General features: G+C 39.1%; 1 protein-coding gene across 1 annotated transcript; it reads left to right on the plus strand.

Moving 5' to 3' along the window:
* Positions 1-103,885: 103,885 nt before the first annotated feature.
* LOC149138188 (uncharacterized) lies at positions 103,886-104,890 on the plus strand. The gene has a single exon (XM_089450276.1). The coding sequence runs from the start codon at positions 103,886-103,888 to the stop codon at positions 104,888-104,890; it is 1,005 nt and encodes a 334-aa protein (XP_089306402.1).
* Positions 104,891-144,179: the final 39,289 nt, after the last annotated feature.

Consider the following 144,179-nt stretch of genomic DNA (forward strand, 5'->3'; position numbering starts at 1 on the left):
ATGAGATTAGGTAGAATTCAATTTTATTGCTCTACCTAGGGGAAAATTTCATGTATAGTGTTCATTCTTCTGTTGAAAAGGATTCATCTCCTATGCCCTTTTCACCTTCTTAATCAATCTCTCCATTCCGCCATATTATAAAACTAAATTGCTATGCTTTCCGCCTACCTTGCCTCACGAAACAATCTATGCCTTTATGTTAAGTTCTCTGTTCATTGAGGTCCAGTGGTCCCATAATATCCCAGAAACAAAGTCATTCATAAAAATCACTCCTTATATTCATTTTCACTTACTAGCCTAAGACAAATAGTTCATTGTAAGTCATCTCAGGCCATTTCGTTTACTTATTCACTGAGTGTGACTCGAAGAGAGCCCTCTCCTGTTCTGGTAGGGCTAGCTACCAGACTGAGCTTGGTTTGATGTTACCTTGAGTTTTGCCTTCTTTCAGCCTGAGGCAGATTCGAGCGCTAACATAGTGGCGACTCCACTGGGGAAGAAAATGGTTTGCTTGTAGATTGTCTTGCCCCAGGACATATCTCAAGTTCAGATCTGATGTTGATGGTGAACAACGATCAGACATAAGAAGATGGCTGAAATCATTCACCTGGCGACTCCTTTCACTGAAGAATCCAACAATCGATGGTTCACGGTGACTCCACTATAGAGGGATCGGATTGCAAGAAGATATGCTCCCATGAGCTACGATCACATTCTAGGCTTTCCAAATAAAATTCCTAAGGTGGATTGGTCAAGGAATCTACCTACATTTAAAGATGATGGTAAGAAGGATGCTACTTTACACCTAGTTCGATTTCACATGCATATTTGCAAATTGAAGGTTGATTTTCCTGAAGATTTCTTAATGAAGATATTCATGGCCACTCTTGAAGGTGAAGCCCAATCTTGGTATGAAAATTTGCCCGCTGCTTGTATTTACTGTCTAAAGGATTTTCATGCCCTGTTCATTGAAAGATATAAAGACTCTTATCCATCATTGGATCTAATTCATGATTGTTGCAAGCATGCTTATGGTTTTATTGAGAGCCTTGAAAAATATTATGAGGATGATAATTTTATGGATGATGAAATCATGGAAGCCCTGTATGAAATTCCTTTTCAGCGGTGTAAAGATGACCATGAAAATTTGCAACATGATCAAGATTTGGGTACGATGGAAAATGAAGGGATTTTGCATCTTGACAGTCAACATGAATTACATGAAATAGATCATCGGGTTGGAGAGTTTCATATGGCTGAAAGTGATGAAAGAAAAGGTGTCGTTTCAGATTGGTCCATAGAAGAGAACAAATTTTTGGGTCCAAATGTTCTCATGTCATCAGAACAAAGCCTTCATGGAGAGGTAATCCAATCAGCTCAAGGACAGCAAGATGAGAACTTTGTTCAAGTAAGTGAAAAGATTTCTCTGGATGAATTTATGGTAGATGATAAAAATGTTAGTGTTGGGTTTCAAGAATCATCCGAAGTTGCTTTTCTCATGATTGATGAATGTGATGAATGTAATGAGAATTTGGCTATCATATCATGTCAAGATGATCAGAAATATATTCAGACTATAACCGACCAGACCATTATGGATTCCATTTCAAATTCTTCCTCATATGTTTCATTTTTTGAAGTGTTCTTTGAAGAGGAAATCCACTCATCTGCTTGTTCAGAATTTTTTGAGGACCAGGAACATTATGAAGGAAGATCAAATCAAAAGAAAAAGACATCTTGTTTCTTCAACATGAGGTAAATCTTCATGTTTTTCATGATCCAATGGCAAATTTGTTACAGTCAGCAGTGAAGGTCATAATTGCAGTATTCATTAATGAAGGAGATCATGGCCAAATATGTTTTGGGAGGCCCAGTTACCAATATCAATTTTTGACCAGAAGATCTGATCGGAAGAATCAGTCCAAAAGCCATCTTCTTGATTGGTTACATTGGCAGTTTGATATAGTTTGATGATATGTAGTCTTGTAAGAAATAAAGGTGGTCATGTACTAGCACCAAGCTTTAAGTTTTAAGTTCAGTCAAGTTTTTTAGTCATGTCATTTGCATTGAGTCAGTTTGAGTCAAGTTTCATGTAAATAAATTGAGTCATGTTGGAATAATGGACTCCATAGCCCAATGGACAAAGGCACTGTCTGCTCACCCCAAAGATCTGTAGTTCTTGGCACCTCCAAGGAGCTACCATCCCCCATTGGAGCCAATGTTAGTTTCAGTCTTTGCAGCCTTCCTCCAGCAATCAAATATGCTCTTACACAAGTGATTTTAAGGTGTCAAGGTCAAATTTTATCATTTCAATGAGTCTTCAAGTAAAATTTGGTCACTAGGCATTAGGCCTAGGGTTTGCTTTCACTCCTTTCAAAGTTATCTAGATGTTAGTCAATGTCACCATTCAGCTAAGTCTAACATCATTCAGAGGGTTGTCATCATCATGTCAAGTTCCATTGGGTCATTTCACACCTTGTTCATGTTTCAGTTGTGCCAAGACAAGGTTCATTTCCCTCTCCTAGGGTTTTGAAGCTAATTTCTCTTGGATGGTCAAATCATCGGAAAAACTTGTATCATAATGTTCATACACCTTTCCCTATCCATAATGTACCTTATCAAACTCTTCCCATCACTGATATCCCTCAAATTCCTCATTTTCGCACAAATCCTAGTTTCTTGCTACAACCAGGCAATTTTCCATGGTTGGGCCTGTGTTTTGCCTTTTTGGACCCCTTCCCCTCACTCAATTTCTGAGATTCTACTTTCCCCTACTTCCTAACATCCCTCCATACCTCCCAAAATTTCTTCAAGAATTTAGAAGCTCCCTATCCCCTTCATTTTGCTTCATTTCGGCAAATCCCTTGTCCCACACATCGGGATATGTTTCACTCAAATGATGTTTCTGAGCAATCAAAGATGAATTCGGGAAAACTGAGAGAGGTTTTTGTCCACAACAGACCAAGGAAGAAAAACCTCCTTCACTTTTTACATAGGTGTCATGGTTTTGAAGAAATTTCAAAAATACAATTTCCTTGGGAGAATTGATGCACCTCTGGAGTGACCTCAGGAAAATCAAGTTTTCTCCTAGCTCGGTTGGCCAAATGACTTTCTTGATGATCCAAATGATAACTAGAGACAAGTAGCTTTCCAGTGAGCTATCATGAGCACAATTTGGAGTTGAGGAAAGCATTCAAAAGTTGACTGTAACAGCACTCTGCCTTTAAGCGGCCTCATTTGGCACAGTTCGACCAGTCTTGGGAGATTTGATGTTTGACAGGGAAAATGAATTCCAAATTGTAAAATTCCAGTTGGGTTGGAAAGTAGACAGGATATGCTTTCCAATGAACTATCACAAGCTTAGTTTTAGATTGAGGAAGGCATTCAAAAGTCGACCGCAACAGCACTCTGCCTTGAGGCAGCCTCAGTTGGCACAGTTCGAACCAGTCTTAGGAGATTTGATTTTTGACAGACCAAATGAACTCCAAATCAAAAAATTCTTGTGGATTGGAAAGTAGACTCAAATACATTTCCAACAAGCTATCATGTGCTCAATTTGGACATCGGGAAGGCCTTCAACAGTCACCTCGAAAAGAGCGCGATGCACAGGAGGAGAAGAGCGACGGTTTTATAAATATTTTCACTCCATATGGTTAGTTATACAAGTGGCAAAGGAAGGCAAAGGGTCACCCAAGCCATGTGTCATGTCTTTGGTGCTGCACCTGTAGCTGATGCTTGACTCTCCACCTTCGTTTTGTGACTCTTGGGCATTCTATCTCTTCATGGCATATTCTATATATTGTATGCAAATCATTTGCAAAGGCAATTTTGGGTTGTTTGGCTTGTAACTTCTAGGGTACTGTGGGAAAGAAACTTTACATTGTATATTTTTATAGAGAATTAATGAGAGGCAGCAGCTCTATTTCATGAGATTCATGTGGTTGTGAGTGTAGCAAGTGTGTCTCTTATGTTTCATATGTATCTTGTTATGTTTCATAGTCCATTTCATATTCATTTCCAGTGAAGTTTTTCGAATGAGATTAGGTAGAATTCAGTTTTATTGTTCTACCTAGGGGAAAATTTCATGTATAGTGTTCATTCTTCTGTTGAAAATGATTCATCTCCTATGCCCTTTTCACCTTCTTAATCAATCTCTCCATTCCGCCATATCTTAAAACTAAATTGCTATGCTTTCCGCCTACCTTGCCTCACGAAACAATCTATGCCTTTATGTTAAGTTCTTTGTTCATTGAGGTCCAATGGTCCCATAATATCCCAGAAACAAAGTCATTCATAAAAATCACTCCTTATATTCATTTTCACTTACTAACCTAAGACAAATAGTTCATTAGCCCACGGGGCTTTGGATTGACGGTGAATGGGTGCGCTGTTAAGGCACTCCTTGTGATAGGTCACTGGTTCAAATCCCCCGTGGGTACTTAGGTTAGTCTTAACTAAAAAAAAAAAAAAGTTCATAGTAAGTCATCTCAGGCCATTCCATTTACTTATTCACTGAGTGTGACTCGGATAGAGCCATCTCCTGTTCTGGTAGGGCTAGCTACCAACCTGAGCTTGGTTTGATGTTGCCTTGAGTTTTGCCTTCTTTCAGCCTAAGGCAGATTCGAGCGCTAACAAGTAGATTAGCATAAAGTGTGAGAGATCAACTTCTTCTTTTTTTTTGTGTGAGTTTTACTTTCTTGTGTACAAATTTGTGAGTTGTGAAAACCGTTGTCAGTGATAAAGCATACAAATTTGTGAGTTGTGAAAACCGTTGTCAGTGATAAAGCAGTAGCAACAATTGTGTGTGGGTTGTCGATATTAAACTGGTTGTTCAAATCCTTGATTTCATAATCAGTGGTGCCCCTGTTTTTTTCCATCTTCTGTTTGATTTGTAACTGCGGTATATTTTGGACGATTCCCTTACACTTTCTAACGAGAGGGTGGCAAAAAAATTTGTTGCAACTTAAAAGGAATGTTTTTGTTTAACTCCCGAGATCTATTGAGAAGAGAGAGCCACTACACTCACAGGGAGGTAGGCCCTTTCTTATTGGTTGGAAATGAAACATAGTGGATTAACATGGATCAGTCTCTTTGAAGAAGATGGGCCATGGGAGGAGGAGAGAGTTGTTGCAGGCAAGGCACTAATCAGAATACCCACAACATCAACGATTTTCTCTCATATGCAACTACAAGAAACCATTAATAATTTGTTCCACGCATGTTGGGTATGGTAAACTCTGCTGATATGGGAACAAATGCAAATCGATTAATTGAGCTTTGTTCCCAATTAAACCACTCTCGGTTGAGGGTGAAAGTAGTATTAATGAGAACGATTGGTCTTCAATATTTATCGATAACCCCACCTCAAGTTGCGTATGGGAGGATTAGTCTGCACCTCCGTTACTAGAAACAGGACCATGGTCAGCGTTTCTAGGAAAAAATTCTCCAGAAATGAGACGACATGGGAAACCTTGTCTTTTACGGTCGTTCCCATATACATTGGCTAGAAATTGTTTCTTGAGAAATAGGTCGTTTCTTACCGCGGATAATGCGAAACATTCATCCATTTTCCTTGGAATGTTTTGATTTCGCCGGTCGTTTCTCGACTACCTTTACCAATTCATGTTAACTCTCGTTCCAAAAATGCAAGTTTCCATTTGGAGTTGTGCATGCAAAATAGTTGTATTTTCTAGTTGTGTAGCTGCGCATGCAAACTAGTGGTTGTGACTACTCGTAAGGCAAGGTTTGAGGCAGATTGAGGCTACAAAGGATAGAAGTTTCATCATTTAGATGTAGCCAAGGTACAAATTAGACCCGAGCCAAGCATCAATCATGCCCCCATCCAGTTAGCTTCAGCGCCATCGTCAGTTTCTTATAAACAAATATCTCAGTTACCAGACTTAATTCACAAGGATTCAACCTTTAAAATTGTTTTATTTTAAGATGTTTGTGCTAAAGTCATCTGGACAATCATAAATTTCTCCACCTTCATTATTGCTTTAATTTAGGTCATCTGGAGAATAATAAATTTCTTAACCTTCAAAGTTGCTATGGTTTAAATTTTGTTTTAAAGCATAGGGATTCAGCCTTCAAAATTGCTATAGTTTAATTTTACAAGGTTCAGCCTTCACAATTGATCATTTTCTCAGCCTTCACAGTCGTTATAGCTTAATTTGTTTTCAAATGAACGGGGATTCAACCTCCACAATTGTTAATTGCTTACTTTAATTTAAGTCACCTGGACAATAATAAATTTCTCAGCCTTCACAATTCCTGTAGTTTAAATTTTTGTAGTGTGCGGGGATTCAGGTAAGGCATGTTAGGAGAAAAATGATTATTATGAAAATATTTCTCACAACAAAATTAGAATATTGCAGTGAAATAGCATCAATCTGTGTGCAAGGATTTTATGTATTTGTGAAATGAAAATGTTTGATCTCCGAGAGATGGTTTCCCCTTGACCAAATTGATTTTTGTTACCACGTTTTAGTGTTTAATTTATTTTTTTATTTTTTTAATAAATCGGAGGGGCTAGTTTCCTTTAGAAGCATTATGGGCCCGCTTTTTTACATATATTTTTACATATGTGTGGGAGGGGCTAGTGTTTAATTGATTGTTTGTGTGACACTCTCGAATCATTAGCATGAAAAAAGTCTTCATCATTGTAAAATACCATTTTATAAATTTATTCCAAGAATTTATACACAACAGAAACATTGTAATGAGATTAATTTTGTATTTTAACTGAAAAATATGGATGATATGAATTTATGCCTAAAATTTAAATACTACAACAACATTTCAAATTAAACTTTCATTTTAGAACAAAAAAACCATAGAAAACATTAATTCGAATTCCTAAAAATTTATGCAATTACAACAAGATTTTTAGATCTTACCTTTGTCAACCAAAAAGAAATCATCATAGTTTGAAAACACTAAACAAATAAAGCTTTATAATAATTTCAGCCTTGTGACTTAGATTCAATGCTTGCTTCACAAGAAGTTGAATGTTTAAAATAAGTTATCAGTCCTTTCAATCTGTCTCCAATTATATCTTCTTTCGACCTCCCTTTTGAAAGTATGAATTGCATCTAACATCAATGTTGCAGTCTTGCATTTCCAGGCTTTCAACGTCCTTTATATATTTGCAACCTTTTTTATTGCATAAGTGCAGATTTTGGAACCGGCATACCAGATAAGAATGTTACCTTTGAAACTACCATAAGAGATTTCTCAAGCAAATTGGAAGGATCTATTTATGAGGAAAACAAGGGGGAGATATTTTCCAAAGCTTCACTTTCCATACATTCCATTGTAAATTTTAGAACTCAATTCTTTTACAATACTATTATTAGCCCTTGATGATACTTTCTTATTGGATGTTTATGATTAATGCTTTGTTTTATATTTTTCATCTTTGATATTTCTCTCTCCTCGTTTCTTATATGTGAAACTTCCAAAATTTGTTTCTCGTACTATTCTCGTTTCTCATTTCATTTCTCGTTTTTGGTAGCATAGATTTGTACCATCACCTCGTTGGGTTTAGATGGTGAGATCCCGCCCAAGATATTGGTTACGATGTGAAATTCATTGATTGGTTCAAATCTGGAGTATGTTGCCCAATTTATTAATCAAAAATCATCTTCCATGAGGCAGTGCAGAAGCAACGGCTTGATTGGCACTGGGTACACTCGATTGCGTGATCACCGTGTTCAGTGCTTCTCAATGGTATCAATCCTGAGAATATACAGGAGCGCACTGACAAGGCAACAGGTCACAAATTTCAATCTCATATTATCAGATGGTTTGAATGGACCTTCTTGAAATCCAAGAGTTGATTTTTATTTTGATTTGTATACACAGTTCTTGTCTCTGTGTCAGTCCGAAACTTACATTGATTCCCTTTAATAGAGGAATTTAAGAAAATGTTTGGTTTGAAGTACATAGTTGAGGACTTTGGTAAATGACTTATTTATAAAATTAAATAGAAATGTGTAGCCATACTAGAAGTTTTGGTATTATATAAGAGGTATATTTATTTTATGTAAAGTTCAAAATCAATTATTGTATAGAATAACATAATCTAAATTGATGGTTATTGGTACTCGGAAACCCCTGAATATATCATTGGTTTAATTGTGTTTACATATTATTATGGTTTATTGTTCTTGGCACTCATAAACCCCTGAACAATGACTACAAGAAACTTTTATGAGATCCTTGTGTATTAGTAATATGTTTGATCAACTTCTAAAAACATTCAATATCCAGATCGCCTTCCTCGCAACTAACAGATAGCTGAAAGAAAAATATCGAACATATTGGTAGGTCCATAGAGTGGTTCATTACTTGACAACTTTTATCGTGGAAGCCACGATGAGCCAAGCATGCCAATATTGCTGATCTTACAAGTTCGTCAATGATGGTTGAAGACAGTTGTACCTTAAATGAATCAAGTCGGAAGCTCGAAGATTGTGGTGGTGAAAGAGCATGGTCCATGAGATTTCAAAGTGAGTAGAAGTGTCAGTGAAGACCATATCAGACAGATGTGACTTATATATGAAATTTAATTTTTGATTCAAGTAATTGTGGTGGTGAAAGAGCATGGTCCATGAGATTTCAAAGTGAGTAGAAGTGTCAGTGAAGACCATATCAGACAGATGTGACTTATATATGAAATTTAATTTTTGATTCAAGTAATGTTAATTTTGTAATGTAAGTGTTAAGGGAGGGACTTGGAAATAATGCCTACATTAGTATATAAGTAGATATGGTTTGTTGGTTGGTTTATTTGTTGATATATTTTCTCAACAAGAAATCTCCTTATTTGGAATCTATTGAATCTCATAAGCACCATATATATGGGATGTAATTTGGTTTTGAATGTGAATATATGATTTATTTTTTGTAATCTTCAAATTTCTTTGTCCTTCAACATGAAAAAATACAACCAAGCATCCATTGTACAATTCTACTAACCATCAATTCTGATTGGATTGCCATCATATGATCGTCATGTATTTTGTTAACACTGTACAACCTTTCTGCCTTCCAATACTATAATTAGTTATATATTTACTCAATTTCAAATTCTAGAAAATTGCACCCAATTGTCAATGAACAATCTCCATTTCTCATCATTCAGGCTCAATTAAATTCAAGTGCCATACTTTACTTACGGGTTTGAAAGTTTTAATTTTTTTAAAGTAAACACTTAATTTTAATAGGAAATAAACTCTTTTTGCTTTGTTTGGTTTCTATTTAATTAAGTGAAACCAAAAGTTACATCAAGTTACATCGTTTAGCCATTGTTTGTGAGTACTAGTATTATGTTTCAAAATAGTTGCATCTTTCTCTTTGTAATTTTTTTTTGGATCGAGGATGGTGACCATATTTTTTTGCATTTAAGATGATGACCACATTAGTAAGGGATGAGTTAACACTAGCTAAGGGGTAGTTGAATGATACGTAAATTATCATGGATATTTCATTGGGAAATTCGTCACAATAGGCTCAGAAATTACACTTAAAAATCTAAAGCCTACACTATGAGGATTTATTTCTCTTTAGATTTTTTTATTTTTAAATTATTATTTATTGTGTATGCATGAAAATTATAATTATACAGAAAATAGAGAACAATGAAATAAAAACTTACAAACCATAATTGACACAAAATATTGTCTGGGAAACCCTTTCAGAAGAAAACCCAGCTAGAAGGTGAGCTCACCCTGCTATCTTTCTCTAAATGGAAAATAGATGCAAGTACAAAGAGTAATATTTGTGGCCCTTGAGCTACTACAATGCATGAATCCTCTTTATGGGACAAAATGCACTCAAAAATAATAGAACCCATTTTCATCGTGGCTCGCTTATAACACACCCTGATAGCATACTAGTGATCATGTTAGACTCATTCAACTCTTAACTAAAGATACAACATGGACTCTTCTAGAGTCTTCTTCATCATGATCATCTGATTAACCCCTTTTCCATGAATAATGGACATTGATGTGGCATCCTTTCAAATTATGGTGGTCAAAATATGAAGGTCAACTTCTAAGTGGCATAACTTTTGCATGCAAACTCTAATTGAGATAATTATAGAACCTTTGGAAAGGTATATGTGTGTATAATAGGAAAAAATATGCAACATTAAAGTGACCCAATTGTGTCCCCAAAAAAAATGTTGGGTTGTGTTATATTCTTTCCATGACTATCCCACGTAGTTAACCGGGGGGTTAGAAGGGGGAGGAGCCCCCCCCTTTGTTGCGCTAATTGCATAGCAGAGGGGTCACAAGGCATTTGAGGGGTGCAAGTAACCCCCTTCTATGGGGTCCAGGGCAGCGCCCCAGAAAATTTTGTTTTTTGACCCTATATTAGGTTGGGCAGACCTACCTATGGTTTTGTGCATGATTTTCGCACATGGTTTTGGACGCGATGGTTTTCGGTCCATGGTTTTGGACACGATGGTTTTCGGTCCATGGTATTGGATGCTTCGACATGTATAAATATGTATTGTAACATTGAAAGGAACATAATGAAAAATCAAGCTGGTAGTCCCGGTTTTTGGATCTAGGGGAAAATCTCTATGTATATGTGTTTTATGTGTTATGCTCTCGCATTGTTTATTTTTTTTGTTCTAAAATTCATATGTAGGTAATTTTTGTACAGGGTTAAAACCTACATTTTGTATCAGAGTTGTTTTGGCTTCAAGGGAACGCCTTTGTTGCTGAGGGGTTTCGCTCGGGCCTGTGGTAGACCCTGTTCAGTGGGAGATCTGCGGGATCGATTCTGGTGGTGAAAGAAGATGGTGAGCAATGGAAAGATAGAGATCAAGAAATTTAATGGTCAGAGTTTTGAGTTATGGAAACTCAAGATGGAGGATTTGTTTGTGGATAAAGATCAGTGGGTCGCGGTAGATCCAGGTACTAAACCAACGGGAGTGTCCGATGAAGAATGGAATAAGTTGGATCGGAAGGCAAAGAGCACAATACGATTGTGTGTCTCAGATTCAGAATTGCTAAATGTATTAGGGGAAGCTACGACGAAGGCTTTGTGGGACAAGTTAGGGACTTTGTACCAATCTAAGTCTCTGGTGAATAAATTGTTCCTGCAGAAAAAACTGTATAACCTGAGGGTGAAAGATGGAGACTTGGTGACAGAGCATTTGAACGCATTTAATACTATGGTAAGTAAGTTATTATCTATTGACATTAAACTTTCAGATCAAGATAAGTGCATCAGTTTGTTGTGTTCTCTACCAGATTCATGGGATAGTCTGGTTATTGCAATAGGTAACAATGCAACAGCCTTGCAGTTTGATGAAATAGTCTCATCCTTGCTGACGAAGGAGATGAGACGGAAAAATATGGAGAGCCAAAATGGTGATGCCTTGTCTGTACGAGGACGGTACCAGAACAGAAACAAAAATAAGTCATCAAGTGGGAGATCTAAATCTAGAGGGAGATCTAAATATCCAGGAAAACCTATAAAGGTGGTGTGCTGGAAATGCGGAAAGGAAGGGCACTGCAAAAGGAACTATAAATCTAAAACTCTTGATAAAGGAAAGGGATCTGATGATGCTCCTTCTGCAGAGGCAAAAACCACCTCAGATGAAGGTGGGGATGTGTACTTAGCTTCTTCAAGTACACATGTAGATCATGAGGCATGGTTGATTGACTCAGGTGCATCCTTTCACTTCACTCCCCATAGAGAGTGGTTCTGCGAGTATGAGAAATATGATGGTGGTGATGTCTTCTTGGGGGATGACAGGAAGGCTAGAATCATTGGTCACTAAAAAGTAAAGTTGAAGTTGCAAGGTGGAAGGGTTAGAACACTTCCAGGTGTTTTGCATATTCCTGCATTGGCCAAAAATCTGATTTCCGTAAGCAAGCTAGATGATGCAAGTGTAAAAACAGTGTTCGAGAAGGATACCTACAAAATGGTTCGGGGAGCACTGGTATTGATGAGTGGAGTTTGGATTGGAACTCTGTACAAACTGCAAGGTAGCACTGTTATTGATGGGTGCAACAATTCTGTGGTTCCTGAAAGTGGAGCATAAAATCTAGTGGTCTCTGGAGAGAAGACCATGTTGTGGCATCAAAGGCTTGGACATATTGGAGAGAAGGGCCTTCAAATACTTCATGGTAAAGGTATGGTAGAAGGTGTGAGTAATAGCTCTCTGGATTTTGATTTTTGTGAAAATTGTGTATATGGGAAGCATAATCAGGTGAGTTTCCCCTTTGGTGGTAAGAGGGCGAAACATATATTAGAGTTTGTGCACAATGATGTGTTTGGACCTGTGAAGGTTCCATCACTGGGTAAGTCTGTGTACTATGTATCATTTATAGATGACTTCTCAAGGAATACATGGATATATTTCCTTAAGAAGAAATCTAAATTCTTTGACAGGTTTAAAGAATTTAAGGCTCTTGTGGAAAACCAAATAGAGAAGAAGATAAAGGTGTTGAGGACAGATAACGGTGGAGAGTTTTGCAGTAAGGAATTTGAAGAATTATGTAAGAAGTGTGGTATAGCACGGCAGAAGACTACTCCATATACACCTCAGCAAAATGGAGTCGCAGAAAGAATGAACAAGACGTTGATGGAAAGGGCAAGAAGCATGCTCAGTGGTGCCAGGTTAGGACAAGAATTATGGGCAGAGGTGATGGAGACTGCATGTTACCTGGTCAACAAATCACCTTCATCAGCATTGGAAGATAAGACTCCACAAGAGGTATGAACTAGTAAGAAACCTTCTCTTTCACATATGAAGGTATTTGGATTTGATGCATATGTACATGTTCCAAAGGAGAAAAGAACCAAGTTGGATAGTAAATCTGAAAAGTGCATCTTTATTGGGTATAAGGATGGTTTAAATGGTTATAAGCTTTGGAACCCAGTAACAAGGAAGGTTGTGTACAGCCGAGATGTGGTGTTCAGAGAGTTGAAAGATGTTATTAAACATGAAGTCCAACCAAAGGAACCTGAGAAGATAGAGTTTGAGCTAAAGGAAGAAGAATCATACTCTACAGCAGAGAAGGAGTCAGAAGATGAAGAGCCACAAACTCCGGGCGTGAGAAGATCAGTTCGAGAAAGAAGGCAGCCAGAAATGTATAGTCCATCTGCTTTCTATTCAAATTTTGCTTTATCTATTACCGATGATGACCCCAGAACTGTGAAGGAAGCAGTAGATTTAGAGGATGAAAAACTCTGGAAAGAGGCCATGGTTGATGAAATGGCATCTTTGCATAAAAATGAGGCTTGGGATCTGGTGGAGTTGCCGGCTAGAAGGAAACCCATTGGCAGCAAATGGGTGTTCAAGAAGAAGACAAATGCGGAAGGAAAGGTGGAGAAATACAAATCTTGGTTGGTACCAAAAGGTTATTCCCAGGTGCCAAGAATTGATTTTGGTGATATTTTTTCTCCTGTTGCCAAGGTAACTTCTATTAGATTACTTTTATCTGTTGCTGCTACTTTTGACTTTGAGGTAGAACAGATGGAAGTGAAGATAGCATTTCTTCACGAGGATCTGGAAGAGGAGATCTACATGAAGCAACCTGAAGGTTTTATAGTGAAGGGTGAGAAAGAAGTGGTATGCAAGTTAAAGAAGTCTTTGTATGGGTTAAAACAGTCACCAAGGACTTGGTATCAGAAATTTGATACATTTATACGGGGACTTGGCTTCACGAGAAGCAAAGCAGATCCCTATGTGTATTTTAAATTGATTGGAGGTCGTGTTATTTATCTGGTCTTGTATGTGGATGACATGTTGCTGGTTGGAAATGACAAAGAAATTATCCAAGATTTGAAGACCCATTTTTCCTCCAAATTCGACATGAAAGATCTTGGTGCTGCAAACTATATTTTGGGAATGGAAATTAAAAGAGATCAGACAAAGAGGAAGCTTTGGTTAAACCAAAGGAAGTATGTTGAGATAATATTGCAGAGGTTTAATATGTAGGATAGTAAACCGGTGAAGGTTCCTATTCCTGTAGGTGTAAAGTTATCTGCTGAACAGTGTCCGAAGACACAAGAAGAGGAAGAGGACATGTCTTGTGTTCCATATGCAAGTGCAGTCGGTAGCCTGATGTATGCGATGGTCCGTACTAGAACAAACATTGCACATGCAGTGGGAGTATTGAGCAGGTTTATGTCAAAACCAGGGAAGGAGCACTGGACAGCAGTGAAGCGGGTTTTCAAGTATTTGTGTGGCACTAGTGATTATGGTTTGTGCTACCAAGGAAGACTAGGATTGGACAGAGTGTTTGATATTCATGGCTTTGTTGATGCAGACTGGGTTGGAGATCTGGATCAAAGAAGATCTACAAGTGGGTATGTGTTTAAGCTATTTGGAGGTGCAGTCAGTTGGATGAGTAAGAAACAATCTGTAGTGGCACTATCAAAAACAGAGGCAAAAAACATGGCAGCCACTCATGCAAGCAAGGAAACAGTTTGGTTGCAGATATTGTGTTCAAGTATGGGGTTAGTACAGGGAGCTATAAGGATAGACTGTGACAACAAAAGTGCAATTTTCTTGGCAAAGAACCATGCATATCATTCAAAGACAAAGCACATTGATGTTTAGTATCACTTTGTGAGGGATATGATAAAAGACAAAAAGGTGTTGCTGGTAAAGGTGGACACTTTGAAGAATACTATAGATGCATTGACAAAATTTGTGAGCTCTGAAAAGTTCTCTTGGTGTAGAGAAACAATGGGCATTCCAAGGCTGGATAAATGACTAAGCTCTCTTTTGGCCCCCTATGGAAAGAAAACAACAAGAGAGAGAATGTTTGGTTGTGTTATATTCTTTCCACACTAGCCCATGTAGTTAACCGGGCGGTTAGAAGGGGGCTGGAGCCCCCCCTTCGTTACATTGATTGCATAGCAGGGGGGTCACAGAGGGTTTGAGGGGTGCAGGTAACCCCGTTATAGGGGGTCCAGGGCAGCGCTCCGAAAAATTTTGTTTTTTGACCCTATGTTAGGTTGGGCAGACCTACCTATTTGTATGCAATGGTTTTCGGTCCATGGTTTTAGACGCGATGGTTTTCGGACCAAGGTATTGGATGCTTCGGCATGTATAAATATGTATTGTAACATTGAAAGGAACATAATGAAAAATCAAGCTGGTAGTCCCAGTTTTGGGATCTAGGGGAAAATCTCTGTGTATATGTGTTTTATTTGTTATGCTCTCGCATTGTTTATTTTCTGTGTTTTAGAATTCGTATGCAAGTAATTTATGTACAGGGTTAAAACCTACAAAAATGTCATTTGATGCCTCAAAATGATCCCATAAGGTTTCATACCCCAATTTTCCAAACTCAATCCCACCAGTAAAAATGGCCATGTGATTTTATTACTCCACTTTTTCCACTCTAAAAGCATCACAATGGATGAAAAATAATATAATGATCCAATATGGATCACACCTCCCCATTTTGGGAGGCTTTTGATCCCCAAAAGATTCTAATGAATGATATAATGACATTTTTTCTCCACCTTCTCTCAGGTGTACCATTTAGCCTTATCTGGACATTGTCATTTCAATCCAATCTTCCATAGGTCATGCTACCCCTATCTTAAAGTTTTGAACCTATTCTAAAAAATTGTATCCTTTGACAACTCTACCTGAGCATCTAGTGCCAAATCCTCTACAGAAGGTAGTACTTGTTCCTCTTACTGATCTAGCGTGGAAGCCTCATAGAGTTTCAGTTTCTCTACATTCACAATGAATACATGTGAATGTAAGCGAGTGGACTAAGTCTATAGATGTTATATACTACATTTTCTAGCATCTCAAAGGACTATACTACAGATACTTGATTTTATTACTAAGACCCTATATCCTTTGCTTGTTCAACTGTAATCATACTCTTTGTCACACCTTAAATGACTTCTCTGTTTTACGTTGATCATGCATGGCCCTATATTTTTCTTGTGATTTTTGCAATGTATCGTGTACATGTATATGGATTTATTTGATCATCTCCACAATTTTTTAGTCCTCAAGGCATCCCTTATAAGTTCTTCCCTCAATTTTCCATATACAATATCCAAAAGTGAAGGTGAAAAACATCTATAACAAGTTTCAAATGAGGACTTGCAGTGACATAGGATCCATACCCGATACATATGTCCAGAATTTGCATGACATTAGCTGGCCAAGTTTGATTGAAGGAATGGAGTTGGAATCCCATTTTTCAAAACCTAATATACCATTAGCCATATTTTTATTATACAAATTAAGGTTTTTGGGTTTGCCAATCGGGTTAACAGAGGTCAATATTAACAACAACTGGGATAAAACTACACAGTTAAGCAAGCTTTATGGTCCATAGTTTATTGACTCAATAAATAATGAATTAAAACCTCCATGAATCTCATGTTTAATAGTGTAATAGACCAAATATTTGGAACAACTACTGTGTGAAGGAATTTCACTTGGAATTAATGCTTATGATAGTATATTGGCAAATTTCGTTTGTTGGATGGTTGGGTTGTTGAAATATTTTCTCAACAAGCAATCTCCTTATTTGGAATTTGTTGAATCTCATATGCACTATATATTTGTGATATATTTTGGTTTCAAAGTTCAATATACGAATTATTTTGTGTGCAATAAGTGTACCATGTTTTATTTTCCAATTTCTTTGTTGGTATCAGAGTCAACTTTGGCTTAACTCCCTTAAGGGAGGGCCGGGAAAATGGGGAACTCATAAATTTATGAATCCTTTGTACATAGATTAGTGTAGACGTATGTGTTGGGCACAAACCAACTTGGTCCACTTTTTATCAAAGACTCTGAATTTTGAGGAGCGGAGTGCGCAGAGTCCGCGAAGTTATATTTACCGTGCAATGTTTAGGGGCTTTGGGGTGGGTCAAATCCCCTCATTTTGTAACGAGTATTGGGTGTTAGTTCATTGTTTTGTCGGATACATGGTATGTGGACCATGGTCTTGTAGTGATGAAATATATATAAGGAGATGTAATACTTTGTCGAGGAGAGAATTCATAGATGAATCATTGATATTTTATGTCTTTAGTCTATATTTTGGGCCTTAATGGAAGGCTCTGCAGCTGAGTGCGCGAAGGCCTTGAAGATTTTGTAGCTGAGTGTGCAGACCACCTATAGCTGGGGGCCCAGGTCAAAGGAGTTGTATGTATTGAAGATATATCTTAATAAAGAAAGAGAGGATTTAGCAAAGTCCTGTGTATTTGTGTTTATACACAATGTTATGCATGCTTTTTATTGAATTATACGAAAGAATGCAAGTTATATTATTTTCTGATATGTTTATGTGATAAGTGAAAATCTATGAAGTAAATTATCAACGTGAAGTTATTTATGCATATGAAGTTGTGGATAGGTCGAAAACATAAGTCAACACACAGTTGTCAGCGTTTCTAGGAAAAAATTCTCTAGAAATGAGACGACATGGGAAACCTTGTCTTTTACGCTCGTTCTCATATACATTGGTCGTTTCTTACCGCGGATCATGCGAAACATTCATCCATTTTCCTTGGAATGTTTTGATTTCGCCGGTCGTTTCTTGACTACCTTTACCAACTCATGTTAACTCTCGTTCCAAAAATGCAAGTTTCCATTTGGAGTTGTGCATGCAAAATAGTTGTATTTTCTAGTTGTGTAGCTGCGCATGCAAACTAGTGGTTGTGACTACTCGTAAGGCAAGGTTTGAGGCAGATTGAGGCTACAAAGGATAGAAGTTTCATCATTTAGATGTAGCCAAGGTACAAATTAGACCCGAGCCAAGCATCAATCATGCCCCCATCCAGTTAGCTTCAGCGCCATCGTCAGTTTCTTATAAACAAATATCTTAGTTACCAGACTTAATTCACAAGGATTCAACCTTTAAAATTGTTTTATTTTAAGATGTTTGTGCCTAAAGTCATATGGACAATCATAAATTTCTCCACCTTCAAAGTTGCTATGGTTTAAATTTTGTTTTAAAGCATAGGGATTCAGCCTTCAAAATTGCTATAGTTTAATTTTACAAGGTTCAGCCTTCACAATTGATCATTTTCTCAGCCTTCACAATCGTTATAGCTTAATTTGTTTTCAAATGAACGGGGATTCAACCTCCACAATTGTTAATTGCTTACTTTAATTTAAGTCACCTGGACAATAATAAATTTCTCAGCCTTCACAATTCCTGTAGTTTAAATTTTTGTAGTGCGCGGGGATTCAGGTAAGGCATGTTAGGAGAAAAATGATTATTATGAAAATATTTCTCACAACAAAATTAGAATATTGCAGTGAAATAGCATCAATCTGTGTGCAAGGATTTTATGTATTTGTGAAATGAAAATGTTTGATCTCCGAGAGATGGTTTCCCCTTCGACCAAATTGATTTTTGTTACCACGTTTTAGCGTTTAATTTATTTTTTTATTTTTTTAATAAATCTGAGGGGCTAGTTTCCTTTAGAAGTATTATGGGCCCGCTTTTTTACATATATTTTTACATATGTGTGGGAGGGGCTAGTGTTTAATTGATTGTTTGTGTGACACTCTCGAATCATTAGCATGAAAAAAGTCTTCATCATTGTAAAATACCATTTTATAAATTTATTCCAAGAATTTATACACAACAGAAACATTGTAATGAGATTAATTTTGTATTTTAACTGAAAAATATGGATGATATGAATTTATGCCTAAAATTTAAATACTACAACAACATTTCAAATTAAACTTTCATTTTAGAACAAAAAAACCATAGGAAACCTTAATTCGAATTCCTAAAAATTTATGCAATTACAACCAGATTTTTAGATCTTACCTTTGTCAACCAAAAAGAAATCATCATAGTTTGAAAACACTAAACAAATAAAGCTTTATAATAATTTCAGCCTTGTGACTTAGATTCAATGTTTGCTTCACAAGAAGTTGAATGTTTAAAATAAGTTATCAGTCCTTTCAATCTGTCTCCAATTATATCTTCTTTCGACCTCCCTTTTGAAAGTATGAATTGCATCTAACATCAATGTTGCAGTCTTGCATTTCCAGGCTTTCAACGTCCTTTATATATTTGCAACCTTTTTTATTGCATAAGTGCAGATTTTGGAACCGGCATACCAGATAAGAATGTTACCTTTGAAACTACCATAAGAGATTTCTCAAGCAAATTGGAAGGATCTATTTATGAGGAAAACAAGGGGGAGATATTTTCCAAAGCTTCACTTTCCATACCTTCCATTGTAAATTTTAGAACTCAATTCTTTTACAATACTATTATTAGCCCTTGATGATGATACTTTCTTATTGGATGTTTATGATTAATGCTTTGTTTTATATTTTTCATCTTTGATATTTCTCTCTCCTCGTTTCTTATATGTGAAACTTCCAAAATTTGTTTCTCGTACTATTCTCGTTTCTCATTTCATTTCTCGTTTTTGGTAACATAGATTTGTACCATCACCTCGTTGAGTTTAGATGGTGAGATCCCGCCCAAGAGATTGGTTACGATGTGAAATTCATTGATTGGTTCAAATCTGGAGTATTTTGCCCAATTTATTAATCAGAAATCATCTTCCATGAGGCAGTGCAGAAGCAACGGCTTGATTGGCACTGGGTACACTCGATTGCGTGATCACCGTGTTCAGTGCTTCTCAATGGTATCAATCCTGAGAATATACAGGAGCGCACTGACAAGGCAACAGGTCACAAATTTCAATCTCATATTATCAGATGGTTTGAATGGACCTTCTTGAAATCCAAGAGTTGATTTTTATTTTGATTTGTATACACAGTTCTTGTCTCTGTGTCAGTCCGAAACTTACATTGATTTCCTTTAATAGAGGAATTTAAGAAAATGTTTGGTTTGAAGTACATAGTTGAGGACTTTGGTAAATGACTTATTTATAAAATTAAATAGAAATGTGTAGCCATACTAGAAGTTTTGGTATCATATAAGAGGTATATTTATTCTATGTAAAGTTCAGAATCAATTATTGTATAGAATAACATAATCTAAATTGATGGTTATTGGTACTCGGAAACCCCTGAATATATCATTGGTTTAATTGTGTTTACATATTATTATGGTTTATTGTTCTTGGCACTCATAAACCCCTGAACAATGACTACAAGAAACTTTTATGAGATCCTTGTGTATTAGTAATGTCAATATGTTTGATTAACTTCTAAAAACATTCAATATCCAGATCGCCTTCCTAGCAACTAACAGATAGCTGAAAGAAAAATATCGAACATATTGGTAGGTCCATAGAGTGGTTCATTACTTGACAACTTTTATCGTGGAAGCCACGATGAGCCAAGCATGCCAATATTGTTGATCTTACAAGTTCGTCAATGATGGTTGAAGACAGTTGTACCTTAAATGAATCAAGTGGGAAGCTCAAAGATTGTGGTGGTGAAAGAGCATGGTCCATGAGATTTCAAAGTGAGTAGAAGTGTCAGTGAAGACCATATCAGACAGATGTGACTTATATATGAAATTTAATTTTTGATTCAAGTAATGTTAATTTTGTAATGTAAGTGTTAAGGGAGGGACTTGGAAATAATGCCTACATTAGTATATAAGTAGATATGGTTTGTTGGTTGGTTTAGTTGTTGATATATTTTCTCAACAGGAAATCTCCTTATTTGGAATCTATTGAATCTCATAAGCACCATATATATGGGATGTAATTTGGTTTTGAATGTGAATATATGATTTATTTTTTGTAATCTTCAAATTTCTTTGTCCTTCAACATGAAAAAATACAACCAAGCATCCATTGTACAATTCTACTAACCATCAATTCTGATTGGATTGCCATCATATGATCGTCATGTATTTTGTTAACACTGTACAACCTTTCTGCCTTCCAATACTATAATTAGTTATATATTTACTCAATTTCAAATTCTAGAAAATTGCACCCAATTGTCAATGAACAATCTCCATTTCTCATCATTCAGGCTCAATTAAATTCAAGTGCCATACTTTACTTACAGGTTTGAAAGTTTTAATTTTTTTAAAGTAAACACTTAATTTTTATAGGAAAAAAACTCTTTTTGCTTTGTTTGGTTTCTATTTAATTAAGTGAAACCAAAAGTTACATCAAGTTACATCGTTTAGCCATTGTTTGTGACTACTAGTATTATGTTTCAAAATAGTTGCATCTTTCTCTTTGTAATTTTTTTTTGCATTGAGGATGGTGACCATATTTTTTTGCATTTAAGATGATGACCACATTAGTAAGGGATGATTTAACACTAGCTAAGGGGTAGTTGAATGATACGTAAATTATCATGGATATTTCATTGGGAAATTCGTCACAATAGGCTCAGAAATTACACTTAAAAATCTAAAGCCTACACTATGAGGATTTATTTCTCTTTAGATTTTTTTATTTTTAAATTATTATTTATTGTGTATGCATGAAAACTATAATTATACAGAAAATAGAGAACAATGAAATAAAAACTTACAAACCATAATTGACACAAAATATTGTCTGGGAAACCCTTTCAGAAGAAAACCCAGCTAGAAGGTGAGCTCACCCTGCTATCTTTCTCTAAATGGAAAATGGATGCAAGTACAAAGAGTAATATTTGTGGCCCTTGAGCTACTACAATGCATGAATCCTCTTTATGGGACAAAATGCACTCAAAAATAATAGAACCCATTTTCATCGTGGCTCGCTTATAACACACCCTGATAGCATACTAGTGATCATGTTAGACTCATTCAACTCTTAACTAAAGATACAACATGGACTCTTCTAGAGTCTTCTTCATCATGATCATCTGATTAACCCCTTTTCCATGAATAATGGACATTGATGTGGCATCCTTTCAAATTATGGTGGTCAAAATATGAAGGTCAACTTCTTAGTGGCATAACTTTTGCATGCAAACTCTAATTGAGATAATTATAGAACCTTTGGAAAGGTATATGTGTGTATAATAGGAAAAAATATACAACATTAAAGTGACCCAATTGTGTCCCCAAAAAAAATGTTGGGTTGTGTTATATTCTTTCCATGACTATCCCACGTAGTTAACCGGGGGGTTAGAAGGGGGAGGAGCCCCCCCCTTCGTTGCGCTAATTGCATAGCAGAGGGGTCACAGGGCATTTGAGGGGTGCAAGTAACCCCCTTCTATGGGGTCCAGGGCAGCGCCCCAGAAAATTTTGTTTTTTGACCCTATATTAGGTTGGGCAGACCTACCTATGGTTTTGTGCATGATTTTCGCACATGGTTTTGGACGCGATGGTTTTCGGTCCATGGTTTTGGACACGATGGTTTTCGGTCCATGGTATTGGATGCTTCGACGTGTATAAATATGTATTGTAACATTGAAAGGAACATAATGAAAAATCAAGCTGGTAGTCCCGGTTTTTGGATCTAGGGGAAAATCTCTGTGTATATGTGTTTTATGTGTTATGCTCTCACATTGTTTATTTTTTTTGTTCTAAAATTCGTATGCAGGTAATTTTTGTACAGGGTTAAAACCTACATTTTGTATCAGAGTTGTTTTGGCTTCAAGGGAACGCCTTTGTTGCTGAGGGGTTTCGCTCGGGCCTGTGGTAGACCCTGTTCAATGGGAGATCTGCGGGATTGATTCTGGTGGTGAAAGAAGATGGCGAGCAATGGAAAGATAGAGATCGAGAAATTTAATGGTCTGAGTTTTGAGTTATGGAAACTCAAGATGGAGGATTTGTTGGTGGATAAAGATCAGTGGGTCGCGGTAGATCCAGGTACTAAACCAACGGGAGTGTCCGATGAAGAATGGAATAAGTTGGATCGGAAGGCAAAGAGCACAATATGATTGTGTGTCTCAGATTCAGAATTGCTAAATGTATCAGGGGAAGCTGCGGCGAAGGCTTTGTGGAACAAGTTAGGGACTTTGTACCAATCTAAGTCTCTGGTGAATAAATTGTTCCTGCAGAAAAAGCTGTATAACCTGAGGGTGAAAGATGGAGACTTGGTGACAGAGCATTTGAACGCATTTAATACTATGGTAAGTAAGTTATTATCTATTGACATTAAACTTTCAGATGAAGATAAGTGCATCAGTTTGTTGTGTTCTCTACCAGATTCATGGGATAGTCTGGTTATTGCAATAGGTAACAATGCAACAGCCTTGCAGTTTGATGAAATAGTCTCATCCTTGCTGACGAAGGAGATGAGACGGAAAAATATGGAGAGCCAAAATGGTGATCCCTTGTCTGTACGAGGACGGTCCCAGAACAGAAACAAAAATAAGTCATCAAGTGGGAGATCTAAATCTAGAGGGAGATCTAAATATCCAGGAAAACCTGTAAAGGTGGTGTGCTGGAAATGCGGAAAGGAAGGGCACTGCAAAAGGAACTATAAATCTAAAACTCTTGATAAAGGAAAGGGATCTGATGATGCTCCTTCTGCAGAGGCGAAAACCACCTCAGATGAAGGTGGGGATGTGTACTTAGCTTCTTCAAGTACACATGTAGATCATGAGGCATGGTTGATTGACTCAGGTGCATCCTTTCACTTCACTCCCCATAGAGAGTGGTTCTGCGAGTATGAGAAATATGATGGTGGTGATGTCTTCTTGGGGGATGACAGGAAGGCTAGAATCGTTGGTCACTAAAAAGTAAAGTTGAAGTTGCAAGGTGGAAGGGTTAGAACACTTCCAGGTGTTTTGCATATTCCTGCATTGGCCAAAAATCTGATTTCCGTAAGCAAGCTAGATGGTGTAAAAACAGTGTTCGAGAAGGATACCTACAAAATGGTTCGGGGAGCACTGGTATTGATGAGTGGAGTTTGGATTGGAACTCTGTACAAACTGCAAGGTAGCACAGTTATTGATGGGTGCAACAATTCTGTGGTTCCTGAAAGTGGAGCATAAAATCTAGTGGTCTCTAGAGAGAAGACCATGTTGTGGCATCAAAGGCTTGGACATATTGGAGAGAAGGGCCTTCAAATACTTCATGGTAAAGGTATGGTAGAAGGTGTGAGTAATAGCTCTCTGGATTTTGATTTTTGTGAAAATTGTGTATATGGGAAGCAGAATCGGGTGAGTTTCCCCTTTGGTGGTAAGAGGGCGAAACATATATTAGAGTTTGTGCACAATGATGTGTTTGGACCTGTGAAGGTTCCATCACTGGGTAAGTCTGTGTACTATGTATCATTTATAGATGACTTCTCAAGGAATACATGGATATATTTCCTTAAGAAGAAATCTAAATTCTTTGACAGGTTTAAATAATTTAAGGCTCTGGTGGAAAACCAAATAGAGAAGAAGATAAAGGTGTTGAGGACAGATAACGGTGGAGAGTTTTGCAGTAAGGAATTTGAAGAATTATGTAAGAAGTGTGGTATAGCACGGCAGAAGACTACTCCATATACACCTCAGCAAAATGGAGTCGCAGAAAGAATGAACAAGACGTTGATGGAAAGGGCAAGAAGCATGCTCAGTGGTGCCAGGTTAGGACAAGAATTATGGGCAGAGGTGATGGAGACTGCATGTTACCTGGTCAACAAATCACCTTCATCAGCATTGGAAGATAAGACTCCACAAGAGGTATGAACTAGTAAGAAACCTTCTCTTTCACATATGAAGGTATTTGGATTTGATGCATATGTACATGTTCCAAAGGAGAAAAGAACCAAGTTGGATAGTAAATCTGAAAAGTGCATCTTTATTGGGTATAAGGATGGTTTAAATGGTTATAAGCTTTGGAACCCAGTAAAAAGGAAGGTTGTGTACAGCCGAGATGTGGTGTTCAGAGAGTTGAAAGATGTTATTAAACATGAAGTCCAACCAAAGGAACCTGAGAAGATAGAGTTTGAGCTAAAGGAAGAAGAATCAGACTCTACAGTAGAGGAGGAATCAGAAGATGAAGAGCCACAAACTCCGGGCATGAGAAGATCAGTTCGAGAAAGAAGGCAGCCAGAAAGGTATAGTCCATCTGCTTTCTATTCAAATTTTGTTTTATCTATTACCGATGATGACCCCAGAACTGTGAAGGAAGCAGTAGATTCAAAGGATGAAAAACTCTGGAAAGAGGCCATGGTTGATGAAATGGCATCTTTGCATAAAAATGAGGCTTGGGATCTGGTGGAGTTGTCGGCTGGAAGGAAACCCATTGGCAGCAAATGGGTGTTCAAGAAGAAGACAAATGCGGAAGGAAAGGTGGAGAAATACAAATCTTGGTTGGTACCAAAAGGTTATTCCCAGGTGCCGGGAATTGATTTTGGTGATATTTTTTCTCCTGTTGCCAAGGTAACTTCTATTAGATTACTTTTATCTGTTGCTGCTACTTTTGACTTTGAGGTAGAACAGATGGATGTGAAGATAGCATTTCTTCACGAGGATCTGGAAGAGGAGATCTACATGAAGCAACCTGAAGGTTTTACAGTGAAGGGTGAGAAAGAACCGGTATGCAAGTTAAAGAAGTCTTTGTATGGGTTAAAACAGTCACCAAGGACTTGGTATCAGAAATTTGATACATTTATACGGGGACTTGGCTTCACGAGAAGCAAAGCAGATCCCTATGTGTATTTTAAATTGATTGGTGGTCGTGTTATTTATCTGGTCTTGTATGTGGATGACATGTTGCTGGTTGGAAATGACAAAGAAATTATCCAAGATTTGAAGACCCATTTGTCCTCCAAATTCGACATGAAAGATCTTGGTGCTGCAAACTATATTTTGGGAATGGAAATTAAAAGAGATCGGACAAAGAGGAAGCTTTGGTTAAACCAAAGGAAGTATGTTGAGATAATATTGCAGAGGTTTAATATGTAGGATAGTAAACCGGTGAAGGTTCCTATTCCTGTAGGTGTAAAGTTATCTGCTGAACAGTGTCCGAAGACACAAGAAGAGGAAGAGGACATGTCTCGTGTTCCATATGCAAGTGCAGTCGGTAGCCTGATGTATGCGATGGTCCGTACTAGAACAAACATTGCACATGCAGTGGGAGTATTGAGCAGGTTTATGTCAAAACCAGGGAAGGAGCACTGGACAGCAGTGAAGCGGGTTTTCAAGTATTTGTGTGGCACTAGTGATTATGGTTTGTGCTACCAAGGAAGACTAGGATTGGACAGAGTGTTTGTCATTTGATATTCATGGCTTTGTTGATGCAGACTGGGTTGGAGATCTGGATCAAAGAAGATCTACAAGTGGGTATGTGTTTAAGCTATTTGGAGGTGCAGTCAGTTGGATGAGTAAGAAACAATCTGTAGTGGCACTATCAAAAACAGAGGCAAAAAACATGGCAGCCACTCATGCAAGCAAGGAAGCAGTTTGGTTGCAGATATTGTGTTCAAGTATGGGGTTAGTACAGGGAGCTATAAGGATAGACTGTGACAACAAAAGTGCAATTTTCTTGGCAAAGAACCATGCATATCATTCAAAGACAAAGCACATTGATGTTTAGTATCACTTTGTGAGGGATATGATAAAAGACAAAAAGGTGTTGCTGGTAAAGGTGGACACTTTGAAGAATACTATAGATGCATTGACAAAATTTGTGAGCTCTGAAAAGTTCTCTTGGTGTAGAGAAACAATGGGCATTCCAAGGCTGGATAAATGACTAAGCTCTCTTGTGGCCCCCTATGGAAAGAAAACAACAAGAGAGAGAATGTTTGGTTGTGTTATATTCTTTCCACACTAGCCCATGTAGTTAACCGGGCAGTTAGAAGGGGGGTGGAGCCCCCCCTTCGTTACATTGATTGCATAGCAGGGGGGTCACAGAGGGTTTGAGGGGTGCAGGTAACCCCGTTATAGGGGGTCCAGGGCAGCGCTCCGGAAATTTTTTTTTTTGACCCTATATTAGGTTGGGCAGACCTACCTATTTGTATGCAATGGTTTTCAGTCCATGGTTTTAGACGCGATGGTTTTCGGACCAAGGTATTGGATGCTTCGGCATGTATAAATATGTATTGTAACATTGAAAGGAACATAATGAAAAATCAAGCTGGTAGTCCCAGTTTTGGGATCCAGGGGAAAATCTCTGTGTATATGTGTTTTATTTGTTATGCTCTCGCATTGTTTATTTTCTGTGTTTTAGAATTCGTATGCAAGTAATTTATGTACAGGGTTAAAACCTACAAAAATGTCATTTGATGCCTCAAAATGATCCCAGAAGGTTTCATACCCCAATTTTCCAAACTCAGTCCCACCAGTAAAAATGGCCATGTGATTTTATTACTCCACTTTTTCCACTCTAAAAGCATCACAATGGATGAAAAATAATATAATGATCCAATATGGATCACACCTCCCCATTTTGGGAGGCTTTTGATCCCCAAAAGATTCTAATGAATGATATAATGACATTTTTTCTCCACCTTCTCTCAGGTGTACCATTTAGCCTTATCTGGACATTGTCATTTCAATCCAATCTTCCATAGGTCATGCTACCCCTATCTTAAAGTTTTGAACCTATTCTAAAAAATTGTATCCTTTGGCAACTCTACCTGAGCATCTAGTGCCAAATCCTCTACAGAAGGTAGTACTTGTTCCTCTTACTGATCTAGTGTGGAAGCCTCATAGAGTTTCAGTTTCTCTACATTCACAATGAATACATGTGAATGTAAGCGAGTGGACTAAGTCTATAGATGTTATATACCACATTTTCTAGCATCTCAAAGGACTATACTATAGATACTTGATTTTATTACTAAGACCCTATATCCTTTGCTTGTTCAACTGTAATCATACTCTTTGTCACACCTTAAACGACTTCTATGTTTTACGTTGATCATGCCTGGCCCTATATTTTTCTTGTGATTTTTGCAATGTATCGTGTACATGTATATGGATTTATTTGATCATCTCCACAATTTTTTTAGTCCTCAAGGCATCCCTTATAAGTTCTTCCCTCAATTTTCCATATACAATATCCAAAAGTGAAGGTGAAAAACATCTTTAACAAGTTTCAAATGAGGACTTGCAGTGACATAGGATCCATACCCGATACATATGTCCAGAATTTGCATGACATTAGTTGGCCAAGTTTGATTGAAGGAATGGAGTTGGAATCCCATTTTTCAAAGCCTAATATACCATTAGCCATATTTTTATTATACAAATTAAGGTTTTTGGGTTTGCCAATCGGGTTAACAGAGGTCAATATTAACAACAACTTGGATAAAACTATACAGTTAAGCAAGCTTTATGGTCCATAGTTTATTGACTCAATAAATAATGAATTAAAACCTCCATGAATCTCATGTTCAATAGTGTAATAGACCAAATATTTGGAACAACTACTGTGTGAAGGAATTTCACTTGGAATTAATGTTTATGATAGTATATTGGCAAATTTCGTTTGTTGGATGGTTGGGTTGTTGAAATATTTTCTCAACAAGCAATCTCCTTATTTGGAATTTGTTGAATCTCATATGCACTATATATTTGTGATATATTTTGGTTTCAAAGTTCAATATACGAATTATTTTGTGTGCGATAAGTGTACCATGTTTTATTTTCCAATTTCTTTGTTGGTATCAGAGTCAACTTTGGCTTAACTCCCTTAAGGGAGGGCCGGGAAAATGGGGAACTCATAAATTTATGAATCCTTTGTACATAGATTAGTGTAGACGTATGTGTTGGGCACAAACCAACTTGGTCCACTTTTTATCAAAGACTCTGAATTTTGAGGAGCGGAGTGCGCAGAGTCCGCGAAGTTATATTTACCGTGCAATGTTTAGGGGCTTTGGGGTGGGTCAAATCCCCTCATTTTGTAACGAGTATTGGGTGTTAGTTAATTGTTTTGTCGGATACATGGTATGTGGACCATGGTCTTGTAGTGATGAAATATATATAAGGAGATGTAATACTTTGTCGAGGAGAGAATTCATAGATGAATCATTGATATTTTATGTCTTTAGTCTATATTTTGGGCCTTAATGGAAGGCTCTGCAGCTGAGTGCGCGAAGGCCTTGAAGATTTTGTAGCTGAGTGTGCAGACCACCTATAGCTGGGGGCCCAGGTCAAAGGAGTTGTATGTATTGAAGATATATCTTAATAAAGAAAGAGAGGATTTAGCAAAGTCTTGTGTATTTGTGTTTATACACAATGTTATGCATGCTTTTTATTGAATTATACGAAAGAATGCAAGTTATATTATTTTCTGATATGTTTATGTGATAAGTGAAAATCTATGAATTAAATTATCAACGTGAAGTTATTTATGCATATGAAGTTGTGGATAGGTCGAAAACATAAGTCAACACACAGTTGTTACGGTGTGCATATCCCTCTAGCTGCAGAAACCTAGTTCTGCAACCTCCCATAACCGCTTTGGGTGAGACTTTGATCTGCTTGCAAGTCGTTACCGAAAGGTCCAGTGGTTGAGGGTTTTGTTGGTGTGCAATACACTCTGAATCTAGATCAAGCCCCGTTCATCCAACAAATTGTTCTGTTGTTGGATCCAGGATTTGTTTGAAGGATATGTTTTGGCATCCGTCGAAGAAGGAAATTCAAGAGTGGGTTGAACAAAAAGAGCGATAATTTTCACTTCAGGAAAACAAAAACCCGTGATTATAGACTAAAGCATGGTTGCAGAAGTATCTCTATACAGAACATCATGAAATCTTCTTTGGTTCATTTCACGTTGAACTGTACGAGTGGGTATCAATATTGACCAAGCATAACACATGTTTTAAAGGAGACAAACCTAAGGAGTGGAATCCTGAATCGATACAGTGACTCTAGAATGCCAATAATAAGATCTCAGGAGTTGTTGATTTCTGGATCGATAGCATTTTGGGAGGATTTATTACTAAATTTTCAATAGACATGACTGTATCTTACAACGAACCTGAGCGAAGATTTTTCAAGGGTCTGTGAGGTAAGTACCTAAACTATTTGAAGTTGTGGATTAAAATTATTTTATGTGAAAAGGGCGTACTACGAATGCAGTTAGATTAATGTTTGGATGAAGAGGGAATAAGTTTGAACTAGGATCTACGCGAAGTGGGAAGCGATATAGAGTAGAGCACGGACCAAAGAACTTTATTGAGACTGACTATAGTCCCTTGTTAGGTGGGTCTAAGAGTGAAGAAGAAGGAAGTAACCCCACAACCCTAGGGGATTCCCCTTGTCATCTTGAAGGCACATCGAAGTTAGGAGTTAGGAAAAATCAGGGCGTCTTTGGGATTCCCTGTCCCCCTCCCCATAATTTCCCTACACCACCTCCCCCTCCCCCTCCCCCTAACCCCCCAAGAAGAAAAATGGTCGATGACATTAAGCTACCTATATTTAAAGGGCTTGGATCAGAGGATCCTGACCAGTTCTAGTTTGTAGTTGATGTAGTATGGAAAGCAAGACAGATCGCTAAATGAAGGCGTAAAGAAGGTGCAACTCATCATGACACTACGAGAAAGAGCGTTGACATGGTACATGAAGTACTATGTGACTAATATGTCTGCTTCGTTGGATGATATTAAGAAAGCACTGGTATCAGAATTCAAGAAGCCAAAATTATAATCACATTGCATTACGGAACTGAAGGTAATCAAACAGTTGGCTACTGAGTTTGTGTGGGAATTGGATCAATGATTCAAGGTGTTAATGGGAAAGGTAAGCTTTAACATACACCCAGAACAGCATAAAGGGTGGTTTATATACGCGCTAATGCCACATATCAGGTTACCCTTGATGCAGCAGAAGATCATGACTCAATCTAAAGCATTGGATATTGTCATGAAGCTGGAAGCTTCACTGATCGGAGATACTCATGCAGGAGTATAGCATCTTCAGAGCCAGTGTAGAGTCCCTACTTTACACCTTATCATCCATCATTACCTACTGTTTTCATCACTTTCCTCTCTCTTTTGCCTCATTTTCCACCCAGATCATTACATTAGTTGTCATTAAACATGATCAAGTGAGCTTTGCTAATGGGTAATTGTTTTGTTTAGTTTTTGACATACTTACAGGTATTCCGTAGCTTTCTGCTGATTCCGCAGCCATCTGCTGATTCCGCAGCCATCTGATGATCCCGCAGCCATTTTGTTGATCTCAAGGTTCCACGTGCTATTTTGCAGAACGAGCCACGTGGGCATGTTGGAATATACGTGCTCGAGGTTCCTGTGCCATCAGTTCAGCCGGCCACGTCATTTGTACCTCCAGTCAAAGGGGGTCAAGTTACAGTCAAATAAAGGCAGCTTAACGTTGATACGTAAGCTGTTTGATCACGTCGGTGGAAAAGGTGACTTGTCCGTGTTTTGAAAGCCGTGGGGGACATGATCTAATGCTGGATTCATTGCCCATATCGACCAGGACCTCCAGCTTGACCACGGAGCCTATGACGTGTTAACTACACCTTTAATACGCATGACAGTCAGTTTATTTTCTGTTTTTATGTTTACGTATTAGGCCATCTTGCAGATGCCTATATATATTTGCGTCTGCGTACGCTTATGTTAACTTTTAGATGTTGTAGTGTATGTACTTGTGAGAATTTTGGCACGTTTTCAAACTCTGTTTTTATAAGAGCTGTTCCAGCACTTTTTGACTATGTATCTTTGCATATAAAGTAATGGAAACGCTGTTTTGAAGTCTTAAGAGCATCTGAGTTTTCTGTGGATAATATGAATGGAGGGCCCTTGTTCGTATTAGCCTTGTAAAGTATTTCATGTGTATATTTCTGCAATTTCTTTATTTCATCTACAGCATTTCCTTTTCTTGAGTTATGTACAGCTTGACTTCTTTTCATTGCTGCAGCCTTTATTTTCACTGATCAGATTTACTTCTTTGTAGGTTTTCACCCGGGATTGAGTGTGTTGTGTTTGCTTTAATACCTAATGGTAGTTGCAGTTGTCTTGTTCATAATGCTGCCCTTTTTACTCTGTTTTCTAGACTAGTTTTTAGCTTAGTTTTACAAGTTGGATGCTAACTAATTTATGTTCTCTTTATCATGAATGGTTTATCTTTCAGAGAACAGAAAACTAATTAATTGCAGCTTGTTTTTAAGTAGTCTTGGCTTGTGGCACTAATACTTTTTCCACTTTTTACACATAATCACACATGTAGGAAGCAGTATGATGGAAAAGGCTTAGTAGTGCTATAATTTGTCACTTAGAGTTTTTATCAATTCTTGGATTTGTCTTCAGCTACCTCCTAATCGTGTTTTATGCAGTACTATGTGGTAGAAGCAGGGAGTTAGGAGGAGATAATCATTATCATCAATCCTTGAAGTGATTTTCTTGTTTCTTTTATTTGCAGCAATATGGATAGAGACTAATGCCATTGGAACGTGGTCATTTACTTTCAAGTCATTTCAATTTATTCATTTCTTTCAAGTTCTTTTCCTTTACAAATTCAGCAAGTAATTAGAATCACCAATCACACACACTTTCACTCATATAGAACTCACTTTTCACACACTTACACTCATCTGTCTATAATCATCACTCCATCTTAGGAAGATAAGTTAACCATAAACAACTCCCCCAAACGACAAAAGCTCTAAGAAAGTTGCTTAAGTACATATAGTACACCTTCACTTCATCAGCTTACGAGCCCCGGGTTGACAATTAATGACATCAATTTAGGAACACTAAATTGACTAAACATTTTGGCGCCGTTGCCGGGGAAGTGAAATTAAGTAGCCATACTTAGAGGAAAAAAAAATATAAAAATTTCGAGGAAAGAAGTTAATAACCTATCCAAGTATGCTCTTCTCTTGCACTTTAAAGTGATCTGGAGGATCAAAAAGGAGAAAGTTATTGATTTAGTAGTCTCTTGAGTATGCTCTCTTCTTGCACCTAGAGTGAACTGGAAGATCAGAAAAAGAACTATTAACTTGACTTGAAGAAAAAATAAAAAAATGACATGCATAGAGCTAGAGATTCTAGAGGACGGTTTTTAGCTAGAGCTCGAAGTTCAATTTTTACAAGTCCATCTGCTTCAAGGGATAGACAAGAGACACCCCCCTTATCTCCAACCGAAACTCCTGGAATTCAAGAGCCAAGAGTTGACTCTCCTACACCTTCTATTGAGTTTGAACCAGGAAGAGACTCTTCTCTTTCTCCTACAGGAAGACCAATTGTAATTGAGGAATTGGAATCATCTGAAGAAGAAGGAGAAATCTCTTCTCATTCACCTTTTGTAGAGGAACCAGAAGATTTTGAAATCCCTAGGAGAATCATCATGGCAGAGGAAGAAGGAGGAGGTAGAGGTAGAGGTAGAGGAGGAGGAGGAAATAACAATAACAATAATGGAGGTAGAGGTCCCATAGGAGGAGGAAATAGAAATGGGGATAATTCATTTGGGTTTCCCATTGTTAATGAGCATTCCCGAGCCACTATGAAAAACATATCACCATCTATCCTCCCTAACTTCCATGGGTTAAGGACTGAGGACCCTGAAACATTCTTATTTGAGTTTGAAGTGGTGTGTCGAACTTATGACTACCTGGATGACTCTCAGAAACTCAAGTTGTTCCCTTCAACACTGAAGGATCAAGCCTTGAAATGGTTCATGGGGTTACTCACTCAATCCATTAGGACTTGGGATGAGATGAAACAAACATTTTTGGATAGGTATTTAGACTATTGCATGCCTACTAATCACAAGGACGAGGTTTTTAAAATGGTACAAAAAGAAGATGAGAGTCTAGAAGATTTACTTGAAAGATTTCAATATAACTTGAAAAGAGCAAAAATGAACACCTTGGATGAAGAGACCTTAAAAGCCCTCTTATTAAAGGCCATCAGGGATGAATGGATAGACATCTTAAACATGATGGGGAAAGGGGATATTTCTCAACTTTCTCTCAATGACATAGCAGAACTTTGTATCCATCTCTCAAGGGGCAAATCAAAAACTCAAAAAGGGCCTAGAGATCCTTCTCTCCTTAGGGCGAATAAATCTGCAACAGGATCAGTGAGTAGGGCTGAAATCGGCAGTATGCTTGATGAATTTAAAACTGACATCTTAGGGAGTCTTAGTGAACAACTTGATACCCTTAAGATTCACAATAAACAAAAAGCAGAAGCTAAAGCTTTGGCTATATTTTGCCCGAAATGTAGAAAGAAACATGCTTTAAGGGAATGTCCCTTAGATGCACACGTTGTAGAAACATGTGTAATTTGCTCAGAAACTCATGAGACCAAGGATTGTCCTTCAATCTGTGGCCTCAAAGCAGTCTTTCAAGAGGATCCAGATACACTCGAATCTCTCTGTTTTATTGCAAGGAGACCTTGGCAAGGACAACAGAATCAAGGGTTTAACAACTCTATGAATTCTCAATCCCAACCAAGTTGGAATCCTTGGCAACAACCTTGGCCTCAACCACAAAATGCTTTCCAAGCATGGATGCAAAGCATGCAAAATCCTTATGGGAGATTTGCACAATTCTATCAATATCCTCCATCATTTCAGAATCAGCAAGCTCCACAACTTCCAAACCAAGGTCAACAACTATCATTACCATACCCTCAACAGCAACAACCTCCTCCACAAAATCAAAATTCTCAATTAGCACTTCAATCCCAACAAAAATCTAATCAACTTCCCTCTCAGCCATTACCAAATCCAAATAATAGGAACCCTCAAAATGCTTACATGATGGAAGGTCAACCATTCCTTACCTATATGGTTGTTCCTCTTAATGAAGTATAACTTAGATCAGGTAGAATCCTAGATCAACCTTCCACAAGTGTTCAACAACCAAGCATTTCTGAGGAGGAATCTCTCAAAGTCAATAAAGGTTCTGAAGTATCACTTCAAACCCAAAATATCCAAAATGAAAAATAAAAAGAATCAATCTCTACAACTCCCCTAGTTGAGCAACCTACACCTACAGCTACACCTCCCTTTCCTGAAAGATTGCAAATTGATAAAGGGGTGGAAAAGCAGATATGGGTGCCTGACTATAACTTCCTAGATGAATTGAAGAATGTATGTATCAAGATCCCCTTGTTACAAGCCATTAAGGAAATTCCCATTCTAGCGAAGACAATAAAGGAGTTGAGTTTGAAGAAAACAGTAAAAAGAACCAGAGATACTAAAAGGATACATTTAGTTGGAAAAATTGCAGACATAATGATGGGTAAGATTACCATGCAAAAGTATGTAGATCCCGGTAGTCCTATTGTCAAAACTCATATTAATGGGGTTGAAATCCCAAATACTCTGATTGACTTAGGGGCCGCGATCAACATCATGAGTAGACAGACCATGGATCAGTTAAAGCTTCCTAACCTTCTCTTTACACCCACTCTGCTGCAGCTTGCAGATAGATCAATCATTAAACCTGATGGTGTATTGGAAGACATTCCAGTCTCTCTAGATTCTTGGGAATATCCAGTTGATTTTATGATTTTAACTCCCAAGAACAATCTAGGAGGACATCCTCTTATTTTAGGAAGACCTTGGCTGGCCACAGCTGATGCTTTCATAAGCTGTAGGTCTGGAGACATGTATATATCAGATGGTAATTCCACCAAGAAGTTCAACTTGTATCCCCCAGCAAAAGCTATAACAGAAATAGGAGAAGATGAATGGGTAGAGGATGAAGATACTATACAACCAGTTCTAACCATCTCTGAGATCAGTGAGGATAGTCAAATTCTAAATACATTAGAAAATTTTGAAGTATCTTTAGAATATGACTCTGAACATTTTCAGATAGATGCAGACATTGAATATCTCTCCTCTAGACAAATGTCTCTCTTCTCAATGGAAGAGTTTGGTAGTTCTACAGTTGAAATCCTCCCAGGAAAAACATTGAACATTAACAAAAACTTGGGAAGACCACAACAAGAAGAATTAACTAAACTGTTGCAAAAACATTCCACTGCCTTTGCATGGGAATACACTGACATGAAAGGAATCGATCCTAAGACTTGTATTCATCACATCTACATTGAAGAGAATAGCAGACCTATTAGGCAACCACAAAGAAGGATGAATCCAAACCTTAGGGAAATTGTGAAAGAAGAACTGCAGAAATTGCTCAAGGTAAACTTCATTTACCCCATCTCAGACAGCCAATGGGTTTCTCCCTTGGTTATAGTGCCCAAAAAGAATGGTAAATGGAGAGTTTGCATTGATTATCGAGAATTGAACAAGGCAACCTTAAAGGATCATTTTCCTTTACCTTTTATTGATCAGGTACTAGACACTTTAGCAGGTAAAAAGTATTTCTCATTCTTGGATGGTTTTAGTGGGTACAATCAAATTCAGGTAGCACCTGAAGATCAAGACAAAACCACATTTACTTGTCCTTGGGGAACTTTTTCCTACCGAGTACTCCCTTTTGGATTGTGCAATGCACCTGCTACATTTCAAAGGGCTGTATTAGGAATTTTTTCAGATCTGATTCATGATTGTGTAGAGGTATACATGGACGATTTCACAGTTTATGGTAATACATTTGAAGAAACTTTGGAAAATTTGGAAAAAGTACTGGTAAGATGTAAGGAAACAAATCTTTCTTTAAGTCATGAAAAGTGTTTTATGATGTTTACTGAAGGGATTGTTTTAGGACATCATATTTCAGGGGATGGGATCAAGGTTGATAAATCCAAAGTTGAAGTCATCTCTAAGTTACCTGTTCCAAATTGCCAAAAGGATGTTAGAAGTTTTCTTGGGTTTACTGGGTATTACAGAAGATTTATTGAAAACTTCACTAGGATAGCATCTCCTCTTTTCAAATTGCTTACCAAGGACTGTGAGTTTAAATGGGATCCTGAGTGTCAATCTGCCTTTGAAGCTTTAAAGTCTAGAATATCTGAAGCACCCATCTTAAGGGGGCCAAATTGGAAACTCCCTTTCCACATTTCTACTAATGCTTCAGATACAGCTCTAGGAGCTGTTTTGGGACAAAAGGATTTGATCCCTTATGCCATTTATTACACAAGTAAGAATTTGACTCCTACTGAGTTAAATTATACTGTTACAGAAAAAGAGTTCTTAGTTGTGGTACATGCAATCAACAAGTTCAGACACTACATAACCGGCTATGAAACCTTTGTCCATACTGATCACTCTGCCATAAGATACTTAATGAACAAACCTGTCACTAATGGTAGAGTTACAAGATGGCTTTTACTTTTGCAAGAATTCAACATTACTGTGTTAGATAGACCTGGAAAGCAAAACACAGTAGCTGATTTCTTGTCTAGAATCCAAAACACTAATGAGGATTCTCCAGTAGAAGATAAGTTTCCAGATGAATACTTGTTTGCAGTGACTACCAAGACTCCTTGGTATGCAGATATGGCTAATTATCTTGTTACAGGGAAACTTCCTCTACACTTATTTCCTAATGAGAAAAGGAAAATCATTCGGGAGAGTTCACATTATTCTTGGATTTCTAATGAATTGTTCAAAACAGGGGCAGATTGTATAATCAGAAGGTGTGTTCGGGAAGATGAAATGCCTGACATCCTTAAGGCATGTCATGATGAACCATGCGGCGGGCACTTTGCGGACAAGAGGACAGCCTATAAAATCCTTTCTCTAGGATATTATTGGCCTTCTCTCTTTAAAGATGCAAAGCAGTATGTTAAAAGGTGTGACAGCTGCCAAAGAGTTGGGAAACCAACTCCTTCAAATGAAATGCCTCTACAGCCTCAGGTATGCATCGAACCCTTTGAGAAATGGGCTCTAGATTTCGTTGGACCAATTAATCCACCATCAAAGCAAAAGAAATATATACTGGTTTGTACTGATTATGTTACTAAGTGGGTAGAAGCAAAAGCATTGCCTTCTGCCACTGAAAATTCAGTTGTTCAATTTCTTTTTGAGGATATCTTCACTCGTTTTGGTGTCCCAAGGGAAATTGTGACAGATCAAGGCAGCCAGTTTACATCTAATTTGATGGAGAAGCTGATGGAGGAATATAAGATCAAGCACAGAACATCTACTCCCTACCATCCGCAATCCAATGGTCAAGTGGAATCTACCAATAAAGTTCTTGAAGGCATTATCACCAAGACTGTTCATCTTCATAGAAGAGATTGGGCGGAAAGGCTCCCTGAAGCCTTATGGGCCTATAGGACCACATGGAAGAACACAACAGGACATTCTCCCTATGAACTTGTTTATGGGAAGGAAGTCCTGCTTCCTATTGAGTTCCAAATCAAGACCTTCAAGATGGCAGTCCAATTGGGAATGAGCCTCTCAGAAGCTCAAAGACACAGAATGGACCAGCTAAATGAGCTAGATGAAATGAGACAAGATGCAATTCTAAGGACCGATCTAGTTCAGCACCAAAGATCTAAATGGCATGATCGTCATATCAAAGAAAGAAAGTTTCAGAAAGGAGATTGGGCTCTATTGTTTGATTCAAAATTCAAAGACTTCAAAGGAAAGTTTCAAACTCATTGGCTTGGGCCATATGAGATTGATGAAGTCTTTAGCAATGGAGCAGTTCGAGTAAAAACTATTGATGAATTTCATACTCCTCTTATTGTGAATGGCCACCGCTTGAAAATCTACCAGAAGCCATTCTCAAAAGAAGAGTTTGTCAAATTGTTCAAAGAAGATTCTGCAATCAGGTTGGTGGAGAAGGATTCTTCTCCTCCATCAGCCTAATCTTTGGTTTTTGGAAAAAAAAAAAGAAAAAAAAAAGAGAAAAAAAAAAAAAATAAATAAATAAATGTATGAGCCTGAAAACCAATCTCTGATTGGCAGTCTCATACAGAAAACCTGAGGTGAAAATCAGGGTCACCTGACACCTCATGTTTTCCAAAAAAAAAAAAATTCTCTTTCTCCCCTTATTTCATCTCATTTTATCATCACCACCATTTCATCCACCATTTCATTCATTTTCACTCCACCTCATTTTTTTTCATTCATCCATCCACTCACTACATTCCACTCCATCAATAAAGTCATTTTTAGATAGTTAAAAGTTGTTTTTGTGCAGTCGGAGGCTACTACTGCAGATTCCGCAGCTATCTGAAGATTCTGCAGCCATCTAATGATTCTGCAGCTCTCTGTACCTGCATAAAAAAAAAAAAACACAGTCTGTTTGAAATTTCTTTGCAGCTCAGTAGTCATCAATAATAAATAAAAAATGGTCATGCAACAGCCATAAATCAGCGAAGGGTTAGTGGCAAATCATCAAAGGCAAATCTAAGCGGGAATCTGAGGTATGGTTTAAAAACCTAAACTTGCAGTTATTTCATTATGCAAAGTTTTCTAGGTTATGTTTCTTGCCACTAAGAGTAATGATTACCAGTCATGCAACCATATACCCACGTATCTCCCACGTCTATCAGTCCTTGATTACCACGATTTTGAATTTCACTTGCGGCTGCTTCTCTCATTAAGATCTCGTACTTAGGTGACGTAACCTAATGTACTACGTCTCTATGACATTAACTCACGCAGCCAAGTGTAACTTCGAACCGAAATCTAAGGACATAGCCATTTCCATTCATTATTCCATAACCCTTCTACCCTCTTACGCTCATATCATTTCACTTCCGCTGTTTCATTTCCACTCACTGTTTCATTCCATTTACGCTGTGCAATACGCTGCTACTATACTCTGTTTTTCCTCTACGCTAATTCTATCACCAGTGAAGGTCTGTTACGGCCGTATCCAAAGCTAAAACCATAATCCACTATGTTGAGGCCGTAAATCCACTGAGTCAAAGCCGTTTTGAAGCCGTGTTCCAAAACAGAGCCGTGAGTTTACTGTGTAAAGCCATCCTTAAAGCCGTGTTTTAGAACAGAGCCATAAGAGCTAATGGGGAAACTCCTAAGAGCAGAACCGGAAGGTTCAAAGTTTTTGGAGGGTTATCCTCAGGTCAAAGAGGCATTACAAAAGGCAAACTGGTTACAATGCGTACAGAAGTTCAAAGGCTACCATAAGGAGGTGACAAAGGCCTTTGCAAGGTCCTTCAGAGAAAAAGATGGTCACGTGGAGATAGGGGACTTACAATTCACAGTCAATGAAAGCAGCATAGCACAAGCTACCTCACTTCCACAGACCGGAGAAAGGTGGTTTAAGAACCGGGCAGTTCAAGATCAGCAGTGGAAACAAATTTTAAAAAACCCAGGTATGGACACAAGTATCTTTACCAAAGGGATTCCTGTTTCTTATGTTAAGGAGGAGTGGACCACTTTACTCTTGTTAGTACAGAAATTTTTCACTTGTGAAGGAAGATTTGGGGTCTTATATGTTTATCATGCAAAGGTTATGATGCATTTTCTAGGAGATGATATTAACCTCCCTTACTTTCTATTTTCAAGTCTTAAGAAAATGTGTGCAATGGTCCAAAAGAACCCTAGAAATATTGAAGCACATTTATGTCATCACGGTCTTGTGAAATTGCTGGTTGAGGAACAATTAAAATCAAAAAGAGACACATGGGAGAGGTTTCTCATAAGAAACCATTTTCAAGAATTAGGAGAAACTTCTGGAGGGTCCCCTCAAGTGCCAAAAAGAAGTAGAAGAAAAAGAGGAGAGGGGGTTAACCAAGAAACTACTGCCCAAACAGAAACCATTGTTCCTGATACCACTGCCCAAGAGGAAACTGTTCAAGAACAGTTTGATGAGGAAACTGATATACAGCATCCTGAACAGGATATTGATCCTGGATTTACTGAAGATGATAACCAAGCAGCCCAAGGAATTATCACTGAAACTCTTTCAGAACTTGCTCAAGAAATTGCTCAGAAAAGGAAAGAAGGGAAGAAGAAACGTAAGCAAGATAAAGGTAAATCTGTAGTCCAAGAAACTCCCCTCACTCCTGAGAATACTAGTGAGGAAGACACTCAACCCTTAGCTCAAAGAATGGCCAAACTTCATAAAACTGCCCTCTCTAAAAAGGTGGAAAAACAGCAGAAAATACCAAAAGAAAAACAGAGTACCACCTCTGTAAGAAGGAGCAGCAGATTACAAAATAGAAAAGTAGGGGCCACAAAGGGTAAACAGTCATTCTTCATTGACTTAAGCTCACCTCAAAAAGGTGCTACAAGTCCTGACTTGGAGGAAAGTCCTTCACACGCTGAGCACATTGAGACTAGTCCTCCACATGAGGAAAGTCCGTTTGAACATGAACTTGAGCATGAACATGGATCTGAATTTGATTATGAACCAAGTCCCAAAAAGTCACCTGAAGTAGACCCGGAGCAGCAAAAAGTGTATAATTATCTGGAAACATTGGAGCAAGCAGCCGCTGGCCCAAGTAATGTTCAGCCTTTAGAACAACAAGTCCACTCCTTGAAACAGGAAATTTTTGAGGTTGAGGTTCTAAATCGACACATAATGCAAGAAAATGAAAAGTTGAAAGAGCAAGCCAAATTGGATAAGATGATTCATGATAACACCATGTTACATTTGGGCCTGTGGCAAAGAAATAACAAAAAGTTAAGGAGGAGATGCAAAAAGCTAAACAGAGCCTTGATCAACCTAAAGTTCAGATGCTTAGTAAAGAAGCCAAGGGTAAATGTGTCTACACAGAGAAAGAAGAGGAGATTGGATGTCTTGGCGGAGGCATCACAGCAGGTTGATTGATCAGTGTTTTTGCATGAGGACATGCAATGCCCTCGTAGTGGGGGTATGTAGAGTCCCTACTTTACACCTTATCATCCATCATTACCTACTGTTTTCATCACTTTCCTCTCTCTTTTGCCTCATTTTCCACCCAGATCATTACATTAGTTGTCATTAAACATGATCAAGTGAGCTTTGCTAATGGGTAATTGTTTTGTTTAGTTTTTGACATACTTACAGGTATTACGCAGCTTTCTGCTGATTCCGCAGCCATCTGCTGATTCCGCAGCCATCTGATGATCCCGCAGCCATTTTGTTGATCTCAAGGTTCCACGTGCTATTTTGCAGAACGAGCCACGTGGGCATGTTGGAATATACGTGCTCGAGGTTCATGTGCCATCAGTTCAGCCGGCCACGTCATTTGTACCTCCGGTCAAAGGGGGTCAAGTTACGGTCAAATAAAGGCAGCTTAACGTTGATACGTAAGCTGTTTGATCACGTCGGTGGAAAAGGTGACTTGTCCGTGTTTTGAAAGCCGTGGGGGACATGATCTAATGCTGGATTCATTGCCCATATCGACCAGGACCTCCAGCTTGACCACGAAGCCTATGACATGTTAACTGCACCTTTAATACGCATGACAGTCAGTTTATTTTCTGTTTTTATGTTTACGTATTAGGCCATCTTGCAGATGCCTATATATATTTGCGTCTGCGTACGCTTATGTTAACTTTTAGATGTTGTAGTGTATGTACTTGTGAGAATTTTGGCACGTTTTCAAACTCTGTTTTTATAAGAGCTGTTCCAGCACTTTTTGACTATGTATCTCTGCATATAAAGTAATGGAAACGCTGTTTTGAAGTCTTAAGAGCATCTGAGTTTTCTGTGGATAATATGAATGGAGGGCCCCTGTTCGTATTAGCCTTGTAAAGTATTTCATGTGTATATTTCTGCAATTTCTTTATTTCATCTACAGCATTTCCTTTTCTTGAGTTATGTACAGCTTGACTTCTTTTCATTGCTGCAGCCTTTATTTTCACTGATCAGATTTACTTCTTTGCAGGTTTTCACCCAGGATTGAGTGTGTTGTGTTTGCTTTAATACCTAATGGTAGTTGCAGTTGTCTTGTTCATAATGCTGCCCTTTTTACTCTGTTTTCTAGACTAGTTTTTAGCTTAGTTTTACAAGTTGGATGCTAACTAATTTATGTTCTCTTTATCATGAATGGTTTATCTTTCAGAGAACAGAACACTAATTAATTGCAGCTTGTTTTTAAGTAGTCTTGGCTTGTGGCACTAATACTTTTTCCACTTGTTACACATAATCACACATGTAGGAAGCAGTATGATGGAAAAGGCTTAGTAGTGCTATAATTTGTCACTTAGAGTTTTTATCAATTCTTGGATTTGTCTTCAGCTACCTCCTAATCGTGTTTTATGCAGTACTATGTGGTAGAAGCAGGGAGTTAGGAGGAGATAATCATTATCATCAATCCTTGAAGTGATTTTCTTGTTTCTTTTATTTGCAGCAATATGGATAGAGACTAATGCCATTGGAACGTGGTCATTTACTTTCAAGTCATTTCAATTTATTCATTTCTTTCAAGTTCTTTTCCTTTACAAATTCAGCAAGTAATTAGAATCACCAATCACACACACTTTCACTCATATAGAACTCACTTTTCACACACTTACACTCATCTGTCTATAATCATCACTCCATCTTAGGAAGATAAGTTAACCATAAACAACACCCCCAAACGACAAAAGCTCTAAGAAAGTTGCTTAAGTACATATAGTACACCTTCACTTCATCAGCTTACGAGCCCCGGGTTGACAATTAATGACATCAATTTAGGAACACTAAATTGACTAAACATTTTGGCGCCGTTGCCGGGGAAGTGAAATTAAGTAGCCATACTTAGAGGAAAAAAAAATATAAAAATTTCGAGGAAAGAAGTTAATAACCTATCCAAGTATGCTCTCCTCTTGCACTTTAAAGTGATCTGGAGGATCAGAAAGGAGAAAGTTATTGATTTAGTAGTCTCTTGAGTATGCTCTCTTCTTGCACCTAGAGTGAACTGGAAGATCAAAAAAAGAACTATTAACTTGACTTGAAGAAAAAATAAAAAAATGACATGCATAGAGCTAGAGATTCTAGAGGACGGTTTTTAGCTAGAGCTCGAAGTTCAATTTTTACAAGTCCATCTGCTTCAAGGGATAGACAAGAGACACCCCCCTTATCTCCAACCGAAACTCCTGGAATTCAAGAGCCAAGAGTTGACTCTCCTACACCTTCTATTGAGTTTGAACCAGGAAGAGACTCTTCTCTTTCTCCTACAGGAAGACCAATTGTAATTGAGGAATTGGAATCATCTGAAGAAGAAGGAGAAATCTCTTCTCATTCACCTTTTGTAGAGGAACCAGAAGATTTTGAAATCCCTAGGAGAATCATCATGACTACCTGGATGACTCTCAGAAACTCAAGTTGTTCCCTTCAACACTGAAGGATCAAGCCTTGAAATGGTTCATGGGGTTACTCACTCAATCCATTAGGACTTGGGATGAGATGAAACAGACATTTTTGGATAGGTATTTAGACTATTGCATGCCTACTAATCACAAGGACGAGGTTTTTAAAATGGTACAAAAAGAAGATGAGATTCTAGAAGATTTACTTGAAAGATTTCAATATAACTTGAAAAGAGCAAAAATGAACACCTTGGATGAAGAGACCTTAAAAGCCCTCTTATTAAAGGCCATCAGGGATGAATGGATAGACATCTTAAACATGATGGGGAAAGGGGATATTTCTCAACTTTCTCTCAATGACATAGCAGAACTTTGTATCCATCTCTCAAGGGGCAAATCAAAAACTCAAAAAGGGCCTAGAGATCCTTCTCTCCTTAGGGCGAATAAATCTGCAACAGGATCAGTGAGTAGGGCTGAAATCGGCAGTATGCTTGATGAATTTAAAACTGACATCTTAGGGAGTCTTAGTGAACAACTTGATACCCTTAAGATTCACAATAAACAAAAAGCAGAAGCTAAGGCTTTGGCTATCTTTTGCCCGAAATGTAGAAAGAAACATGCTTTAAGGGAATGTCCCTTAGATGCACACGTTGTAGAAACATGTGTAATTTGCTCAGAAACTCATGAGACCAAGGATTGTCCTTCAATCCCTGGCCTCAAAGCAGTCTTTCAAGAGGATCCAGATACACTCGAATCTCTCTGTTTTATTGCAAGGAGACCTTGGCAAGGACAACAGAATCAAGGGTTTAACAACTCTATGAATTCTCAATCCCAACCAAGTTGGAATCCTTGGCAACAACCTTGGCCTCAACCACAAAATGCTTTCCAAGCATGGATGCAAAGCATGCAAAATCCTTATGGGAGATTTGCACCCACTCTTCTTCCATTTGTTTTTATTGGTCTTATCATTTTGCTGAAATGATCTTTCATTTTGAGGCTGAGTTGGTTTAGGACCATTCTTTTGAGGATATGACTTCTTAGGATTTTTTGAATTTGGTTGCTGCTGGGCGGCTAGAGCTTTCGTGGAAGAGTTTCCAAGATTAAGAAGACCAAGGTGTAAGAGTTTTTCTTGTTCTCTTATTAAGGAATCACAAAAGGAGTCAAAGGAAGGGGCCTTGTAGTCTTTTCCTTGACAAATGAAAGCTTCCCTTGTAGAATGGAAAGTGGAAACAAATACAGAGTAGGCTGGTCCCAACTTAGTAAGGATGGAATAAATAAGGTTACTATCTTCTTTCTTAACCTTAACACCTTCCAAGAGATATCTAAGGGTCTTGAATTTGGACAAGAAATCTTCAATGCAAGAAAAATTATTAGGATCCAAAGTAAGCAACTCATTTTCAAGTTGATGGGCTCTAATTTCATTTTTAATCCCAAAAACTTTAGTGATTTTTTCCAATGCTTCATGAGGAGTCTCAAGTTCTGCAATATGGAATCTAAGATCAGGAGAAATAGACATCCCTATCAAACCACGGGCTTGATCTTGTCTATTTTCCCATTTTGCAGCCTTGTCTTCATCTTTTGGTTTCTTCTCTTGGTCTGTGGCTATTCTGTAGAGACCTTTACTTCTAAGTAAATCTTCCATGTAGGCTATCCATTAGAAGTAGTTAGTGCTGTCAAGAATGACTTGGCATGGACTTTCCATTTTTTTTTTTTAAAACTGAAGCTGAAGATGCTGAAAGTAAGTGTTCCAATGGATAGATCTCGAAAAATTAGGCTGTTTTAAAAAAAACGGCTCTGAAAAAGGCTTCCGGATGAAGAAGTTATGGCTTTTTGAAAAAAATTTGTTGAAGTCGCCGGCAAGGTGCGCGAATGTGCGGGAATGAAAAAATCCGCCCCCACAAAATGGAGACTTGAACCCAAGACCTCTACTCTCTTAAAATAGCTTTGAACCAATTGATCTATACAAAAAATTTGAGAGAGAGAGAGAGAGAGAGAGAGAGGGGGGGGCCTTGGTTTGCGTGCTTGCCTTGAGAAAGCTCTTTTTCCCTACAAAACACAAAACACAAAACCCAACACGAATATGCAAAGAAAAACGAACCTTGCGGCTCGAAGTTAGCTTTAGCCAAAAAACTAGATATTTTAAAAAAATGAACCTTGTGGCTCAAAGTTAGCTTTAGCCGAAAAACTAAATATTTTTCTCAATGTTTCTGATTTTCCGAGATCACACTAAGGTGCAGGGAAAAGAGCATACGCATGAGAAAAATCCTTCCTTTCTGTTTCTGATTTGCCCAGATCGCACAGAGTCGCAGGGCAAAGAGCATACGCAGAAATGAAAGGTATAGATCCGGTTAAAAAAAGGCTAAATAAACCGAAACCGAAATAAGCAGAGAGAAGATAACAGTAAACTGCAAAAACACTGTATACCTCCCGATCTGAAAAATGACGCAGCTAGGGCTACTGGAAACCTTTTCGCGTGAAACGAAAGGGGTTCCTCACTGGAACAGATGCTCCGAACGCAACAGAGCAGTCCTCTCGGCCCGAAAGCAGTCAGAAACAGCAGATCTAGGAAACGACAGCCGCAAGCAGTTCTACCGGCTTCAGATTTGGATCACCAACGGACGCGGCCCTCAAATAGCTCTGATACCATGTAGGAATTTACAGGGTAAGTTCCTCAGAAAGAACACCAAAAGGACACCGCTCACAACCAGATCACAGATCAATACACCAGTATTTTTGACGTGGTTAAAACCCTCAAAGAGGGAAACAGTCCACAGCCTGCGCCAACGTGGCTACTACAGGCAATTTATTAATCAAAGAATGAAAATTTACATAAGCTTCTCTCATGCACGGATTACCCGAACAATGACCCTCCATGCGCTTTAAATAGAACTCATGGACCAATCGGGTGTCAAGCCACGGATCAAGTGTCGGTAATACCGAGGAGAGAGTGAACCGTCGGATCACTACATATCGTGACCGTCGGATTGTAAGTTACAAAATGTACAACGGTAAAGAAACACACTTTACCTAACTCTATACTAGACCAAGTTGAACTTAACTATTTCCTATGTGTCGGAATATCCTAACAGTTGACATAGTAAAAGAACTATCCTCATGACACCTATTTCATTTTTTAACAAGGTTGACATAGTAAAAGAACTATCCTCATGACCTTGATTATGGACTATAAGAGGCAATGGCTTCCAAGAGGTTCTCATCAGATGGGAGAACAACATTTTGGAAGGGATTCATATCAAGGGATCTAATGGAAAGATCTGGTTCCAATGTCCCTAGTACATGATGCACTATATCACTGACTAGATCATTAGTTGACGTAGACATGGAACAGGTGGCCACATAGTTAACCTATGGTGGGGAAGATACCACTTGCATGTAAGGACCATTTAGGGAAGATGGTTGATTGGGAGCTGAATTATGACCAATGAATGAAAATTGGTCAATGGTCGCAATTCTTCCTTCATGTGAGAAACATAACACACGAAAGAGAGAAGAGACAAGAGCTCCATGACATAAACATAGTCACGGACAAGGAGTATATTAAAATCTAAAGGGCCTTAGACAACCATCACATAGAGATAGATCGTTTTTCCTCCCAAAGTAATGGTAAACTTAACAAGGATCCCTAACGGTTGATTGGTTCCTTTGTTAAAAGCTAACAAATTCTAGGTAATGGGCACAAGTTGTGGAGAACCTAAAGCTTTCGAAGTAGTGGAGGATAGATTACTAACAGACGCACCTTCATCTACAATTGTGCCAGGTATGGGTATATGATAAGCTTGTACTGTGATCTAAAAGGGCACATAGGAAGGAAGATGATATCCTACCATTCGACTCCAATCAAAGAAAGTGACTAAACTACTTGGAGAGGGTGTCATCGAAATGGGAGAATTGCCCTCTTGTGTTACAGGAATGGGAGGATCACCCCCATGTACCGTGGGAATAGGTGGATGCCTCCTTGTACCATGGGAATAGGAGGATTGCCCCCTAATTCTTTGGAATCTGAAGAAACTAGAAGAACTTAAGTGGTATGAACTTCACTCTCTACATGATAAACACGATCAACTGAAGGTGGAATTGAGTCAACCATTTTCTCAACCAATAGTTGGTCGGGAACAGACTCATAGGATTCACTTTCAGAGAGAGTGGGATTGACTAGGGATGGATTCTGATCAATTAGTGGAGTCTTAAGGGACTTTTGAGGTCTAAAATGGGCCTCCTAAGAAAAATGTACAACGAAAATAAAATTTATAAGAACTAATAGGATTCAAGATGATGATGTCAACCATGGGGGATGATGCACCATTTTTGGACTAAAAAAGTAAAACGATTAAAAAATAATAAAACTACTCTTTCAACTCGTATTTTCAACTTATCTCCCTAATGTTTTACTCAAATTTCAAGTGGGAGTACTCGTTGGATTCAAAATTTAATTCCTTATCCAAGGAGTACCCATGTTGCATACTTTTAAAGAACCCTGCTACATGAAAAATGAGAAATACATGAAAAAATGTGATTGCAATCACAGTGTTCATGTATTTCTCATTTTTCATGTAGTAGGATCCATCAAAAGTATACAACATGGGTACTCCTTAGATGAGGAATCAAAATTTTCATCCAACAATTGTTGTCTCTCGAAATTTGAGTGAACTCATAGGGCGATAAGTTGAAAATTAGCTTTTTTCTTTTTTCCCTCTAAAATTTAATGATGTAATCTAATCTTATTTTATCATTTCCACTATTATTTTATAATTTCCTTAGGAGGCCCATTTTAGACCTCAAAATTCCCCTAATGAGCTTCTGATAACCAGTCAGAAGATGAGGTTGAGAACTGGTAAGGTTATCCAACACTTTAGAGGCTTCATCCATGTAAGGACAAAGGTGAATAGGATGATTCCCTTCACATAACCTACAGGGAAATTTAACTTTCCCCTTTTTCCCATGGGTTTTATTGTCAACTAGTTGAAGTTTTATCACTAGCATGATCTCTAGAGGTTAATAACGAAGGTTGATGGGAACTTGTGGACCACACTTCTAAGACCTTGGGAATACCAGGACAATCTCTAAGAATGTGGTCACCCTTACATAGCATGCAAGGTAATTTCACTTTATGAGGTCGATTGGAAGGTTTATCAACATCAACTACATCGGTAGCAATGGTTGTTGGGTTTCCCCCTTGCTTAGTTTTCTTCTTCTTAATCTTCCTTTACTTCTTCTTCTTATGCACCTGGTTACTAGCTTGCAAGATTTCTCCAAACGAAGAGGAAGAAGACCAAACATGCAAGAAAGTAAAGGGTCAAATTTAATATCAACCAGAGGCTAATACTACTCAGGTGGAGGAGATCCTGGTTGAGGAGAAGTTTGGACATTCGGAACCATAGGGGTCAAAAATAACCAAACTGGAAAACCAATGGTAAACACAGGAAGGGACAACATTGCCATATAGGGAGCGCCAACATTTCTAAAAGAAGGAAAAGGACTAGGATTCTCATCAGAGGGGTTTCCTTGGTTGGTAGACTCGGGAATTATTGCCATTAGTCTCAACCTAAGATCTACTAAGAAGGATATTATTTCGCGGTCAATTAATTGATTTTTGAACTTAACAAAAACAAATCAAAAAGGGTTAACTAGGCATAAAGGTTTATCAAGCAATCGTGAACTTCAATATACACCTTGGCGAACCAAGGACTTAACATACAATAGCAAATCTCCACAAATGATGTGTTCGGTGTATCAAAGGTATACAAGGTGGAAGACTCAGTTACCTATGGATGGATAACAACCTATAGGGGACTCCCAAAATATACGCGACGGTATGTGGAAGTTCAGTCAATAGTAGTGTTGTCTAATGCATCACCGTTATATGAGAGCATTCCCATATACTTACCATGCATGGAGCGCCTCTGATATACCCAAAAGTACTGGAGAATGGTCCTATACACTTTCGTACATGGAACGAGATTTCACCCCCAGGATACAACACTAGAAAATAACAACAACTCCTAGGTTTAATGACGTTGGAACACGTCTCTAGCCTAGACCTCTAAATGTTTTTCGTTAAGTTCCAAATGCTCCTTAGGTTAATTGAGGTAAATTTTAAGTTTATCTCCAATTAAGTTTTAGTTTTAAGGCTCAAAACAATGTCACCTGAACTCCTATGATGCAACTATCATGAGAAAATGATTCTTTCCATTTCGATGAAAGTTAATCTAGTTAGGGAAGAGATTCAAACAATGATGCAACAATGAAGAATGTAGCAAACAAAGCTTTCCTAACTAGATCTTTCACTTTCACCTTCCAAATGCAATGCTAGAAAGTAAAAATGATTTTCACTTTTCACTATCCTAAATGCAACTTTTCAAGAGTAAAATGATTTTCACTTTTACTAAGATGCACGTATATGAATGATGTGTTTCTTTTGATTTTAAATGATCTAATGCAACTAATGCATCAACCAAAGCAAAATGAAATACGATTCAAATGCACTTACATGAAAATATTTTTCACTTTTCCTTTTCAACAAATGATGATGCACTTATTTCAATTTGAGAATCAAGCAATGTGATCTATGCTTGATTATAAACCAATAATAACCTTCCAATGCAAATAACCTAATGCAAATTGAAAAGCAAATTTTGAAAAACAAGCCAAAACGAATGCAAAATGATGTTTTCTAATGATTTTCATAGAAAAACAACACTCAATCAATCAACAAAACTTGTATCCCAATGACACAAACAAGCAGTAAGCGATGACCAATTGACTAGAAACCCTAGAACTCAATTAGATTTTCACTCCTAGTACTTCAAAACCAATGAGAAAAATTTCGCAAATTAATGAGACAACCAGACAAATCCAAGCACATAAGACAAGGAAAGACCTCAGAGGTTAAGACACACTAGACCCTATGACAGAAACCCTGAAAATTTTCAATTCTCTAACATCAGTGTGATTGTTACAGTCAAACCTATGCTAACAGGGGTTTCAGCACAACTGTTATTAAGTAAAACATGCTGGCAGCGCCACTGTTCCAAGTAAAAACGTGTTGGAAGAGAAAGATTGGGAAAAATGAAAAGAATTTCAAAGGGAAGTCCAAACTTAACACTCTAAAGTACTGATCACGCAAAGTGCATACCTATATAGAATCCAAATGATTAATAATTCAATGGTTGGCCAAACTGATCAAAATACCAAATACAAGAAAAAGGTTGAAAGGGTTATAGGCTCCCAAATGGAGTCGCCATTTTGTTGTGAAGATAAATCCCTTCTGCAGACAGTAGCGATCTCTCTAGTCCTATGAGAGGATCTAGCAACAAACCTGAAAAACTAATGCAGGCTTTCCTCATTTATGTTGAAAAACACAAAATGAGAGAGAGAAACCTACCTCACTCTAATGCTAAGCGCTCAACCTTTGATGATAATCTCTATCCCTTAGCTCCCAGGCTCACTCCTCGCTATTCCTTGCGTCTGAATACTTCCAAGAGAGATCAAAAGACAACAAGAGATACAAGAGCATACATAGTATAACTCAAACATAAACTACATGACAGATCAAGGAGCATCATGTTAAATGAATAAAGACTTATACATTTATGGAAAGTAAACACCATATGTATTTATTAATGAATCAAAAAGGGAAGCATACAACCATTTCCTTGATGTTGGAGACCTCCTTTGTAGTGGATTTCCAAGTCCAAGCCAATACCATTCAATCACTCCTTCTCCTTAGTTAGATGGGCAACATTTGGGCATAGTTTCAGCATAGGAATGTAGGCAAGCAATGACCAACCATTTGGGGATGGAAGGGACTTGATTTATAGGAAGGGAGAGGGAGTTAGGGATCCAAAAAAGAGGGAGGAAGGTCCACATATCAAGGGGAATATCCCTAAAGGTAGGATCAAGGACTCAAAATGGGAGAGCTCAACCATATCTCTATCCAACAACATCCAACTCATTGTTCTCGAAGATTCTAGCAAGCGAAGCTTCTCCTCCACTTTAGGAAAGACTTCTAGAAGAGGTTCAGCATGGGTTTTCATATCAAAATCCACACTGGCAGTGCTAGGTCAACATGCTGCAACAAGCCATCAGCACGGGCCAACAGTGGTGCAAAGCATGTTGATCCTGAAAACTAGGGTTTCAGGCAAATTTCTCCAGAATTCTCTTAGGGCAACTCTTCTTCTATTCTTCAGGGATGTTTTTGTATGTGTTTCATGGTGAATGATTTTACACAACTTTTGTCACTTTACGACATTTTTGATGGTAGTGGCACAAAGGACGACACTTTAGTTACAGAGGTGGGAATGTGGTAAAATATTGTGTAACAGCAGTTTCAGAATGTAATGGAATGCTACAATATCACTGCAAAAGAAGAGGCGGAAGATCCTCGCAATATTGACAACGCAGAATCTGAAGGTCACTGTGAAGTGAATGGACCTGAAATAGAGATGTCTGCTATAACGAAGCCACAAAATATGAAGAAGGTGAATATAGGATCAGAGAATGAGTTGAAGTTTGCAATAATAGGAGATTACTGGGATGAAGACATAGTCAGTGAGATAACATATCTTTTTCATGAGTACGTGAGTTGTTTCCCACTAAGTTCTCAGATATGAAGGGTATAGTAGGAGACGTGGGAGTTATGAAGATTCCTCTGAACCCAGATGTGAAGCCTGTCAAGCAGAGACCTTATAGACTGAATCCAAAATATAAAGAAAAGGTGAAGGAATACTTAGAAAATATTATAGCAGTTGAGATCATCGAACCTGTCGAAGAGTCTGAATGGGTGAGTCCAATGGTGGTTCAGGAAGAGAAGGCAAAAGGGGGAACCAAAATTTGTGTAGACTTGAGGAAATTTAATGATGCATGTCTGCATGAACCCTTCCCTACACCATTTACAGATGAATTATTGGACAATGTAGGAGGACAGGAAGTCTATTCTTTCACAGATGGCTTTTCGGGGTACCATAAGATCATAATTGTGCCAGAAGATAGACGTAAGATAGTGAGACAACAAGAGAAGACAACTCAACCACTGCAGGCAGAGCGATGAATAGCGACAACATTCAGTGTTAGGATTTTAAGGGTGTCATCTGGAGCACTACAGTTCAAGTCACTGGAGGACAGGGAACGAGCTAAATCTTGGAGCAGCATCAACATGAACATCGTTGCATTGTTGATTTAGGTACATCATGAATTCCACCAAAGCATAAAAATTGAACTACAGGAACAGGAATAATGAACTTCGATGTTGACCAGTAAGGTGGAAAAGGAGAAAGCTTCACTGATAAAGGAGTTGGATTAGTTGGCTAAGCAAAGAGATGAGGTCTGCAAGAAACATCAGCAACTAGAAAAATCCATTGCAAACACTTGTAGCACAATTTCAGATGTGAAGGTCCGCGAAGAGGAGCCACCATCAGAGAAGGTCACAAAGCTTGCCCTCGTGATAAAGGAATCAAATAGTATGCTCGTGAAGATGAAATTTGATTGTGAAGTGCATATTTATGAGCTGCAAATAAGGCTGCAGCCATCCACGCCACTAGAAATACAGAGCAGAGGGAGAAGAATTTAAAGTCTGCACTAAAAGGCATCTCTGACATAGTGGTGGAATGTGGAAAGTTGTTGTATGAAAGTATGCAAATTTGGACCTCATTGTAAAAGGATCCAAAACATTCAGAATATCGAGGAGGAGATACAGGTGAAGCAAAAGCAACGGGAATATATCCTGGCAACTGCAAAGACCCTACCAGTCTCGTAGAGGCTTGCCAGTATTACTGAATGAAAGAAACTCTAGAAATAGATAGAAGATCTTCGGAGGAAGGAGCAGATCTTGCAAGAGAGGACTCAGCCGTGGCAGGATGAGGCCCTCCAACTTTCGCAGGCAGTGGATGGAAGTCTCAAGCAGTTAAAAGAAAGGGAGAAATAAGTATTGTAGAATGTTGTTGGTCCAAATACAAAGGCATTACTGGAGGAGGTGCGTCGAGAGGAGAAATAAGTAGCAAAAATACTCCAGCAGTACAATGCATTCTACAATGGTATTGCAGTGAAGATCAAGGGCATCGTAGCTGAGTGACTCAGGATGAGTCACATGTGAGTGTTGGGGGCATATTGGGCGCAACCCAACTTGGTCCAATTTTGGTCAAAGGCTCTGCATTTTGAGGAGCGGAGCGCACGGAGTCCGTGAAGTTATATTTATCGCGCGATGCTTAGGGTCTTTGGGGTGGGTCAAAGCCACTCATTTTGTAACGGGTATTGCGTGTTAGTTCATTGTTTTTTCGAATCTATGGTATGTGGACCATGGTCTTGTAGTAATCAAATCTATATAAGGAGATATAATACTTTGTCAAGGAGGAGAGAATTCATAGATGAATAATTAATTTTTATGTCTTTAGTCTGTATTTTGGGCCTTAAGGGAAGGCTCCACAATTGAGTGCATGGAGGCCTTGAAGATTCTGCAGCTGAGTGCGGAGACCACTTGCAGCTGGGTGTGCATGACAAAGGAGTTGTATGTATTGAAGATCTATCTTAATAAAGAAAAATAGGATTTTGCAAAGTCTTGTGTATCTGTGTTCATTATCTGTGTTTATACATATTGTTATGCACGCTTTTTACTGAATTATGTGAAAAAAATACATGTTATACTATTTTATGATATGTTTATGCGATAAGTGAAAATCTGTGAAGTAAATCATCAGCGCGAAGTTATTTATGCATGTGAAGTTGTAGATAGGCCTAAAACATAAGTAAACACACAGGTGCCACAACTTGCATATCCCTCTGGCTGCAAAAACCTAGTTCTGCAACCTCCCACAACCCTTTCGGGTGAGACTGCGATATGCTTGCAGCTCGTTGCCAAAAGGATCAGTGGTTGAGGGTTTTGTTGGTGTGCAGTACACTCTGAACCTGGGTCAAGCCCCCTTCACCTAACAAAGAAAAACTTTGCTACAGAATGGGGCTCTTAAGAGTACACAATGATTCCTTTTGGTTTGAAGAATGCTCCTACCATCTTTTCCAGAGTTGTAGTTGCAGTCTTCAAAGAATATATTCACAAATTTTTGGAAGTTTACTTCGACTCTTGGACAGTCTTTGGGATGTTGAATAAGTATGTGGAAAGCTTGAGGTTGATGTTGGATACATGTAGACAATACTAGATATCATTGAACTTGAAAAAGTGTATCTTCTATGCACCATTTGGTATATTGTTGGGACATGTAGTTTGTAAGCAGGGATTAATGGTGGATCCCTCAAAGATCGCAGTTATTGTGAACTTGTCAACACTGAAAACAGTGATACAATTGTGCACAACACTGGGACACACCAACTATTACAAAAAGTTTATAAAGGGGTATGCGGAGATAAATGTGTCGATGGAGAAATTGTTGAAGAAAGATGTGACTTTTCAGTGGATTGAAGAGTGCCAAAAAAGTTTGGATGTACTGAAAGAAAAGATGGTGACTGCACCTATTTTGGTTTTCCCGGACTGCAATAATGAGTTTCATGTACATGTCGATGCATCTTGCATAGCATTGGGTATAATACTAGCACAGCCATGAGCAGGAGAAATTGATCACCCAATAGAATTTGCAAGAAGAAAATTGTCCAAGGCAAAGAAGAACTATAGCACAACAAAAAGAGAGGGGTTAGCTATGGTATATGAATTACATAAGTTCAAGCACAATTTGTTGGGAGCACATTTCAAGATGTTCATTGATCACTCCGCACTGAAATATTTGGTGAATAAACCTGTTTTAGGAGGAAAAATTTGTCGATGGTTGTTACTGTTCCAAGAGTATGACTTTGAGGTTGCAGTAAAGCCAAGAAGATTGAATGTCGAGCATGATCATATATCAAGGATAGAGACAAGAGAAGAACCCACAATTATTGAAAATAACCTGCCTGATGCACAGTTATTCAAAATCAAGGTCGCAAATGATCACTTCACGAATATTATTCAGTTTTTGGCTACAAGAATGGCACTCGCGAAGTACAATATGAAGCAAAAGGAGTTGGTAGTTAAAGTAGTTTATTTCTCGTTGATTGTTGGACACTTGTACAAAATGGGTCCGGATGAAATACTACGTAGATACGTCCCTGGACATGAAAGATAGAGTATTCTGACAGAAGAACATGGAGGAATCGCAGGTGGACACTATGCAGGAAAGGCCACTATGCAAAAAATCTTTAGAGTTGGGTTATGGTGGCCCACAGTACATAAGGATGCAAAAGAATTTTCCCAAGCATGTGATGTATGTCAAAGAACAAGGGATCCATCTAGGAGAGATGAGATGCCTCTAGTACCACAAGTAACTTTGCAAGCTTTTGAAAAATGGGCTATTGACTTTGTTGGACCTATCAGTCCACCAGGGAAAAGGACTGGCACAAGGTATATAATCACTGCAACCGATTACTTGACAAGATGGGCTGAAGCATATCCAATGAAGGATTGCAGCGCCGAAACTGCTGCAAAGTTCATCTTTGAGTATATATTGTCCAGATTTGGTCGCCCAAGGATTCTGATGAGTGACCAAGGGACACACTTCTTGAATAAGACCACTGAATCATTAACTAAGGAATTTTAGGTTTACCACCAGAAGAGCACTCCTTACCATCCTCGAGAAAATGGAATAGTGGAATCTTTAAATAAGATTTTGGAGAATGCATTGACCAAGGTATGTAATGTGAACAGAGATGACTGGGATCTAAGGATTCTAGCGGTGTTGTGGGAACACAAGACAATGGACAAGAAATTGACAAGGCAGACACCTTTTAGGTTGGTATATGGACAAGAGGAAATTATGCCTATGGAGTACATTGTAGCAAGTTTGAGGATTGCAGCATTCACAGATATGGCAAACCCTGACACTATGAAGGAAAGGATGTCACAGTTACAGGCTCTAGAAGAATATAGGTTCATAGCAGGGTTCCATCAACAAGTGCAGAAAGCAAGGGAGAAGGCTTAGCATGACATGAAAATCAAGAAGAAGACATTCAGGGAAGGAGATCTTGTACTATTATATGACAACAAATTCATGAAGTTCCCATGAAAATTTAAGACTCATTGGCTAGGACCATATATCATATAGCACATCTTTGATGGTGGTACAGTTCAGCTTGTGAAGTTAAATGGTCAGTTGATTCCAGGAAAAGTGAATGGTAGAAAATTGAAAATATACAGGGATAATTTTGTCCCTGGAGCTTCACATTAAAAAATGAAGGGAAGAAAGTCTTAGTGCCACTTGCAATTGAATGTGGGCACGGGACTATAAACTACTCTACGGAAAGGGACTTCGTCAAAGGGAGATTACTACGCGATACTCAGGAGTATGATGAAGTTTGAAGGAACTATGACGAAGAAAGATTGGTTGTGCTACAAAGGAAGGTTTGTCGAAGTTGGCTGGAAATATGATCGTTGGAAGGAAAAAGCTACCGTTAAAAGGAAGTTGACGTTAAAGGGCACGGTAGAAACAAATTTATGAAGCAAATATGGATGAATCTAGCACCATACTTGCATTAAATGATCAAGATCTTAGCCAATCATGGAGTCTGAAATTCAAATTCATTATAAGATTCATATCTCGCACCACATTTTACACTTTTTTGTCTGGAGAATTTGAGAAGTTGCAACTAAGTATGAGAGAAGTGAGTTATTGCACGTCTGAGAGAAGCTTTGAGTAAATTGCTAGAGAATTTGCAAAGAAAGGGCTAGCAGGAGTCATGGAAGCCTAGGGTGGTCAAACTGGAGCAGCGAATGTACCCATGTCCCCAAGGTGCATGAGGTCGTCGAGAAAGAAAGTACCCACAGAAGCGCAACCACACAAGAAACTAAAAAAGAGGCCAGCTAAGGCCTTTGGGATAGAACTGAGGACATCTCCAAGGAAGAAGCAAAAAAGGGAAGTGTGAACAAAGAACAAGGAGGACAAGGGGAAGAAACTTGCGTAGAAGGGAAAGAAACCAATCCAGTAGAAGGAACCGCAGGAGATTCATGACAGTGAGGAAGAGGTCGAGGTGCATCAGATGGAGACAGAGGGTGAAAAAATTCCCTCTGTGCTCCCACCTTACATGCCACCGAGAAAACCAAGCACCAAGCCAGTCAAGGACCCAAAAGATGCGAAGTTTGGCACATTCACTCCATTTCTACTGGAGGAAGTGTCGTTTGATGGCAAAGTGTTGGGGAAGATCCCACAGTTGAAGATGGAGGATTGGGATTTCAATGATCAGAGAAAATACCCATAGTTTGAGTCGACAAGATACCTGCAATAGGTATATTACCCAGAAAGTGGAGTTACAAGGTTGGAGTCGCACCAGTGGGTTGCAGGATTGCAGAGAGCAGACCTGTTAAATATGATACTTGTGCCACACTTCGGTAGAAGCACATCCAATACAGCCTGTGTGTGATAGCTTCTCGCATTAGTACATGATGGATGCCTCTGGCTGGGGACGAGGATCTCGATCGATGAAATTTTGATCATAAGGATTACAGGATTTCCTCACCAAGGAAAATACTGCGCAGAAGAGTTTGTGGGAAAGAAACAAGACAAGGCAATGGCACAGACGATGAAGGATAAGTTTGGAATTGTTAAGAATTCACACAGATACGATATCATCTTTATCAATGACCAAGGGGTGCACTTCGCCACACACATCTTGGCAGGAGAGATCATGTGGAAGTGTAGTGGAAATGAGGTCCCCACAGTTGTAGTTTATTTGGCTGCGCAGTGTAGCGTCAAGGTCCAGTTTAACTGGGTCGCCTATTTATGTAAAGAATTTTTGGAAGACTGCAGGGAAGCGCGGGAGGAGGGGAAAACATTTCATTACGCGTGGTTAATCATCATCATCGCACTAATTTCATGGAAGGAGTCGTAGGACTCATAGTTTCCTCCTATCAAAGCATATGTTTATGAAGTAGCGAAGTATGCCTCCGTTTGGTATACTATGGAGTCGTCACGTGCTATGTAAAATAGGATTTTCTTTGTAATACTCTCGATGGATTTACACATGGTGGTGAATCAGCACCCAAGGCTATCACCCAGTTTGTATAGGAAATATTGCATCATCACAAACTTTAAAGCAGACTTCCATCAAGTCTATGTGAAGGCAAGGAAGGACCCAACGAGGACATGGCACCCACTACCATATTTAGCAACCGAGGATGACTTACTTGCAATAGTACAGTGCTGGTCAGTAGAGTGGATGACTCCACCAAGCAAAGATGTTGGAACAGAGAAGGGTACTCCACAAGATGCAGGTCTGAATGGAAAGGATACAGAAAAAGAATATTAGTAATATCAATTATGATTGTAATAACATTCGTAAGATTAATAATATTAATAAGGGTAATAATAATAAACAATAATAATTATTTAATGACATTAATGATACTTTGTTTAATGGCTATGTTATTAATAGTAGCAGTACTAATAGGATTAGTAATAATAATTGCATTAATATTCCTAGTAATAATAGTAATAGTGATAATAATAATAGTAGTGTAGTCGGAATTGGTAAGGAAGATAATGATAATATGAAGGGTACTTTGTTCACTAAGGCAAATGGTTCTAATTTGGTAGGTAATAAGATATTAAATATTAATAACAATTGTCTATATCCTTGTTCTAGTGAAGTTCCCCCTCCTTCTCTTGTTAATAATAAGGTTATTAACCTTTCTAGTTTCTTTTTCCCCCCTTCCGTTTTTAAAGTGTTGGGTAAAGGATTGAATTTTGCCTTAGCCCCAAAGAAGATTCCTGTTGATGATATCATCTGTGATGTTGAGTTTGGAATCCGGGGTTTACCTAATAAGATCAAGGATACTATCAGGCAAGATTGTGCGGTTATCTTGAGAAAGGCTAAACCCCCTCGGAGGAACATCAGCAAGGAGGAGTTCATTGCCCTTAAGTCCTTAAACCAGAACAATGATATCGTCTTTCTGAAGGCTGACAAAGCTGGGGCTACAGTTATCCTTAACAAGGATGATTACCGCAAGAAGATGTTAGATCATCTTTACAATAGTGGCAGTTATAAAAAATTGCCCAAGAACCCTCTTAAGAGAATCTCTAGGAAGGTGGCTCTCACCATCAAGTCCAGCAGCTCGGCGAGTTCCCTTTACCATAAGCTCATTGAGAGCAATCCTGTTACCCCTAGGATTTATGGGCTGCTTAAGATTCACAAAGAAGGGGCCCCCCTGAGACCTATCGTCAACACCATTGGTAGTCCGACCTACCTTCTTGCAAAGTTCCTTGCCATTAAGCTCAAACCCCTGGTTGGCCGTACAGAGTCCTTCGTAAAAGACTCTGCTTCCTTAGTTAAAGAGCTTAAGGACATGAAGCTTAGCCCTGAGGACATTCTTGTCAGCTTTGATGTGGTCTCCCTTTATACTTGTATCCCTATAAAGGAAGCCATGGAAGTGATCTATCGCCTAACGGATCCTGACACCGCGCATCTGGTTGAGATCTGTCTCACTTCCACTTTCTTCTGTTTCGAGGGTGAGTTCTTTGAGCAGACCTGTGGTGTTGCCATGGGATCACCCCTATCCCCTATTGTTGCGAATCTTTTTATGGAAGATTTCGAAGCCAAAGCTTTAGCCTCGGCTCGTCTCCTTCCCAAGCTGTGGAAAAGGTATGTGGATGACACTAATGTCATCTGGTCCCATGGCCTAGAAGAGTTGGATATCTTCTTCAACCACCTCAACTGTCAGTCCTCGGCCATTAAGTTCACCATGGAAAAAGAGGTCAATGGCTGCCTCCCCTTCTTGGATATTCTTATATCGAGGAATATAGACGGTTCTCTCTCCCACTCAGTATTCCAGAAGAAAATGCATACTGAGCAATATCTTCATGTCGATTCCCATCATTTCCCCGCTCAAAAGTTGGGTGTTCTTAACACCCTCGCCACTCGTGCCCTTAGGATTTCTGATAGGGAGAGTTTCGAGAAGGAGAAATCCCATCTCCTTAATGTCTTTGTGGAGAATGGCTATAGTAGGCGCCTAGGTCAGAAGGCTTTCCTCAAAGCCTCTAAAAATGTATTAATCGATAAAGAACCTAAAGAGCGTCAACTAGGTGTCCATCTTCCCTATGTCCAAGGAACCACGGACAGGATTGCTCGGATCCTTAAGAAGTATGATATTCCCTCAACCTTCAGGCCCCTCAACACTATTCGCAAATCCCTCCGATCGGTGAAAGATCCCATAGATCCTAAAGATATGAAGGGTGTCTACTTGATCCCTTGTTCCTGTGGGACACCCTATATCGGGGCGCTCCATTCAGCAAAGGATCAGTGAACATGCAGCTGACCTAAGACATGGCAGAACCAAGTCTTCAGCGTTAGCAGAGCATGCGGAAAAGACCAAGCATCAGGTGTGTATTGAGGAGGCCAAAGTTATTGCCAAGGTTGCGCAGTTCCATCACCGTAAATTCAGGGAAGCTATTGAAATTGAAAAAAGGCCGAATAATCTCAATAGAGATGACGGCTGGAAGATTAGTAGCTGCTGGATCCCTGCCCTTTCTTCCTAGTCTTATTTTTTTCTAGCTTTCGATGTTCTCTCTTTATTTCGTGGATCTTTTTCCTTGATGCCTTGTCTTCATCCTAGAGTTTCTCCTTTTGACTCGGTATAATTATTTATTCATTTATTTTTTAAGTTAATAGTATTCTATTATTATTAGTATTATTAGTATTATTTATTATTATTTTTATTCTTAATTAAACTATATATCTATATAGATATATATATATATATATATATATATATATATATATATATATTTATTTATAGTTATTCTTATTAATTTTTAATTTTAATTTTATTGCTATTATCTTTATTTTTTACTTTTATTTTTTTATTTATTCATTTTGATTTATTTGTTTGTTTGTTTATTTATTAGTATTATTAATTTATTATTATTATTATTATTTTAATTTAAAAATAATAATAATAAAAAATAAATAAAAATAAATTAATTAATTAATTATTTCTATTTTTATTATTTATCTGTTTATTTTATTATTTTACTTTATTTTATTTATTTATTTAATTATTTATTAATTGGTTTGTTTCTATTTATTTTTATATTTATATTTCTATTTTTATTTTATTTTTATTTTTTATTTTTTTATCTTTATTTTTATTTATTTTTTTAATTGGTTTGTTTCTATTTATTTTTATATTTATATTTCTATTTATTATTTTTATTTTTATTTTTTTTTTTTTATTTTTTTATTTTTATTTTTATTTTTTATTTTTATTAATTAATTAATAATTAATTAATTTTATTTTTTTTTATTTTTTATTTTTATTTTTTTATTTTTATTTTTATTTTTATTTATTTTTTATTTATTTTTATTTTTTAATTCATTTATTTATTTATTTTATTTATTTATTTATTTAGAATTTTTCGATCCATTATTTTTTATTAACTCTAACTAACTTTTATATGTTATTTATAATTATACAACTTATCCCCCTTTTTCTAGCTAATTGGTAATTTTTAATTAACAAACTATACCCCTTTTTAACTAACCTTAAACACCATTTAAATTAATTTTTATATATTTTTATTGGTCTCCTAATATAACTAATTTTGACTCTGGTCCTATAGTCAAAAGTAGCCGTTAGTCGTGATAGTCGTTGGAGGCTCTGCTCAAACTATTTAACATGCTAAGCTGGATCTGTCTCTTCAACTTGTCCTGACGATGAACCACACTAGTTGGTTCGAAACGCGTCGGCAAATGTTTTATATTGTGATTTACGCCGAAGAATTTCTCTTAAAAAAAGAACAAGGCACGGAAGAGACAGAGCCAGAACAGGAACATGGTACTCAGGAACCCTTTAGTGATGAAGGAGTATCAGATGAATCTCCATTCATCATTAAAAGAGGGTACCTACAACAACCATGTTGGGCATGAGGAAAAATCAGGAGGCAGACAAATATAGGGGTGTTATACCACTTGTCCTCATTGATGGGGACATCGACAAAATTGGGGAAAAGGTCTCGAAGGTAACAGTAGAAACTTGGGACAGAATTGATGATCTCTATAGAGCGATCTTGACCGAGGTTCAGTAGCACATCACAAAGTTGAAGGCACTGCCACAGATAGCTAGACAACCAGAGCAGACAACTCAACCACTGCAGGCAGGGCGACGAATAGAGACAAAATTCGGTGTTAGGATTTTAAGGGTCCCAGCTGGAGCACTATAGTTCGAGTCACTGGAGGATAGGAACGAGCTAAATCGTACAGCAACGTCAACATGAACATTTCCACGTTGTTGATTCATGTACTACATGAATTCCACCAGAGCATAACAACTTATCTGCAGGAGCAGGAACAACTAACTTTGTTGTTGACTAGTTAGGCGTAAAAGGAGAAAGATTGAAAAAGGAGTTGGAGCAGTTGGCTAAGCAAAGAGATGAGGTCTAGCAGCAAAAGCAGCAACTAAGAAAATCCATTGTAGATGCTCGTAGCACAATTCTAGACATGAAGGTCCGCGAAGAGGAACCAATAGCAGAGAAGGTCATGAAGCTCACTATCGTGATAAAGGAATCAAAGAATATGCTTGCAAAGATGAAATTTGATTATGAAGTGCATATTTTTGAGCTACAAATAAGGTTGCAGCAAGCCATGCCACCAGAAGTACGGGAGAAGAGGGAGAAGGATTTAAAGTCTGCACTAAAAGGCATCTCCAACACAGTAGTGGAATGTGGAAAGTTACTGGATGAAACTATGAAAATTCAGACCTCACTGCAGGAGGATCCAAACATTCAAAAGATCAAGGAGGAGATACAAGTGAAGAAAAAGTAGTAGGAAGAGATCTTGGAAACTGTGAATACCCTACCAGTCTCGCAGAGGCTTTCCAGTATTACTAAAGGAAAGAATGTCCAAAAACAGATAGAATATCTATGGAGGAAGGAGAAGATATTGCAAGAGAGGACTCGGTCGTGGCAGGATGAGGCCCTCCAACTTTTGCAGACAGTGGATGGAAGGCTCAAGCAGTTAAAGGAAAGGGAGAAATAAGCACTACAGAAGGCTATTGGTCCAACTACAGAGGCATTTCTAGAGGAGGTGCGTCAAGAGGAGAAACAAGTAGCAGAAATAATCTAGCAGTACAATGTAGTCTACAATGGTATTGCAGCGAAGATCAAGGGCATCATAGCTGAGTAACTCAATACGAGTCACATGTGAGCAGCTTGGTCCAGTTTTGGTCAAAGACTTCACATTCTGAGGAGCAGAGCGCGTAGAGTCTGCAAAGTTGTATTTACCGTGCGACGTTTAGGGGCTTTGGGGTGGGTCAAAGCCCCACATTTTGTAACAGGTATTAGGTGTTAGTTCATTGTTTTGTCAAATCCATGGTATGTGGACCATGGTCTTGTAGTAATGAAATCTATATAAGGAGATGTAATACTTTGTCGAGGAGGAGAGAAGTCATAGATGAATCATTGATATTTTTTGTCTTTTGTCTATATTTTGGGCCTTAAGGGAAGGCTTCGCAATTGAGTGTGCAGAGGCCTTGAAGAGTTTGCAATTGAGTGCGCAGACCACCTGCAACTGGGTGCACAGGTCAAAGGAGTTGTATGTATTGAAGATCTATCTTAATCAAGAAAGAGAGGATTTGGCGAAGTCTTGTGTATCTGTGTTCAGTATCTGTGTTTATACATATTTTTATGCATGTTTTTTATTGAATTATGCAAAAGAACACATGTTATAATATTTTCTTATATGTTTATGTGATAAACACAAATTTGTGAAGTAAATCATCAACGCGAAGTTATTTATGCATGTGAAGTTGTAGATAGGTCTAAAACATAAGTAAACACACATGCACCAAAATGAGCATATCCCTCTGGCTTGGTTCTGAAATCTCCCATAACCGCTTCGGGTGAGACTGCAATCTGCTTGCAGGTCATTGCCGAAAGGGCCAATCATTGAGGTTTTTTTTGGTGCACAATACACTATGAACCTGTGTCAAGCCCCCTTCAGCCAACACCAATTCATCTCATCCACACCACAATTGCTCTATAAGATCCCGGAGTTTGCCTACCTCACTCTATTTCAAGCTTTCCTCTGTCTGTTTATGATTAATTATTAAACATCCTTATGACTCCATGCCCAATGGACTCTTCCTTCATTCTGCAAACACAATTTTAAAACCAATTTCTTGACCTTCATACCTAGCCTAAAACCTTAGACTATGATTGATTGAAATTCATATAGAGAGCCCTCTCTGGGATTGGAAAGGCTAGTTTCTAATCCTGCAAGCGGTTTGTGGTTACCTCTATAGTTTCCTTTTCAGCCTAGGAAATTTATGGAGTGATAACAATTAGTAAGAGGATACAGCAGCTTATAGAAAGCAATCAACCTGGTTGTGTGTTGATGGTGTTGGACCCGCCAACATTTAGGGGATATCCCTGATATGAAGTCCCAACTAGACCTCACACCATTTGGAGTAGGAGTCCCAGTAGTGGGTGGTAGTGTAATGCCTTGACCATGGTAGCACACAAAGGAAAGTATGATAACTTTGGGTGAGAGAAAGTGTGTGACCCTGTAGAGAGTCAAGTGTGATGCATGAAGGTTCTAACACATGGATGGGAAAAGGAAGTGTGCCCCTTAGAAGCCTGTAATAGTACGCAGCTTGAAAGGAACACACGAGCGGAATGACATCACAAGATAAAATGCAAAATAGTCCACAAATTAAAGTGATGAGTTAATCCAACAACACGCATTCAACAGGATTCATACAAATGCATACAAAGTAGTTCATAAGCATATGCGTAAGTTAAATAACATACATTGTTAACTCAACAAGAGTAGTCCTACGACATTAACAAAATATGCATGAAAGCGTGTTGTCTTTATATTATTATTGTAAGTGAAACATCCATCCATAAATACACCATTGACAACCACTAGCCCCAATAGTGGGACATTACAGTCAAGAACACCTACTCCTCCAAAGAAGTATACTCACTCTACACTATGGAGAAGCCAAGGCTCTTCACAATACTACTAAGCCTTTTCTAAGCCTAAACCTAGCCAAAACATTGGCTCCCAAAAGCTTGTTCTATGGGTTATGAGGTACTATTTATAACAAAGGATGGGGTGACCCTTGACATTCCCCTTTGTGACTCTTTGACTTCCCTCATGATTCATCAACTTCTTCACTAAATGCCACATTACATTACATAATGACTTTTAATATTCCAATATTGGTACTTGGAACTTCACTTACAACATATTTACAAATAATATTACATTTTCCACATGTACCCATTTAAGACAAAATAGGCTAGAGACACCCTGATAATACAAAACACTATGATTCTAAAGTTTGGGGAAAGACCAACTCAACAACCTCCACTTGGTGCTTCTCAGTCACATATTGATGCCAAGCTTGGTATTGTATGATGGTGTCCCCAAACTATTTAATGTTTTCTTTCTGAAAACGGACTCTTACCTCCATGGCATCTAGGTATATGGTCTTGGAACCTGTATCTAACTTGTTTTGAAGCATAAGCAACATGGTCTTCACCATGGCAGGACTGTCGATGTACTTCTGCATGTTGTGCACTCAACTTCAAGTCTTCTATGGTGGCCTTTCGTCTTAGCTACTCCAAGTATTCATCGATCTCTAGATGGACTTGGTTCTTGGGTTTACCATCGGTGAAGGAACCGATTGATGGGATCCTGTGTGTTCTCACCATGACATCCAAACTATTGTACAATTATACATATGATGCTTGTATGTTGTCGATGAATGAAGCAAGTTGCTCATAGTTCTGTATCAACATTCAGACCTTCTCTTTCTCCAACTCTGCTTGTGGCTTCATCTTCTTCTCTAAGTCAAGCAAGGCCCCTTTGTACTGCATTGTCCACTCTTGTACATGGGTGATGGAAGCATGTATGTTCTTGAGAGTTTGAAAGTACTCTTTACTCTGTTGTTGTAAGCCACGCACATGGACAACTTCTTTATGCACGGTGAAAATCCATCATAGAGCTTCTGCATGGTATCACCAAGTGTTGATACTTCAGCAAGTATCATTTCCTTCATCTCCCCCAATGCGGAAACTACATTCTACTCTGATGCTCAGAGTTGTTTTGCCTCTTTCCCAGCAGCCTGCAAGTTCTTTGCTAGATGCTCATTCTCGGTCGTCGGGTACTTAACATTTGAGCTTGTTGCTCCTGCATAAGCCAAGCTGGCTTCACCAAAGGGTGATTGGATGCTTCCTGGTGTCTGACACTATCACCCTTTCCTTGATGAATGAAAGTGATGCATGACCATCTGGAAAGTGCTCCCTCCGTGCTTGTATAATCTTCTTCTGCAACTCGTCAAATGATAGATTGTACACATCCATGACTAAATCATCATCAATAAGAAAAACATCTCCTTGCTCGCTCGGGATTGGTTTTGACACTAGAGGTGGTGGAGACTGAGAGATGACCTATGGTGCTCTTGGCATCAGGTTAGTGTATTCATTTTGTGGCTCTTGTTCCAACTCCATGTTTGTCACTTCGATCAATTGCTCAATCTGTTGAGAAAGCTCATGATCCTACATCTATTCACCCTCTTCCTCGGCTACTGGTTGTTCTGACTCATAAACCTGTATCGGCATTGTTTTCTTTGTCATCGTGCCTTGCCTTTGTTCTTTTTCCTGCTTCTTCTTCTCTTCTCTTTCTCTCCTCCTAAACTCGTGTTCTTCCTGCAACTTCTTCTCTAACTCCTGTAGCTTCAGTTTTGTTTCATGCAGCTGCTACTTTTCTCTCTTCCTTCACTCTGCTCTCTTAATCCACTGTGAAAGTTGCCTTCTCCAGGATAGGATTTGCCTTCATCTTGTAGCTTTGCTCTCCCTCCGGGTTCTCAACAATCTTCCTCTTTCCCTTGTCTTGCATTGGATTGTTGCCTTCTATTGTTGTTGTTGTTGCTTCCGAAGTTATTGTTGTCTACAAAGCATCTTTCCAAGCACTTGCTAAACTTGCCAGCTCATTGAGTCTTAAGGCATTGCAGCAGTACCTCCAAGGGTCCTCCTATGGACAATGAAATGTCCCGTGGATCCATGGAAAGTACACTCTCACACAGTAGTCCTTACAAATATCGTGGGAATCATACGGATTAAATTCCTTGGTGCTAACCTCGAATTTCACTATGTCTTTAGCTTTGGCATCTGCATATTTCAAGCTTTTAATCTCATATAACCTGATCCGAAAAGTAAGGGTGGGCCATGGTGCTTTCTTCTTCCTATGCAGTTGTTGTAGCGACTACAACCACCCTCCAAAATTTTGGCCTGCACCCAATTTCAGAGCCTCCCTTAAGAGTTTCACTTGATGACCACACACACTCGAGTTCACTCAGTGAGCTCATTTGAGTCTTCGCACCCACCTTTCTTGTTCATTTCACCCAAGTTTTTGCATGTTGATGTCAAATTCATGCTTGCGATTATGTTCTAGTTGTACTCAAAGTCTTCGCTTCGTGTTTACTTGTTGTGTTCGCTATGAAAGCATCTGCCGCACTCACACATGGAGTCACATTCACTGTCGTGCAAGCGTCGTCACGGTCAACCAACGATCAATCACAAGTTTCGTGCTTGTCACTTACACCGTCGATCATTCGTGTTGAACATGTGTGTCTTGATTGTTTGAGTTGTCTCATCGTTGAGTCATGTAAATGTGTGTTTGCAAGATCACATATGCATCTTTCACTCTTTTACACACTTAGTCATTTTGCTGAAGTTCTAATGACCGGAATCCTCTCTGACAGTCGGACCATCACCCCACCATCGACTCAATCGATTGTCACCCAGAACAGTGTAGAAGCACCAAGGAAGTCATTTCAAGCTACGCTGCCCACAAGCAAATCAATTAGCCTTCATGTTGGTCAACCAGAGAGTTTGACCCAGCAACCACCCCGGGACTGACTCCCCTCAAAAATTGCGCAGAGGCTGCAGACCTTGCCCACTCCTCTAATTTGGAAATTTGCATAGACAGGCCGAACATACACCCATTTCCCATCCCTGTCTCCCTCAGAAAAGTGTGCAATTTTTCCATCCAGGGCTCCTGACAGTCAACCATATGCTCACCAAGAAAATTGCGTAGTTTTCATGAGCAAGCACTCTGCTGCCCAGAAGTCTGCTCAGCTTAGAAACTGCGCATAGGTGATCAGTCAGCCAGCCTCCCAGCATCAGTGTAGTTTTTCCCACCAGCATTTCCTGGCAGCTGACTGTCAGTTCCCTCCAGGAATTGCACAGTTTTTGTTGCCAACCTCCAGTAGCTGACTACTAGTTCCCCTCGGGAATTGTGTAGTTTTTGTTGCTAATGACCCAACAGCTGACTACTAGTTCCCCTCAGCTGCCAGTTCCCTCTGAGAATTGTGCAGTTTTGGCTGCCAAGCTCCCGCTACCTGCTCGTTCTAGAAATTGCGTAGATTTTTCCTGCCCAGCCTTCCTACAACCCGGACTGTTCCTCCAAAAACTGTGCATTTTTTCTCCAGTTGAGTCAGACTATGCAGACCATCACTATCGATCTAGATTTCCCATCTTCATCACCCAGTGACTCTTGCGCAATTTTCATCAGCTGTTTCCTAAGCCTCCATCCCGCCTCGCAACCTTATTACCTCTCCCAATCATCTACATCCAAAATGATCATGTATCATGGTAGACTAGGAGGTTTTTAGATTTGATGATGCCTTGTCATGAGTGACTACAGGTACAAGTACACAAACAAACATGGTGCGACAACGAATGGGATGAACAAAGGGAGCACATGCAGGAGGATAGGTTCACCAATGGACAAATAAACGATGCATGCAAAGAGATGTGCTCGCAAATGGATGATCATGAAAAGATGTGTCAGTGGTCGGACAGATGAGAAAACATGCAAGATGTGCTCACAGACGGACAGATGGACAAACATGCACCTTTCACGACCAAATGAACCTGTCAAGCCTTCCAACGTATAAGCAAGGAGCAACATGAAAAAGCAACATCAAGCAAACCAACGACCATCGAAGACTCCGCGCACTTTGCCATGCGGAGGTGAAGCTGGGACACACCATGATGACATCCATCACCCAGCAATGTTGCAGCTCAACATGCACACCAGCAGCAGCACGAGTGTACCAGCACTTTCATGTTGAGTCATGTCATGAGTCATGTCGTCCACATCTCTACTGTGGGCCATACAATTAATGTAATGTAACATGGAAGTCCAAGAGACCCACTTGTTGTATGAAGAGTCATGTAAAGTTGAAAATTCATGGAAGTCAAATAGTCATGAGGGTAGTGGAATAGCCACAAGGGTCAGTTTCACCCTTGGCTATAAATACCCCCTCATTTGTACATGCAAAGGAATTTTCACCTCAGCTCCTCCCACATAGCCTTGAGAGTTTGTAATATTTTCTTTTAGGAGTAAGTAGTGGCTCCAATGCCCCACCCACGATGTTAGTGATGTATGGTGTAACGATGTGTCTTGGAACTTTCGCTTAATTCACTATCCTGCTAATAGGCCAACACGTTTTGACACATGTATTGTAACTGTTGTAACACCAATCTTGAACACTTGTAATGCATGTTGCTTTAACCTATGTTTAACACTTGAACTCATTCACTTGTTGTAATACATAATCTATTAATGAAAATGTGTTGTATATGTTGTTAACATTGTTCTGCCCGTGGTGGCTACCTCTGATCCAGATTTAAACAGGAATGCAAAAAAATACAGAGATAATTATATACACAGAGATGTAGCAGAAATAATACTTCATTTCATTACTGTAAAATACTGAAATATGCTTACAAACAGAAATGGAAATAAACCAGCTAGGGCAATGGTAGCTTATCTCTGAGAAGAGATGTGGCAACTACATGCCTCTGAACATTTTTTTTTACAATGAGGCTCGAAAGCCTATTTTTTGTTGAGAAACAATGGAAAAACCTTAACATCCCAAAACCTAACCCTAGAAGATGAAACGCCAAATTGTGGGCCCCGTTTTGGGTAAGTTGGTACATCAACTTCCCGACGTCGTAACTTTGGCACCCGATCTTCGTTTGACGTGTACAATAGCTCGTTAGAAAGATCTATCCATGCAGTACAACTTTTGGAAGAGAAACATTAGTTGATGGACCCATGTTGCTCTCATATTTCCCAAAAAACATTGTTTAGGGCCTCAAAACGGCTCTAGAAGTTCAGGACCCGAAAAACTGCTAAAAATAGAAAAATTGTGCTACAATTAAGGAAACTGAAAAATGGAAGAGACAGTTGTGGGGGTCCAAGTGGGATAGGTGGGTGGCCACCAAAATCCACCTGGATCATCCCCCCCCCCCCCAGGAAGAAATGGTCCCCATTGTTGAGTTCCTCCATCTGCTGAGCTTGGTCCCTGGTGAGCTGTTCTGCAATCTCTGATGTGTCCAGTAATGGTGGGAAGCATGGTCGAGGGTGTTCCACATTGAACACTCGGTGCAAGCAAAGGAATGGAGGAACGTTTTGCTCCAAAGCATTGTTTCCCACAACCTTGGTAATGTTGTAAGCACCTTGTCAGAGTGGTTTGAGCTTCTGATGGGCTCTTGTCAAGCGTTCTTTCTGCAGATGCAACCAGACTTTGTCGCCCACCTGAAACTTGTGTGGTACCCTTGTGGGTGAGGAGAAGTTGTTTTTGTGTTCTATCATGACCATATCCCTTTTTTGCTACTACTGCGTGGAGGAACCCTTCGCGGGGGTCATGGATGTGGCTACGATCTTCCCCTTAGTTTGGGAGCGAACCAGACAAAAAATGAATTTCCTAGCCTGGGAGACGATCTTGCTGCATTTCTTAGCAGAGATCAAAGAGGTGGTAGTAGGTGGGGCCACCTCCGGTATCCTGTATAATGAATTACCCAAAGTAATAATAACAGCGCAAGGCCTTGACTCATACACAACATGTCACCTCCACAAGTATGGCTGGCCAAATAGTACATCACAAACATCCAGAGGTGCAACATCACAAAATACCTCGTCGATGAAGGGCTTGATGTGTAGGGAAGGTGGCACTGTTGGCGAACTCGAAGATCTCGTCCTTGGTGAAGCCACCCGATATTGTACGGCTGCGGGTGTGTTGTAGTCGATAGGCCCAACCGCTTCATGACCTTTGCTGAAATGAGGTTCTTTTGGCTGCCACTGTCGACAATGAATTGTAGCGGCAAACCCTTCACCCACATTTGTGAGTGGAAAAGACGCTCCCCCTCCTCTGGTTCTTCAGCTCATTCTTCTGGATCTTAGCGGTGGCAACAATGACGCTGGGCTCTGCATCAATGATCTGCTTCCCTTTGCCATTCCCCTTGTCAGGTTCTGACTCGGGGTCGGAACATGCATCTGATTCTGAAGCCTTCAACTCGGCCACCAGCGACTGCTTGGTCTGACACTCACTTGTGTTGTGAGTGGGGCTCTTGTGGAACTCACACCACTTTCCTGTATCCTTCTTTGACTTCGTGGTGTTTTTATTTTCTTGCGGCTTCGATGGGTTGTCTTGGGTCACCCCGCCTTGGCTTTGTCCTTTGGTCTTCAGATTTGCAGATCCAAAGTCTCGCTTCTTCTAGTTAAACTTCTGCTTGATTTTGAAAGCGTATCGGTACGTCGTGCCGAGTGAGGAGATGTTCAAGTACTCCATCTCTTCCTAGATGTACCGGTGTAGGTAGCCACGATATTTGAGTACCAAATGTAGCCCAGAATACTTGATACCCAGCTGTGTGCGAAGGGTATTGAAAAATGTTTGTGAACTCTCGCACATCTTGGTTCCTTCCCTGCCACAGCATGGTCCACTTTATGTATTTGTCCTCATAGCTTTTGAAAGGGTAGTACTGCTCCTTGAAAGCATCCCGAAATGAATTCCAACTGGGTGCGGCTGAAATAATGAACCCGTACTTTCATCCTTCTGCTCGTAGTAGGTTTCCCACCAGTCCTTGACGTGGGGGCTGCTTTGAGAAGAGCAAAAATAATATTTTCCCGACTGGAAAAATCATGAACAGAAAAATAACCCTCTAGCAGATTTAACCATATATCTACGACATTTGCGTCTATTTGACCCTCAAATATGGGGATTTCGAAATTAACTTGTACCTTAAATGGTGTGCGTTTCCAGAGTAGCTATTGGAAGCCGATGTGTCGCCTCTGGGTAGCCGATGAAGGATCTGGGCAAAGTTGTCCATCATCGCATTCCTTTGTTGCTCGAGGGCTTCTTAGAGCAAGATTTTGATAGGATCTCCTGCCCCCTCATCTTTCTTTTCATCCGCCATGGGAGGCCGTCGGGATTTGGTCTTGCAAAGGTTCAACCAGTTCAAGCCCTAACTCCTTATATCTCGACCTCGTTGGGGACATGCAAAGAAAAACAGAGAAAAAGCAGACCGCTCTAATACCACTGATTCGGATTTAAACAGGAACGCAACAAAATACAGAGATAACCATATACATAGATATGCAGTAGAAATAATACTTCATTTCATTACTGTAAAATACTGAAATATGCTTACAAACAGAAATGGAAATAAACCAGCTAAGGCGATGGTAGCTTATCTCTGAGAAGAGATGTGGCAGCTACATGCCTCTGAAATTTTTTTTTTTTACAATGAGGCTCGAAGGCCTATTTATTGTTGAGAAATAATGGAAAACCCTTAACATCCCAAAACCTAACCCTAGAAGATGAAACGCCAAATTGTGGGCCCCATTTTGGGTAAGTTGGTACATCAACTTCCCGGGGTCGTAACTTTGGCACCCGATCTTCGTTTGACACGTACAATAGCTCGTTAGAAAGATCTATCCGAGCACTACAACTTTGGGAAGAGAAACATTGATCCATGGACTCATGTTTCTCCCATATTTCCCAAAAAAAACATTGTTTAGGGCCTCAAAACGGCTCCGAAAGTTCAGGACCCGAAAAACTGCTAAAAATAGTAAATTGTGCTACAATTAAGGAAACTGAAACTGGAAGAGACAGTTGTGGGGGTCCAAGTGGGATAGGTGGGTGGCCACCAACATCCACCTGGATCAACCTCCCTAGGCATCAGACAGACATTTCACATAAAACTTGCTATAAAAATTGTTGCACTCACGCAGACTCATCCGCTGAGTGTTGTACGTGTTATCTTCCCTTGTGTGTTATGACTGTCGCATCTGTGTGGACTATTCTTCTGGAACCTGTGCACGTCCTATTGTGTTGTGTGTTCCTAACCTAGTTGGGGCTTTCTCCCAACCAACTTGGGCTCACTCCCACCCTATCCCTCTACGGTTAAAGAACCATTAACACAAGTGACACTAGCAATCACCAGGCACACAAACCTCACTTCTCGAAGACAAAGAAGACCACTCTCCTATTCTGAAAAGCAAGAGTTGAGGCAAATATTTAAGATAATGGCAACCGGGTCATCATACCAGATGGGACTCCCACACCAAACAGTGTGAGGTCTAGTTGGGACTTCATATCAGGGTGATCCCTTGAATGTTGGTGGGTCTGGCATCGTCAATAGCAGTCTCGCTGACAACCCTGTAGCGAGGTTGTATGAAACTTCTTTCATGATTAGATTTTCAATGGCATACCTTGGTAGAACATGTGGAGGCTTCTCTCTACCAAAAACTCTAAGGAAGGTGCCACCTGGTAAGGCATTCCAATTTGCAATGTTTACTATTGCCTCCATTGCTTCTTGGGACATCCAAGGTGGATCCTGCTAAAAGGTAAGATTGTACAACGTGATGATAAAATGGTCAGTTAGCATTTGTCATCACTCCTTGATAACTGCAGTTGGAAAGAAACTTTAAATAGATATTGACATGATCTCTTTTGGTGTCCATGTCTAGCTCATGCTAGGGAACTGTTGATGGGCATAGATTTCATCCAGTAAGTATGTGAACATGTAAAACCTTGCTTTCTCATTCTTGGGAGGATTTCGAGCCTTAGCCACATGGGTCTTCAACTGATGAGCCAACAAATCTAACCATATGAATGGCCTCCCATCATTCACCAACTGGTTCAGTAAGACCACCCACCCTTTAGGAAAGGTTTATGTTTTCTCTCAACCATATATTCTATAAGCAAATATGCTCAAGAACTGGTAAGATTTCCTGAGGGACTCCGTCTTGTAAACATGGGTAGGTATTTATCTAAACTTCGACGGCTCTTTCACCAAGTGCTTGACAATATCTCTCGTGTTCATGTAGCTATGGGTGGGATAGAAAAGTGAGTCCATGCGCTTCACTGGCTTAGGTAAGTGATACATCTACTGAAAGTTCTCTACCCTGAAGGTGGCAAGCTCTCTCTCGCTGGTACTACTCAATGTCATAGTCTACCCATCTGTGTGTGAGACAATCCAGCTGATGATGTCCACACATGGGAAGGCGGGGTACCTGCATGAAACCTTCTATAACCCTGACCACTGGATGCTAAGATAAACATGTCGGTCCTCTAAGTCTACCTTGAAGTCCTCTGTAAAAGTATCTTTGATTTGTTGCATTTTTATTCCCTTCTCAATGAACAGATGAGTATATGCATAAACTGAAAAATCCATTGATATTTGCTCAAATAATTTCCTAGTACTTCTCTTGGCAGTTTCCTTTAATGCAGATCTCTTGGATTTCATGTTAACTATAACTTCTAGAGAGATTCTTAATAACCGTTGTACCTATGGGACAAAGAGCACACTCATGGCAAGCAAATGTCAGCTAAAATCAAAACAACTTCAATATAAGATCAAGTAGCAAACCAGGCTCATGATGGGAAGGATTGCGTAGTTTTGGTTGACAAAGGTCATTGGTTGACTGTGGGAACTACACACTGCGTAGTCCCAGTAGTCAATCGGGAAGCTTGATGACTAGAACTACGCAATGTGCAGTTCAGTCTAGGCCAAGGCCTGGAGAGACTGCGCATTGCGCAGTCTCAATGGCCAAGCTAGGAGGATGGATCTTGGAACTACGCAATTGGAGCCATCCCAGGCCAAGCTCTGCGTAATTCAAGAAGCCAAGACAGCGGCCTTAAGCTCCCATATTACGCAGTGCAAGCAATGAAGTGTGAGATTTGGGCAAGGGGACCCAGACTTGCCCAAGGGGAGCGTGAAAAACAAGCAAATATTAAGGATGGTATGACGTTGAGTGCATATCTGACTAATTTTTTATGCATGCATGTGAAACAAGTGTAGGAATCGATTAAACTGAAGGAAAACAAAGCATGTGAAGAGAATTGCCACAACGACGACCGTTGGTGCAAAAACGGGAAAACTCATGCGACACTTGGGAAAGGAAATCTAAAACTTGAAACAACACTTCTACAAGTTAAAATGCCAACAGTCATTCATAGAAACAAGTGAAACAACACTCTCACAAGCTAAATAACAAAAAGCGACAAAAAAATCAGCAAAAGACGAGAAAAGTAAAACTCACCTAGAAAAGCAACAACAATCACACGAAGGCTCCTTGATCTCCTTGGGAATGATAGATTTCCAATATTGAGTGTGCAAATGAGACCTAACAGCATCTATTAAATATATTTGGCCAAGTTAGGGTTTATGACGTGTATGCCAAAAATCAAGGAAAAAGCAACACTTGGTGGTAGTTTCTAAAAATAACAAAAGTGCCTCCTTCAGGTTACTAAAAATAGATTCATATTTTTTAGGGATTCCTTTTGATTTTTTTCTTTTTTTATTTTCAGGAAAACTACCATGCATTGCCCGAAAAGATTGCACATTTCTTGGAAGGATTTGGCAACTCCCCGGCTCATGCACTGAGCAGTTTTTGAGCACAGTGGGGTCTACGCAATTTCTAGGCATAATGGATTTGGGTTACCTGTCTTGTCTGCACAATATCTAAGCTCAAGGATGGATCACATTTAGTACTATGCATTTTTTGAGCTCAAGGCTCACTGGAAGTCAGGACTGCGCAATTCCCAAGAGCAAGGCCAGTTGCCCTCAAGAATTGTGCAATTCCCTTAGGCAAGCCCGGAACTATCAATGGACCAAGTTAGGAGATCGGCTTGTGGGTTAGATTGAGGATCAGAGCCTGATGACCGGAGAGCAGGAGTCCTTTTCCCTGATGAGTAAACTAAGGAGCGAGATTACAGTACTATATAGGCACAGAGCCAGGAGCGAGATCCCATTCCCAACAGACAGGGCCGAGGAGTAGAAACAACTATAGCGAGTAGGCATTAGACCCGCAGATCCAGATAAGCCAAACGGACAGAGATCCGGATGAGGACACATATAGACACATATGGATGGATGATAATATGACACGAGATTGGTTGTACAATTCTATGCATATAGATGAGGTAAAGGAACATTCACAGTGCTCATATAGGAGTAATTAGGCATATATGGATACTAAGTGCATAGTGAATATGATTTAATGGGATTTGATAATAATAGAGCTTATCATAACAGTGTAATGGATTTACTACTACATATATAAGTTATAATATTGGGATAACAGAATCATGCCATTACTTGGTGGTTATACTATCTGCCAATTTGTCCAGTACCATTATGAGATTAATTGTGTTCCATATCTATGGGAACAAAAGGGAAGTGATAGGATGGATACCCATAAATGGCACTCATTATACAAAATATAATTATTCTCATAACATACATATGTGCTTATTACTAGTGCAATAATTGTGATCTACTTGATTCTGTTAATTATAGTTGTGATTACAACAATGGTTATAATTCATAAGTATTCATAATAAATATTGATCAATAAGTTGAATCAACATGTGTATTTTGTAATAACAGGGAGTGTATAACCATAATCAGAGTGAGTGAATATTGAACCATATGATCTTCATAGCTTACTAAGTGTAATACCATATCTATTTGGATTAGAGCTTACATATAAAAGCATGGTTACAAGTGCTCTACGTGATCCCGTAATGAACCTGTATCGTATATGTACTAAGCTCTTTTATCTCATGTTAATTTACTGGTATATCATTACCTATAAGCAAGCTCTATAATAGATAAGGTGGTAGTGACACATATTATGCCTAAGATATCACCTTATCTAAGTAGTTAAGCTAATCACAGATCGTAACCTCATATCATTCTAGTAATCATGCTAAATTAGTCTGTCTAAATAGGATTTCAATCATGACCTAGCATGTAGTTTACCTGTATGTTTCCAAAATCATTTATCTGCTTTAACACATTACGTTGTTTCCATAACGATTAGTAACACCTATACCATTCACTAGTTAAGTATGAATAAGGATATAAGTAATGGCAATAATAATCCTAATAAAGGTTGAATCCCATTTGATATAGCTTCTACTCGTAGATGAGATATACCTTCTTGCTTCACCTATTTAACATAGTATAATTATTATGGAAATAGCCATACTTAGCCAATAGTGATACACGGTCTTGTGATAAGATACTAGTAATCAACATGTTCGTAATATGAGTATAATATAAGCTATACTATTCAATGGATTCACTTTGGTTAACCCTTTTATAAGGGTAATAAAAGCTCTATTAGTATAAAGGTTCATCTCTCACTATATTTACATAACAAACATAATAGTATTGTACTAATATGGAGTTAAGGGTAAAGTTTCAATATGAGTTATTAACATATCATCATCTTCACTGATTCCCATTGATTTTATTAACTATGAAGAGTATGACATAATCAATGACTAGTATAACTTACAGCTTTGTAATCGTAATCACATAGCTTACTGGTCTTGTTTAGAGAGTGGTCATAGCTTATCCATGGAGTTACTTCTACTCTATCATCTAAGCTCTTAGTAACTAGTATTGATATCATGTTTATACAATAAAAACCCATTGACTTAGCTTACTCATTCTTATAAGCTTATCTATACCATTTTGTTTACATAATATGATTTCACCATGCCATCGTTACGTATCCATCTATATTTTTGTGTCACCTTTGTATCAACAAGTTGAAACATGCAACCTATAAGCTGGTACTAGAATAATTAGGCACATATAAGTAGTACTATAATATCAACGGTGCCTAGTACTGACAATGTAGTGATCTACATATTTTTAATGAACTAAGTGAGCAAACACAAGCTAAGATGAAAAGAATAAGGCTCAGTCGAAGCACAAGTACCTGGATCAGTGCAAGATGAGTTGTTGTGGTTTAGAAGGAAGGCTCCAAAATCGAAGCATAGGCAAAATTTTGGAGGGTGGTTGTAGCCGCTACAACATTGGCGACACACTGGTAGAACTCCAGCTCTTTGTATGGACCTTGTCTCGTGCAAAGTGATTCTAACTCTTTCGGAATTATTGTTCAACTCTTCAATTATCATAGCTTCTTCACTTAGCTTAAGTTAAAGATGTATTCCCTACCATTCTCTTCATCGAAAGCACACATACCAAGCCAAGTCTAACTGAGTTATTTCGTTTGGGGAATGAGGCATATATAGATGCACAAGTAAAATAGACTATCAAAGTTTTAGTTTCATCTCTGGTGTTTCTTTGTTTCCTGCAGGCCTGGATAGTACCCCGACAGAGTCACTTCAGGAACACAAACATTGCTCTGTTGCCAACAAGCCTGGATAGTACCCCAGCAGAGTTACTTGCTTCACCTCTCTACACCGGAAGCCTTTCTCTTCTTTCACCCTTTATTTTATTTTTTCATTTTTTTTCATTTTCAAGGCACTATACATAAGCACTCATTTATTTCATGAGGCAGAAGAGGGATCCCAACTTATTGAGAGTAGAAGAGGTTGGCCCTTCAAAAAAGGATTTTTATATATACCTTGGACATACTTGTTAAGGTTTTCCCCCTCTCCTTACTCTAGTTAACTTAGTTGACAAGGTTTAACTGAAAATAGAAAACTGATTAGAGTAGGCGGTACTAGTTAAGAGCACAAGCATCGTTATTTCACCATGACTTCTGTGAAAGGAATTGTCACACGGAATGAGTCGATCTTGCGGACAAGATAGACCTTCCTAGAATCTAAAGAAGACCTAATGACAAGCAAACCAACCAGACACTATCTTTCTCTAAATATGCTTTAATAAACAATAGCAAACAAGTGTTTTTAGGGCCTACCTTCGATCCAACGCAAGCTTGTGGATGCCCTCGCTCCTTTGATCCAAATGAGCTCCTTTTCGTGAGTCTACAAACACAAACAAGGCAAACAAATTAAATGGCACCTGAAAAACCAATTGCATAAAACATATTTAACATGAAAGTCAAGGAGTCCATGAAACAAATAACATAAGATACTTGTTGAGAAAAATGAGTTTGATTGTATTAATTCAAAAGAAGAAGAACTTTACAACCTTCGCCTTGACGCTGTACAAGCTCCTCCCGGGGTCCAACAAGAAGTCTCCTTTACTTTGACAAGTTTTACTCACTCCCTAATGAAGCCAAAAAGGTATGTGATCTCTCCTCTTAAGCTCAACTAGGAAGTCTTAATTTTACCAGCATTTACCCTCAAAATGTTCAGCTTCTAACCTCTATAGTCCTCACCCCAATGCTTGTATTTATAGTGCAATGGAGGGAAGTTACTAGGTCCTCCTTCAAAGGGATAGCTCCTTTAGTCAAGGGATTAGCTCCTTCTCTTTTGGGATGCATGAACCACCTCAGAGCGAACAATCCACGTCAAAATTCCTTCTAGAAAACTCTAGAATTAACCCAAAGTGAGTTTTTTAAGATAAAACTTGCGCCTTTTGACTTTCACAGGGGTCCACACCTACATCGTTAGGGACAGAGCAGGTAGGTACGCAGCTTTTGTACACAGAAGGTGCGGGACCGCAGGTGACCATGAGAGAAAGTGCGGAACCAGAGTTACATTGATTTTTAATGTCTTTCTCCCATTTCCAAAGCTTGATTTGAAGAGCTGAGGTCTTAGACTTGCTTAGGAGGACAGTACAAGTGATGATAGACCCATAATGACTGTAAATAATCATAGTGATGATATTTTTGTGTAACAGGAATGTATCTTCCATCAAGGTATCATCGACTAGAAGAAATGCAAGACTCACAAAAAGAGAGGGAATAGGAAGATAACCAAGTGTTTATAGATTTACAAGTTCCTCTTGTATTTTACCTTGCTTGTTTAAGAATCCAAACACGGTTTCATGCGTAAACTAACCTACACGTGCAAAAGCTAAGAACAAAGGAAAGAAGCAAGACAAGGTAAACAAATCAATAAATAAACAAGAAAAGCAAAACTACTCCTACTGCTAACCTAAGTAGAACATAGGCCAACTCATGTGAATTGATGCTTCCAATGGAGCCATTGGCGCATTGGTTGGCCCATGAAGGCGAGAGCATGATTGACAAGAAATATATGCAAGAAAACCAACAGACAAGAAAGATAAAATAATGCAAACCAATACGCTCGAAGCTCGAATGCAACCATAGCAAAGTAAAAATAGAAAGCACATGAAAGGCACTTTGTGGATGTATCATGGTGTCCTAACACATTGTGAGTGGAATACAAGCATGTACACACCTTCGAACTTGAAAAATGAACAAACACAAAGAAAGAAGAAAACTTCTATTTCGCAACAGTGCTTTCTATGTATGACTCCTCCAATGCTTCAACAATAGGATCATGTGATTCTAGTGGAGGATGCAAAAATGGTAAGATATATTGATTTTCAATGTGAACAATAGAGTGATGAGGAGCCTGGAAATATTCAACAAATTTTTTATCTGAAGTGGAACTGACCTCAAGGCTACAAGAACCTAACATAACCATCAACTTGGGTTGAAGTGCCTCAACAACTTGAGGAGTTTCCAATTCATCAGAAGATGGATCATCAAAGATCAGTGGCTTAGAAATATCAATAGTGAAAAAATCAAAATCGTGATCGGATGAATGAATGAAAGCATCACGACAGCCACGATCGGAAAGTTCAAGATGATGGACAAAGGCATCCTCATGATCTGACGAATCGTATAGAGGGGATGATGAAAAATGAGAAATTTCACCCTCTATGTTTCTGGAAGGGTAAAATGAGAGATTGGGAGCATTGGGGAAGATATATTTGTCCTCTCCATGATCAAATGAAATTTGGTATTCCACGTGTTTTGCCAAAGATCGGAAATAGAAACATCTAGAAATGAATTTTCACAACATGGAACACAACTGACAGAATCGTGGAAAATGTCAGGATAAAGCGGATGAGGTGTGGACAGAAGGAGGTCATCCTTCACCGCAAATTCTTGTTTAGATTCCCACACATACTCATAAAAAATGATATCATGGGTTGGTTGTTCAACACTAACTCCATCCAGAACTTGATCCTCATGAAAATCATATGTAAGATCCGATACAGATGAACACAACAAACCAAAATTTGTAGGATCAAAGGCACCAAAGGATGGAGGATGAGGAGATAACACTTCAACGCACCCCTTAGAGTTGCAGTCCAGATCTACAAAAAAAAATTGAGCAGGTGAGGTAGGAGGAGATGTTGATAGATCAACAGGTGGATTCCCAACTTCTCCCACCTTGACCTGTGGAGCTAGAGTTGTTTGATTGGAAGGGGACGGAGGGTCACTTGGGACAGAAACCTTGTATGTTTCAGATTTAGAAGCTCTAACACCAAGGTATGTTGGGATAGGTTCGAAAGATTCTAACTCATGTGGATTTTCATAAACATGAACAAGATATTGAAATATTTCATCCAAGAATTCCCAGTCAACTTCATCTTCAAGAAATTCAAAACAGTAGTGAAGAAAACGATCGTGAAAATCTTGAAGAGATTCGTCAGGTGATTTTCACAATTTTAAGATTTTTCTATTAAGGGCTTTATGGTCATAAAGAATGAAAGCACGACATGATTCTCTAAAAAACTGATCAAAAGAGTGAATAGAGGTTGTGGGAAATGTGTGACACCATTTCTTTGCATGCCCTTCGAACGTGAAAGTGAACAACCCATAGGAAATATCACCAGATGAGACATCATTCATGTCACAGAAACCAGCAAAGGAAACTGTGTGCTTGAACAAGGTTATTCCACCCTCACCATTAAACTTATATTTAGACAAGTCATCTAAGATGCTCACCGACACTTCAAAATGAGCAGAGTTAGAAAAACATGTCAGGGTTTTGATTTGGACAGAAGTCATGAAATATGTGTAGAAATTCAAAACAGACTTCAAGGGATCAACTTTTCATATGCCCCTCCTCCTAGCGCCAAAAATGTTGATGGTGTTCGAACCATCAACATTCAGGGGATCTCCCCGATATGAAGTCCCAACTAGACCTCGCACTGTTTGGAGTAGGAGTCCTAGAAGTGGTTGGTAGTGTAATGCCTTGATTGCGGTAGCGCGTAGAGGAAAGTATGATAACTTTGGGTGAGAGCAAGTGTGTGACCTTTCGAAGAGTCAAGTGTGATGCATGAAGGTTCTAACACATGAAGGGGATGTTATCACCTATATTGAACCTCAGGCTGAAGGAAGGCAAGCCAAGGTAACCACAAACCACGCTTAGCCAAGTAGCTAGCCCTACTAGGCCGGGAGAGGGCTCTCTTCATAAGGATCTCAGTCAAGATGACTGGATCAGCTAAATTATTTTAGGCTAGGTATAGTATCTCAAATTTTTTGACTGAATTTTGTTGGTGTTTTTCCAGATCAAGAGGAACTGGGCAGTTTACGTCTCGGAAATTAGGTCAGAAATGCAGGGTGTTCTATGGGGCAAGGTAGGCATAGACTTTAACACTCTAGGATTAATGGTGTGAGGTGTTTAATACTGATGAGGAGCTGAGGAGGGCATGTGACAATCATGGATCCTTCTCAAACAGTAGAAAACATGAAATATTGAATGATTTCCCAAGGTAGAGCACTGTTACAATGGATTCTACCTATCTAACTTGATAACATTCAATAAGAAGCAATGAAATGGATAATTGCATACATAAAACATGTAAACAAATGATTAAAAAAGAAGAAACTGTGCTAAAACTCCATACCACAGGGATCCCATAAAAATAGCTGCAAATCCTATTAATCTCCTTGCTAAACTACTTACAATGATGTACAATCAAGCTCTGAGCATCCAAATGAGTCCAACCTTTACAAATGACTAAGAAAACACATGATATAGGCATCAAAACAACTCACTCTAGCCTTAGGGGTCGAATCCATGAGAAGAGGAGCTGATATAACTGAGACTAAACAAGGAACAAGAATATAGGCATTATCAACAACTTGCCTCCAAAAGTGAAAAACTGATTCATTTGACTTCAAACTAACTCCTAAAGCAATGAATCTACCCTCTACAAATTTTTAACCATCATATTTACAAGCCATGACATCATTTACAATAGTAAATCATCCACCATGAGAGAGAATCCATGATCATAGTCAAAAACTAGAAAAATAGGCATCCTGAGCAAAATTTGCTCTACGCGCAGCACCACTGGCTCAACGCATAGTGCCACTTTCAGGTCCCTTTTGAAGGCCTTCCTGGCATCCAAATTGAGCCCATGATATCTCATTGGAAAGGTATTCAAGTCTACTTTCCAGAACACCTATAATTTCTACATTTGGAGCTTAGTTTACGCCTCAAAACTTGATTCTCCCAAGACTGCTTCTGTGTGTCCAAAAAGTGTCAGAAAGGTCATTTTTAGGGTATTTTTGGACCTTTTGGTAGACCATTTCTGCTCCAAAACTTTTGAAACTTGCTAGGGCACATGTACTCACTGCCCTAAATCCAAAAATTTCAGCCATTCCTCCATTGGATGTAACTAGGAAAAGAGCAGCGCCGATGGCACTGCACTTCTGGGCAGTTTTCCTGTGTATTAAAATTCAAAATTTGTAAATGACAAAATTTGCCCAAAACTTGCCCAAAATTTGTGTAAAGTACCACCATCATGTGCTTTGATGAGCCAAGGAGGCTTCAGCCAACATTCTAAGTCTATCCTCCTCTTTCTTTCCATTCAAGGCCCGCCTTAACCTAGCTTTCAACTTCTTGATTCTTAAGTTGCAAATCTTATTGCGGGTCCTGTAGTGATAAGCCATGTGTCTAAGCATCTGGTTGTCCCTGATGGCCTTCTTTAATAGCTCTTCAAGATGTAGATTTACTCTTTCAAGCCAAGTCTCCCTATCCTTTTCAATTTCTTGCTCAAGAGGGGTCAAAGTGACTTGTGCTTCTTTGCCACTTTGCCTCTTTGCTTTAAGCACTTCGAGCTCCATGAGGACTTGTTTTTCACTCAATTGTTTGTTTTCCTACTCTAAGTATGTGATGACATACTTGGCCCTCTCTAGGTTTTCCATCAAAGCTTGTATTTGAGCTTCCCTTTCCTGTATGATGATGTCCTTTATTGTTTCCCTCTCCTGAGCCTCTAAGTCAATGGTCTCAATGTCATTCTGCTCAAGTTCATCATGTTCTGCCAACTCAAAGTCCCTTTCCTCCTCATCATCATCTGGCATCTTTTCCTTTCCCTTGTGCAACTGATGTACCTGTACCTACTGTGTCAATGAAGAAGGTAAATCCCCTTCCACATCCTGTGGAGTTAGCATTTGCCTATGGACTAATGAAGAAGGCAAGGTCCCTTCCACATCTTGTGGAGAAAACACTTGCTTATCTGCTGCAAATAATCTCCTAGTGCCTCTCTAATATGTCATGTAAATGGGCACCTCAGTAGTTCTTGTCTCCTTGGCCTCCTCATCTGTCTTCACCTGAGCACTGTTGGAAGGTCTTCCTTGTCCATGTTTGCAAATTTGAGGTTGTATGGAGGGAATGAGTGAAAGTGTTTTAGAAATAAGGGGAAGGGAGATGAGCTTGTGGCTAGGAAATGAATGAAGGATTTAGTAAATGAGAGGGAAGACTTGTTTTGAGAAATTTCCCTTGGGGAAGAGGGATAAAAGGGACGAGAAATATGAAATCGGGATAAAGGGACAAAGGGATAGGGGATAAGGAAATAGGGATAGGTTTTTAGAGCTGTAATGAGTGATAGGAGGAACAATGATAGTTTAGGTTTTCTAGGCATACAAGGGGGATTTTAGGTTTCATGTTTCTCAAGTAAAATGATGATTATGATGTGGATATTCAAACAAAAAACAGTGTAAGGAATGTCAACTTACTTGTAGGCAGGTGAGAGAAGACAAATTTGGAGTTTTTTGTAAGTTTTGAGGCTTTTCTAGCCTTCCTACTCAACATGTAGCGTCGGTACCAGACGTGCAGTGCCATCTTCTACGTGCAGCACCAGTGTAAAAATACACTAGGAAATTTTGCTAGACGCGCAGCGCCGGCCTCAATGCGCAACGCCACCTCCGTAACGCGCAGCACTTTTTCCAGGCCACTTTTGGAGTCCTTCTCGGTGTCCAAATTGGGTGTGGGATAGCTCATTCGAAATCTTGTTGAGTATACTTTCCATAACGTCTTGAATTTTTCAATTTTGAGTTCATTTTCCCTGTCAAAAGCTCAATCTCCCAAGACTGGTCAAAATGTGCAGAATGAGGCTGCCAAAATGCAGAGTGATGTTGCAGTCAACTTTTGAAGGTCTTCCTCAACTCCAAATTGAGCTCATGATATCTCATTGGAAAGATATCTATGTCTAGTTATCATTTGACTCATCAAGAAAGTCATTTGGACACTCCAGCTAGGATAAAGCTTGATTTTCCCAAGGTCACTCTAGAAGTGCAGCAACTCTCTTGTAGCAACTATATTTTTGACATTTCTCTAAAACCATGACACATGTGTAAAAAGTGAAGGAGGTTTTTCTTCCTTGGACTATTTTGGACAAAAACCTCTCTCACATTTTCAAAATTCTTCCTTGTTTGGTCTAAAACATAGTTTGAAGAAAAATCGGCCCTATGTGTGGCAAATGATTTGTCCCTTGGAATGACTTATTGAAAAATGATGGAGACATGATGTGTATGAGTTGGAATGGCCTCATACTCGCTGAAATGATCTCCCTTATGCCTCATATACTCATATTTCTCTGACTTCATAGCCAACCCTAGCTCAATGGGTGAGGAAATTAGGGTTTAGTGCTTGTGGAAAATGATGATTTGGACATGCTTGGGAAAAAACAACTCCCTTTGGCATGCACTTAGCCCTTTGAAACTTTACCCTTTCACTTGACTATTTCCTTTGAAAAAATGATCATTTGATGGTCTGGCATATTTGGAACACTGAGTTAATAGCTTGGGATGGTGAAATTATTACAATTGAAAGACATAAAATTACATAATGAAATAAGCATTTCTCTTTATAAATCATCTTCACATGGTGAAGGGATGTTATTTGATCACCCTTTACTTGCTGGTCTTATGCAATGGAATGGAACCTTGGCAACCCTAATGACCTAATGAAACCTTGAAAAACCTTAAAGACCTAATGAGACCTTGAAGGACTGAATTTCAAGATGACATAATGACCTCATGACTGATACAAATGGCATGATAAAAATAACTTTATGGATGATGTACAGTCAACAAGATATGAAACTATGCTAGCAAGTAATCACATTTAGGGAAGAGTGATGTTTTTGGACTAGGACTACCATCAGTGACTAATTTTTTGCATGACCTAGTGGAATGATAAAAAAATTGTTGAATCGGACCCCAAAAATGATATGAAAAGAGGATTTTTGATCACTAATGGCAGGATGCAAATACTGACACTAACAAGGGAAAAGGAAGTGTGCCCCTTAGAATGTTGTAATAGTAAGGAGCTTGCTAGGAACACATGAGCGGAATGACATCACAAGCTAAAATGCATAATATTCCACAAATTAAAGTGATGAGTTAATCCAACAACATGCATTCAACAAGATTCATACAAATGCATGCAAAGTAGTTCATAAGCATATGCGTAAGTTGAATGTAATATAGCACAAGACAAAGCGGAAAATGGCCGCAGGACATAGGTCATGGTCGTAAGTGCTGAAGCGGGGGCCGCGGCCAACAGGGCCGAGGGCCTAGGGCTCATCAGCAATGGATTGGTTTTGGCGGTCGAAAGCAGAGAAAGTCAGCAGTTGGATCCAGAGGACAGGTGGTGGATCAGGGCTTCAGTTGAAGACACCTGGCAGGGATCAAAAGGAGCGTATTGGTACGTGGACGAATAGTTGTGGAACGTGGATGCATCTGGAGGTTTTTCGACCTCGGCATCAGAAAAACGCCTGAGACATTGTCTTCTGGTCACCATAGTTGTTGCTCTCGCCATCTTACCTGAGGTTTCACCCTATTACTGAAGACCGGAAAGGTCCATTAGGCGGTTTTAGCATTTAAGCTGTTGCATTAATCATGGTTAACCCTAATGAGGCCGTCAAGCTTGACCCTGAGCCGGAAGACATATTGTTGGTGTGGGGGAAGGATCTAACAGCACAGAATATTGTGCAGTTCTTTGGGTCAAGCAGTCACCATGGGTTTTCAAAGCCAAGTCCAGACCTGCAAGAGTCATGGAGGAACAGGACCTCGCTCGGATTATTGGAAGAAAGTTTGGGGCTGGTAGTGCAGAGCAATCAGGAGGCTCTTGACCAATTCGAACCCCAGAAAACGAGTTCTCTGAAGGAGGGTTTCCCCCAGGCGAATGTACTCAGCTCTTTACAAGTAAGTAATACCAAATCCCTCCTTCCTGCTCGTTCTTATACTGGAGGTCTTGAAGATGTGGTTTTTGGCCATGGCCCAAAAAACTGGTCTTGGCATAGCCCGGTAGGAGGGCTAAAATCTGATCTAGGGCCGGTTAAAGAAGGAAGATCGCCGGCCGTAACCAGATCTTCTATTGCAAGGGTTTTGGTAAACCCTAGTGTGATACCTGAGTCGGCGGCGGCAGGAACTGGAGAGGAATCGGGTCTAAGAGAGGAGGGCCCGGTGTGCGAAACAGATAAACAGTTAGCAGAGGTGGGCTTAGAAAAAGGAGATGACAAAGGAGCTGGAAACAGGGGTATTGTGGAAATTACTGATTCAGAGACCCCCTCAGGAAATCAGCCAGTAGAAAAGAAGGATTTTTCGCAGCAAACAGAAGCGGTAAATGGTGTTGTTGTCGCTCAAGGTAGGGGAGAGATCTCTGGCGATAGGCAGATTGGGGAGAAAAGGAAGAAACAGAAGCTTATCAAGAAAAAGGAGACAAAACCAAATCTAGTGCTGGGGATGGACGTCCAAATAGAGGAAGCTATGGAGGTGGCCGAATGCACTTTGGTAGGACGAGCGAGAGGAAAAAAATATTCAGCCCAATTTATCCAAAATTGGGCAGATCAGCAATGGCAAGCGGCCCCAGATAAATCCTTCAAAGTATCAGTTCTGGCAAAAGGATGGTTCATGATGCAATTCGAAAAGAAGGAAATGGCGGACTGGGTTATGGAAAAAAATTGGGCTTTCGGAAACCATCCCGTTCTCTTCAGGCGATGGACTCCATTGTTTGATGCGCAGCGAGAAAAGGTCGAATCATTCCCGGTATGGGTTCGAGTTCCTGGTCTGCCTCCTTTTCTTTGGGTGGATTCAGTTTTCAGGTCCATTGGAAATATGCTTGGCACATATTTGGAAATGGATATGTCCTTCATTGAAACAAGGAATAAAGCCATGGCTCGGATATTGGTCAACCTTAACCCCAGAGCAGGCTTAGCGGAAAATATAAAAATTCAATATAGAGATCTCATCTTCGATCAGCCATTGGATTACGAACACCTGCCATTCAGATGTCACAGATGCCATGTGTATGGACATCTAGCAAGGGACTGTCCGTTGGGTTTTCGTCGCAGAAGGAAACTGTTAGCCTCCTATTGCAATAGGTGTTCATATTTCATGATTGACAGTTGAAAGTGTCAAATATGTCATCTTTTCATGCTGCAAGGTTCCATATTTCCAGAAAGAGGCCAAAGAAGAGGCCATGAAAGTGTGCCAGTCTAAATGCCACTGATGTATTCCAAATTTTGATGAGTTAATGCATTTTGATGAGTTTTTTCAGCTAAGGGAAGTCCAAACAGCTTAATCTTGGCTTCCCTAGGTTTCAATTTCTTATTGTAGAATATAGAGAAAGAATATCTGTCCAAACGGCTTAATCTTGGCAGATTTGTAGATAGGTAGAGAAACAAGGGTGCTTAACAGCTTAATCTAATCCCCTGGATGATATAAGGGTAAGTTTAGATAGGAGGGCAGTCAAAAAGAAAAAGGATAATCAGGGTCTACAAGTCCAAGTGCTTCCATGCAAAAAGAAGAAAAAATGCTAGGTAAGTAGGCTGGGTAAGTAGTTTTGTGGTTGCAGAATCAAGCTATGTGATCCATTTCATGTTTTTTAATGTTACAACTATTCAGATCACAAGCATAAGGCAATTTCCCTTTGGAGGAGCTCAAGAGAGGCATGTTTAATTCCCCTTTCTTCTAAATCTCCAAATCACTCACTAACATCCCCTTGAGGACCTTGGGATCTGCCCAACCAGTCCTGTCATCACTTCATTCTTGTAAAAAACCAAGTCAAGCTTTGACTTTCTTCAGTAAAAAGAAGCCACATTTCTTATGTAAAAATCATTTCTCCACAGTCCATTCACTTCCTATGTCTAAGTTTCAGCTCACAAACTTAGCCTCTCCCCTACACTTCACCTCACAAATTTATATTAACTCCTAACTCTACTATCTAGCTCCCTAGATCATCTCCTTATCCCCTATTGCTACAAAAAACTATATAAAATCCCAAAAATATTACATATCCCACCCTATAGCACTATAGCTATGTACATACAGTTCTGGGATATAATAGTCCACCTGGGACTATTAGGAACCCATCCGTGTCATAACTCTGGGATTGGTCTAAACCTCTGGTTAGGCCAATAACCTATATCCACCCCTTTACCCTTAAAACCTCATATTCCTACCCCTCCGCAGTCATTTTCCCAAAATTAATGTTTAAATGTTTTATTAAACATTAAATTATCATTTCCCCCCGCTTAAACCTAACCCGCAAAACCCACATTTTCTAAAGTTTTGAACCCCCGCAGCATAATATTATTTTAATATTCGCGTAGGCCCCCCTCCAAAGTTGTGCGCCACCCTAATCAACCCGCCAGCCGTCCGATGCCCAGCGTTTCAGATCCAACGATGGGCGGGTGTTTTCATATGCCGATCCACCGGAGGTTAACGTCCGGGGGATGGGCGGTTTCCCTGCCGTACCCCCGCCACGTGTCAGCCTCCCGGTGTGTTCTGAGGCCCCTCCCCCAATACCACCTACACGGAAAAGCGGTGCGGGAGAAAACCGGATACCGCCTCCGTCGAATGACGTCAGCGCCACGTCATCATGATGTCATCAACCTGCATCGGCCTCCTGCCACCGTGTCCTATGCCACGTCACTGCCACCTCCTGCCACCGTGTCACTGCCACGTCACCGTGTCGTACTGCTGATGTCACCCTGCCATGTCATCGTCGTACTGGGACCCACCACTGATGTCATGTTGACGTCATCACCGAAAAGGGCGCAAAGCGCGAAATCTGCACCAACGGATGCCCGGAATGAAAAACCGAGGCAGTTTTTGATGCGCAATTAGCGCGCATCGCTAAGAAAAATAGGCCAAAATGGAAGCCCTCTCATGGCTCGGCTACCAGCAGACCCGAAATTCGCAAATGGACAGGAATTTCTTCACACAGGTTCGGAAAAGGGGCAAAGACAGTTCTAAAGGCAACAGAGGGCTGAACAGCAGCCATAAAATGTCGATGGGACAGTTTAAAGCATTCAGAAGACATTAAAGAGCCCAGGTTCAGTGAAAGTGTATCAGAGGAAGCGGCGAAGACTATCAGTTAGTATTTTTTGGTGGAAATCCGTATTTCCAAAGCAGGCAAACATTAAGAGGCCCCCATCAAAGTCAATAAAGCAGTATTGGGCCATTAAAGCTCACCTGATCAAAGTTAATGCATAAGGCCACCTAAGGGCAGCGCTGCAGAAATCAAAGCACAGTTATGGCCAAATGTCGGCGCATGGCTCTAAGGACATCATAGTTACTCATTTTTTGAGGCGGCTGCCCCCGGCGCAGCATTAGATAGATATTTTGGCATTTATTTCAAGCATATGTTAGGTTAAATACACTTATTACATCAGATCTGTCTCAGATCTTATTCTTGTAGATATTTTGCTTATAAAACCACCCTAATTTATTGTTTAGAGGGTTGGTTGGTTGATCTGCTCTACTAGAGACTCGCTCTGTATACTTGATGTTTTCTTTAATCAAATACTGTTGAAAAGCTTGGAGGATGGACTGTCTGATGTGTTATTACTGTTTTGAAGAATGAACATGGAATTCTTGTGCTGCAACATGACTCAATAAGTGATTTCTACCTCTGCTTTCCATTGATATATGTTCATATCATACATATGTCACCATCTAAATAGCAGATAGAAAGATTAGCTTAGAACTTGCTTGACTGCACTCTATGCTCAATTTCTGTTGTTTCTTTATGTTTTCCTCTGAATTGGTAATGAATATGAATTCCCTTCGGCTCATATTTTCCCTGATTCACCCATGTTTGACAGTTATCTAGGGATTCTTTACTGCTCCTAGATAGAGCTCATTCACCTTCCCTCTGTTAAGTTGAAAGAGAGATTCTTAATTGCCTCTCATTCCTTAGCCTTCAATCCATCTCCATTTAGCTTGAAAGTTGTTTCATGTGTAGCTATCTTGCTCCATTTTCCTCTTGTGACCAAGAAAACACACCAGCAGTCCTACTCCATGACTCCATGCCCAATGGTTTGAACTTATCATACTATGCATTACCTCTCTACTTGAAAGCTTCATCCTTCCCACCAAAACTCAAACAAAACCCCTTAAACTCAATAACTAGCCTAAAATCATCATCAACAAAGCTAAATCATTAAGAGAGAGCCCTCTCTGATTGCAGGTAGGCTAGGACCTGCAGTCCAAAGATTGGTTAGTGGTTACCTCAGTCGTATTCCCTTGGGAGTCAAAGGGAACAACCTGAGTGATAACATAATGGCGATTCCGCTAGGGAGCAATGAATTTTCTAATTGTTGTGTATTCCTTAAAACTACAGATGAAGCCTGAATGTCAGCCAGGGAGCCTTTGAAACTGTTCTTGCTTTGCATTTACAGGAGTAAATAAATGTTGCTTCAGTCAATCTTCATGCTAGTTTTAAGCTATAGATAGCTATTCCAAAATTTGATCAGTTCCTTGCTAATTCTAAAAACATTCATAGAAAATACCAAAACAAGTTCAGAATTTGGCTCCCAAAAGGAACTCACGTTATACAAGGTCAAATCCACACCCAAATTCCCCAGCTATTTTTGGAAATCCCAATTTAATCCCAAGGAACCTCAGGAAGCTAGAGCGAAGAGAAGATTTTGCTGATTCTAGTCCTGAAACAGTCCAGCCAAGCTGTGTTCCAACCCCTGTCAAAGTTTTATTTCGTTCAACCCCTACTTCCCCTTGTTCATCATCCACCTCTCAAAGCACTCCTTCCACACCTCCATTCACTGCACATACTCCCATTACCACTATTATTACCGCTATTCCAGTCGTTCCATTTATCCCTGCTATTCCACTTATCCCTGTGAATATGGCGAATAGATACGCTCCGTTACAATTGCCTGCTAATCCAGGGGCTATGCCTCAGGATTACCAAACTAAAATCACATACTTCGATGGTACCGGTTCTTGCATAGCCCTTCAGCATACCAAGAAAATGCAAGACTATTTTGAGAACTACGAGATAGATGATGATAGTGTGAGAATGAAGATTTTTGTCCAAAGCTTAATAGGAGATGTAAGACCCTGGTTTAGAAGCCTTGCTGCAAATTCCATAGCCAACCCAGAGGCCCTTTACCAAAAATTTCTTAACAGATGGGAGAAAAAGAAAGATCCCTTGCACATATTATCTGAATATGACACCATCAAAAGAGGCCCTCAAGAGTCTGTCTTAGACTATTGTGCGAGATTTAATAATATTTATAATGCAATACCACAGAACTTAAGACCTCCACCTGATCTTGCTTTGTATAAATTCCCTGATGGTTTTGATACTGACATGGCTTATCAGTTAAGGGAAAGAGCCCCTCAAAGCCTAGCAGACATGCAAGATGTTGCTGTTAGCGTAGAGGCAAATCTGATTGCCAAAAGAAACAGAGCTAGAACTGAGAGAAGAACCACCTTTAAGGAAGAGCCCACAGCCTTAGACCAAAAGTTGGATGCTATTATCAGTGGCATGCACAGGCTGGGAGATAGAGTGGAAAGCGTTGAAAGGAAATCTACATGGGAAGGACAACAACCCAATACCATAAGGAACCCAAATTTCAGGAAAACTCAGAACACAAATGCTGGTGGGTCTAGCCCAGACCATGATATAAGGCCTCCTTTCCAAGAGAATTACACAGAAGCATCCACGTCTAGTGAGCAGACAGAAGACACTCACATGAATTTGATGGATCTAAAGGGTGAGCAACAAATTTTCCTAACCCAAGAAGACCAAGATGACCATGAGATAAATCAATTTCGGACTAAGTCAGGTGAGTCTTTTGATTTCAAGCAAGGTTATGATTCAGCTGTTTATGAGGTCCACAAACAGTATAAGCTGAGGACAAGAACCATAGATGTGCCCAAAAAGGTTAAACCAAGTGATACCAAACAGCCTAAGAAGATCAAAGAAAAGGCTGCCCTCATAGAAACTGTTGATAAAACAGTCACAAATCCAAAGGATGTCACCATAGAGGATGTCACAGACATGCAGCCCTCTAATGATCAGCCTCTACCACCTTCTCCCTCAAAAGAAGATTTGAACAGGTCTCCTAAAAACCTTTCCAAATCAGAAATAGTTCAAGAAATCAATGAAGAACAAGAGAAAACCGCTGAAAGTGCAATTGAAAAGGCAAAATCTGCTAGTCACAATACTAAATCACAGTCAGAAAAACCTTTTGATTTAGAGGCAGAAATATGTAAACTGAAGATATCCATCCCTTTATCTAAACTTGCCAAACATGATATCTATAGACAGCAAATCAAAAGATCACTGCAAATGACAGAAAATAGGGATGATGTGAATGTATTAGATGATCAACCTGAGCTCCTTTTCGGTCCTGAAGTCAATGGTAAATCAGGACATGGAGCTGTGTTACCATTCTATGTCAGTTTGCACATTCATGATAAAGTATTTCATAATGCTATGTTTGACTCAGGTGCCTCACACAACCTTATGCCCAAAGCTGTAATGGAAAAGCTAAACCTTGATGTTACAAGACCCTACAAAGACTTATTCTCCTTTGACTCAAGTCAAGTCAAGTGTTTAGGCTTAATCAAAGACTTGTGTGTCTCCTTAGTCCAATACCCAAACAAGACAATCCTCATGGATGTGGTGGTTGCTGACATTCCACCAAAGTATGGCATGCTATTGTCAAGATCTTGGGGAGCAAAACTCCAAGGATCTCTCCAACTAGACCTCTCCTATGCCACTATTTCAGTCTTTGGGCAACCGAAGAGACTGTATAGAGAAACACTGATGAAGTATGTGGTAAGTAGTGAGGAAAAGCCCCAAAACTTCCCTATCTACTCAATCCATTCTGATATGGATTCTTTTATTTTATTTAATGATGAAACAAGTCCTCCCACTGATGATAAGCCGTTGGCTTTAGAACTAGACACACACATCAATGAAGAATTGGTTGCCCATACTGATGAAACTGTCAAAACAATCAAGGCAACCAGCATACAAGAAGAACCTCCCCAAATAGAAATTTCAAATCTGCCCACTACAAGAATGACTAAAACTATAAATACTAACCACAAGCAAGAAATCACATGGTATTTAGAGTTTGATGGCTCTGTTAACAAGTTAGGAGCAGGGGCAGGTGTATGGATTCACAATACACACAACAATCATGTAGAAGGCCATGCCTACAGACTAAACTTCAAATGCACCAACAACATGGCAGAGTATGAGGCTCTCTTTTTAGGCCTTAAACTGCTCAAAGCTCTAGGAGCTGCAAAAGTATCCATTCTAGGTGACTCCGATTTAGTCATACAGCAAATGAAAGGCAACTTTGTCACTAATGACAATAGAATGAGGGCCTATAGGACTGCTGCCACTAATATACTCAATGCATTCACTGAATCCAAGCTTGCCAAGATTTCAAGAGATCATAACATTCATGCACACAGCCTAGCCACTTTTTCTAGTACATGCAAGCTCCCCTTTGAGCCAAATCACCATTTCACTGCTGAGATAAAACATAGGCCTGCTATCCCAAATAATGTTAAAGATTGGCAAGTGTTTGAAATTTGCGAATCCCTTTGTTTAATCCTGAAAAAAAAAAAAAAAAAAAAAATCCTCGTCATTACATTAGTATTTCTCCAATAATTTACTTGTTAAACTGCAGGAGAGGCTGATATGAATAATTAGCAAATGAATTATTCTTCCTATAACTATACTTCAGTCGGAAAGATTCATGACGCGTGCGGCAGGGATGGGAGTGGATAGGGCAAGCAAATTCTTTTTATCCTTATAAAAGACCTGGGACTAAGTTAAGTATCCCAAATATTATTATCCAGAACTAGATAGGATCAAATAAGAAACTAACAAAATTCTATGAGTTTTCAAATATTAACATTGACATGGATGCTATGACGGATGAAAAACAGCAAACAAATGAAAATCAGCAGGCTGTAACAGCCAAACACATGCTAAACCCAAATGTTTTTGACAATGCAAAAATAGAAGAGCTGAAACAGATGCATTTGGAGGAAATAGCAGAAACAGAGGCCGAGATCGTTGATCTAAAAGATAACTTTCTCCCTGCTGGCCTCACTCCGTTAGAAGATATGTTTGATGCAAATGATGTGCCCAAAAAACCAAAAATGCAACCCTTAAACGCTGCTATAGAAGAACACAACATTGGGACAGCAGAGAAGCCCAAAATGATCAAACTATCTCAATCTTTGCCACACGATCAAAAGCCCAAATACGTTGATTTGTTTAAATAATTCCAAGATGTATTTGCTTGGAGTTATGAGGACTTGAAGTCCTATGACACCTCAGTGATCCAACACACCATTCCCTTAAAACCAAATCAAAATCCCTTCAAACAGAAACTAAGGAGAATCAATCATGTGCTTCTCCCTTTGATTGAAAAGGAAGTGAAAAGAATGTTTGAAGCAGGTATCATAGCACCCATCAGATTTTCTGAATGGGTATCCAATCTTGTTCCCACAAGAAAGAAGACAGGTGAGATTAGGCTATGTGTAGATCTAAGAAATTTAAACCAAGTCTCCCTAAAAGACCACTACCCCTTGCCAAAAATGGACCACATCCTACAAAGAGTAGTGGGGTCATCTAGAATCTCTTTGCTAGATGGCTTTTCAGGTTTTAATCAAATACTAGTTCACCCGGATGACCAAGACAAGACAGCCTTTACCACACTGTGGGGAACATTTAAATATGTGAAGATGCCTTTCGGACTTAAAAACGCTGGTGCTACCTTTCAAAGGGCCATGGACATTGCATTTGCCAAGGAAATCCATGATTTCTTGGTTGTCTATCTTGATGACCTTACCCCTTTCTCCAAATCTGATCAAGAGCACCTCAAACACTTAAGGCAAATATTCATGACATGTAGGAAATATGGCATTTCCTTGAACCCCAAGAAGTCTCTCTTTGGCCTTGAAGAAGGTAAATTACTAGGCCATATCATCTCAAAAGATGGGATTAGAATTGATCCTGAAAGAATTCAAGCCATCCTTCAAATCCCATTTCCAAGAAACATAAAAGAGTTGCAAGCATTCCTTGGAAAGATCAATTTCCTAAGGAGATTTATCCCAAATCTAGCCAAGCTGATAAGACTGTTAAGCAACATGTTAAAAAAGGATGCCAAGGTAAAATGGTCTCTTGAAACCAAGAAAGCCTTTGAGAGTATCAAAACTGCCTTAACCCAAGCCCCAGTCCTCACAAGTCCTCAATTTGATAAGGATTTCATCATTTTTTCATTTGCATCTGAACACACCATAGCTGTTGTCCTTTTGCAAAAGGATGATCAAGGAGCTAAAAAGCCAATTACATTTTTCAGCCGAGCCTTAAGAGATGCCCCTTTGAAGTACCAAATCATGGAGAAGTAGGCCTATGCCCTTGTTAAAGCAATCAAAGATTTCCGAGTTTACATTTTATATTCACATGTGATTGCCTATGTCCCAAATGCTGTTGTAAAAGACATATTAACCCAAGAGGGGTTAGAAGGCAAAAGAGGCAAGTGGATTGCTAACATCCTTGAGTATGACATAGAAATAAAACCAACCAAGCTCATAAAGGGACAAGGTTTAGCCAAACTGATGTCCGAAACAAACTTTCAAGCCTTAGACATTAACCAACTGGACAGTGAACAGGAGCTGGCGACTCCACAGATCAGTGAAACATTTTTGCAATCCCCATGGTATGCTGATATATGCTTTGTTTTGTTAAACCTGTTTGCTCCCCCAGGATTTTCCAGAACCAAGAAAAGATTTTTAAAGATGAAAGCTTCAAAGTTTTGTGTCATAGATGGTGCTTTATTTTGGAAAAATCATGAAGGCATATTGCTTAATTGTTTAACCATGAATGAAACTAACAATGTCATGAAAGAATTCCATGCAGGGGACTGTGGAGGACATCTATATTGGAAATCCACTGCTGATAAAATTTTAAGGGCTGGTTTCTATTGGCCCTCTTTGTTTGCAGATGTAAAGAAGTTTGCTATCTCATGTCATAAATTCCAAATCTTTGAGGGCAAAAGAAAGCTGTTACCTTTTCCTCTTAAGCCCATCTCAACCAAGAAGCCCTTTCAACAATGGGGTCTTGACTTCATTGGAGAAATCCACCCCTCTTCCTCAGGCCAGCATAAGTGGATTCTAACAGCCACCGACTATTTCACTAAATGGATTGAAGCCATCCCATGTAGACAGGCCAATGACTCCATCATTATCCAATTCCTTGAGACCAACATCCTTTCTAGATTTGGCTGCCCTGAGAAGATCATTACTGACAACGCCGCTGCCTTCAAATCCAAAAAGATGATCAATTTTTGCCATAAATTTCACATTACCTTGGGCCACTCCACAGCCTATTACCCTCAAGGTAATGGCTTGGCCAAATCATCCAACAAAAGCCTCATCAACATCATAAAGAAAGTGCTAGAAGAAAACAAGAAGAACTGGCATAAAAAGCTCACAAATGCCCTATGGGCAGACAGACTTTCAACAAAGAAATCCATTGGGATGAGCCCTTATGAGCTGGTGTATGGCATGGAGGCCAGATTTCCATCTTCCTTGGGCATTCCTATCATCAAGTTGTTACAAGAGATCCAAGCTGAACCAAATGATGTTCAACGAAGAATCAACCAGACCATTCATCTTCAGCAAACTAGAGAACAGGTCTATGACAGAGCTCAAATTTTGCAAGAAAAGCTCAAAAGGATGTTTGATAAGAGAGCTAAGGCTGAGGATTTCTATGTTGGCAACAAAGTTCTAAGGTGGGACTCACGAAGAGAAGACAAGGGCAAACATGCAAAATTTGATTTTTTATGGAAAGGTCCATTTGTTATCAGCGCTGTGCAGGGCAATAACACATATTTCCTCAAATCTGAAGAGGACGGCATAACTGAAGAAGGCCCTGTCAATGGCCGAATGCTAAAGCATTATTATGATCCCTGTTGTTGAACACAACGCAGTTGTATTATATTTGTACATAAATACTTGTATTTTCAGCACTTTGTTTTTTTTAGCAGGTTGAATAATGGAACAGTGCAGCAAAGTTCTTTAAAGGCAGAACCAAAGCAAGTCCTCCATTCGGATCTCTGTCATTGCATTAATCTCAGCAAAAGGGCAGGCAGTTTTTCAGTCAATAGTATTAAAAGAAAAGAGGATTCTCAGTTTACATCAGCACCCTTTTTCAAGACAGAATCAAGGGAAGTGCTCCAGTTTTTTTCCCCTATGTTGTGTTCATTTCAAAGGCAGGTTCTCAGGCACAGGTGCATGTAATAATGGAGCACGCAGAAGAAAGCAGGCAGTGCTGCTATTGTATAAAAATTCAGTTTATGAGAATGTTGTGTTCAGGTTTCAAATTTTCAATCATTTGACAGCCAGCACAAGGGAAGTTTCAGTCTACACCAACAATAGGAGATCAAGGCAGTCTGACCTATTGTTCTTGGCTTTTCACAAGGAAAAGCCATCCCCAAGTGGAGCCACTGTTAGCCTCCTATTGCAATAGGTGTTCATATTTCATGATTGACAATTGAAAGTGTCAAATATGTCATCTTTTCATGTTGCAAGGTTCCATATTTCCATAAAGAGGGCAAAGAAGAGGCCATGAAAGTGTGCCAGTCTAAATGCCACTGCTGTATTCCAAATTTTGATGAGTTAATCCATTTTGATGAGTTTTTTCAGCTAAGGGAAGTCCAAACAGCTTAATCTTGGCTTCCCTAGGTTTCAATTTCTTGTTGTAGAATATAGAGAATGAATATCTGTCCAAACAGCTTAATCTTGGCAGATTTCTAGATAGATAGAGAAACAAGGGTGCTTAACAGCTTAATCTAAGCCCCTGGATGATATAAGGGTAAGTTTAGATAGGAGGGCAGTCAAAAGAAAAAGGATAATCAGGGTCTGCAAGTCCAAGTGCACCCATGCAAAAAGAAGAAAAAATGCTAGGTAAGTAGGCTGGGTAAGTAGTTTTGTGGTTGCAGAATCAAGCTATGTGATCCATTTCATGTTTTTTAATGTTACAACTATTCAGATCACAAGTATAAGGCAATTTCCCTTTGGAGGAGCTCAAGCGAGGCATGTCTAATTCCCCTTTCTTCTAAATCTCCAAATCACTCACTAACATCCCCTTGAGGACCTTGGGATCTGCCCAACCAGTCCTGTCATCACTTCATTCTTGTAAAAAACCAAGTCAAGCTTTGACTTTCTTCAGTAAAAAGAAGCCACATTTCTTGTGTAAAAATCATTTCTTTACAGTCCATTCACTTCCTATGTCTAAGTTTTAGCTCACAAACTTAGCCTCTCCCCTACACTTCACCTCACAAATTCATATTAACTCCTAACTCTACTATCTAGCTCCCTAGATCATCTCCTTATCCCCTATTGCTACAAAAAACTATATAAAATCCCAAAAATATTACATATCCCACCCTATAGCACTATAGCTATGTACATACAGTTCTGGGATATAATAGTCCACCTGGGACTATTAGGAACCCATCCGTGTCATAACTCTGGGATTGGTCTAAACCTCTGGTTAGGCCAATAACCTATATCCACCCCTTTACCCTTAAAACCTCATATTCCTACCCCTCCACAGTCATTTTCCCAAAATTAATGTTTAAATGTTTTATTAAACATTAAATTATCATTTCCCCCCGCTTAAACCTAACCCGCAAAACCCACATTTTCTAAAGTTTTGAACCCCCGCAGCATAATATTATTTTAATATTCGCGCGGGCCCCGCTCCAAAGTTGCGCGCCACCCCAATCAACCCGCCAGTCGTCCGATGCCCAGCGTTTCAGATCCAACGGTGGGCGGGTGTTTTCATATGCCGATCCACCGGAGGTTAACGTCCGGGGGATGGGCGGTTTCCCTGTCGTACCCCCACCACGTGTCAGCCTCCCGGTGTGTTCGGAGGCCCCTCCCCCAATACCACCTACGCGGAAAAGCGGTGCGGGAGAAAACCGGATACCGCCTCCGCCGAATGACGTCAGTGCCATGTCATCATGATGTCATCAACCTGCATCGGCCTCCTGCCACCGTGTCTTGTGCCACGTCACTGCCACCGTGTCACCGCCACGTCACTGCCGTACTGGGACCCACCGCTGACGTCATCACCGAAAAGGGCACGAAGCGCGAAATCTGCACCAACGGATGCCCGGAATGAAAAACCGAGGCAGTTTTTGAAGCGCGATTATTGCGCATCGCTAAGAAAAATATGCCAAAATGGAAGCCCTCTCATGGCTCGGCTACCAGCAGGCCCGAAATTCGCAAATGGACAGGAATTTCTTCACACAGGTTCAGAAAAGGGGCAAAGACAGTTCTAAAGGCAACAGAGGGCTGAACAACAGCCGTAAAATGTCGATGGGACAGTTTAAAGCATTCAGAAGACATTAAAGAGCCCAGGTTCAGTGAAAGTGTATCAAAGGAAGTGGCAAAGACTATCAGTTAGTATTTTTTGTTGGAAATCCGTATTTCGAAAGCAGGCAAACATTAAGAGGCCCCCATCATAGTCAATAAAGCAGTATTGGGCCATTAAAGCTCACCTGATCAAAGTTAATGCATAAGGCCACCTAAGGGCAGCGCTGCAGAAATCAAAGCACAGTTATGGCCAAATGCCGGCGCAGGGCTCTAAGGACATCATAGTTACTCATTTTTTGAGGCGGCTGCCCCCGGCGCAGCATTAGATAGATATTTTGGCATTTATTTCAAGCATATGTTAGGTTAAAGACACTTATTACATCAGATCTATCTCAGATCTGATTCTTGTAGATATTTTGCTTATAAAACCACCCTAATTTACTGTTTAGAGGGTTGGTTGGTTGATCTGCTCCACTAGAGACTCGCTCTGTATACTTGATGTTTTCTTTAATCAAAGACTGCTGAAAAGCTTGGAGGATGGACTGTCTGATGTGTTATTACTGTTTTGAAGAATGAATATGGAATTCTTGTGCTGCAACATGACTCAATAAGTGATTTCTACCTCTGTTTTCCATTGATATATGCTCATATCATACATATGTCACCATCTAAATAGCAGATAGAAAGATTAGCTTAGAACTTGCTTGACTGCACTCTATTCTCAATTTCTGTTGTTTCTTTATGTTTTCCTCTAAATTGGTAATGAATATGAATTCCCTTCGGCTCATATTTTCCCTGATTCACCCATGTTTGACAGTTATCTAGGGATTCTTTACCGCTCCTAGATAGAGCTCATTCACCTTCCCTCTGTTAAGCTAAAAGAGAGATTCTTAATTGCCTCTCATTCCTTAGCCTTCAATCCATCTCCATTTAGCTTGAAAGTTGTTTCATGTGTAGCTATCTTGCTCCATTTTCCTCTTGTGACCAAGAAAACGCACCAGCAGTCCTACTCCATGACTCCATGCCCAATGGTTTGAACTTATCATACTATGCATTACCTCTCTACTTGAAAGCTTCATCCTTCCCACCAAAACTCAAACAAAACCCCTTGAACTCAATAACTAGCCTAAAATCATCATCAACAAAGCTAAATCATTAAGAGAGAGCCCTCTCTGATTGCAGGTAGGCTAGGACCTGCAGTCCAAAGATTGGTTAGTGGTTACCTCGGCCGTATTCCATTAGGAGTCAAAGGGAACAACCTGAGTGATAACAGAAACAAAAGAATGCTGAAGCGGAGGTGGTAACATCAGAAAAGAATATAGACTTCAGGCATGAAGCGGGCCAAGAGGAGGACGCCATGGAGGTGGATAGGAGTGAGAAGGAGAAGTCTCCGATGCAGGCGCAAAAGATCCCGTGCTCGGAAATTGAAGAAGGAACTCCTATCGGATCCGGGAACGCTGCCCCGGAAGTCACAAAAGAAGCAAATGCAGGCCCCCTTGAAGAAACGATGGGTACGCGTCTGGACTCTTGTTTTCCCTCTATGCCTCCTCCTTATGAAGTAAAAGATGCATGCCTAAATTCAAATTCTCATAGTCATTCATCTGTTGAACACTCTCGTGTTGAAAGCATTACTTCATCCATCCCCAAGATTAACCTGAACTATGAAGAGGCTCCAAATGAAATCTGTGAAGTAAAAATCTCTCCTTCCAAACCGGCATGTCATTATAACCTGCGTTCCCTTGACAAAAGACCGGCTTCTGGAGATCCAATCGGAGGTTTAGGCATGGATATACCCCTGACCTCTATGAAGAAATCTAGGGGCCGGAAGTCTTACCTGTCTAAGGCTCAGGTGAAAGCAAAATTTGACGTGGCGGATGGTAAACAACTGTCGATTCCTGGGGTGCTTAGAGCGGCGAAACCCTGTATGGATGTGTCAAAATGATTTTTCTTTCATGGAACTGCAGGGGTTTAGCCAGTAAACCCAAAAAACTGGCCCTGAAGGAGTTGGTACAACATTGTAACCCAGACGTACTCATGTTGCAGGAGACTTTAGGCTTGAGTTCAGAAGTTCTGTCATCTCTTTGTTCTACTCTCCCGGGGTGGCAATTTCAAGCTTTGGATTCCATTGGCCACTCGGGAGGCCTGGCTATAGGCTTCAGGGAAGGAAGACTGAAACTATTAAATATGTGGGGGATGGATCATGTGTTGGGAATGGAAGCTATGTCCCCTGATTTTGACTTCCCTCTGATGATCTTAAATATCTACGGGCCATGTCAGGAGAGAGTCTCTTTTTGGAACAATCTCCTGTCTAAATCAGTGATGAGAAGTCAAAATCTGGTGATAGGAGGAGATCTAAATTTCTCTATTGGGAATGCCGAGACTTGGGGTCCTTCTGCCAGAGAAGACCCTCTATCAGATTTCTTCTTGAATGCCCTTGCTACGCATAATCTGATAGATGTAAACCTGCTAAAACTGAAACCTTCATGGAGGAATCACAGAACAGGTGAAGCTAGAATTGCAAAAAGATTAGACCGTTTTCTTCTATGTGAAGATCTAGCTTCCAGAATTCCGGTTTTCAGACAGTGGGTAGGTGAGGGGGGAAATTCAGACCATTTTCCAGTCCTTCTCGAGTTATCCAAGCCTCCCCTTAAGCCGGCAACACCCTTCAAATTCAATGCATCCTGGATGCAGGAGGAATCATTCAAAAAGCTTTTTAATGAAACTTGGCAACACCCGTGTAGGAATGCCATGGAGGACAAGAGCTTTCTTCTCATGGAAAATTTGAAAAGACTGAAGAAGGCCACTATAGAGTGGGCAAAGAAGAGGAAGCAGAAACAAAATGAAGACTTAATCAATATTAACTTGGAGCTTGGGGAATTGGAAAATCCTGAATCGAATGGCTATGAATCTCAGGAGTCGAAGGATAGGATCTTGTTGTTAGAAAAGCAGAGAAGTCAAATTCTTCTCGACAGAGAAGAGGAATGGAGGTTGAAAAGCAGGGCAATCTGGCTGATGGCTGGAGATGAAAATACAAAATAATTTCACAATTATGCAAAAGGTAGGAAGATAACAAATACCATCTGGAAGTTGAAGGACGAGGAAGGTAGAGAGGCCAATACCTTTGAATCTCTCTCGCTCATGGGGAGGAACCATTTCCAAAAATTATTCTCTGATCAAGGGGAGCCAACTTTAGCAGAGGTTATCAGAACAGCCCAATGTTTTCCCCGATATGTGGAGGAGGAAGAAGCCGAGGGTTTGCAGGGAGAAGTCACAACAGAAGAAGTGGAGAGTATTATAAAATCTATGGCCAAAGACAAAAGCCCTGGGCCGGATGGGTGGCCTATTGAACTCTTCCAGCATTTCTTTGATCAGATTGGCTCAGAATTAACAGAGGTGGTTGAGGAATCCAGAAGAAAAGGTATGGTCTATGCACCTTTCAACTCAACCTTTATAGCCCTTATTCCTAAGAAAGAAGATCCAGTATCGTTTGAAGATTTCAGACCTATATCGCTGTGCAACAGCATTTATAAAATTATAGCTAAGGTGATTGTTGTCCGTTTAAAGCCAATTCTGTCTAGATGCATTTCAAACGAACAGTTTGGTTTTCTGGATGGTCGCCAAATACATGAAGCCATTGGGGTGGCTCAAGAGACAATTCATAGTGTTAAACAGATGAAAAGGAAAGGAGCAGTGGTGAAAATTGATCTGTCAAAAGCTTACGACAGAATCAGCTGGACCTACCTCCGGATGTTGTTAACACATCTGGGATTTAAAGTTGACTTTATCAATTGGATTATGGGATGTATCACCAGTGTCAGTTATGCGGTCCTTATTAATGGAGCAGCCTCTCCCTTCTTCAAAGGACAAAGAGGGTTAAGACAAGGATGCCCTTTGTCCCCACTGCTCTTCCTTCTGGTAGCAGAAGGGCTGAGTCAACTAATTCTAAAAGCCAAAAGGGAAGGAACTTTAAAAGGGTTGGAGGTTGCAGTCAACTTATTCATTTCGCACCTTCTCTTTGTCGATGATATTTTACTCTTCAGCAATGGGAACCAGTCTGAAATAAAGGAGATTAAGAAGATTCTTGAGCTTTTTATGAAAGCTACCGGGATGCAAGTGAATCATAGGAAATCTCAGCTCATTCTGGAAGGCTTTAACAGACAGGAGACAAGCCAAATTACCTCAGTTCTTCCTTTTGATGTTTATAAGCTCGAAGATCCTTTCAAATATCTGGGGTTTTGGCTGAAACCGGATAATTACAGGAAACAGGACTGGAATTGGTTGGTAGCGAAGATTGAAACCAGAATCTCTCATTGGAGCTTCAGGTGGCTTTCCAGAGCAGGAAGGCTAACTTTAATTAAATCAGTCCTTCTAGCAATTCCAGTTTACTGGGTTGCGCTGACCTGGGTTCCTAAAGGTATTTTGGAAAAGATAAGAAGAATCTGTAGTAGATTTCTATGGGCTGGATCAAAGGAGGATTCAGTGCTTCCCTGGGTTGCCTGGGAGAAAGTGGCAAGACCGAAAGAATGGGGAGGGTGGGGTATAAAAGACCTCACTACTTTCGGAACCTCCCTGGCGGCAAAATCAGGGTGGAGAATCATCAATATGGAAAATCTCTGGACGAAAGTGGTAAAACGGAAATACATTGACCCCACCCCTCTTGAAGATTGGATAAGGAACCCAGAAAAGAAAGGAGGAAATGTGTCGGTAGTCTGGAGGGCGACTATAGATGCCTTCAAGATTATTGAACAAGGCTTGTCCTGGCAGATTGGAAATGGTGAAAATATTCGAATTGGTAGGGACCCCTGGGTGGGGTGTAACGAAAATTTTGCTCTGCCCCCAGGCCTGATTAGGCATCTAGAGTCAAAAGGATTTCTTTTCCTTAATCAGGTAGAGAAAATTGGTCATTCATCCATATGGGGACAAGCATGGAAATCAGGAGAGGAATTGGACCTTCATCCCCATTGGTGGAACGATTGGAAGGTCTACATTCAAGAACTTTCCAGATCTAATGTAAGGTTAAAAGACAAACCGGATCAGCTGGTGTGGGCTCACGCTGATTCTGGATCCTACTCCCCAAAATTTGGATACAAAGTCATTATGGAAGCTAAAGTGCCCTGCTAAAGCCAAGCTTTTCTTCTGGTGTATTCTAAAAGGAAAAGTCCCTACATGGGACATTCTCCAATCCAGGTTTAAGTCAGGGCCGGGAAGATGCCCTATGTGCAAAAATGACTCTGAAACTATAGCACACCTTTTTATTGGTTGTCCTGTAGTTAAAAAAGTATGGGTGGAGGTTGAGAAGCTTATTCAATTACCGGCAGCCTGGGAAGGGGGAAATATCCCTGAAGCATGGCATAAATGGTGGCGCTTATATTCAAATGGGAAATTGCAGAATCTGCCTCCTATTATCTCTTGGGGTATCTGGATTGCAAGAAACAGAACCATCTTTCTAGACAAGGAAACCCCTGTTGAATCAATTGCCATTCAATGTACATCTATTTACTCAAACATACCTGATTCAGAGGAAGAAAGGATGCCCAGACAGGTTAGAGAAGAACAAATCAAGGAAGGAGTGCCATGGGCTTATTTTGATGGAGCATCTCAAAATAATAAAGCTGGAGCATGATTAATCATCCATATAAATGAAAGACAGTCTCTAAAAGCTTCCGTGGGCTTAGGCAGTGGCTCAAATAATTTTGCAGAATTATCTGCTCTAAAGCTGCTCCTATGTTGGCTTATACACAGGAACATCTTCACAGTTCAGATTTTTGGGGATTCATTAAATGTTATCAAATGGGCAAATGATCAAAGCAGATGTCAAAATTATATCTTGTATCCTTTATTAGAAGAAATTCAGCATTTAAAATTATCTTTTAATGTTTTCTCTATTCATCACATTAATAGGGAGCGCAACGATTCAGCAGACAGGCTTTCTAAAGAAGGTCTACAACAAGCTATGGGCAGTTGGAGAATAGTGGAGGAAAACAATGGAGAAATCCATCTCTCGGACCAGCCTCCTTATGTATAGATGCATGCTTCTGAAGACTTAGCAGACTGGTTTATATAGTTTCTTTTTGTATACAGCTGAGAGTTTCTTTTTTGAAAATCTAGACTTGGACATCCTTTCTCAACTTGGGTTGTTTTCCTCGATAGAGGAGACCCGGGGGAAAGATGCTTGCTGCTATTTTTTATTACCATGGATGCTAAATATATGGAAAACTGTTGATACTTTTTGATGGTGCTGAGGAAGGGAGTTGTTTTCCTCTGTAGAGGAGGCTCTTGTTATGCTCAGTATGCTCCACCTCTCTTTTGCTGAAGGAAGGCAGAATAGTCTTCATACAGATCTTTATGATGATCCATCATACAGTCAAAGGAATGCTTCGGCATATGATATGTAACTTTTTATCATAATTATAAAAAGTTTGTTTTTTTCTTTGGAAAAAAAAAGAATATGCTTAAGTTAAATAACATACATTTCTAATGTAGCAAGAGTAGTCCTCCAGACATACACCATTGACGACCACTAGCCCCAATACTGGCACATTATAGTCAGATACACCTACTCCTCCAAAGAAGTATACTCACTCTACACTATGTAGAAGCCAAGGCTCTTCACAATACTTCAAAATCTTTTCTAAGGCTAAGCCTAGTCAAAAGCTTGGCTCCCAAAAGCCTGTTCTATGAGTTATGAGATTTTATTTATAAAAAAGGGTGGGATGACCCTTGACATTTCCCTTCGTGACTCTTTGACTTCCTCATGACTCATCAAATTCTTCACTAAATGACACATTACATTACATAATGACTTTTCATATTCCAATATTGACACTTGGAATTTCACTTACAACATATTTACAAATAATATTACATTTTCCACATGTACCCATATAAGACAAAATAGGCTAGAGACATCCTGACAAGACAAAACACTATGATTCTGATGTTTTGGTAAGACCAACTCGGCAACCTCCACTTGGTGCTTCTCAGTTACATATTGATGCCAAGCTTGGTACTGTATGATGGTGTCCCCAAACTGTTTGATGGTGTCTTTCTGAAAGTGGACTCTTTCCTCCATGGCATCCGGGTATATGGTCTTGGAACATGTATCCAACTCGTTTTGAAGCATGAGCAGCATGGTCTTGACCATGACAGGACCACCAATGTACTTCTGCATGTTGTGTGTGCTCAACTCCAAGTCTTCTATGGTGGCCTCTCGTCTTAGCTTCTCCAAGTACTCATTGATCTCCAGCCGAACTTGGTTCTTGGGTTTAGCATCAGTGAGGGAACCGATTGATGGGATCTTGTATGTTCGCACCATGACATCCAAACTATTGTACAACCGTAAATATGAGGCTTGTATGCTGCAGATGAATGAGGTGAGTTTCTTGTAGTTCTAGATCAACATTCGTACCTTCACTTTATCCAGCTCCTCTTGTGGCTTCATCTTCTTCTCTAAGTCAAGTGAGGAGCAGAATGTATGTTCTTGAGAGTTTGAACAAAATATTTGCTCTACTATTGTAAGCCAAACACACATACAATTGCTTTATGCATAGTGAAAATTTTGTCATAGAGCTTCCGCATGGTATCACCATGTGTTGATACTTCAGCAAGTATCGTTGTCTTCATCTCCCCCAATGTGGAAACTTCATTCTGCTCTAATTCTACCTCTTGCCTGGAAGCCTACAAGTTCTTTTCCATTTGCTCATTCTCAGCCATTAGGTACTTAACATTTGAGATTGTTGCTCTTGCATAGGCCAAGTTGGCTTCGACATGGGTGGTTGGATGCTTCCTGGTGTCTGACACTATCACCCTTTCCTTGATGAATGTAGGTGATTCCCGACCATCTGGAAAGTGCTTCATTTGTGTCTGTACAATCTTCTTCTGCAACTTGACAAATGATATATTGTACACATCCATGACAGGATCATCAACAAGAAGAACAACATCTCCTTTCTCGCTTGGCAATGGTTCTTACACTAGAGGTGGTGGAGAGTGAGAGATGACATGTGGTGCTCTTGGCATTAGGTCAGTTTCTTCATTTTGTGGCTCCTATTCCAACTCCATGTTTGTCACTTCGATCAATTTCTCAATCTGCTGAGAATGCTCCCGATCCTGCATCTGTTCACCCTCTTTCTCAACTGTTGGTTGTTCCAACTCATCAACCTATATCAGCGTTGTTTACTCTGTCATCATGCCTTGTCTTTGTTCTTCTTCCTACTCATGCTTCTCTTCTCTTTCTCTCCTCCTCAACTCTTGTTCTTATTTCAACTTCTTCTCTCTCTCCTGCAACTTTAGTTCTACTTCCTGTAGCCTCTTCTTTTCTTTCTTCCTTCGCTCTGCTCTCTTCATCTGTTTCTCCCTCTTTTCTTTCACAGCCAAAGCTTCCTTCTCCATGACAGGATTTTCCTTCATCTTGCAACTTTTCTCTCCCTCTAGGTTCTCAGTAATATTCGTCCCTTGTCTTGCACTGGATTGTTTCCTTATGTTGTTGTTGTTTCTTTCAAAGTTGTTGTTGTCTGCAGAGAAGCTTTCCAAGCTCTTCCTAAATTGGTCGTCTCATTGAATTTGGAGGCATTGTAGCAATACCTCCAAGGGTCCTACTCTGGCCAATGAAATGTCCCATGGATCCATGGAAAGTACACTCTCACACAGTGGTCCTTACAAATACTGTGGTGATCTTATGAATTAAAGTCCTTGGTGCCGAACTCAAATTTCATTGTCTTTAGCCTCGACATATACATCTTTCAAGCTCTTAATCTCATATAACCTAATTCGCAAAGGAAGGGCATACCATGGTTCTTTCTTCTTCCTATGCAGTCCTGAAAACAACCCTGTAAAGAGGTGGTATGAAACTTCTTGCATGATTCTTGTTAGTGGTGTACCTTGGTAGAACATGCAGAGGCTTCTCTCCACCAAACACTATGATGAAGGTGCCACCTAGTGAGGCATACCAATCTACGATGTTTAATATTTCCTCCATTACTTCTCAGGACACATAAAGTGGATCTTGTTCAAAGATAAGCTTGTACAACGAGATGATAAAATGGTCAGTTAGCCTTGCCATCACTCCTTGATAGCTGCACTCGAAAAGAAACTTACAATAGATGTTGATGGCAGTATATTTTGGTGTCCATGTCCATCTCATGCCAAGGAACTATTGATGGGCACAGATTTCATCCAGTAAGTATGTAGACATGTAAAACTTTTCTTGCTCATTCTTGGGTGGATTTCGAGCCTTAGCCATATGGGTATTCAACTAATGAGCCAAAAAAATCCGACCAATTGAATGACCTCCCATCATTCACCAACTGGTCCAGTAAGACCACCCACCCTTCAGGAAAGGTTTATGTTTTCTCTCGACCATATATTCTGCAAGCAAAGATTATCAAGAACTAGTAAGCTTTCATGAGGGACTTTGTCTTGCAAACATGTGTGGGTGTATGTCTAAACTTCAACGGCTCCTTCACCCAGCACTTGAAAATATCTCTCGTGTTCACATAGCTATGGGTGGGATAGAAGAGTGATTCCATGCGCTTCACCGACTCAGATAAGTGATACATATGATGAAATTTCTCTACCCTGAAGGTGGCAAGCTCTCTCTCGTTGGCACTGCTCAATGTCATAGTCTGCTCATCCGTGTGTGAGACAATCCAGCTGATGATTTTCGCACATGGAAAAGCGGGGTACCTACATGCAACCTTGTATAACCCTAACCGATGGATGCTAAGATAAACTTGACGGTCCTCTAAGTCTTCCTTAAAGTCCTCTGCAGAAGCATCTTTGATATGTTGCCAAATCAGTGTTGTTCCCTTCTCAATGAACCACTGAGTATCTACATAAATTGGAAAATCAACCGATATCTTCTCAACTTCTTCCCTCGTACTACTCTCGGTGGTTTCCTTTGATGCAGCTCTCTTGGATTCCATGTTAACTATAACTGCTAGAGAGATGCTCAACAATTGTTGTACTTGTGGGACAGAGAGGACACTCATGGCAAGAAAATGTCAGTTAAAAGTAAAACAACTTCAAGACAAGATCAAGCAACAAACCTGGCTAATGATGGGAAGGATTGTGTAGTTTTGGCTGACATAGGTCACTAGCTGACTATGGGAACTTAGCACTGTGCCGTCCCAGCAGCCAGTCGGGAAGCTTGATGACTAGAACTGTGCAATGCGCAGTTCAATCTGGGCCAAGGTCAGGAGAGACTGTGGATTGCGAAGTCTCAGTGGCCAAGTTAGGAGGTTGGCTCCTGGAACTACGTAGTGCACTATGGATCTTTCTAGACCAAGATGTGTGCAATTCCAGAAGCCAAGGAAGAGGCCTTAAGCTCTCAGATTGCGCAGTACAAGCTGTGAAGTGTTAGATCCGGGTAAGGGGACCCATATCTGCCCAAGGGGAGTGTGAAAAATAATCATATCTGAAGGATGGTGTGATGTTGAGTGAAGATTTGACTAATTGTGGATGCATGCATGTGAAACAAGTGAAGGAATAGATTAAACTAAAGGAAAATGAAGCATGTGAAGAGAGTCATCGCAATGACGACCGTTGGTGCAAAAACGTGAAAACTCATGCAACACTCAGGAAAGGGAATCAAAAACTTGAAAAAACACTTCTAGAAGATAAGAAAAGTTACAACGCCAGTAGTCATTCACAGAAACAAGTGAAACAACACCCTCACAAGCTAAACGACAAAAAGTGACAGAAAAAGTGGCAAAAGACAAGAAAAGAAAAACTCACCCGGAAAAGTGACAACAATCACACTGAAGGCTCCTTGATCTCCTCGGGAATGCTATAGCTCCAAGATTGAGTGTGAAAATGAGCTCTAGTAGCATCGATTAAATATATTTGGTCAAGTTAGGGTTTATGACGTGCATGCCTAAAATCAAGGAAAAAGTGACACTTGGCGGAAGTTTCTAAAAATAACACAAGTGCCTCCTTCAGGTTACTAAAAATAGATACCTATTTTTTAGGGATGATTTTTTCTCTTTTGCTTTTCTTATTTTTTTCTTTTTCAAGAAAATTGCCATGCATTGCCCAAAAATATTGTGTAGTTCTAGGAAGGACTAAGTAACTCTTTGTCTCATGCACTAAGCATTTTCTGAACACAATGGGACCTGCGTAATTTTTGGGCGAAGTGGCTTTGGACTGCCTCTCCTATTTGCGAAATTTCCCAGCTCAAGGTTGTCTTTCATTTAGTACTATGAATTTTCTGAGCTCAAGGTTCACTAGTAATCAAGACTGCGCAATTCCCAAGAGCAAGGCTAGTTGCCCTTAAGAATTGTGCAGTTCTTTGAGGAAAGCCCATAACTATCAAGGGACCAAGTCAGGAGATTGGCTTGTGGGTTCAAAAATGAACTAAGTGATAAAAAACAAGCCAATATGAAAAGAATAAGGACCAGTCGAAGCACAAGTACCTAGATCAACTTAAGATGAGTTATTGTGGTTTAGAAGGAATGCTCCAAAATTGAAGCATAGGCAAAATTTTGGAGGGTGGTTGTAGCCACTACAACACTATGTTAGTTATGAAAGCAATGAAGAACATGAAGAATATACCCAATAGGGTGAATAAAATTTTCCCTTGTGTTTTGCTTCATTTCAATTACTGAAGGAGAACTTTCATACTGTTATAAGTCAGCAGTGTCATAGTCTTGACATCGAACATGAGGAAAACAATGAGTTTGTTGATGGAAACCCTCTACCATTATATTTTGCCTCATTTGAACTATTGAAAGAAAATTATAAGATTACTAATGAAGTAAGAAAGCAAGATGACAATAACATAGATTGGCAGCAGCCTTCTTATGTATTTGATGATCCTGTTACTTGTTATATGGAAGACTTCTTCAGTTCAAAATCACAACCATTGAGTAACCATGAGATTGAATATGCAGTTGGAGGGTTGAAACATGAAGAGCATTGTGAATTAATTCAAGGTAGTTATGTGCCATTTAGTTTTGCTTCTTTTGAGTTCCTCGAGAAAAAATTAAAACTATCACTGAAGCAAAGGATGGTGAGCCTATGAAAGATCATATAGTCTCATTGGAAACAATACACAATAAATTGCAGCAGTCTTCTCAGGTTTTCAATGATCCAATAGCTAGTTATTTGGATGGTTTTTGCAGTCAAAATTCTCCTCCTTTAACTAGTTGTGAGCCTGAAAACAGGGGTGATGAAGACTTAGTTTGGAAGCTAGCATGATTGTTTTGTCCAACAGGGGTTCCATTACAAAATCCAAATGAAGGTTTGAAACCCTGTCATGAAAGTTATCAAATGAAATTCCATGAAAGAAAGGATGCATATAAAGGTTTGTATTCATGGTATGTAGACCACTTGGAGAAAAATTGTTTCTGTCAGATGAGTTAAACTTCATTGTTCATTCATTTGAGGATCTATTGTAGTGGCTAAAACCCCCCTCCAAAATTTTGCCTTAGCTTTGTTTTGGAGCCTCCCTATCAACCATACTTAGCATCATGCCTTGCACTGTCCAAAGTACATAGGCTTCAGCTAAGTTTCAGTGGCCTGCCATCCTGTACATGTCAACTTGTTTGCCTCTCACCACAGGCTGTCATTTCGGACTTAGGAAATTTTCTAGCTAAGATGCTCCCCCTGAAAATTGTGCAATTCTAGAGGGGAACCAACCTTCCCTCTAGAAATTGCGCAATCTTATTGGGTTGCCTGCTGGGCTCCATAAATGCGCAGTTCATCCAAGCAACCTTCCCCTTGAAGATTGCGTAGTGCAACCCGACACCAAGCTTTAACTCAGGAATTGCACAGTTTTGACTGACATCCAAGGCTTCATTCCAGAAATTGCACAGTGCATGAGGGACAGTCAGTTTTGCAACCCCCAGAAACTATGCAAATCTCATCCACAGGCTTTAAAACCATCGCATGTGCTTTCAGGTTGACTGGTTCCCTCCAGGACTAAGCAATCCTGATTTGCATGCATGGGATGCTTTTCCCAAAAAGGCAAAAATCAAAAAAGAAAAAAACATCCCTAGATTTTAGGGATCCATTTTAGCAGCTGGAGGTTACATGCAAAAGCCATTTTGGAAACCTCTCGCCAAGTGTCGTTGTTTCCTAGATTTGTGGCATGTGCATCATAACCTCGATCTTATCAAAACTCATTCATTCGACACTATAGAGCTCATTCCTCACATCGATCTTGGAGCTCTAACATCCCACATCACATCTAGGAGTCTTCGGCACATTCGACTCAACTTTTCTGGGTAAGTCCGCTTTTCATGTCTTTTGTTGCTTTTCTGGCACTTTTTGTATTTCAGCTTGTGTGAGTGTTGTATGCTTGGTTTCAATGAATGCTTGCTATCGTTTTGATGTATGTTAGCTTGTAGAAGCATTCTTTCAGTTTTCCTTTGCATCTCACTATTGTCACATGCATGACACTGTTTCTGCACTAACGAATGCCATTGCGACGAATTGATTCACACACTTGCTCACTTTCCCGTTTTCTGAATCTTGCACTCATTGTTTGCATGCATGATCATTCACTCTTTCTTACATTCAGTCTCGCCATGCATTCAAATCTTCTCATGTTTTCAGTCGCCCATCAACGGGTATGGGCTGCCTTGGCCTGGACATTTCCTTACCCATCCAACAATGGGCATCCCTAAGAATGAAGGCTCTACCTTCCTCCCAGAAAATGTGAAAATTTGGCTAGCACTGACCTCCAAGGTTGCTCTACGCAATTCTAGGAGGCAGTGCCCAGCTGGCCCAACAAACTGTGTAATGTAGTTTGCTGGGTTTGCCCCTTGTTGGTTGAAACTGCGCATTGCGCAGTTTCATTCCTCAGTAAGCCAGGCTGGACTATGCATTGCATAGTTCTAGCAGTCAGTCAACCTCCTGATAGGTTAGACTATGCCTTGCGAATTTTTGGCAGCCATTCTCCCAGCCTCCCAGTGAAAATTTCGCAATCTTCACAGTCAATCACACATGTATGTTGCATGTCAGTCCTCAATTTGTTTTGGTTTTCAGCTGACATATTGCTTGCCATGAGTGTTGTTATGTCTCAAGCTATCACAAGTGTTCATCTGCCTCTCAGCAGCACAGGTACAATGGCCTCTAGGAGAGAAAATCCAAAGCACATCATTGAGAGCGCAATTGGGGATGTAGTTGAGAAAGTGTCTATGAGCTTGCCTATCTATGAAGACACCAAGTTCTTCATAGACAAGGATATCAATATGAAATGGCAGTGGCATCGCGGTGAGCAGCACCATCAGCAGCAGCAGAAGGTAGCAGACTTGCGCGCAGCAAAGACAAGAGGAAGGTTATTGACAACACAGAGGCGGAGCAAAGCTACAAGTTCAAAGCAAATCCACTTGTGATGAAAGGAGCCTTGGAGATTTAGGCTAAGAGGTGATAGCGCGACAAGAGGATCGCACAAAGGCAAAGAGAGAAACAGAGGATGGAAGAAACAAAGAAGTAGTTACAAGAGTTAAAGCAACAACTCAGGGAAGAGCAGGAGCTGCGTAGAGGAGAGAAGGAAGCACAGCAAGAACAGGTACAGCAGGAGGTGCAACATGCACATATTGATGAAACTGTGCCCATACAGGTTATAGACCCATCCCAGTAGCTGGCATAGAACAGACAGGGTGAGCAGTGTTGTCGATCACATGCACGAGGGTTTGAGAGCATAAATGTCATTGTGCGCACGCATGCGATCCCATCTATTGGCACACTCACCGAGGCAAAGACAAAGAACCAAGTCCGACTGGAGTTGGACATGTACTTCGACGAGTTGATGTGCATAGCCACTAGCACAGACTTGGAGATCAGTGCAGACACTATGCATCAGTATGTTGTTGGTCTGGCTGCACTCAAGACTATGATGTGCATGTTATCAGACGAGTTGGACAAAGGAGCCAAATCAGTGTACCCGGATGCAATGGAGGCAAGAGTTCACTTCCAGAAGGATGTCACCACAGAATACACGGACACCATCATGGACTACCCAGTTTGGCATTGGTTCGCCACCGTCGATCATCGCGAGGATGTCGAAGAGTTGGTCTTCCCACAGCTGTCTAAGTCTTAGTGATGTCTTGCATGGCTTACTCAAGCCTATTTTGTCTCATGTGGGTACATGTGAAGATTGTAATGTAACATCTTGTAATAATGAAAGAACAAGTGTCGATAATAGAATGTAACAGTCATGTAGTAGTTGAAGAGTCATGAGGGTAGGTGAAGAGTCACAAAGGGGAATTTCAAGGGTCACCCATCCTTTTCTATTTATAGAACCTCATAACTCATTGTACAGGATTTTTGGAGCCAAGCTTCCTATAGGTGTATCTTAGAGAAATCTTGGAGTGTATTGTAACAAGCCTTGGCTTCTCCACAGTGCAGAGCTAGTATATCTCTTTGGAGGAGCAGACAGCAGTGACTCTAACATTTCGTTGTCAGGACTAGTAGTTGGACATGGTTGTATGTATGATTGGAACTTTCACTTTCTTAATATAACAGAGCTAACATCTTTCATGCATATGTTGTTATTGTATTTCAACTATCTTAGTTACTCTAACGATATATGTAATTGTTTGCTTACGCATGTATATATGGACTTTTCTATTGAGATGTGTTGTTGGTTAACCATCACTTTGGATCATTAGTTAACCTATTTTCTAGCTTGTGATGTATCTTTGCTCGTGTGTTCCCTTTCAAGATGTGTGTTTCCACAAGTTTCTAAGGGGCACACTCATTCCCCATTCTCTGTGTTAGAACCCTTCATGCACCTTCCTTGGCTTGTTGCGCATGTCATAGCCTTGCTACAAATAGGGACATCTTACTCACCTCTGCACGCAACCGCGGTCAAGGCAATACCATACTACCCCACTGCTAGGACTCCTACACCAAACAGTCTGAGGTCTAATTGGGACTTCTTATAGGGGAGATCCCCTTACATAGTCAACATGATCCTTTTGCAGCATTCTTGGAATCAGCAAGTGGGCCTAAGTTCTTAAATTCTGTCAAAGTTGAATTTGTTTACAATTTGTTACTGGAGTTGTCATTTAGTAGGTTTTCTATTTTTCTCACGAACAATTACGTGCAGAGAATTCAACCAGTGGATAAAGTGCTTGCGTGGTTACACTAGTTATTTGAATTCACTAAATCAAGCAGCTTCTAGATCAATTAGAATGAGTAGGCGTGTGAATAAGCTCAACCCTCTAAGCCTCTTTTTAGTAGTTTTCCTGGGTAGTTTTGTATTATTTTCCAGATTGCAAGTGTGGGTAGCTGTCACCAGAGTTTGAAGCCCGAGGAGAAGGCCCAGAGATTTCGATGAATTGCTTCCATATGTAATGCAAAGATCATAGTTGGTCAAGTTAGCCTTAGTTATTTAAACATCAAACTCCATTGCCCAATGGTTGAGGCACATGTCCTGTTATGTTCTTGGCACCTCACAGGGAGTATGCCATCCCCATTGGAGCCAATGTTAGGGTCCTATAATATAGGAATCCCAGTCACTTTTGTCTTACTATTTCATTTGAGGTCATATTAGTCTCAGTTTCATGAGTGTCATGGTCTAAAGGGGTTTTTGTACAAAGAGGTCAAATTTGTCAAAGTGTCATTGTAAATATGTTGAGTCAAAAAGAGTCTTTTTGCCATAATTTGAACTATAAGGTCACAAGGAGTCATGATTTGAATTGGCAATCATGAGGGGTCATTTGTCATTATAGAAGAGTCTAGGGGTCATATCATCAAACCTTGAGTATCATAAGTCAATCATCTAAATATGGAGATCGAGCCTACATCAAAATAATCATGACCAAGGATTGGGCACAGAGTTGGAAGTTCTATCAGGAGTACAACGGTCATGAGGACAGTTAGTTTCCATTTCCTCAAGCACTTCATTTTCCAAAAGATGTTGTGCATTCATCATCGCGATTTCAAATCAAGATTTTCGCCATCAACTCCATTTCAAGCCGCTTTGGAAGGTTATTTGAACTTCAATTCTTATTATACATCACTTTGTTATTCTTCATTTCCATCGAAATTTGTGGTGTGCTCATTGTGGTTTGCTACAAAATGGAGGCAAGGGCACTACAAATCCACACATCACTACAATTCTCACATACCAGTCGTCAACCTTTCTTCACAGGTGCAAATTTAAGTCTAACTTTGTTCCTCGGTCCTAAATTAATCCTCATATCACATGTAGGAGCTAGAAAAAAAACATAAAGTTCCTAAAAGAGAGATAAATTCATTATCGTTGCCTTTCTGAAATTGTTGTGTTTCTACCTTTTGTGTTGCGTTTTAATCCTAGTCGTTGTGATTCCACACTGTGATTTATTTTGCATTTCCCGTTGTTAAATCCACATTTTTCTATGTGTAGCTTCCACATGCAATCTATGTCATGCTCTTAAAACTAAATTGAAGTATCTTGCCCTCAATGTTTATGCTTAAAAGTCTTAAAAACCCAAAAATCTTGAGCGTTGCATTTATGCCTTTCTGCACTTCAACTGTCTCATTAAGTTTTTTTTCAACTGTTGTGAAATTGCAAGTATTTTTAGGGGTTTCCTGAGAAAGTATACATTGTTTAGTATTCTGCGTATTGATTTTTGTTTCCTAAGTCATCATCAAAGGTTTAAAGTATCATAACTCCTCCACTGTTACACAAAACAAATTACTTATAACCCTAAACTATTTGCTGCTACATGAACAAAAATATGTCAACTCTAGAGGAAAATAAGCACAAGGGTAAATATTCATCAAGAGGATGCTACTAAGGTTAAAATTTTGTCTTTTTACTCAGAAATTTAGAAATAGTTCAGTTTTGATGGATTTTGCAAAAACGCAACAAAGACATGTTGCACATTTTGTATAGCCTTTTGTGATGAGGAGATGGCCCAATTTTGAGGCTTTTGGTTGTCTTGCGGGATGTTATAAGGATGTCACAACACCTACCTTTTTCCGCTGGAATTTTATATCATAGGAAGTCACCATATGCTCATAATTTTGAAGGCGCTGTAAAAGTTAATAAGTGTTGGGAAAGTTAACAGGTGTTAAGAAAGTTAACAGTGTGCTACGACAATTTGCTACAAGTTATGATGAAGTATACAAGCATTATGAAGCCTATCTCAGGATTTCATAACCATCACAAAGATATTTCAAGAATACCCATGTTCTCCATTTTTTCAAAGGAGGGCTGCTTGGACTTGCTACGAATTTGATGCAAAACTGATTGTTTTTGTTATCATTTTAAAAAGCTTTTCCGACCAAATGAAACTTAATGCTGGAAAAGAAAAAAAAAGAGGGTTTTGTCAAGAACAGACCAAAAAACAAAAACCTCCTTCATTTTCTACACAAGTGTCATATATTGGAAGATTCAAATGCATATTTACAGCTTAGTTTTCAGGTTTTGTCATTTCATGTTTTAGTTATGATGTTTAGGTGTATATTGTGAGAAGTTGGAGAAGAATTTTTGGAAACTGAGAGAGGTTTCTCTCAAGGACACTCTCATATACAAAAAAATCCCTTTTTTTGGTAACTTTTGTTAATATTTAGGAGATATGAGCTAGTTTTTTACCCCTATTTTTCTAGAAATTCAGTCCCTGTTTCGTAGCAGACTTGTTGCGAATGCGCTGTGAAACTGAACAATCATCTTTTTGAGCGAGTTATCTTAGTCAAAACATGATGTAATTTGTTTTTTAGGTGTTAGTAATTGTAATAAAACATTTGGACACTCACAAGATCGATTTGGGGTTGAGGAATTAATGTAAATGCTTAGAAAAGAATTGGTTTAAACAAGTCCCTAGTTTTTAGCAGTTAGTTCTATTTTCCTTGCAAAAGTTAGGAACAACATTCCTAATGAGGAATTCGATCCCTGGAGGTGGGAAATGAATATTTTAATTCTATATTATGATGTACATGTAATGGAAAATGGGTTGGTTAGATTAGATAAGAACAAACTTTTTGTTTACTGTATTTTTTCTGAAAACTTTGCTAGTGAATGAATGAAAGTTAGAAGGTTATTTACAGGGATTACTATGTCAGAATATTGGTGGTTTGAGCTCCTTTGATCTTGTAATTTGTCTTATGTGTTTACATTTCTTAAATGTATATCTTCTTGCTTGTAAAAAACCAGATGTTAATTTAGAATTCATCTTTCATGGTGCTCTTATTTAGTTTTCCAAGTTATCAATGTTTTCATCTTAAAGCAACAGTTTAGAATTCATCTATGGTTTTGATGCTCTATGTGTTGAATTTCACCATTATACACTCACGCTCTACAACGATTTAACCTAAATTCCACCGCCAAGGTTGCCTATCTTGCCCCTGTGGAGAAACCCTTCCTCTTTTAATCATCTCACTAAACAAAAATAGTTCTGACATGACTCCATACCCAATGGATTTGTCTCTTTTTTCATCAACATACCTTTGAAAATCACACCTTATTTACCATCATACCTAGCCTAATATTAGATCATTTTAAGAAATCTAAGTGAGAGAGACCTCTCCAAGGTTAGAAGGGCTAGATTCTAACCTAGAAGTGGTTTGTGGTTACCTCTGGAACTTCTCTCCTCAACCTAGGGAATTTACAGAGTGCTAACACCATCCATAAAAACCAATATAAACCTATCCAAATATGGCCTAAGTACATTGCTCAATAGGCACATAAATGTGACAGGGGCATTTATGCACCCAAATAGCACCACTGCAAATTCATAGTGTCCATATCTTATCCTAAATATTGTCTTGTGGATGACTTTATCTTGAATTTGGACTTGATGATAGCTGGATCTCAAATCTATTTTAGAGAACACTACAACCCCTCTTAGTTGATTGAATAAGTCATAAAATTTGGGCAGCAGGTACTTGTTTTTCCTTGTGGCTTTATTCAATTGTTGATAACCAATGCATAGCGGCAAGGTGTCATCCTTCTTCTTAACAAACAATGTTAGGGCTCCCTAGAGTGACATGTTGGGTCTAATATATCCCTTATCCAACATTTCTTTCAACTACAATTTTAACTCCACCAACTCTAGCGTATTCACACAATATGGGGCATTCGAGACTCACACTGCTCCAAGAATCAACTCAACGGAGAAATCAATTTCTCTCCTAGGTGGAAATCCTGAAACCTCCTCTCGAAACATGCCACTAAATTTCTTTAAGACAGGGTGGTCTTCTTTTCTAGAATCATTTAACTCTTGTACTTTGGTCACTTGGACCGTAACTAGAACACACCCCTTTTGAATATATCTCTTCACCCACAATGTTGATATTTTCCTAACAGAGACATGCTCCCTCAATCCCTATAGTGTCCTTTCCTCGCCTTCATTATTTAGGCATCTGATCCACGCATTATAGCAATCCACTTTAGTTATTTCATATGAACCCAATGATAATAGGTTAAGGGTGACCGTAATTGACATTCCACCTACCTCCATGGGGCACAATTCCACTAATTCTCACTCACCTTTTGTCTCTCGTGGCTAGCTAGAACAACCATGATTTTTAATGAGTCGTCCTTTGCAAAGTGCATTTATTTGCAACCTTCAAGTTGATATAATTGAAATTAGAACCTGAATCAATTAACAATCATACCTTCCATTTAAATTACCAAAGACTTATTATCCACTTTCTTGTTGTCCAATGCGACATAAATTCGAGGCACACTATGATCCACATCATTCACCATTGTTGTTTCTTGAACATTGTACAACCTCTTAATATTCTACTATTGGTGAGGGAAATCCTATAGCATGTGGTTCTCTCCACATCCCCAAGATTGCAATGACTTTATTTTGGGCTCCTCAAGCTCTTCTTTTGATGATATAACGGGTTGATCACTATTTCCAATAGGGAGTGTCCACTGGAATTCACCTTTAGCAAGTGTGGTGATCTTAACATCCTTTACTACTTGCTTTTGGTATTTTTGTCCCTTCCCCTTGAAACTGGTTTTATCTTTCTTTCTCCAGTCTAATTGGAATTCAACCTTATGCTTATACTAATCATAGCAGTACTTAGCCTTCCAGATAATGTCCTCTAAATTTCTCGGCTCATCAAATTTAATATTGTCTTAGTAATGCTATGGTAACTTTTTGAGGTATCTTTAGCTCTTCACATTCTCATCCTTGATATATGGCACATATCTTAGTAGCTCCAAAAATCTGTTACTATAAGCATCACAAGTGAGTTGTCCTAGATTGTCTGTGGAACTCCTTATTTTTTGTTGTCAGAGTACCTATCAAAGAGGTACTTATCATGGAAATATTTCTTGAATTTCCTCTGTGATAGCTCCTTTTATCGAATGCCCCTGAAATTTCTCAAGTCTTTCCACCATATGTCGACTTTTCCCTTTAGATTGAAAATGGCTACTCTAGCCTTCATGTTTTCAAAGTAGTCATGGAATCTGAAGTATTTCTTCATTATCAACAGTCAAGCTTCTACCTCTTTAGCCTTCTTAATTTCTCCATCAAATATGGGGGCATTACTTTCATGAATTATTTTTGGTATTGTGCTCTTCTCACTTCTCCTTTATTGATAGTATATTTTGGTTACGCACTAGGCAACTGGTCATGGCTACTTGAATCCCTTTCCATAATGCTAAGTGGATTTTCTCCCCTCACTGTGTCTTCACTTGCTTGCTTATATATTTTTCTTGACCTGGTTCCTTTTTCCCTATTGGTCTCCAATCCCCACTTTTGGATCTCAAATGGGTTTGCTTGGATTTGTGTCTGCCTAGATAGTTGGCACAAATCTCGTGTTTTTTTTTCCTTTACAAATATGATAAGCTTTGAAAAATCATTGGATTCACCTCTATTTGCCTTCCTTGTGCTCTTACAATCCTCTCATTACTTGCTATGCAATGTCTCAATTCAGCTCTCAAATGTTTAAGGGTCTATATCCAATCAAAGGAATTTTTCTCTAACCTTTTTCCCATTGATTCCTCATCTCAATGATGATAGGATATGGACATGTTGTAATCTACCATTCTACTACTCTTCCTCTATTTCTTGCCTGAATTTATATCTTCTTATCTCTTTGTTCCTAACACACACATAATTTTTAATTAAATATGGTATAAATATAGAAATTTATCACCTTGGTATGTCAACACAAAAGCATTTTGATATGAAGTTGATCACAAAATCGAAACCCATGTCAAGTATACATGCTAGAGAAAAAGACATGTCAATATTCTATCAAGGCTAGTAATCACATCAACTACAAATCTAAAATCAACGCATATAATAATGAGACTATTGTATTAAATTTTATGTGTTTGTGTATGATTCTCTTTAGATCTAGTGTTGAACCTTTTCTCTAATACCACTTTGTATCATATCCTCTAAATTTATCCCCAAAGGTCCAATGTTGAACCTTCACTCTAATACCACCTTTTAACTAGCTCCCACCCGTTAAGTATTCTATGTTGTGAGAGGGTTAATCTTGAATGTTTGACCTAATCTCCAAGATATGTTATGAAGATGGGGTTTCCAAAAACCTCATTTTTTAAATTTCATGAAAATTAATTTAGACACCATCGTTGTATTCAACTCGTCGAGAGATTTCTGATGTTGTAAATTTTATCCCATTATGAATCCCAGATTGAAAGTTATGCTTGATCGAAAATTGGCCTATTAAAAGAATCCATGTCATCACATTGGCCATGCAATGTCCAAATGGCCTCCACCAAACTTTAGTGAACCTACCATATCATCACTAAGGGGCCCACAATAACCTACTCAGTGGGGAACTAAGTCCACGTCGCACCGGAGTGGTTTCTCCATCACATGCCTGCCCACTGCATGGCAACGAGTTAAAAAACCCTGGTGGTTCGCTATATCTTTGTGGGAAGGGTTCCCACACTAAAACCACAGTTGAATCAACCTAACTCCCATTATTCACCACTCATGGAAATAATTGGTGGCTTAATGATAGGATTCCACTTTGGAACCATGGTCGGGTTGGCTTTCTCATCATCAATAGTCATCTTCACAAAGGTTATCCAGGCATAAGGCTTCCCAATGGTGAGCGGTGTGCAATGATAGTGTTCCACTCTATAACCATTGTAGACTTGACCTATTCTTCACTAGAACACATGTTCACAATATGTTAAGGTCCATAGTGTTAGCGGTGGGTGGTAGTCAAAGACAAGGTTCCTCAGTTTAAACCATGTTTGGGTTGGCCCATCATCGTCAACACACTCATGTCAATGTAAGAAGAATGAAAAGGGGTCTTGACAATGGCCAATGTCCAGTCCTTCCCCGCCACCATATTAATCTACAGGAAATTATATCCTTGACTCAACAATAAAGGAAACCACTGTCGAGACAAGATATAGTTATAGGAAATAGTAAAGGAAAGCAACAACTCTCGATTTGATACCACTTTGTCAATTTGGTCTGACCATCCCTATCTAATTTTTTTGCTCTAGTATAGTCCAATTAAAATAACCAAGGCATTTAAATGACCCATAAGATAATGGGTGGCACACAAGGGTAGCCAACTACTCAAAGAGAGTCACAGTTGTAGACCCACCATTTCATATCGGACTTAGGTGGATGAAACATTGCTTACAATCTATATATATTCATCATAATTATAATCTAATTCAATGTTATCCAATGATTTATCCATTTCTTATCATACATAACATTATGAGTATAAGAATAATAAAGGCACGTACTAGTCAGACAATCATCAACATTCATGCATATTCATGAGCCCATACCACACATGTGAATTTTTAAAACATTACATTTCATAGCTCAATATATAGTTGTATTAAAGTTATCTTATTATGTTAAGATGAATTGCAACTGAAGGAGGGGCTTCAACTCTCCCTCCAACCATATGCTAGCTAGACTATAACCTTCCTTGTAGTTGACCACCCCCAAGTTGAATCCAAATTTTGAGGGAATGCTTGCTCAAGGGACTTCACACCAATGATTTAAATAGGTACTCAGAGATGGAGTTCACTATCCAAGTGGTTTATCAACTATCCTCTGACAATAAACACCACAATAACTCACTTATTCCCATGATTCCATTCAAAGGGCTTCACCCAGGGTCCATATGTGGCATCGCTCAGTCCAAGAGATTGAATCCACTATCTAGGTGGTTTATCAATTGTATTTTCATAACAAGCAAGACAGGGGTCTGTAGTCCACTATCCACGTGGTTAATAGCTCTCCAACAAGAACTACAGTGACTCAAATTGCCTTATCTAGGTGGTTAATAGTTATACAACAAGCACCACAATGATTGGGTCATCCACTAAGCCTCCATTATCCACACATACTTAAGCAACATGGTCCAATGGCCTCAAACATAGTTCATAGGGATCTCACCCAAGGTTCAGATGGGGTATTGCTTAGTCTAGGAATTAGAATCCACTATCCATGTGGTTTATCAAATACCCTCTAACAGTAAGCACCATAGTGATTTGGTCATCCACGGAGCCTCCACTGACGACACAGGTGTTGGATGTGGAGCCTGATTATCTTCCTCATTATTCAAAGGTTTCTTTTTCGTTTCAACCGTGTTGGATCCCTATTCTTAATGGGGTGGTAATGTTTCCTAGTTAATCGCCATCTCGGTGGTCCAGGGTAGGAATGACGACTTTTATGAGCCCCCCCCCGGTGGGGGTTTAGGGGTAGCGCCCCCGAAGCTAAAAATAGATGAAATTTTGCCTTATAAAACATTGTAATTCCATAGTCAATCTGGGTAGTTCATTAGGTGGATGTTCTAATGGTAGAAGTTATGTTAATTTATGGTTTTTCGCCCTAGAAGGCAACACTTGGTTTATATGAGGGAATTGTATTGCAGTTGTGTATTACTATTATGAGTGAGAGAGAGGAGTTTGTGTGAGATCGAAGAGGAAATTACAGCAGATTTGTTGTAGGTTTTACCTCTTCATTTTATTGGATAATATAAAAGGAAGGACTAGTTGTTTCTCCATGGACATAGCCCAAATTAGCTGAACCGCGTATATTTGTGTTTCTCTTATTTTATGTGTTTATGTATTTGTGTTTTTGTAATATTTTGTGTATTTCATTGCTCTATAAATTAATTTCTAACAATAGGCGTGGACACACAATTTAGTGGCCTCAAGCAGTTCTCTTCTACTATCAATGATCCACCAACTCCTTGTTGTTGATTTTTGTAGCTTGGGTAGGTACTTTTGCACAGGCCTTGTGTCTAGGCATACAAAAGTAACCCTCATTCTCCTTAGAACACTTGCTCTAAGTTAAGCATGTTGCTAATGTAACGTAGCCTAAGTCTAACTTAGGAAAAATCACATATTAATATGTTGGCTTTGTTGTAACATTTTTTGATCTAGTGGAAATGTTACAAAAAAATTCGAATTTTGCCAGTTTTCATCCTACCTACATTCACGGGCATATGCAAATTGAAATAGCAAAATAATTCCTTTACATTTTTATGGGTTATTTTTAATAATAGTTTTAAAATTAAATAAATTTAATCTTATAAAATATATATATATAAGGCTTGGGGACCCAATTTCCAATCCCATTTTTTCATACTACATAGTTCACCAAGGTCGATGTCATAACCAAATCAATGTTGGGTTGTGTTATATTCTTTCCACGACTAACCTACGTAGTGAACCGGGGGGTTAGAGGGGGGGCGGAGCCCCCCCTTTGTTGCGCCGATTGCGCAGCGGGGGGGTCACAAGGGGGGCGGTAGCCCCCCCTGTCCGGGGGGTTTGAGGGGGGCGGGTAGCCCCCCTCTACGGGGTCCAAGGCAGCGCCCCGGGAAAAATTTTTTTGGACCCTATATTAGGTTGGGCGAACCTACCTATGGTTTTTTGGTCCATGGTTTTGGACACGATGGTTTTCGGTCCATGGTATTGGATGCTTCGGCATGTATAAATATGTATTGTAACATTGAAAGGAATATAATGAAAAATCAAGCTGGTAGTCCCGGTTTTGGGATCCAGGGGAAAATCTCTGTGTATATGTGTTTTATGTGTTATGCTCTCGCATTGTTTATTTTTCTGTGATTTAGAATTCGTATGCAGGTAATTTCTGTACGGGTTAAAACCTACATTTGGTATCAGAGCTATTTTGGCTTCAAGGGGACGCCTTTGTTGCTGAGGGGTTTCGCTCGGGCCTGTGGTAGACCCTGTTCAGTGGGAGATCTGTGAGATCAATTCTGGTGGTGAAAGAAGATGGCGAGCAGCGGAAAGATAGAGAACGAGAAGTTCAATGGTCAGAGTTTTGAGTTGTGGAAACTCAAGATGGAGGATCTGTTGGTGGATAAAGATCAGTGGATCGCGGTAGATCCAGGTACTAAACCAGCGGGAGTGACCAATGAAGAATGGAAGAAGTTGGATCGGAAGGCAAAGAGCACAATACGATTGTGTGTCTCAGATTCAGTACTGCTGAATGTATCAGGGGAAGCTATGGCGAAGGCTTTGTGGGACAATTTAGGGAGTTTGTACCAATCTAAGTCTCTGGTGAATAAACTGTTCCTGCGGAAAAAGCTGTATAACCTGAGGATGAAAGATGGAGACTCGGTGACAGAGCATCTGAACGCATTTAATACTGTGGTAAGTCAGTTAGAGTCTGTTGATATTAAAATTTCAGATGAAGATAAGTGCATTAGTTTGTTGTGTTCTCTACCAGATTCGTGGGATAGTCTGGTTATTGCAATAGGTAGCAATGCAACTGCTTTGCAGTTTGATGAAATAGTCTCAGCCTTGCTGACGGAGGAGATGAGACGGAAAAATATGGAGAGCCAGAATGGTGATGCCTTGTCTGTACGAGGACGGTCCCAGAATAGAAACAAAAATAAGTCACCGAGTGGGAGATCTAAATCTCCAGGAAAACCTGTAAACGTGGTGTGCTGGAAATGCAGAAAGGAAGGGCACTTCAAAAGGGACTGTAAATCTAAAGCTCCTGATAAAGGAAATGGATCTGATGATGCTCCTTCTGCAGAGGCGAAAACCACCTCAAATGAAGATGGGGATGTGTACTTGGCTTCTTCAAGTACACATGTAGATCATGAGGCATGGTTGATTGACTCAGGTGCATCCTTTCACTTCACTCCCCATAGAGAGTGGTTCTGCGAGTATCAGAAATACGATGGTGGTGATGTCTTCTTAGGAGATGATAGGAAGGCTAGAATCATTGGTCGTGGAAAAGTAAAGTTGAAGTTGCAAGGTGGAAGGGTTAGAACACTTCCGGGTGTTCTACATATTCCTGCATTGGCCAGAAATCTAATTTCTGTAAGCAAGTTGGATGATGCAGGTGTAAAAACAGTGTTCGAGAAGGATACCTGCAAGATAGTTCAGGGAGCACTGGTATTGATGCGGGGAGTTCGGGCTGGAACTCTGTACAAGCTGCAAGGTAGCACTGTTGTTGATGGGTGCAACAGTTCTGTGGTTCCTGAAAGTGGACCTGAAAATCTAGTGGTCTTTGGAGAGAAGACCATGCTGTGGCATCAAAGGCTTGGACATATTGGAGAGAAGGGCCTTCGAATGCTTCTTGGTAAAGGTATGGTAGAAGGTATGAGTAATAGCTCTCTAGATTTTGATTTCTATGAAAATTGTGTATATGGGAAGCAGAATCGGGTGAGTTTCCCCTCTGGTGCTAAGAGGGCGAAACAGATATTAGAGCTTGTGCACAGTGATGTGTTTGGACCTTTGAAAGTTCCATCACTGGGTAAGTCTGTGTACTATGTATCATTTATAGATGACTTCTCAAGGAATACATGGATATATTTCCTTAAGAAGAAATCTGAAGTCTTTGACAGGTTTAAAGAATTTAAGGCTCTGGTGGAAAATCAGACAGAGAAGAAGATAAAGGTGCTGAGGACAGATAATGGTGGAGAGTTTTGCAGTAAGGAATTTGAAGAATTCTATAAGAAGTGTGGTATAGCACGGCAGAAGACTACTCCATATACACCTCAGCAAAATGGAGTCGCAGAAAGAATGAACAAGACGTTGATGGAAAGGGCAAGAAGCATGCTCAGTGGTGCCGGGTTAGGACAGGAATTCTGGGCAGAGGCAGTGGATATTGCATGTTACTTGGTCAACAGGTCACCTTCATCAGCGTTGGAGGATAAGACTCCACAAGAAGTATGGACTGGTAAGAAACCCTCTCTTTCACATCTAAGGGTATTTGGATGTGATGCATATGTACATGTTCCAAAGGAGAAACGAACCAAGTTGGATAGTAAATCTAAAAAGTGCATCTTTATTGGGTATAAGGATGGTTTAAAAGGTTATAAGCTTTGGAACCCAGTCACACGGAAGGTTGTGTACAGCCGAGATGTGGTGTTCAGAGAGGTAAAAGATGTTATTAAACATGAAGTCCAACCAAAGGAACCTGAGAAGATAGAGTTTGAGCTAAAGGAGGAAGAATCAGACTCTGCAGCAGAGGAGGAATCAGAAGATGAAGAGCCACAAACTCCGGCTGTGAGAAGATCAGTTCGAGAAAGAAGGCAGCCAGAAAGGTATAGTCCTTCTGCTTTCTATTCAAATTTTGCTTTGTCTGTTACTGATGATGATCCCAGAACTGTGAAGGAAGCAGTAGATTCAGAGGATGGAAAACTCTGGAAAGAGGCCATGGTTGATGAAATGGCATCTTTGCACAAAAATGAGGCTTGGGATCTGGTGGAGTTGCCAGCTGGAAGGAAACCCATTGGCAGCAAATGGGTGTTTAAAAAGAAGACAAATGCAGAAGGGAAGGTGGAGAAATACAAAGCTCGGTTGGTAGCAAAAGGATATTCCCAAGTGCCGGGAATTGATTTTGGTGATATTTTTTCTCCTGTTGCCAAGGTAACTTCTATTAGATTACTTTTATCTGTTGCTGCTGCTTTTGATTTTGAGGTAGAACAGATGGATGTGAAGACAGCATTTCTTCACGGGGATTTGGAAGAGGAAATCTACATGAAGCAACCTGAAGGCTTTGCGGTGAAGGGTAAGAAAGAACTATTATGCAAGTTAAAGAAGTCTCTGTATGGGTTAAAACAGTCACCAAGGATGTGGTATCAGAAATTCAATACATTTATACGGGGACTTGGCTTCACCAGAAGCAAAGCAGATCAATGTGTGTATTTTAAATTAATTGGTGACCGTGTTATTTATCTGGTCTTGTATGTGGATGATATGTTGCTGGTTGGAAATGACAAAGAAATTATCCAGGGTTTAAAGACCCAATTGTCCTCCAAATTCGACATGAAAGATTTTGGTGCTGCAAACTATATTTTGGGCATGGAAATTAAAAGAAATCGGGAAAAAAGGAAGCTCTGGTTAAACCAGAGGAAGTATGTCGAGACAATACTGCAGAGGTTTAATATGCAGGATAGTAAACCAGTGAAGGTTCCTATTCCTGTAGGTGTGAGGTTATCTGCTGAACAGTGTCCCAAGACACAAGAAGAGGAAGAGGACATGTCTCATGTTCCATATGCAAGTGCATTCGGTAGCTTGATGTATGCAATGGTCTGTACTAGACCAGACATTGCACATGCAGTGGGAGTATTGAGCAGGTTTATGTCAAAACCAGGGAAGGAGCACTGGACAGCAGTGAAGCGGGTTTTCAGGTATTTGCGTGGCACTAGTGATTATGGTTTGTGCTACCAAGGAAGACCAGGATTGGACAGAGTGTTGGATATTCGTGGCTTTGTTGATGCAGACTAGGCTGGAGATCTGGATCAGAGAAGATCTACAAGTGGGTATGTGTTTAACCTATTTGGAGGTGCAGTTAGTTGGATGAGTAAGAAACAATCTGTAGTGGCACTATCAACTACAGAGGCAGAATACATGGCATCCACTCATGCAAGCAAGGAAGCAGTTTGGTTGTAGAGATTGTGTTCAAGTATGGGGTTAGTACAAGGAGCTATAAGAATAGATTGTGACAGCCAAAGTGCAATTTTCTTGGCAAAGAACCCTGCTTATCATTCAAAGACAAAGCACATTTATGTTGAATATCACTTTGTGAGGGATATGATAGAAGACAAAAAGGTGTTGCTGGTAAAGGTGGAAACTTTGAAGAATACTGCAGATGCATTGACAAAATCTATGAGCTCTGAGAAGTTCTCTTGGTGTAGAGAAACAATGGGCATTTAAGGGCTGGAAAAATGACTAAGCTCTCCTGTGGCCCCCTATGGAAAGAAAACAACAAGTGGGAGATTGTTGGGTTGTGTTATATTCTTTCCACGACTAACCTACGTAGTGAACTGGGGGGTTAGAGGGGGGGCAGAGCCCCCCCTTTGTTGCGTCGATTATGCAGCAGGGGGGTCACAGGGGGGTGGCAGCCCCCCCTGTCCGGGGGGTTTGAGGGGGGTGGGTAGCCCCCCTCTACGGGGTCCAGGGCAGCACCCCAGGAAATTTTTTTTTGGACCCTATATTAGGTTGGGCGAACCTACCTATGGTTTTTCGGTCCATGGTTTTGGACGCGATGGTTTTCGGTCCATGGTATTGGATGCTTCGGCATGTATAAATATTTATTGTGACATTGAAAGGAATATAATGAAAAATCAAGCTGGTAGTCCCGGTTTTGGGATCCAAGGGAAAATCTCTGTGTACATGTGTTTTATGTGTTATGCTCTCGCATTGTTTATTTTTCTGTGATTTAGAATTCGTATGCAGGTAATTTCTGTACGGGGTTAAAACCTACAATCAAAGCCCAACACATGAGCGGTGGACCAAGGGAGAAGCTAGGTATAATACATGCATTGCATGCCAAACAACCCTTAGAGTGTTGTTGTATATTAATAAATGGCAATGGATTCTCACATTCGGTGTGGGATATTTCCATTCACAAACAAAATGGCGGGAGCACAAGAACAAAGTTTGAGTAGTTTCTAATGGCAAGCATTGTCGCTCATAGATCTACGGTCTACAAGAATTATGAACCCCCTAGCACAAAAGCTACTTGATAAAGAAAGAGGGTCTGCAATGGGTTGTTTTATTAAAACGACATAATCATGCATGGCAACTTATGGAGAATTGTGGACCCCCCTCATGAAAACCTCTTACCACCAAAGGGACCACTCCGCATTCCACCGATTTGTAGGTTGGGTGGTTTTCTTTTCATTTCCATGGCAATTTAACGACAAAAGGGATGGCAGGTATCTTATGTCTTAACTAATGATGCTTGAAACCTGCTTGAAGATTTTTCATTTTCCCAAAACCAAATTGAAGGGACTGTTATAGAAAAATGAGTGGAAGAAGAGATAGGTCTTTGTACAGAACAACATGATATGCTTTTCATGGATCATGGCTAGCAGATGCAGTGGGGATAGGAATCTTGGTGTAATCATGTAAATATCTAGAGCAAATGAAACTTCTGAAATTAGAAATACAATCATTAAGAGAAATCTATGCCAACTATAGAAATTATGATGTAGAATTACAACTACTCATGAAATTTCAATCTAAATCACAAAACACAATCCTACTCTACAACTCTGCAGAATTCAATTCACAATTTAGAACATCAATCACAAACATGCAATGAGAAATAACACACATGCACACAATATTTTTCCAGGGGAAAGAAATATGCTAAAAACCCTTTGCTTGCTTGCATTAATCTAATGAATAGAGATGTATTACAATTGCTAGCTCAACCTACAAGTGAATAACCTATCTCTCTGCTCACTAAGAAGCTCTAACCCAGACTTAGTCAATATCTTCCTCTACTTGAGCCCCTATTTTCTTGTGCAATTCCTGAGGAAATTAGTGTATAAATTTCTCTATAGATCAGCTAGCTCCGATACCATGTAGAAGTTCTGCAAATTCTCTCTAAAAATCTCGCTCCTCTAAGACCATAGAGAAAATTTGACTATAGATTAACCCGATAATGCAATATACCAAAGAAAAATACTATAATCTACTTCTACTATCAATTTGCGGAAGCTTAAAGATCAAGCTGAATCAAAGTTGAACAATATATAACCATACGAAGAAGAACCAATCACACAATACACATGAAAATACTTTTGGGAAAGCCTCAGCTAAAAACCCCACTATCTGTATTATCATACAAGGTGGAAATACATCAAAATTATACAAAGCCTTAGCTCTCACAGCTAGCCAGCTCTCAATACAATCCTCCTGGATGCTCACAGGCAATAAAAGCTTCTCACAAACCTTCTCCTCTGTCATCCAAGCTCCTATTTCCTTGCGCAATTCCTCTGGGATGATCTCCTTCACCCAGTGAAACATTGCTCTCACACACTACTCTAACACACTGTTAGAACTGCGCAATCCTCAAGGAACCTTACCTTGACTGCATGCATGAGTTTCCTTTATAGGAAAACACATGCAATTGATAGTACATTGTCCTTGACATTTAACTCAACTGGATCTTTCTCAGAATAGACATGCATGAGTTTCTGATGAGAGAATCTTCAGTTATCTAGAGTACACTGGTTGAGTGCATGCATGCAGCAACTGACTGATAACTCACAAGTAGTTCCTCAAACAGTTTGGAACTAATTTAACTGGACTTAACTCAGTAAACTGAGCTAACTAATTACAACTCAAATATAACTCAATCTTATCTCCTTAAATAAGGGATAATCTTCTTAATTTAAGGGATAACTATTGCATGACTTCAGAAAGACTTCTAACTTGAATTTCTCTAGCTAATTAATCCATAATGAATTAATTAATTAATTCCAAGCAGCTGGTGAGACTAAATTCGATTTTAATTCACAATTTTAATTCCAGGACAAATTAAAATTGGAATATTCTGGATTCTATTTTTATCATTTCTTGTTGCTATTTTCAAAAATTAGGCCCCTATTATATAGGAATTTCCTCCAAAATGGTTGCACAATTCCCAAGATTGATCATCTGACTGCATGAAACACCTGTACACTTAAGACTAGTCCATAACTGATGTTGCATTGCCTTGGAATCTCCACCACGGCTGGGGAGCTTGAATTCTCTACATGCACTAGCTATTTTGGGTTGATTGATCAGTTAACTAGATGATCATTGAGTTAGACTATTGTCCCACTCCACAACTGACCTTCCACTAGTTCCTCCAACAGTTAGAACTAGTTTAACTCGAAACAACCTGAAATAACTGACCTTGATTTCTACCAATTAGAAATCACACATGCTTAACTGGACTCCAACTCCTTTAACTAAAATTTACTAAGCTAATTGAGTGACAAGAGCCATGTCAAACAAGTTAACTACATCAAAGTTGTATGTTGATGTGGAAATTTGAATTTTCTCAATTTGACCAAGGCAAAATCAAATTGAGACTTTCTTATTGCAGATTTCAGCATGAATTTGAGGAAACAAGTAAGAGAATTTAGGTAAACAAATAATGGCAAGGAAAAATTCAAAATTCAAGCAATCCAAAATGCCATTGAAATTAAGAAAGGAAACAAAACTACAGAGGAAGGCTTGGAGACTCGAATGCATGTTGGGCACAAGTTTCTTGATGAGATTGTTTTTTGTTTAGCAGGGAGACTCACTATCAAAGTCAGATAAGCCTAAAGCTACTCTTATTAAATGATTGAATTGTCTGTCATCACTCTATAAATACCCTAATGGTTAAAACACTTATCAGAAAAATTGGTATCATAATTTGATCAATGACCAATTTTTTTTTTAAAACACAAACCTTTTGCATTTTCATCTTGTGGATTTACATTGATATTATCATAAATTTGATATTCCTTTGTGACATCCAAACAAAAATGATATTATTTTTATCTTTTCATATATGGAGTGAAGACAACGCACAGGGAACGAGTCGAATGTTTCTACCTTTGAAGCTTTATATAAATTCTTTTTATGAAACGATGGGAAGAAAATAGAATGAGTTAAAGATTACATATTTTGAAGTTATCTAGAAGAACATGATTTCCATTGGAATATGTAATCCATGAATATCATCAATGAAGAAAAGTTGTTTGTATCATTATTGGTCAACATGAATAGTATGTACATCCTAAATTCTACACTCAGGATAATGCAACTGGATTATGGGATAAGCAACCTAAAATGTCACCAATTGCATCTTTGGCCATACTTCTTTGAAGATATGATGAACAAGCTCATTCTAGAAATTACAACAGATAAAAATTCATTAGCCCAAAAATGAGCGATTAATACATTGAGTCTTCAAATGTGACAACTATGGTTATGGATGGAAGGCAAAGACAATTTTCAAGGGTGCACCAATTTCATATATTATCTAATGAACAAGAATTAACGAGCATAAACATCTTTTAGACCAAAGGGCTAGTGCAGCTTAGAGATCTTATTGTAGCAAGAAACTATGGTGGGCTTTGCGTGCTTTATAGCAGATGATGGGCATCATTTTGGATGTAATCATTCCAAGAATGTTCCTCATCATATCATTTTTGTTATTGATAAATAGAATCCAGCTTCAGCCAAGAATGTCCCATTCTAATACTCTATAGAGGACTTCTCTGAAAGGCAAAATGCAAGGCAACTCTATAATTGGAGCTTGGGCTTTCTTTTCGACCAGATGTACTACTAGTATAATTATAAAAAATAGGTTCAGTGGATGGGTTGGATTCACACAAAATAACCACCGAATGTGACATATAGTTCCAATTGTTCTTTACAATGGGGGTCTCTAGGATATTATCCTGGTCCTGGTTACAAGAAAAATCCCATTTGAAGCCTATAAGGGGCATTTTTTAGGATATTTGAAACAGGTTCATAGGAGGTATTTATGCACTAAAGGTATCATGCACATTTGCAAAGAAGGTCACCCTTAGAAAAATGTTAGGACAGTGAGTGTTGAAGAAGGATCTTCAACATAGCCAACCAATGGCTTGGATCAGATATTTACTCGTATTATCTCTGGAGTACAAACCAATAATGGAAGAAAAGAAACAATGGATTTCATATTTCTGCTTCTTCATTATCCAACAAGAAGCAATATTTTGATATAGTTTCTTGTTAAAGATTAACTAATTCTTCGACTAGTAGTGTGCATAAATTTAATTCTCAAGTTCAAATTGTTGAAACCATTATCATTTTCCAAAGGTCATAAGTACCAATTGTCATTAAGTTCGTGAGAAACTACTTAAGTGAAAATGGAAAACGTAATATATTGCTAATTCATGGTGTTTTTCTTTGTTTTTGAGACTAGCAGGATATTTTCCAACCTTATGAGATTTTATTTGTCAAAGTTTACTGTAACTACAAGTGGACTAAGGATTTATCTGCAGAGGCATTCAAATCCTAGGTTTCAAAGGATAAAGATAAAGAAGTTAGGAATGCAAAAGAACTTTGGCAGAGACGGGAACGTGATAAAAAAATTCCAGATTTGAAAGAATTTTAAACCATCAAAGGAAAAATTGTCATTCGATAATGGTAAAAAATATCTTGAGCTCTAGTTATATTCCAGATTATGTAGCAAGGATCAACAAACAAAGGAGTTACAATAGTAAAGTAAGAGATAGCATTATCAAACAGGGGCCTTGGTTCTGGGGTAGTGCTGGCCTATTTCTCACCCCCTGGTTTTCTGATTTCGACACCAACACAATGAAAGTCTCAACGATGCCTGTGTGGGTAAGGCTACATGGCCTTCCTCTACACTTTTGGCATCAAAAAGTATTAGTTGCAATCGGGAATACCCTGGGGAAATACCTAAAAATGGACGAAGACAGAACTATCAGGGGAATATTCACATTCGCCAGAATATGTGTAGAAGTGGATTTGAGCCAGGGACTACCTGACCACATCACACTAAACTTTAATAATTCACAATGGATACAACAACTAGACTATGAGAATACAGCGTTCCGGTGCAGGGGATGCATGCAAACAGGGCACCTCCAATATGATTGCCCAGCTGCTCGAAAGGACCCCAGGAGAACTAAGAAAAAGCAGAAAAAGCCCAAGGGTTGGCAGCACACTGACCCATTGGAAGAAGAAGATGAGGAACCTACAGAGACCCAGACAGAACCTGATTATCAAATGAGACAGACATATACACAGGGAGAGATTACCACAACTACTCACTTGGGAACACACTATACAAATCTGCAACAAGAGCCACAAATGGAAATAAGCGGCATCAAACGAACCCATGGATCAGAGGGCTCAGAATCGGACAAAGAACTTCAACTGATCCCAATGGAAAATCAGCTAACCATTATTACTTCCACTCCCGACACTGGTGGTTGGCGACGTGTGGAGAAGAAGAAGGGTAGGAAAATTTAGTCATGCTGGATCAGCTTCCATATTCTCTTTTATTTTCTCTATTTCTGTAGCTTCCTGTCATTACAGGAACAGTCACCTGTTAATTTGTGTTTTTTTCTTTGCTCGTTGCCTGTTAATACAGGAACAGCCATCTGAATATGCCCCAGACATCTACAAAATGTAATTTTATCAATTTTGAATAAAATTACGATTTTTTCTTACGGGAAAAAAAAATAGTAAAGTATCAAATTGAAGATTTCTAAGCATTAGATTAGCAACAATAGTTGCAGATCTAAAGATGAACAAGCTATTGAGGTTATTTCCCAATGGTGTTAAATTTTTGACTTAGTAGCTAGACAGAAAGGTGGCAGTCAATACAAGTCATGAACATATTTTCAGGGATTGAGATCAACAGTTCATATTTTCAGGATGAGGATCAGTAGTCAAAGAAGCACGATCTAGATTTCAAGGCACAAAATAATTGTTAGTCAAAGGATAGGTGGCAAATAAAGATAAAAGCTCGAGTTTTGAAGAAATTGACAAGAGATTGCATTCATTATTTCAAGCAGAGAACTAATCAAACAACTCCAATATTCGAGACACCTTGTAGCTTGTTCCAAATTTATTTTGTTTTTAAATATTTTAATTAATTTGTATTCCTAAAGTTTAGTTTTTTGTTCCTAGGAATTAGAGACACGTAGCTTAATGTAATTTTATATATATTGCATAGAAGGGTTGGTTTTTGATGCTAAAACACTAATATTTTTTGTAAAGCCTATAATTTCATAATTTAATAAAAGGCTTTTGGCTTTAGTTAATGGCAAAGATTGTTTACATGTGAGTGCCCCCCGTTTTCCATTATTGGCTTTTGCATAAATTTGAGGTTTCATAGAACACTGGGAGAGGTTGGGTTGAGTGTCAACCTCCCTGAGATCCCAATGTAGAGTTATGTCCTTTACTGAGTAGATCAAGGTGACAATGTGTCACTGCTGATCCCTCTAAAACAATAGATTGTTGCTTTTATAACAATTCTTATATGTATTTTGTTTAGTTGTTGAGAGTGTTTCTTCACGCTTTCTCGTCTTATTAGTTATCCTATGTATTAAGTATGAATGATTGCTTTGTTATTCTTTAGATCTTCCATCCACATATCTTTCAAGCTATTGTACTATGTTATAGTTGAACATTGGCACTTTGATTAGATCTCTGCAGGTTGGGTTTTATTTGTTAAGCAAGGATTGGAAACCCGAAGCAACCACCCTATACGACAACCCTTAGATCTAGCCATTGTGCTTGATAGGTTGTTGTCCAGTGACAGTGAACAACGAAAAACCTCGTAACACTTAAGGGAGCCCCCTCTGGTTCAAGGGCCAGCTTGAACCTAAAGTTGGTTGAGTTGGTTTCTCAGTGCACTTTTGCAGCCAAGAACTACCTTCGAGAAACACTGCAACAGGCTTATTGAGCTAATAGAAACTTAGGAAAAGTAAAGTAATTTACTTTAGTAAGTTTTAATTTTAACCGTTGATCTTGAGTGAGGAAATAGCTTATCTCGACCATTAATCACTTTGGGTTTATGGTTAGTGTTCAGTATTTCAATCAATGTAAAGTTGTAAAAATAAGGCTAAATAAAGGGAAAAATATACACAATAGTAGCACAAGATAGAAAGAGGCATCTCAGTGAGTGGTATATTGGATATAATGGAGCATAGAGATGTTGGATATCTAGATTTGCAGGAGTTATCTAGCACCAATCTAAGGGAGATATGTTGGATTAGATCTAGGTTATTGTATCTGTAATTTCTAAGGTGGGCCATTATCCTAGGGCAAGAACCCACATAAGTCTGGATTTGTTAATGAAAAACTTGTTAAATAGTGAATCCATACAGGTGAGGATGGTTTTAGATAGAGGAGGAATGACCTGTTGTAGAGTTTTGTGAACCCAACGTTTCGAACTACAAAGTGAGTCCATCATCAGGGGATGCGACAATAGATAATCTTCAACATTAATGATGTATCCCAGAGCTATGTTTATCAATATATATATGCGGGTTATTAAGGAATGATGTGAGAAATTAGGTCGGCTATTTTATTTTAATTTTATTTATTTATTATTATTATTATTATTATATATATATATTTTTATTATTATTATTATTTTATTTTTTTTATTCTTATTCTTATTATTATTATTTTATTTATTTATTTGTTATTATTATTATTATTATTTATTTATTTATTTTTTTTTTATTTTTTTTTTTATTAATCTATTTATTCTTCTTTTAATAATATCATTTATTATTATTATTATTATTAATTTATTATCTTTGATTTGATATTTAATTAATTGATTTATTTCTTATTGTGTTTAATTAGATAGGAGGATTTATTAACTAATTTAATAAAAGGTTGAAAGGATAAATAGGTTAATTAATTTATTTTATATTTTATAGGTTTAATTATTATGTTTACTAATTTATTTATATAAAGTTAAATATTTTGAATAATGATTTACTTACTTTATTAATGTGTTTAAATTAATTATTGAATTATTAGTTTATTTACTTGTTTAATTTATTTATTGTATATTTATGTATTATTATCATTAAATTATTATTTATTTATTTATTTATTATTATTTTTTTTTTTATTTTTTTTATTACAAGAGTTTTGGTATATATATATATATAATTACTTTGATTAATTTGATAAATTAACTACTAATGGATGAATGATAATATTTATTATTATTATTACTATTTTTTATTTTTATTTTTATTTTTATTTTTATTTATTTATTTATTTATTTATTTATTTATTTATTTAACTATTTTTATTTAATTATTTATTTATTTATTATTATTATTATTATTTTATATATATATATATATATATTTAACAATTAAAGTATCTATATTGGGTTAGATTTTTTTTTTTTTTTTTTAATTTGTATATTCAAATAATTAATTAGACTTATAGGATAGGTGAGATATTTTTTTTAATTTGTATATTCAATTAATTAATTAGACTTATAGGATAGGTGAGATATTATTATAGTATTATCTATAATCCTAGAGTTGATTTTTATTGTTTAAATTTTTAACTATATGAATTAACTAAGAAGAGTTTTAATGTTATCAAGATATATGAGAAGAAATCTAATACTGAATTTTAAGATTGATTAGGCCAATGATTTAAGGTTTAAGGAGGAAGGTTAAGATTTATACCGATTTTTGAGAGAGGAAGGAAAAGGTTAATATAAGGGGTAAGAGCAGATTAATGTTTTTTTAAGATTTCTAATAAAGGTTTCCAAGTGTTACTCAGTTTTAATCCATCATCACGGTTAAAGTTATTTTTCCTTTTTTCTATTTCAATGGCTTCTTTAATTTTTCTTTTGAGACAATGTTCTTCTTTTCTAACAAGTTTGGCTTCTTCCATGCAGATGTAATGAGAGGAAGAGTGAACATGCTCTGCTAAGGCTGATTTAGAAATTCTTTCTCTTCTTAAGTCAGCAGTGTGTTCTTTGATTCTAACCTTAAGAGATCTTCCTGTTTCACCTATGTATTCCTTGCCGCATGAGCAAGGAATCACATAAACACCTTTCTGAAGGTTAGGGTTTATAGGATCTTTAACAGAGTTGAATAATTGTCTGATGGTGTTAGCAGGGGTGAATGCTACACTAATGTTATGTTTATTGAGAACTTTAGAAATTTTATCTGTGGTACCTTTTATGTAAGGAAGGGAGACCTTAGGAGTTGATAAGTTTTGATCATTAATATTATTGTTATTTTTCTTTAGGGATAGGTGCATGGCTTTCTTGATGGTATTTCTGTTATAGCCATTTAGTTCAAACACTTTGTGAAGATGGTTGAGTTCATCATTTAAATGGTCGGGATCAAATATTCTGACTGCCCTAGTGGTTAAGGTCCTAATGATGCCTATCTTCTGTTTAGGGTGATGGTGGGAATTTGCATGAAGATATCTTTCTGTATGAGTTTTCTTTCTATAGACTTGGAAACTAAGAGACCCTTCTCTTTTAGTTAGAAGGACATCAAGAAAAGGAAGCTGGTTGTTGTTTTCAATTTCAATGGTAAATTTTATATGGTCAGAGAGGCTATTTAAGTGATTGAGGAATAAGTCAAGCTTTTCTTTTCCATGACTCCACTTAGCAAATATGTCATCTACAAACCTTTTCCATTCTTCAGGGGTGTATGGAAATGACATAAGAGCCTTCCTCTCAAAGTGCTCCATAAAGATGTTGGCAATTATGGGGGATAGAGGAGAACCCATAGCAACACCATGAGTTTGTTCATAAATTCTTCCTTTGAAACTGAAGTACGAAGATTTCAAGCATAGTTCCAAAAGATCCACAGTATCTTTATCAGTGAGGTTTCTCATGATTTCAATGGCTTCATCAATAGGAATCATGGTATAAAGGGATACAATGTCAAAGCTGACCATAAGATCTTCGTCTTTCATTTCTATGCCATTTATCCATTGAACAAAAGAATAAGAGTCTTTAATATAAGAAGGGGTATTACCAGATAGGGGTCTGAGTTTTTTGGCAAGGTGTTTTGCCAACAGGTAAGTAGGGGAACCTATGGTGTTAACTATAGGTCTCAGAGGAATGTTCGGTTTATGGACTTTAGGAGCCCCATAAATTCTAGGAATAATGGAACTATTAGGGATGATTTTCTTTTTAGTGACATCATCTAAGGATGATTCTTTGATTTTATTAATAACTTCACGCATGATTTTCTCACTGGGATCTTTGTTTATTATTTTATAACAACCACTGTTGTTTAGATGATCTTCCATTTTCTTGTCATAATCACTTCTGTTCATGATCACAGTTGCATTGCCCTTATCAGCTTTTAGGATGACTATGTTTTTATTATTTCTTAGGGTGTTTAAAGCTCTTTTTTCTTCTTTGGAAATGTTAGATGTAGGAGGTTTAGCAGTTCTCAGGATTTTTGCAATATCTTGTCTGATTTCTTCACTTTTTGCTATATCTAAGTTTTTTATGGCTACTTCGATATCACTGATAACCTCTTCTACTGGAATTTTATTTGGGGTTATGGCAAAATTCAGCCCTTTTTTTAAGATAGATTCAGCTGCATGATCTAGGGTGAAGTCTGATAAGTTAATAACCTGGGCTTTGTCAGATGTCATGATTAATTTGTTATGAGGGTTTTGCGTTTTTAAACTTGTAGATGGGTTATTAGCGAAGAGTTTTGTTTTATCCATATTAATAATTTTATCAGTGCTCTTTTCATTTGGTGAACTGATGGTTATGTTGCCATGCCTACCAATTATGCCTCTGTTGTTAATATCCTGGGTCGCATCCACGTTTTTTTCTTCCAGCTTACTTATATGCGTATTTCTACCTTGACTGCTACAGTCCTGACATGTAACAAAGTGGTTTATATTAGTCGTTGTCACCAAGCCGGATTGCGCTGAATTAACAGAATGCGCCTGAGTCAATGGATCGTTCACATTGATACCTTTCCGCTTCGTATTTTTCCCTGCGTCCAATGTTGGATGTAAATCTGTTCGCGTGTTAAGGACAGGGCTGTCGAGATCGTATACCTGCACTTGCATAGGTTCAGATGTTGTATCAAGACACTGCGTTCTGGAGATCGTGCTGATCTGTGCGCCAGGTTGTATTACATGTGAAACAGATTGCGTGTTAAGATCATGGGCTGCGGAATTATCTAATTGCGGCATTTCCGATCCATTGTTCATCATTTTTAATGCGTTGTTTATCTCTGAAATAGTTTGAAGAGGAACGCTATCAGGAACCTTATCAGCAGTTGGGTGCTTATCAGTCAACGCATCATGTTTTATTTGTATTCTGGAGGAAGCATTCAGCTTATAGTTATGAGAGATCTTTGAACCGAGATGTTTATGAGCGCACAGGATGTGCTCTTCTCCATTGTTGCATAAATTATTGAGCTTTTTTAGTTTCTTGCTGTTGTCTTTCATTAACCAATTTTCAGCTCTTATGAATGTGATGGCATCCAAAGATTGCCAGAAATCTTTTCTAAGATGCGCAGAGAGGTCTAGATGAGCAGAAAGAAGTTTCTGAGAAGTTTTTATTAATCTAGACCTGACCCATTTGATTTCATTTCTTACCAAGGTATCACTTAATTTTTTGAAACTGGATAGATTTCTGAACCGAAGAGGATGCTTGCAGATGGC

The sequence above is a fragment of the Pinus tabuliformis genome, chromosome X (genome assembly GCF_031772625.1).
Source record: "Pinus tabuliformis cultivar Carrire ecotype Pingquan chromosome X, CPIR1, whole genome shotgun sequence".
Taxonomy (NCBI): domain Eukaryota; kingdom Viridiplantae; phylum Streptophyta; class Pinopsida; order Pinales; family Pinaceae; genus Pinus; species Pinus tabuliformis.

Excerpts from the sequence above, each read along its gene's own strand:
- LOC149138188 (XM_089450276.1), top strand. The coding sequence starts at position 103,886 with ATGTTGCAGGAGACTTTAGGCTTGAGTTCAGAAGTTCTGTCATCTCTT.